We start from the raw sequence: 135,880 nt of genomic DNA on the forward strand, positions 1-135,880 counted from the left end.
CCCCCATCAGCACCCTCTCTTGTTTCCAAATATTAACACTATAGTTTATTTTTGCCTGATTTGACATTTTATAGAAATAGAAATATATTATATGTACTCTTTTATGCGTGTCTTTTTTTTCTTTTTGACTGTTTTAAATATTGCTTCTATAAATCTTCTTGTCCATGACTCCCGGTGTGGGTATGCATGCCTTTCTGTTGGGTATATGCCAGCAAGCTAAATTGCTCAGTCCCAAGGTATACTATATGTTAAACTTTGGTACTTACTGCCAAACAGTTTTCCAAAGTGGGTTTCCTGATTTATTCTCTTGCCAAAATAATAGGAGGCATTCAGTCTCTCTTCACATCCTCATGAATGTTGGTATTGTCTGTCTCTTAGTTTTAGCCTTTCTTTGAATATGTAGAGGTACTTCATTGTGGTTTTAATTTTCATTCCTCTCTTACTAATTCCGTTGAGCATCTGTTCATGTTTACTCATCATTTGAATTTCCTCTACGGTGAAATTTTTAATTGGGTCATTTGTCTGTTTCTTATGAATTTGCAGGAATTCTTTTATAGATTTTGGATACAAGCCCCTCTCTGCTCAGCAGGGAGCCTGCTTCACCCCCTCCCACTCTCTGCCTGCCTCTCTGTCTACTTGTGATCTCTGTCAAATAAATAAAATAAAATAAAATACACAACACAGTATTAGAGGAACAATGTTGTACAGCAGATCTTTAGAACTTACTCATCTTGGTTAACTAAAACTTCATGCCCACTGCTTAGTAACTCCCCGTTTCCGGTCTCCCTACCTCCTGGCAAACACCATTCCATTCTTCAGTTCCATAAATTTGACTCTTTTTTTTTTTTTTAAGATATTTATTAGACAGAGAGAGGGATCACAAGTAGGCAGAGAGGCAGGCAGAGAGAGAGGGGGAAGCAGGCTCCCCGTTGAGCAAAGAGCCCGATGCGGAGCTTGATCCCAGGACCCTGGGATCATGACCGGAGCTGAAGGCAGAGGCTTAACCCACTGAGCCACCCAGGCTCCCCAGTGTTTTTTTTTTTTTTTTCTAAATGGAAATAAGAATAGTATAGTACTTCATGGATTTTGTAAAGGAGTAAATGAAATAATACATGTAAAGCACAAAGAAGAGTGTCTGGCATTTTGTAAGTTATAAATGTTAGCTCTGTTCTGTTTTTCCTTTTTCCGTACTACCCCGTCCCCATAGCCCCCATGCTGCCCTGGGACTCCAGGCCCAAAGCCTTCTGGGATGTGTGGCACTTGCTGTCCTAATCTCCCCATTCCTCCGCTCTTGACAGCATCCTGGGCTGCCTGACTGTCCACGGCCACACGTTGAGGGACTCCATGGTTTGGCAGTGGTGGAAGTCCCCGGGAGAAACATGTGCTATGGGGGTCTCTGGGACGAGGGGGCAGGCCATGAAGGAAAATGTGAACAAGGATGTTGAGAGACAAGGCTCCTACTACGGTTTTTGGTACAGAGGTGGGGCAGGATGTTAGGACTTGTACAAGGGCCAGGGAACAAAGGAGTCTGAGCTAGAAGAATGTAATTATCACTGTTGAGCTGCCTTTCCAGTTTAGGTAACCAGATGTTATGTAATGAGCTCACATGACAGTGTTTTTAAAAAAGCCTTCAAATAATACGATTTCAGATAATACAAAAAGGTCCCCCTCACTTAGTTAATAAATAAAATCTCCATTCACTCTCTTTTAAGTAAAATTAATGTAAACAACATAAAATTCAAATTTTTGTCCCACACTCTTCCTCATGTTCTCTTTCTTTCTTTCCCTTGTTGAGCAGCAGCTGGTTACCTCCCATTTTAAAAAAGAAAAACATCTAGCATCTCTAGAAGTTATATAGAATGTCTCAATATAGTATGTCTCAAGAAGGCTGTACCTTGTACAAAGTTACTACCCATCTGGAAAATATCTGCAGAGGAGGAAGGTAGAATAGAAAAGCTAGCCATATGTTCAGTGATCATATTCTCTGTGAACTCCGTTGTAAAGCTACCAATAAGCTAATTGCAGCTCTGGCTTAGCACATTTTTGAAGAATGTCCATCTAAGCATATTATCTCTGATCTCAGATGGGAGGCTCAGATACATTCCTTTCTTCCTACAAAGTTTAGAAATTTGCCATACTGTCACTGTCAGTTACTAGACTAGTTGGAGTTTCTCTTTAATTTTTATTTTTATTCAATTTTTATTGAAATGTAATTGACAAACCATAAACACATACTTAAAGTGTGCAGTTTCGGGGCACCTAGGTGGCTCAGATGGTTGGGTATCTGCCTTTGGCTCCGGTCGTGATCTCTGGGTCGTGGGATCAAGTCCTAGCCAAGTGCTGGCTCTGCAGGGAGTCTGCTTCTCCCTCTCCCTCTGCCTCTCCCCCTGCTCATGCTTTCTATCTTTCTGTCTCAAATGAATATGTAAAATCTTTTAAAAAAATGTGCAGTGTTATAATATATATGTCCACCTGCAAAATGATCTTCACCAATCAGTTAATTAACATATCCACCCAGGAAGGTTTCCTCATAGCCCTTCCTAATCCTTCCCACTCCTCTATTCCCACTGCCCCTTCAGGCAACCACACATTTTCTGTCTTTTCACCTTAGTTTGCATTAGCTAGAACTGCACAAATATAACCATACAATATGTACTCTTTTTTTTCTGTGTGGCTTCTTTTGATCAACATAATAATTTTGATGTTCGTCCACATTTTGGCACGTGGCAATAGTTCATTCCCTATTTACTGCCGTGTAATATTCCATTGTATGGATATACCATTCCTTGGCTGTTCATTCATCTGTCAATAGACATTTGGATTGTTTTCAGTCAAGCTCTTACAAATAAAGCTGCTATGAATATTTGTGCACAAGTCTTTGTATGGATATATGCTTCATTTCTCCTTAAATACCTTAAAGTGGAATGGCTAGATTATATGGTAGGTATATGTTTAATTTTTTAAGAAACTGCTAAAACATTCTCCAAATTAGTTATACCATTTTATAATGCCACCATCACCATTTAGGACTTCTAGTTGCTCTGTATCCTTGCCAACACTTGGAAGGGTTGAATATCTATTTCTCTATCTATCTATCTGTTTGCTTATTTATTTTAGAGAGAGCAGAGGGAGAGAAGCAACAGGAGTGGGAGAGAGAGAATCTTAAGCAGAATCCATAGCCAGGGGCGCCTGGGTGGCTCAGTGGGTTAAGCCGCTGCCTTCGGCTCAGGTCATGATCTCAGAGTCCTGGGATCGAGTCCCGCATCGGGCTCTCTGCTCAGCAGGGAGCCTGCTTCCCCCTCTCTCTCTGCCTGCCTCTCTGCCTACTTGTGATTTCTCTCTGTCAAATAAATAAATAAAATCTTTAAAAAAAAAAAAAAAAAGAATCCATAGCCAGAGCAGAGCCCGATTCGAGGCTTGATTTCACGACCTGAGCTGAAATCAAGAGTCAGATACTTTTTAAAAAATATTTTACTTATTTATTTGACACAGAGAGAGAGATCACAAGTAGGTAGAGCAACAGGCAGAGAAAAAGGGGAAAGTAGGCTCCCCGCTGATCACAGAGCCCGATGCTGGGTTCGATCCCAGGACCCTGAGATCATGACCTGAGCCGAAGGCAGAGGCTTAACCCACTGAGCCATCCAGATGCCCCAAGAGTCAGATACTTAACTGATGAGCCACCTAGGCACCCCGGAAGGATCGATCTTTGAGTTGTAGCTGTACTAACAGATATATAGCGTTCATAATGGTCCACTCAAGCATCTTTTATGATGGCGGCTTTAAACATCCTAATCAGATAATTCCAACATCTCAGTACTCTTGATGCTGGTACCTGGTGATGCTCTTTTCTCATTCCAGTTGTGATTATCCTGGTCGTTGGTGTGATGAATGATTTTCTGTCACTTACTGGGCATTCTGGGTATTATGTTGTGAGACTCTGGGTCTTATTTTACCTTTATTCTTTTTAGCAGGCAGTCACCTTGTTTAGATGTGGTGTGTAGACCTAGGTGGGTGTATATTCTTGCCTTGGGGGCCCTCCTGATGCCAGCCTTGACCATAGAGAACCAACTCTCCCTGTCTCATTGCCACTGGGTGAAGGTGGAAGTTCAGCTCCACACTTTGCCCTACTGACACCAGAGGCAACGAGCATTTCTTCACTTCACCTTGTCCGCCATGTTGCTTCTAGGTGGGAGTGGAAGCTCAGATCCCTCCTGGAGTCAATTTTATCTTCATCCATGTATATGTTACGTTGTATTCTTTACATACTACAAAGGACCAAGTAGATATCTTCCAAGTGGAAATATTCTTTGGAAACTCCCAGTAGATGGAACAAATAGAATGGATACCCTTTAGAGCAAATTAGTAAGCTAAAAGATTATTCTAGAATTCAGGTTCTCTCCCTCAACTCTATAGTGTTGTTCAGAATTCTCTATACCCTGGGGCGCCTGGGTGGCTCAGTGGGTTAAGCCTCTGCCTTCAGCTCAGGTCATGATCCCAGGGTCCTGGGATCGAGCCCCACATCGGGCTCTCTGCTCAGCGGGGAGCCTGCTTCTCCCTCTCTCTCTCTGCCTGCCCCTCTGTCTGCTTGTGATCTTTCTCTCTGTCAAATAAACAAATAGAATCTTTAAAAAAAAAAAAAAAAAGGTCAGAGAAGGGGCTTCTTGAACAGTGTCACTGGAGCCAAATCCAGAATGACAAGAAGGAGCCCCCTGTATGATTATTTTGGTGATCATCTCTGGCTCTGACTCTGGCTCATTCAAAAAAGAGTTGGCCTCTTTTGCAAGTCGGCCTGGGCAGCAGAACACACCTAGAGGAAAACGTCCCATCCTGCTGACAGTTCTCCCTTGAAATGCTAGACCATACACCTCAGGGGGGCCCTAGGGAAGCACAGTAATCACTGTGGTTCTCGAAATGTGGTCCCCGGATGGGTTGCATCAGTATCACCTGGGGGCTTGTTAGAAATGCAGCTCCTCAGGCCCAGCCCCAGACCTGCTGAGTCTGAACCTCTGGGGAGGAGCCCATCTTTGTCCTCCAGGTGCTGCTGCTGTGCACAGAAGCCGGAGAGCCACTGCCCTGGTTCCACCTGGGCCACTCCCAGGTGACTGCTTCCCCTGTGTCTCCTCTCTCCTGGAACCTTCCCCAGCCTCACCCTCAGCCGATGACCTAACATCTCTTGAACAAAACAAAGCAACTGGAGGCGAAGCTGCAGACTCTCCCACAACCACATTTCCTTACCTCCTGGTGACTGTACCAGAATTCTCCATCTTCCCACCTGTTTTTGTCAAGTTACCTCCCTGCTCTTATCTATGACGGGTCCTTCTGCCTCTGCTCTGGCTCTCGTCCCCTCTTGCCTGTTCAAGGACATCATTCCACCAATTTCTCCTCCCTCCTGGATCACTTTCCCTCTCCACAGTGTTATTTCCATGACGTTCCTGTGGCATGTACCTGTCTCTTTTTACTGTATTTTCGTATGCCTGAGTATTTGAGTCAATTTCAGAATCGTGATGTTCCACTCCCCAATATTTCAGTATAAATATTTTAAAAGGGGCACCTGGGTGGCTAAGTCGGTTAAGCGTCTGCCTTCAGCTCAGGTCATGATTCCCTGCTTGGCAGAGAGCCTGCTTCTTCATCTCTCTCTGCCTGCCACTTCCCTTGCTTGTGCTTGCTTGTGCTCCCTCTCTGTCAAATAAATAAAATATCTTAAAAAATATTTTAGAAACAGACTATTTTTATACATAACCAAAATAAGATTATTACGGTGAACAAAATGAGTAATAATTCTTTAAATCTAATATGCAGCTCAAAATCAATTTCTTCCATTGCTCTTCAGGAATCCATACAATTGTTTTTTTTTAAAGTCAAGATCTATTCCAGAACCTGGTCATTTATCCCTTGATTTCTTTCTTTCTTCATTTTTTAAAAAAGCTTATTTATTTGTAATCTCTATACCCAGCATGGGGCTTGAACTCACAACCCCAAGATCAAGAGTCACATGCTCCACCAACTGAGCCAGCCAGGCGGCCCAATACCTTGGTTTTTTTAAACCCCAATCCCTTGATTTCTTTAAATTCAGGCTAGTCCTTCCCTTTCCTTATCCTTTTTAATGGAAAAGTCAGGGCTAGTTGTCCTGCCAAATGTCCCACCTTCTGGATATTTCTGATTGCTTCCTGATGGTGACATTTAGTTAGTCCTCTATTTCTTGTGTTCCTGATAAAAATAAATCAAGAGTTAAAGACTTGGTAGATTTAACTAAGGCATTTGCAAAGGGATATTGTAAATTCTTTTTGCAGTGCATTGGGGGATATGCACAGTATCTGATTGCTTACCATCAATGACCATGACCATGAGTGACCACTGGATAGGGTTATATAAGCCCGATCTCTCCACGGCAGTTATGTTTTCCCCTTGGGAACAGAAAGGAATCTAATGGTATCATTTTGGTCTTGTCTGAATTCTTGTATGAATTCCCATTAACCATTCCCCTAATGATTTTAACACCTGCTGATAATTACTGCCTGCCATATGAATCATTGTAAACATGTTACAAAAGGGTGATTTTCTTTCTTTTGAAAATTTTTAGAGGGTGGGGATGGGCAGAGGAAGAAAGAGACTCTTAAGGAGGCTCCATTCCGCCCAGCACAGAACAAGACAGGGGCTTGATCTCACAGCCTGAGACCAAGACCTGAGCCAAAATCAAAAGTCAAATGCCTTGGGGCACCTGGGTGGCTCAGTGGGTTAAGCCTCTGCCTTCAGCTCAGGTCATGATCTCAGAGTCCTGGGATTGAGCCTGCTTCCCTCTCTCTCTCTCTCTCTCTCTCTGTCTGCTTCTCTGCCTACTTGTGATCTCTGTCTGTCAAATAAATAAAATCTTAAAAAAAAAAACAAGTCAGATGCCTAACCAACTGAGCCACCCAAGTAACCTACAAAAGGGTGATTTCCTTTTTCTTTTCTTTTTTTTTTTTAAGATTTTATTTATTTATTTCACAGAGAAACAGTGAGAGAGGGTACACAAGCAGGGGGAATGGGAGAGGGAGAAGCAGGCTTCCCGCCAAGCAGAGAGCCAGATGTGGGGCTCGATCCCAGGGCACTGGGATCACGACCTGAGTCAAAGGCAGACACCCAATGACTGAGCCACCAAGGCGTCCCCAAAAGGGCGATTTTCTAACTCCGTTGTTCTTTCTATAGTTACAGCTGGACTTTTATTAAAAAAAATAATGTTTCCTCTCACTAACTGGTGCTAATAGGTTAGTTGAAAGATAGCGTCTCTTGGAAAGGCAAGAAAACATTCAGCTATTTCCCTTTAATGGCTAATTTGCAAAGAAAAAGTGACAACCTTTTTTTAGTATCATTGTGGATATATAGATTTTTATCAACTTGGTGTGACTGAGCTAATTTTTTAATAAAATTATCGTTTTCCCTAATTATTCCCTCTCATTCTTTTCTCTAATATTCAAATTTTCACAATTTCTGCCAAATGGATTCCTGTGTCATGGACAGGTGTTTCTGTAGGGTGTCCCCTGGTGGTGGCTTTGTTGATCAGAGAGTAGATGTATCTTTTGATGTGCTGGAGTCTGCCAATTTTTCAAAAGTGGTTTTGCCTGTTTACTCTTCCATAAGCAGCTCTAGTTGTCTCATATTTTTGCCAGCATCTGATATTATCATTTTTAAAGATTTTATCATTTTTAAATATTTAGCAAAATTTTGGGGTGTGTAATAACGACTTACGTGGTTTTCATTTGAATCTCTCTGGATTACTTATAAAAGAACATTAAAAAAGAAAAAAGAGGGGCACCTGGGTGGCTCAGTGGGTTAAGCCTCTGCCTTCGGCCCGGGTCATGATCTCAGGGTTCTGGGATCGAGCCCCGCATCGGGCTCTCTGCTCAGCGGGAAGCCTGCTTCCCCCTCTCTCTCTCTGCCTGCTTCTCTGCCTACTTGTGATCTCTCTCTCTCTGTCAGATAAATAAATAAAATTTTTTAAAAAAAGACAAAAAGGAAAGAGTTTAGGATGTTTGAATACCTGATGGACCCAGCACGTTGAATGAAAATCCGTCCATTCCCCGTAGCTCTGCCTCATAAATCAGGTGTTGGTTTACAGTTTTGTTTTGGGGCTGTCTATTCTGTTCTGTCTGTACCAGCACAAATACCACCCAGTCTTCCTAAGTGAGGTTCTGGAGTAATTCTGCATTTCTACAGGACAAAACCTACACTTTTGTTCTTTAAAGGGGTCTGGGCAGGTTTTGGGGTGTGTATGTGTGTGTGTGTGTGTGCGTGTGCGTGTGCGTGTGTGTGTGTGGTTTTTTTGGCCTTTTGCGCTTCCGTAGAAATCTTTTAACCAATTTATGAAATTGAAAAGAAAATTCCTGTTGGATTATGTTGTGATTATATTGAATAACTGTGATTATACTGAATTTGTAGTTCAGTTTGGTTTCAGCTGAGATATAATGAACATCTTTCCACTGGTACTATTTTTGTCATTGATTTCTGATGTAATTACACTGTGACCAGAGAATATATGTCATATAATTTAGTCTTTTGAGATTTGATGAGCCTTGCTTTTTGGCCCAGTATACAATCAATTTTTGTAAATGTTCCACATGCAGATTCTGCAATTTATAGTTCTATTGTCAATGTAGGACTAGTTGGTTTTTTAAAGTCTTTTACTTATTTAGGGATGCTTAGCTGGTTGAGCATCTGCCTTAGGCTTGGGTCATGATCTCAGGGTCCTGGACTGAGCCCTGCATTGGGCTTCCTGCTCAGTGGAGAGCCTGCTTCTCCCTCTCCCTCTGGCCCTCCTCCCCGCTTGTACTCTCTCTCTTTTTCTCAAATATTTAAGAGGGAAAACACACACATACCAGTGCAAGTGGACAGGGGTCACGGAACGCTCCTTCCTTTATGAAACCCTCTTTTCTCTCAGCTTCCATAATATCCCGTCCTTCTATTCAGACATGAGTGACCTAAAAAATAAGGTCCACACAAGAGTCCATTTTGCTGGGAAGAGCGACATCAGAGGTATGTGGCTGTCTGGCTGGCTTCCTTCATTCCTTCCTTCCTTCCTTCCTGCATGGACGGGTGTTTCTGTAGGGTGTCCCCTGGTGGTGGCTTTGCTGATTCTTCCTTCCTTCCTTTCATGGCTTTCAAGAGGTAGAGGTGGTTGCAAGGTCAGGCTCCTGACACAAAAATGGCACCCTTGGGGGCTCCTGGGTGGCACAGTCGGTTGTCTGCCTTCAGGTCTGGTCCTGATCCTGGGGTCCTGGGATCAAGCCCTGCATCGGGCTCCCTGCTCAATGGAAAGCCTGCTTCTCCCTCTTCCTCTCTCCCTCCCCGCACTTGTGTTTGCGTGCTGGCTCTCTCTCTGTCAAATAAGTAAATAAAATCTTTTTAAAAATTTGGCATCCTTGGTGTAAACAACAGTGGGAATTTCTCCTACTGCTTAGGCAGGCGGTAGCAGTGGTGGTGAATACCTCAGAGCATGGTGTGGGGTCTAATTCCTAGAAGCTTAGCATTCAAGCTTGCTTTTCGAGTCTCCGAGCAGTATTTGGGGTACCCAGAATCCTCCTATTAACATCCATGATTCTTTACTCGGGCGAATTAACTCCTGTTTCTGGAAAGTAAGAACTCTGATTAATCAGAGTAAGCAATCATCCTGCCCCTGGTGACCGGCAATTACAGTTTCATGTAAGGGGTGAGCTATGAGAGTATACAGGTAGGCATGTGGCCCAGCCTTTGGGGCCTAGGGAAGAATTCCACAAAGGGAAGATACTTGAAGTGAGTTCTAAAAGAGGATTGTGAGTGGGGCGCCTGGGTGGCTCAGTCGTTAAGCATCGCCCTCAGCTCAGGTCACAATCCCAAGGTCCTGGGATGAAGCCCCACATCAGACTCCCTACTCACTGGGAAGTCTGCTTCTCCTTCTCCTTCTCCCTCTCTCTGCCTGCCACTCCTCCTGCTTGTGTGCTTTCTATCTCTTTCAAATAAACTTTTTTTAAAAACTTAAAAAAAAAAAAAAGATTTAAGGGGCGCCTGGGTGGCTCAGTGGGTTAAGCCGCTGCCTTCGGCTCAGTTCCTGATCTCAGGGTCCTGGGATCGAGTCCTGCGTCCGGCTCTCTGCTCAGCAGGGAGCCTGCTTCCCTCTCTCTCTCTCTGCCTGCCTCTCTGTCTACTTGTGATCTCTGTCTGTCAAATAAGTAAATAAAATCTTTAAAAAAAAAGATAAAAAAAGAAGAGGATTGTGAGTTATTCAGGCACAGAGAGCATTCTAGGATATTCTAGATCAAAGGGCATTCCAGGTTGGGAAACGGAGATGCCCAGGGATGATATAAATCACATGGCAACATTTCTGAGATGGGGACAGGGTGAGGGAAGAGGTAAGAGAGGAGAATTAAGCAAGAAGAAGATCCCTGAGGATTTATATACTATGCCCAAAGTGGTTTCTTGGACAAGTAACACGGCTTGAGCCCTTGCCTTGGAATGTATACCCTAGGAAAAGGTAGATGCTTGATGCTTCCTGGCTATGATTTTTAGATGAGGACGTACTCTGTATTCAGTTCTCAAACTTGCCTGAAAATTCAGGGAAGAGCTAGCTGAAAGTGACCATAGCCCGTGATGGATACGCCTGACCCAGAAAGAAACCAGAATGCTGGACCCGAACTCCTGAGCACGACTCCCCTCCCTGTGTCAGCTCTGAACCAGGTCAGCCAAACTCGATTCCCTTAGAGACCTTGTTCTCTCAAGTTCTCCCCCAGACAAGCTTCCTCCCTCCCCATGTCTTCTATAGTATAGTTAACAGCATTTTTCTCTAAAGCTGTATCTTATTGTTCTATATGGATAGATGTTTCTGTGATTTGTCCCGCAGAACTGACCACCCGGACCTGCACGTACACAGGCAGGCCAAGGAATATTGTTTGTGAGACTTGTGCCATGGGAATGACCTTGGGAGCCTGATGGTTTGAGATATATCATCTGGCCTCCAGATCAGAACTGTTCTTCTGTTCTGGACGCCAAGAGCTATAAATCCTGTGTCATATCCCCTCCTGCTCCAGGCTGGGCTGGACCCCCGGGATAGAATCCAGGAGGGGAGGCAGACACACATAACCCAGGCTCCTTGAAAATACAGAAAAATGATAACATGGCTCGCTCCAAACTGCACATCGGCCAACAAATGTTTAATTTCAAACCCTGTTACTTGCCCTATAATTACGGCCCTTTGGGGAATGGCCAGTTGGAAGCCTCACCCGACGAGAGGACACCCCATCCAGGCCTGTCCGTCAGAACGCCAGCCTGGCTATTTCCATGGGTTTCCCCCAGCTGAAGAGGTTGAGTGTTGTTAAGTACCTGATCTGATGTAACTAGCCTTATTTTCATTTACTGCCTACTGTTAACCTTCATCTGTATGTAGATTGCTTTCCTCTGGCTATTCCCGTCTGCTTCTTAAGGGATCGCTGCTTGGGTCCCGTTCCAATGAGCATCACCTGCTTTCCTCTTGCTGACAACACCTGATCGTTGCACAGAGCCTGATGCAGTGGTGCTTTTCCCACCACTTTCAGAATGAGTTGAACAGTGCCCTTCTACAGAGCGTTATCTCCATGGACTCCTATGTTTCTCAATTTTCATCATTCTAACAACCTCTCTCGGCTCCCTCAGTCCCAAGGGTGGTGGCTGCTTCCTGCGGTTGGAATCCACACTACACAGTGTTCTCATTCTGCTTTTCCAATTACCTCTGCGCAACTCTGTGTACCTGGTTAATGATTCATTATATTAAATTCTGTGTGTGATCTGGTGAGATTTCTGTCTCCTTACCAGACCCTGACCTAAATACTTTCCTCTCTGCTTCCTGAGTTTTCCTTTTTGTAAATCAATCTTTCTTATCTCGTCTGGTCAAATAATTTGTATTATGTATTTTGGAAGTAGAATCAAAAATAATATTTTCCTATACAAACTATGGATTTCAGAGTTTCTCTTTTCCCCCAACCTTCCATGCATTTCCTTCCATGCATTGGGAACCTTTCTCCCAGCTTGAGCCCCCTTTTCTCCTCTTAGTGCTTGAGGGCTACCTAGAAGACAATGAAAATTCACCCTCAGGAAAAAAGCACTCAGTCTTTTTTTTTTAAATATATTTAAAGATTTTATTTATTTACTTGACAGAGAGAGGCACAGCAAGTGAGGAAACACAGCAGAGGAGTGGGAGAGGGAGAAGCAGGCTTCCCACTGAGCAGGGAGCCTGATGCGGGGCTCGATCCCAGGACCCCAGGATCATGAACTGAGCTAAAGACAGAGGCTTAATGACTGAGCCACCCAGGCGCCCCAGCACTCAGTCTTTAAGCAAGGACATCATCCCCTGACAATTCCCTACATCTGCTTAGGTATGGGATTCAAGCCTAGTTTCTCTTTTAAAAGGACACAAACATGGCCCTCTCCCCAGGATGTTGCTCTGTTCTACAGATGTCAGTAGCAAAGGCCTTCTAGTGAGTGGGAAGAGGAAGTCATTATGCTTTGTCTGGGGGTTTGGACCATAGTGTTCTACAGTGGTTAAGCGCCTCTTGCCTGCAGACTTATTCCCACATTTCTTCTTTGCTGTTGCGTTCTCAGACTCTAAGTTTATTCTGCTGCAAAGCGTGGCTGTCTTTCCTACCACAGCGGTGTCTCTGCACATTGGGCTTCATCCTGGATGCCTGACTGGCTCCATCATCCACATGTTTGGAGATGCTGTACTTTGGAAATATTTGAAGCACTAGCATGACGTTACCCTGTGAGTTGCTATGAAGAGAGGAAACAAGACTTTGGGGACTTTGTAGAGGAAGGAAAGAAAGAGTAAGAAGCACTGGGAGGTATCCTGAGATGAGGTAAGCGGGCTTATGCTTCAGAAAGGAAATGTGAGCAAAGGAGGTAGACACATGGGCAGACTCAGGTTGAGGGAACAGGGAATTTGGGCTACTTGTCAAGCATGATTTGCCCAAATCATGAACTGGGAAAATTACTGTCTTTAATGTTTTGTGGAATACAAAGAATACACAAGATATGGTGCCTGGTTTTGAGAAAGTGATATATTGAACTAGAACATTGGGTAATGGACACAGAAGGGGGATGTGAGGCAACGCCAAGTGGTCAAGAAGACAGGAGACTCTGGTAAGGCTTCAGGATGGAGAAAGTAGTCAACATTTCAATACTGCTGGGAAACTTGAGAAAGCTAGTGGAGAAAGAGACCTCAGAGATGGCAGTTAGCACTGGCAACCCTGTGGAGAACTCGAAGCAGGTTCATGGTTGGGGGTGGTGGTGAGATGGACCTTTTATTTCTAGAAGATTGGAGTGTCTGTAGGATAGGATACCAGATGTCCACCCTTGAAAGTCAGTAGCCAGCATCCAACTGTACAAAGACAAGGATAATGTCTAAGCCATCTTGGAGTGTGGTGCTACACACCCACAGCCGACCCTGTGGTTCTGTAACCTACCTCATGGTTTCCCTGCAAGCTCATTCTCATTCATGAACTGGGTGAAAGGCGAAAGGGAGGTGGCTTTGGGTGGCAGGGGACCATCTTATTTCCCTTTTTGCTCCTATCGACCGTTGCCTGATGTGTGGCAATCATGTAGGTGGTCCTGAATACAGTGCTGGCTGGGAACCATGCCTGCTGATTGCCACCCAAATTTCCAAAGTATGTTCAAGTCTAGGTACAGTAGTGACTTACTCATCCACTAGCTGAACAAGCTTCTCTGACATGACTTTGCTGGCACCCCTTTGGGGACTGAAATATGACATCAACTTGACTCATCCCTGGGCAACATTTATAATTAGGAAGATTGATTCCTCCTCTTGGTCTGCCCTCGCTGAACGTGTCTGCCTAGGTCCCAGAGCTGTGTTGGGGAAAACATGGAGCCTACAACCTAGTCCCAGGAGTGAAAAGGAGCAACTGAGGGGTAGAATGTCTGGAATTTCTAAGGGAGGGTGGTCTGGATTCCTAGGTCTTTCAACAGCCCCAACAAGTAAGTGCGGAGGAGGACATAGCTCCTTCTTAAAGGAGGAGCTGGAAGGGGAGGAATCAAAGGTGAGGCAGCAGTTGCTTTATGAAGCTGGGAAAGAGATACCTGGCTCCATCTCAAGTGAAATTCTCCTATTAGTATTTGCCTTAGCTTTGATAAGATGTTGAATAAACATGATGTGGTAATAATTTGGAAGCAGATGCCCGACAGCGTAGGATGACTGCATTTATTACAGCAGTGCCAGCAGATCTTATATTTTTTTCAATTTTTAAAAAGATTTTATTTATTTGAAAGAGAGAGCACGCACAAGGTGGGGAGGAGCAGAGGGAGAGAGAGAACAGACTCCCCTGACGAGCAGGCAGCCTGACGGGGGCCTCGATGCCAGACCACGGGATCATGACCTGAGCCAAAGGCAGACACCTGACCGACTGAGCCACCCAGGCGCCCAGTTCTTGGATTTTGAAGGAAGTCTGTCCGGTGTTATGGGTGCAGGAAAGCAGGGCTGGAGTTTCTAGGTGCTTGATGGAGGTGAGTAGGTGAGTAAAACTTGGGGCTAAGTCCTCGCATTTCAAAGGGGAATCCAGAGGGAGAGGGAGAGAGAGAGAATCCCAAGCTCAGCACAGAGCCTGAGGTGGGGCTCTATCTCACGACCCTGAGATCATGACCTGGGCCAAAATCAAGAGTGGGGTGCTCAACTGACCGAGCTAGTCAGGCACTTCTGGGACCTCGTAATTTTTTTTAAAGATTTTATTTATTTACTTATTTATTTGACAGAGAGAGAGATCACAAGTAGGCAGAGAGGTAGGCAGAGAGAGAGGGGAAAGCAGTCTCCCCGCTGAGCAGAGGAGCCCGATGCGGGGCTTGATCCCAGGACCCTGAGATCATGACCCGAGCTAAAGGCAGAGGCCCAACCCACTGAGCCACCCAGGCACCCCGGGACCTCATGATTTTAATTGCATTTGCATGTTGTATATTTACTTGGTCTCCACATAGGCTCTGTTGGAGACCATAATATAGAAAATTATAATGGTATTGGTAACACCACTTACTGGCTTTATTGCTTTGGCCCAGGCCTTTTTGCTCTTCTGGATTAGAGAACAGACAGAAATTAATGCAGATGGTTGGGGTGCCTGAGTGGGTCAGTCAGTTAAGCATGTACCTCTTGATTTCAGCTCAGGTCTTGATCTCAGGGTGGTGTGTTAAAGCCCTGTGTATGTATCTATGTATTATGAATGAATGAATGAATGAATGAATGAATGAATAAGAAATGAATGCAGAAGGCCAAGAGGAGTCTCGGTTTATCCTCAGCTTTATGGTCCCCCATCCTACCCAACAGCCAGGTGGCCACTGCGTCTGGCAGAATGAACTCTTTGCCATTCCCAGGATTCATGCTGGACAGTGGAAGGCCTAGTTCTCAAGCTCCAGGCCAGGTTTCTAGTGGAGGTAACTCCCTCCGGCTGTAGACCGCCTATGTGCCCTATAGAAGTAGTCTTCTGAGCCCTCCCTTGGCTTTGCTCCTGGGCCACTAGGTCCTTCTTTAGCTCCTGACTCAAGTCCTTGGTCTTCTACGTTAACATGTAACCGAGGCAGTACTTAGGGCTATGCCTGTCTTTGCCCTCACTTAATCCTGTCTTTTCTTGGGATTTAGCAGAGGAGGAAGAGAATTCCTCCCCAAAAGTACGCTTTTTATTTCCACAATTAAACAGTGATCGTAGAGGAGCACCTGGGTAGCTCAGTCCGTTGAACATCCAACACTGGACGTCAGCTCAGGTCATGATTTCAGAGTCCTGAGATTGAGCCCTGCCCCGGGCTGGGCGAGCCTGCTTGAGATTCTGTTTTTCCCCTCTCCTTCTGTCCCTCCCCCAGTGCTTTCTCTTGGAAAAAAAAAAAAAGTGATCATATAAATAACACATGCTTTTTACTTGAATTTGAACAACACATGGAAATATAAAGGAGAAAATAAAAGACACCTGAAATCTCATTACCTTGGCATAACTAATTATTTGGTAACCATCCTTTCAAGAACTTCTTTATGCATTCAGGCATACGTGTGTATAGTTTTACATGAATGGGATCATATTACACATCCTTTGTGTGTGTGCGTGTGTGTGTGCGTGCGCACATTTTAAGTCATAGATTCTTTTCTCTCTCCCTATCTCTTCTTCCTAAATGAACACCCTGTCTCCCTGTTTCTGTCCTACATATGATCAATATTATTATCTACTGTGTGCCCTTCTATATTCTTCATATCCTATTACTATCATACAGATATATATGTATGTTTACATATCTATGCTTATATAATATGTATATATTTTATAAATAATTAGATAGGTTTTTTCCCCTTGCTTTTGAAATGTGATATCCTTTAATCCATATTTTCTTTCATCATGTTTTCTTTTTCTTGCTAGTTATTATTCAGTTGTAGGAACATATCAAAAGGTGCTTATCTAATCTTCCACTGGTGGATATTTCTGTATTCTTTTTCAATTTGGGACTATGATGAATAAGGCTGCTATGAACATTCCGATGTGGTTTTTTTGTGGACATAAATAGAATTGCTGGATCATAGTTGGTCCAAGGGACTTGTTGGAACTTCTCCATTGGACACCTGAACGTGGGCAGAAGCCTTCTCATCCACAGTCATTGTCATTATTGGTCTTCTTTGTAGGAGAGATCGTAGGAAACTCTTACTTCGCCATGACCATAATGACACTCCTTCTGATTTTCCACTCTTATCTACCTAGGCTCTTGATCACGTACCAGATGACTAGTAAACCATTCCAGGTTCCCACAGACCTGTTCATCAGACAGTTCAAGTGGCACATGACCATGATTGTGGGATCAGTTGTTGCAATTTGTGTAAGTATATTTCCTTCCATTTGTCTCTGTCCCTAAAGCTTGAACCGTTGCTTTCCATCTAGGAGAAGGAGGCTGAGGGAAGCTTTCCATTTTTTCGTTCCTTTTTTCCTCTTTCTAATCCAGAAACAGAAGTGGCAAAGAGGGACAAGCTCTTAGAAAAACAATGAGCAGGGCGCCTGGGTGGCTCAGTGGGTTAAGCCTCTGCCTTCGGCTCGGGTCATGATCTCGGGGTCCTGGGATCAAGCCCCACATCGGGCTCTTTGCTCAGCGGGGAGCCTGCTTCCCGCTTTCTCTCTGCCTGCTTCTCTGCCTACTTGCGATCTTTCTCTCTGTCAAGTAAATAAATAAAATCTAATATATGTGTGTGTGTGTGTGTGTGTGTATTTTTTTTAAAAGAAAAGAAAAACAATGAGCATATTATATCAGGGAAGGGTAGCTGTAATGGAGTCCAAAACATTAGCCCAAAAAGCAGTTTGTCTGAGGGGAGGGTGGAAACTTGAGCTCTCCGTGCTTTCTCCTTTCTCAAGGTGCTGTATTTCTGCTCCAGCCCACCTGACTCCTTTCTAGTTCTTCAAACTGAGATAGGCTCCATACCTTGTCTCTGAGGATACCTTGCTCTCCCTCTCTACCTCTGTGCATATGTAGAAGTTTTCTTTTCCTCTTGGTTCTGCTGAAAAATAGTTGAATTCTTCAAAAAGAAGCTTTATTGGGAATAAATAGAAGAAAAAGTAAAAGAAACCTTAAAGATAGACATCTATGTATTTACAAAGAACAAATTGTTTATCTGTGTATTTATTTGTTTATTTATTTAAAGATTTTTATTTCTTTATTTGACACAGAGAGCACAAGTAGACAGGGCGGCAGGCGGAGGGAGAGGGAGAAGCAGGCTCCCCGCTGAGCAGGGAACCCGATGCAGGGCTTGATCCCAGAACCCTGGGTTCATGCCCTGAGGTGAAGGCAGGTGCTTAACCGACTGAGCCACCCAGGGGACCCACAAATCATTTATGTTATGCTAGATAACAGTTGTCTTCAAACTGAGTTGCTTCCACAGCTCCTTTTTCTGGGCATTGGTTCAAAGTCTTTGTCATTTAACCTGGGATGAGTTTATGTTGTTGGTATGACTAGTTCTGGTGAAACTGAGAATCTCTTCTTTTTTTTTTTTTTTTGAAGATTTTTATTATTTATTCAACAGAGAGATAAAGAGCACAAGTAGGCAGAGTGGTAGGCAGAAGGAGAGGGAGAAGCAGGCTCCCCGCTGAGCATATTGCAAGATGGCCAACACACCTCCAGAGACTGAATCCCCATCACAGGTGGAAATAAAATAGGGGTGACCTCAGCTTTGTTGTTGCGTGACAGCTGTCTCAGATACTTCTCCTCAGACCTCTGCTTGTATCTTATTAGCCAGAACTGAGAAACTCTCAAGAACACTGGAGAAGTGTAGGGGTGCCCGGATGGCTCAGACACTTAAGCATCTGCCTTCGGCTTGGGTCATGATCCCAGGAGTCTGGGGGTCAAGCCCCACATTGGGTTCCTTTCTCAATGGGGAGCCTGCTTCTCTCCACTCCTGTTCTCTCTAACTCTCTCTCTCAAATAAAATCTTAAAAAAAAAAAAAAGCTTGCATTGCATTTTAAAAAGAAGGGGAAGTGTGGAATGTGACTGTTGGGACCAGCTCAAGCCAGTAATAATACCCCACATGATAATAACATAGCTCATTTGGCTGTATTATGTCCCAAACAAAAATGGGGTATTGGATAGGCAACCAACAGTGTCTGTCACAAACACCCTCCCTGAGTCTAGACCTGTCTCACAGACACATGCCTTGAGAGTTTAGAATGAAGGAATACAGAGAACAAGGAAGAAGGGCCTTCAGGGCCAACGGGACTCCCAAACTATCACTGCGCCAGACCCGCAACCACCAAAGTTAGAAAATGATAGCAAAATCCCATCCCTCTGAGCTGTGAGCCCAAGAAACAATATTCCCAGAGCCTAATACAATTCAATCTCTGGTTTTGGCAAAGAACAAAGCTGGGTTTCAGAGGTAGCTGAAGGCAAGTCAGTAGGCAGAGAAGACAAAAGCTTCTTGGTTTCGGCCTCACCAGAGGCTGGTCTGCACTGGTTGTCTGAAGTCCACAACCTATGAACTTGAATTCTGCTGGGACATTCCCCGCACTGAGGGTGACTGTCCTGTGCATATTCTAGCAGGGGGGAAAAAACCACGTCTGCCTGTTTCTTCCTCTTCCAGACAGTAGGGTGTGGGACATTCCCTTCCTTCTGAAAAATGTGGAAATGCATAATAGCAAAACCGTCATTGTCAGATCTTACTGGAAGGGTCCATCTTCCCCAGATCATGTATGTTTGAAACATCTCAATTTCCTGTTCTCCTTTAAGTTCCACGGTCCTGATATCCAACTGCTGTGTAAGGTGTGGGTTCTGTAAATGACCAACCTTGAGAAATATGGCAAAACCCACAGACATATGGTTTTAAACATGAGTTAGCATCTGCATACGTGTTTGGTGGTGACTGAGACACCAGCTTTGGTTCAGAAGGAACATGAGGTAGGGCAGGTGGGAGCACTAGGTCTGGTGGGCTGACCATGCCTTCCCAGAAGAAAGGTGAAGAGACATGAACGACTGACAGGTTCTTCTTTCTCTACCCACAGATCTTGTACATCAGAGTTTCCTGGCGTGACGGCACCGTTCCTCTGCCCCCACAGCCCCACCCAGCCTGCAAGTCTTCTGGCTCTTTCCTCCAGGAGCTCTCGGACCTGACCCATCTTCTGCACTGGCCTCCTACCCCAGGAGATGGAGGGAACCTTTTGTCCTCTACCAGTCCCCAGACCTCCACTTACCACCTGAGGGGACCTTCCCAGGCCAGCTACACCCTGGGCGGCTACCTGGAGGCCGTTCTTGTCGCCAGAGACCACCAGGGCAGGCCCAAGACCCATGGTGGGGATCTGTTTCGGGCACAGCTCCTGAGTCCCTACCTGAAGGCAGGAGTCCCTGGGGATATCCGGGATCTGGAGAACGGCACCTACCTGTTGACCTTCCCCCTACTCTGGGCTGGACAGGTCCAGGTGCAAGTGCGGCTGATCCACTCCAGTGAGGCCGTTGGGGTCCTGCGGGGAATCTGGAGAGACCAGTGGGCCACGGTTGATTTCACGGGCTATTTTCGAGGACCCACAGGACATGAAGAAATTGTGACTTGCAATGTGAATCCCCTACTAACTGGGGAAGAAGAATCCACCTGTCACTACAGGGATGAAGACACTGGTGAGCTCTGGTTCTGTGCTCGGCCTCCCACCCTGCCCTGCGACTCGCTGGTGGGCCATTCAAGTGGACATTATTGGAATGTGACCACACCACACGAGGAGGCCCTGCTGGCATGGTAAGAAACCCAGCATCGTCTGGGATATCGGCCTCGCACCCCCCAAACCCTGGTCCCTGTGATTTTTCTGCCCCAGCTGCCTTTATTCATAAAGCTACCTTTATTCATCTGTTCCCTTCTATCAAACATGTTTCCTGCTGTGGGCCAGGTCTCCTAGTAACTTCTGGCTACTTTCATGCAATGGTTGGCATCCCTGCCCTCTCCAAATTTTCAGTGAAGAGACTCATGGCTTTTGAAAACCCACAGTGTGATGAGTACTTAAGTGCAGTATTCACAGCGTGGGGTGAGGGCACGGGCAAGGGGCACCCCACCTGGTAGGTCAGGCAGGTGGCAACTTAGCTAAGCTTCAAGGAGAACCAGGGACCTCTGGCAAAAGAAAAGCATTCCAGGACTCGCTGCTCTTCTGAGGGCTCTTGGGAGGAGAGAAGTGGTGCTGAAATCACCAGCATATGTGGTCAGGGAGTATGGAGGGTAGATGTGACCTCCCTGAGTCAGAGGGGAGCAGAGCCTGCAGCCTGGAAGCTGGGAAGGGCTGAGAACTGTCCTCAGTCTTGGGGGAGCAAGGCTCCCTGGGGGGACAGAGAATGGGAGAGAGGGAAGACGTGGCTCACTGTGAGCCTTACTGTCCCTGAGATCTAAGGCGTGGTGGGTGGGGACAGAGAGATCCCAAGGAGGAGAGGGGTATTTTGAGAGACCCCAAGAAAGAGGGAGGCATTTTTTTTAAGGCAGGAGACATGGGAATCTGGTCTCCAGCAGGGAGAATAGGAAATGGAGGCAAAAACAGGGTCCCAGAAGAAGGCAGGGGTGCAGGGACACCCTCACTGAGTGCGGGGAGAAAAGAGCCAGAGGTGTTTGCGGTGAGGGCTGGCAGCTGGGATGTGTGCTGTTCCGTGGTCCCAAGGAACACGGAAGTTCTCACGGGCTGCCATGAGGATGGGGGGAGGTGAGCCAAGCTGGAGATGCCCGAGCTGCCAGGGTGCCTGCTGGCCCCACAAGACGCTTGTCTCTGAGAGGCGCTCAGGAGCTCAGACTGGGGAATTCCCATTAACACTGACTTTCTGGCATGAGAATTTAGTGCCAAAAAACCTTGGTCTTTCCAGACCAATTCTTATGCTCCCTTTGGTCAGAAAAGGAGAACCACACACCCTTTCTGCATTGGTCGATTAAAAGTAATTCTAAGATGAAATTACAGGAACCATCGCGGGATGGCGCTCGGGGTACAGCCCAGGAGTCTCTGGAGGGAGAGTGTGTGGGTTCTGATCCCGGCTCCACCTGCTCCGACTTGACAGCTTCCATCTGTGTGATCTCTGGGAAGTCACTTTACCTCTCTGTTCTCTCATCCATAGAGGGGAATAATAATAGAACTTCCCTCAGAGGCTTGTGGTAAAGAACAAATAAAGGAATGTGTGTAAAGTGCTTAGAACAGGGACAGCATATAGCGGCTCTGATGGCTCTTACAATCATGTCCCAAGTATTTTGCTGCTGTCGAGTGGCCCCTGCTCTGTCGGACATTGTCCAAAGGCCTGGAGGTCCTGGGGATGGGAGAGCAGGGCAGAAGTGGCCCCGTCCCGCGGGAGCCACAGTGTGCTGATAGAAGACGGGCGTTAAAGAGATAACCACACATGTACACATGTGGCAAATGTGTAGTTGCCATGCATTTGCAGCCCCAAGGTCAGGTGTTTTCTTTACATCAACTTTAATCCCATCTGAGGACCCCTGCAGCTGGGCTGGTGGCAAGAGCTCCCTCACCTAAGGTCCTGCAAAGAAACTGACACCTTGGCCATCTGGGATCCTTCCTTGGCCCTCTGGTCACCCCAAGGTGCCCACTGTCCAGACTTGTGTAACCTTGGGGTCTGCTGGGAGGGCAGCCAACCTCACCTGGGTCCAGTTTGGGACCATCCTTCACCGCTTCCGGAAGCTTTTGCCTCTAGAGGGCGCTAGAGCCCTGACATTCAAGGAAGGCCATCCACAGGCATTTTTCTAGATTGTAGGGATATTCTCATCCCTTTCTCCCCAGAAGCAAATTCCTCTCTCCTCCTCAGACACAGCCCTTCAGGCAGTCCGTTCCTTCATTCAGCAAATGCAAGCTGAGCATGTCTGCCTGCATGGGCCTGCTGGAGGCCCTGGGAAGGCAACCACATGTACCCTGCTCCCGTAAAGCTTCCTTACGACAGGAGGGAAGGCCAGAAACAGTGAACATGGCAAGACCTAAGTAGTGTATAGAATGTTGGAAGGAGATACGGGAGCACCAGGGTGGCTTAGCTGGTTAAACAGCTGCCTTCAGCTCAGGTCATGATCCTGCAGTCCTGGAATTGATTCCCGCATCGGGCTCCCAGCTCCATGGGAAGGCTGCTTCTCCTTCTGGCCTCCCCTCTCATGCTTTCTCTCTCAAATAAATAAATACAATCTTTTTTTTTTTTTTAAAGAAGGAGATACAGGCTGGGGGAAATTAAAATACACAGGAGGTGAGGACTAGGAGTATGGTGGGTTGCATGGTTAGGAGTATGGTTGCAATGTTAAATAGGGGGTCAGGGTAGACTTCATTAAGAAGGTGACATCTGAGCCAAGACTTGAAGGGGATGAGAGAGTTGACCCAGGCTATACCCGAGAGAAGAGGTTCGAGGCAGAGGAAATGCTGTGGTGTGCCTGGTGTGTCTAAGGAACAGCAAGGAAGTCCAATAACTGAGAGGGGGCAGAGGACAGGGAGGTGGCAGGGGAAGACCAGTAGCATTAAGGGAAGGACATGGCATGACCAGGAAGGGCTCTGTAGGCAACGTAATTTGGGGTGTAAGTGAAAAGGGAGTCACTTGCAGGATTTTGAGCAGAAGACAGGCACCCCGATCACATTTTTAAAGGGTCTCTCAGACCGTTGTTTTGAGGATGGATTGCAGGTTAAGGGAGAAAGGTGGGAGACCTTTGCTTCAGGTGGCGGTAGTCAAGGTGTCTAAAGTGATTCATTTCTGGGTATACTCTGAAGGCAGTACCTATAGGATGTCCTGAGAGAACAAGGAATGTGCCAAAAAGTGAGAGATCACAGGTGAGTGTGGGGTCTGGGGCCTGCTCACGTGGAAGGACAGTTGCCATCAGCTGGAGTGAGAAAGTGGCAGGTGGGGTGTCGGGGGCTGGAGAGGGGGAGTTTGGTCGTGTGTATTAGACACCAAGCGGGGATGTTGAACAAATGACTAGACTCACAAACCTGGAATTCGGCAGAGAAGACTGGGCTGGAGATCTTGGTTGAGTGAGACCACCAAGGGAGGGAGTGTGATCTCGAAAGAGGAGCCAAGGGCTCTGGCCGGAGCCTGGGAAGAAGGGGCTCCTGCAACAGGTCCCTGGAGGGGTCCAGGGACCAGGGAGCAACTGCTGGCTTGATGATGGTCAGGGAGACTCCAGCAGGAGGGGGCTCAGTGAGACCACAAGGAGAGTCAGCACTTCTTGCAAAAAACATTCCAAGCCTATGAATCATGGGGTTTTTGTTTGTTTGTTTGTTGTTGTCGTTCTTTGTTGTTGTTTTTAAGAGAGCTCCGTGCCTGGTGGAGGGGGAGCTGTAATCTTAAGCAGGCTCCACCACACTCAGCGCAGAGCCCGAATCGGGGCTTAGTCTCATGACCTTGAGATCATGCCCTGAGCTGATTGAAGAGTTGGATACTTAACGGATTGAGCCACCCAGGCACCCCGAATCATGCTTTTAATTTCCTGTACTTCTGTGATGCTTTGACACCTTGGGGACTTGTGGACCAAGGAGGGGTGGCCACTCCCCAGGTTAGCTAGCTCCTGGAGAGAGCAAACAACCTGCCTTCAGCACAATCACCCACTCCTAAGTGCACACCGCCCCCTGCCTCCTTTTCTCGGGCTCTTACAGTCCTAGCCAACACCCCTGGCCGGTACTGATGATTAGAATCTCCCTCTATAGCCCAGAGCCTGCTGACGTTCCTCAAAGGATCCAATCCTAACACCCCCCACCCCCGCTCCTTGCCCTTCCTTGCCTATTCCTTCCTATGAAAATCACAACAAAGGTTTTGCCCTCTGCCCTTGCTCCCTCTGCCCCCGACTGACCCTGGTGCTTCTCTGTGTGCCCCTGCCTCTCAGGAACTCTGGGTAATCCCTTATCTTTCTCATGGCATCATCTCCTGATCCGTTGGCCTCCGCAATACCTAAATAAAACCGAAATCCTGGATACATTGTAAAACAGCTCTGCTTTCGGCACTGACGGAATCCCCAAGGCAAAGAACCCGGGTCCCTGGATCCCTGAACTCCAGCAATCCTCTCCTGGCCCCAGACCCGCACTGTCTCCCAGAAGCCCTGACACTGGACAGTTGCCCTTGACATTGAGGACATCCTTTCGTCCAAGAAGCCCCATGTCACTTCAGCCCAGGATTCCTTCCCATCACACATTCCCATTAAGGGCTCCCCTCTCGCCAATTGGTTTCTCTTCAGGAATGTGACAGACAAGGACCTCCCTCAGGGTATTTCTCCAATCTGGGTGGCCAAGGAGAGCAACAAGAGTCTGGGTAAGTGACACCAGGGCTTGCAGAAAAGGCAGCACTTCTTCCATGCCCGTGGCTTTGGACTCTTCTGCACCCCCAGATTGCTTTGCTTACAAATAATTATTTACAGTTGTGTCTCCTCAACAACCATGCCGCCCTGGGATCCCGGGCCCGAGGCCCTCTGGCTTCTACCACCGAGCTGTGTGGCACTCCCTGTCCTGCTCTGGCCGCTCCTTCTCTACCGCTGCCAGCGTCCTGGGCTGCCTGGCTGGCCGCATCGTCCACATGATGGGGGACTCCACGCTCCGGCAGTGGTGGGAGTATCTGCGGGACACCGTGCCCTGTGAGTGGCTGTGAGGGAAGGGGGGGGCGCTCCTCGGAAGAGAGAAGAGCCAGGGCTTTGAGAAGGCACAGAAGATTTCAGGACAAGGACCTGAAGGATCCCTGGGGAAGGACCAGATGCCTGGGTTTGGGGCAGAAACAGGGATGGGGAACAGGATGCCCAGTTACACATAATCTCAACAATTGGGTTGATGATGGGAGGCTCTCACAGGAGGGGGAATGGGTTTGAAGAATGATGAGTACATAACCCCATAACCCTCGCCGGAAGTGAGGATTTGCTGGGGGGCGGGCAGTAGATACTAAAGGAATCGAGTTCCAATTTAAGAAAAATATTGGAGGGAAACCAGGGAGTTGTCTTGTGACATTGGGGAGACGCTGAATGTTTGCAGAGTTTTCAGTTTGCTGGATTGATTGGATTGAAAAAGGAAAGTCCAAAGACCAGTTCCTCGTTAGGGGAGGTCAGTATGCAGGCCGGGTCAGCAGTCCAGGAACCACCATCCTGAAGGAACCGACAGCTTGTTGACTGATTGATTCTAGAGAGGGGGGAGGTGCCCAGGTAACTAGGGGTAAACGGAAACGGACTCAGAATGGGAGATCCTGGCGGGCCTGACTAGATGTGGGAGCAAGAAGCAGCAGTGGGAGGCGATGGTGTATTTATTTTATATTCTTCACATTGGGTTGAACAGGTGAGGAGGGGTCTTCCGGGGAGGGTGTGCATGAAGCTTTTGAACACGGGATTGGAACTGAATGGAGATGTCTGAGCTTCAGAGAGAGTTTCATGTTTATTCCCTGGAGGAGAAAAGTTAAAAGAGGCGAGTGTTGTGCAAGCGGGGTCCCATCAGAGCCTCCACGTTGTGGGCACAGATCCTACCATGTAACGTGACATGGGTTATCGAGGATGCTTGACTGGGGAGTGGGGGCAACATGACAGCCGAGGAAAGAAGGAACGTCAGCACCAAACCTTACCTCCCCTCACTGTCCCGCCATCACTCCAGAGAAGCGTGCAGAGCCCACAGGGCACAAGAGGGATGTGAGCCGCCGTTTGCTTACAGAAGTCCTAAAAGTACCCACTGCTCCCACCTAGAGACCTTAAGGTCTGTGGGATGTCATCTACCCTCCTGCTGCAGGAATCGAAGGCCCTTGCCTCCCAGGCAGATTAGCCTGGGTGAAACCCCTTCCTTTGGGGGAAAACAAGAGCTCCAGTTCCAACTAATCTGATGTGTAAGCAACGTCAAGTGACCCCTGCCCCCCGGGTCACTTTGGGACAATTCTGCACATGGCAGGTGGAGGAGGTGACTTTCTTAAGCAGGAGATGTCTCTAGAGATGAACAGAAGCTCGAGTCAGAAAGTGGGGAAAACCAGATCCTCTGCTAGCCGATGTGGCACCTTCCTGTGAGATAGAAAAAGGGGCCCCTGTGCCCACAGAGCCCTGAAGCACAAGGTGAGGCAAACAGGCAGGGACTGTGTGCAGAGAAAGGAGGGCCTTTCCCTGCAGGTGCATCTGGCTCTCTATCAGGGCACACAGTTGAGGGGACAGACCAGATGTCAGAAGCCTCTGGCCCCCAGCTGGCCACCGTTGCACAAGGACAGAAACCGGACAGCCTTGACTGTCTCACCTGGGATAAGGCTTCATCCAGGGCTGGCCGAAGGGAGCTGATGGGTGAATCCGAGTTGAAGTGCTGGGTCAGACAGGAGACTGCAGAGAGTGACCGCACACTGCTAAGAAAGGCGGGGGCAGCCAAAGGAACATCGACGAGACAAAATGCTCCAGGGGGCCAGGGAGGCCCAGGACCCAGAAGAGGTCTGGGGTCTTGGAAACTGGGAGGTCACTGGCAATCTTACAGATTAGGGAGAGCACAACCTGCTGATAAGGCCAGAAGCTACTTGAGTCCTAAGAGGAAAGTGATGCTAGACCTTTTGTGTTTTTAAATGAGGAAGTACAGGCCCAGATTAACCCCTAAGCCTCCTCTTGTCCTCCCCACAGCTCTGAAGCCTGTGGATCTACATGCCACGTATCACACGGGGCCCCTGATGGCAGTGGAGACCACTCGGGACATTGTGCTGCACTGGCGGGCCCACAGCTGGCCCCTGCGCTCCCTGCGCACACCGGTGGCCTCCCTGCACTCTGTGGCGCGGGAACTGGGGGGCCTGGCCGGGGGCCCCCACACCGTGGTGGTGCTGGGCCTGGGCGCCCACTTCACCACGTTTCCCCCGTCTGTCTTTGTGCAACGCCTCGCAGGGATCAGGGCGGCGGTGGCAGCGCTGCTGGCCCGGGAGCCCCACACTCTCGTGGTCATCAAGCTGGCCAACACCGGCTACAAGTCCGCGTATGGCAGTGACTGGTTCACCCTCCAGGTGAACCGGCTCCTCCGAGCTGCCTTTGCGGACCTCCGTGTGGCCTTTGTGGACGCCTGGGAGATGACCTCCAGTCTGGGCCTGCCCGACAGGATCCACCCAGGCCGGCTTATCGTCCGCAATGAAGTCAACGTCTTCCTGTCCTTCGTTTGCCCCACTTGAGCGCTGCTGCGGGTCCTGGGCTGGGTGGACAGAGAAGCTGATGGGATGATCAAGCCTGGACGTCCTTCCCTTCAGCCGTCCTCACCTCTTCGCTGACTTTTCTCATGCCCAGGCCGTATATCAGCCAGCAAGAATTGCGAGGGAAGCCTGGCAATGGTCCAGCGACATCTGTCACATCCGTGCCTGTGAGGATTGTCATTTTATGTGCCGGAGTCTCCATTTAGAGTGTCAGCGAGCCTTCGAAGTCAAACTTCAGTCAAACAAGAGATTACAGATAGGACCTGGCAATTCCGCTTCTGGGTATTTATCTGAAGGAAAGGGAAACACTAACTCAGAAATGTATCTGTACCCCCACACCTTCACTGTCGGCAGCTTTATTTACAACAGCCAAGACACAGAAGGAACCTGAGTGTCCACCAGTGGTTAAATGGATAAAGGAAATGTGGCCTCGATGAGATGGAGAAGGACCCTGGGAACAAGGCCCTCCCTGTGGACTCTCACCCCTTTCCTGCAGTGCACGAACCAAGGAGCAAACTCAGACCACTTCAAAATGATGCCAGACACATGGTCGCCAAAATTGACTTTTCATGGACTGTCCTCCTCATTTTAATGCTAAAAACATGCCCAGAGGTGGAGACTCCACATGCAAATGAAAGCCCAGGGTACGAAGGAGCAGGTTGTGTCAGATGCAGATACCGCCCACTTTCCTGGGAGTCCCCGCTCCTGCCTGCCGGGCATCATTCCTTTTTCCCACCTCAGCCCCTTTAAAACTTGCCCTGGCTGTTATTGAGAGAGCCAATGTGACACCTTAGTCGTGACTGTGTCTCCCTTCAGCGGTAGCTGCTGCCCCAAGAAAGCCTTGCCTGTACCTTTAAATTTGGGGTCCAGCCTTGGTTTCTATTGTAGCTGGGTACAAGGACCCAAGTCTGTATATAAGAGTCTGGTAACATATATACACAATAAAATATTAATCAGCCATAAGAGAGAAAGAAATCGGGACGCCTGGGTGGCTCAGTCGTCAAGCATCTGCCTTTGGCTCAGACCGTGATCCCAGGGTGCTGGGATCGAGTCCCACATGGGGCTCCCAGCTTGGCAGGAGGCCTGCTTCTCCCTCTCCTACTCCCTCTGCTTGTGTTTCCTCTCTTCCTGTCAAATAAATAAAATCTTTTAAGGAAAGAAAGAAGGAAAAAAATCCTGCCATTTGGAACAATGTGGTTGGCTTTTGAGGGCCTTATGCTTACGGAATACAACAGAGAAAGACAAATGATCTTACTTACATGTGGAATCCGGGGGGGTGGGGAAATGAAGAAACTCATAGGGAGAACAAAGCAGTGGCTGCCAGAGGTGGGGAAGGGGCCACCATGGGTGGAGGAGGTCATGTTAGGGTCCGTGATCAAAGGATTGAGACTAATACAAATTGAAGATCAAGCAAAGCTTTATTTTGCGCCAAGCATGGAGAATCAAACCAACCGTCAGAGCTGCCTCTTAGAGAGAGGGCGACTCCTCCCAGCCTCACAGACTAACTTTTATAGAGCAAAGGCCCTGTGGTGGAGCCTGGCCACACACAGGTGGCCAGTGAGATTGCAACATAGAGAGAAAGTTGCATAGTCATACTAGGCCACACACCAATTGAATTACAATTCACCCCATAGTAGCTATTTGAACTAGACTTTCACCTTGGTCAGGATTGGCTCCCAAAAGGGGCCTGACAGGCAGGACCCACGCTCCTTGGTAGCTAGGGAGACAGTATGCGCGCCCCACTGACTGGATGTCTCCATCTGGCCCGACTCATCCCTGCATTCGGGCTGTGTTATCTCCACCTGACCTCACCCACCCTTGTATTTGGGCTTTTTTATCAGGGACTGGTCGACCACATTTTACTGGTTTCCCAGACTTGCTTCTAAGTAAGTTCCTCTGGTGGGGGGAAGGGCAGGATCAGTTTAAGTTTTACTGCATAAACAACAAAATCCCTGTTTAACGGAGATGAAATCACTCGGGCTAAATAGGCTCTTACTTTCCTCCCTTTTCTTTGCATATTAGTCAAATCCTTGACTTTTCAGCCAGTCTATGTCCTCTTTTAATGGCTGCCAGACTGTTTTTAATGACTCCAGTGTGATTTACCCAGAAACAGCATTCCTCTCCTAGGGCTATGCAGAGCCCCCCTTTTTCTAGAAATAGTATTTCAAGCCCTCCTCTATTTTGCAATTGTCTATACATCCCACCTATATTTTAACAATAGGAGCAACAATGAACTCAATGAACTCATTGTTTTTTGAGTCTTAGCTTTAGTCCATGATCTGTGGGGTCCATTGGCAGTGGCATCCATCCTGGGGTGCATTCTCATCCTCGGCTCATTTGACAAGACCCATGTGAATCCAGGCCCTGATGCCTTCTACTTTCTTGCTGTGGCCGTGGTCAGGATGACAGTAAATGGTCCCGTCCAGTGAAGCTCCAAGTTTCCCACTCAGTGGCAGCATATTCAAACCAAGTCTCCGGGTTGGTAAGGATGTGTTTCCACTTCCGTCTCTGTCTCAGTGTGGGCAGTTTGGAATACTTTTACATCTCTGTAAATTACAGATAACTTAAGGAAAAATTTCCCTAGTCTGGAAGAACAAACATTACAGAACGAGTAATTGTTTAAAATAAGACAAAACATTAAGAGACACAACATTACAATCTTTCAGTTCATCTAGTCCCATGTAACTAATTCTGGTTTAGTCTGAATACAACTCTTACTTCTGGAAATTCTTACCCATTTCAGTTCCAGGATTTCAACCTATCAAAGACCTGAATTTGTCCTGAAATTCTCCCATATGAATTTCCTTTAAGGCAGAATTCATTTTACAAGATAATTAAAACAATTACAAATGACAAAATCTCAGAATAGATATGGTTAAATATCAACTGATGACCCTATCAAAACATTAAAACTTTAGGAAATGTATAGAACCTCTAGAATAGTTACAGCATTTACCCAAATATAATCCAAGGTTTATGATTGGTTTAGCAGTACTTCCTGAGTAACTTAGCATATCAAGGAAAAGCCATATGAGTCAAGAGATATCCTTTACAGTTCTGGGCAGGCAAACAGAAAACCATTTACAATCTTCTGAGAAGCATCTCAATCTCTAGTGAAGACTAAATATTAACCAATTGTGAACTGTTACAACAGAATTCTTAGAAGGCAAATTTATGAATCAGTTAAGCACAAAACATGTTCACCAACAGATTTCAAAAGTGCAAACCTGGTTCAAGCAACCAGCGCTCTAGCATTTTATCCCATTTAGTTAAGACCTAGATGTCCAACAAATTTAATTCCATTTGTCAGCCAAGCAAAACTTTAACATTTCAGGTTACCAAAGACTCTGAAAGCTCCTTTAACAATTACCCATTAAAACTTTGAGACAGACAATTAACCATTAGTTTTAGTCATCTCTTTGCTGACAGATGTCAACAAATAACACAAGCTTATTTGACCCTCAGTAAACTTTGATTGAAGTTTCACATTTACTGCTGTTAACTCAAAAGACATGTTCATCCTAATTAAACCAACAAACTTAACTTAGCTCAAATACTGATTTACGTCCCCACCTGGGCCCACTCCACTTTGAATGTTTACCTGAGACATGGGTGGGAAGGTCCAGAGTGGGGGGGTGTTAGGTCCAGGGGGTGCTCTTCTTGCTCCTTGAGAGTGAAGAGGGAAGGAGTCATGGTGCAGGAAGCACCGAGGATGGTCTAGAGGCCAGTTATGCAGGCCGCACCCAAGTTGGTGCAGAAACAGAGCGGGGAGACAGAAGAACAAAGTGCCACCAGAAGGCAGAGAAAGGGTTACCAGGTTGAGAGCTTATCAGCTCCAACAGAGGAGCAGACGCCATGCTTTCCCACCAGCAAGGGGGAGGGGCTAGGCAGTCCACATCAGGCCAGAGAAGGCAAGGAATTTCCCCAAAACGAAGAGAGTTTCGGCAGCTTCTTGGGAATATTCCTTAAAGTCTCTGTCTCGAGTTAGACTAACCACAGTTGTCTCCAGTTATAGCCATTAACACAAGAAATAAGTAAGGGAGAAGCCCCACATCTATTAGGAGGAATGGAGAGATGAAAGTCAGAGTCCCCCTACTCTACTTACCCCACACAACAGACAACAAAAAGACAAGACAAAGACAACCACAGACCCTGAGGCCTTTACTCAGAACCTGCTGCTGGTGGGGATCTTCTCGGTCCCCTATAAATATAACAAGCAACACAACAGACAACAAAAAGACAAGACAGACAACCGCAGACCCAACAGCCGGTGGAGATTTTCTTGGTCCCCTGCAAACACCCACTGGTGGGGATTTTCTCCATCTCCTGACCACATAGGGGGACCCGAACCCCCTGGCAATCTACCAGAGGAGGGATGGGGCATCCCCGCATCCACTCCAGCCCTAGGGAGCAAAGCCGCGTACAACTTCTCTCCAGTGGGCTATACCCTGGAGCTCTGCAATCAGGCAGACAGACTGGATCTCACAGAATAAAATCTTGAGATCGTACCTCTGGAGGCTTTTCCCAGGAATTCTGATGCTGGCTCAGTCTCGTTGTTTGATCCCAGATGAGCCCCCAAATGTTAGGGTCCGTGATCAAAGAAGCAAGACTGATAGAAAGCGAAGGTCAAGCAAAGCTTTATTTCACGCCAAGCATGGAGAATCAAACCAACCGGTTGGGGCCGCCTCTTACAGAGAGGGCGACCCCTCCCAGCCTCACAGACTAACTTTTATAGAGCAAAGGCCATGTGGTTGAGCCTGGCCACACACAGGTGGCCAATGAGATTGTAACGCACAGAGAAAGTCAACGAGACGTATTGTGATGATCGTTTGAAATAATACAAATATCAAATCATTATGTTGTGTACCTGAAGCTAATACAGTTCTATATGTCAATTATATTTTAATTCAAAAAATTAAAAACAGTGTTTCTTGGGTTAGCCGTGTGATAGACTTTTCCCAAGACCTACTGGTGTTCTTAGACAAAGGACTGTTGTGTAATTTGGCATTGCTGTGGATTAAAAAATACGTTATTTGGAAATATTGCTTATAACAACATATTCAGTGCTTTTACTGAGAGAAAAGATAATTTTTATGACATAAATATGTAATACTTGAAATTCCACATCTTTAACGTCCTGCAAATATCGCCAACCCCCAAACAGATCATCCAGGATCGTGTAATAATAATCAGTACAGTTGACTTTGTTTTGCTAACTTTTATTTGTGTAAAAACACATTTCTCAGCTCTGTATTAGGATGGTAGACTCCTCAGGGCAGAGAGATCTTATTTGGAGGATTATGATAACTTAAACAGTCTCCATAGGGCATGGGGCTGTGGTTGTGCTCTGACCCAGGTCTCACACAACCGATAGGCACAAACCCACCATCCAGAAGGAAGGTGACCCGGCCCAGAGGGAACCTGACCACAGCCCTGCAGGGTGCTGCCCTGCTGGCTTGAGGGACGCCAGGTGCCCCCACGTGACCACATCTCCCCGCTCCCCAACAGGATCCAGATGCTGCTCCCATTGGCTGAGTACAAGGGGGCGTCCGTCCATCAAACCGTGAAGAGCCTGGGCGACTGGGGCTCAGGCCAGTGAGGGAGGGAGAACGGGCCCCAGGTCCCACCAGAGGGCGTGTGCCCTGCTTTGGTACAGGAAGCCCAACTCTGAGTGACGCCACCTGCTTTGGTATCATCTCTACCTTTACTTCTTTTTTTTTTTTTTTTTTTTGGTAGATTTTTGTTTATTTGTCAGAGACAGTGACAGAGGGAACACAAGCAGGGGTAGTGGGAGAGGGAGAAGCAGACATCCCGCTGAGCAGGGAGCCCAATGAGGAGCTCAGGGCTGATCCCAGGACCCTGATATCATGACCTGAGCCAAAGGCAGACGCTTAACCGACTGAGCCAGCCAGGCGCCCCATCCGCCTTTTCTTTTTAATCAGCTTTCCTAAGCAATTCATTAATCAGGCAGCATCCCATCCCACAAGCAGAGATGCTCCCCGTCTCCGCCTTCAGAAACGACATTCTCCAGTTTGTACCGAGAAACAGTGACTTTTGCTCGGACCAAAGTATTCCTTTTCTCCAGAGACCACAAGTTAAAACCTTAAAAAGACAAAATTCCTTTATCTCACAGGATTGGACTGAAAAGGAAAGGTAAACACAAGACATGTCTTCCATGTCCATGTCCTTGCCCCAGGGCAGTGGTTCTCAAACTTCAACAGTCTGGAGTGGGGCCCGAGACTTCATTTTCACAAGTTCCCACATGCGGCTGGTCCATACTGTGATACAAGGTACATGTGTGTGGATGTGAAGTAGGTCTAACTTTGTAAGGAATGGCTGAATATTTGCACCTCTGTGCATTCACCCCAGCAGTGGATAACATCCCCAGTTGCTCCACTCCCTTGTCAACACTTAGCATTGGCTGGTCTTTCAGTTTGAGCCATTTAACAGATATGTGATGTGATCTCAATACGGTTTTCATTCACATTTCCCTAATGACTAATGTTCTTACACATCTTTTCATGCGGTCGTGAGCTGTATGTTTTCTTTGACAAAGTATATCTTCAAATCTTGAGCTCATGTTTTCAACTGGAATTTTTTTTTCACAAATGCTGAGGGTTCTTTGTGTATTTGGGATACAGATCCTTTGTGAGTTACATGATTTGCCAATATTTGCCAATATCTCCCAGTCTGTAGTGTCTCCTTACATTTTCTTGACAGTATCTTTTGAAGAACAGATTTCACTTTGAGGGGCTCCAATTTGTTAATATTTTCTTTAATACTTGCGGTGTTGAATCTAAGAAATCTGTACCTAACCCAAAGTCACAAAGATTTTCTCGGGTTTTTTTTTTTCTTGACTTAAATAATTTAGGACTTCCATTTAGACTGATGATTCATTTTGAGTTAATTTTTGTAGATAGTGCAAAATATGAATTGAAGTTCATTTTTAAATGTAAATTTCCAGTTATTCAAAAGACTGGTTTCTCCACTGAATTGCATTTGCATCTTTGTTAGAAATAAACTGACCCCAGAATTGTGGATCTCTTTCCTTACTCTGTTCTGTTCCATTGATCTATTTCTCTGTCTTGACACCAGTACATTTTGATTACAGTATCTTTATACTAAGTGTTAAAGTCAGGTAGCGTAAACTTTGTTCTTCATTTTCAGTTTTTAGCCATTCTAACTTCTTTGGATTTCTATAGGAATTTTAGAATTGACTTGCCAATTTCCACAAAAGAGCCTGCTGAAATTTGGTTGGGATTGTGTTCTATGTACATATGAATGGGGAGAGAATTGACATCTGAACGGTATTGAATACTGTGCATACATATGTATGACATCTCCATTCATTAATCTTTAATTTCTCTCAGTAACATGTTATATTTTTGTGTTCAGATCATACACATCTTCTCTTGTATATATTTCTAAGTGTTTCATATTTTGAAGCTATTGTAAGTGGTACCATTTTCATTTAACTTCCATTTTTTTTCATTAGTATATAGCAAAACAATGGATTTTCATGTATTGCTCTTATATCCTGTGACCTTGCTTAAATCACTTACAGCTCTAGTAGCTTTTTTTGTCCATTTCATTGGATCTTCAACATATACAATCAAGTCATCTATAAATGAAGAGCTTTTCCTTCTTTCTTTCCAATCTGGATTTCTTTTGGCTCAATTCTTTTGGGGGGGGCGGGCTTGATTCTTATACTCACAGGGCTTTAATTTGTACAGGTGACTGAGTGATGACATAGAGCGGGTTATAACAGTGAAAGAAGATTTTGAGAACTTACATTTCCTGCAAAGAATGAAAATGCTATGCCACAGAGGGCCTCCTGGGGAAGCACTAGAGGAGGTAGAAGCAAGACCAAGGAAAACACACACACCAGAGCCTTTAGTTTGTTTTCCCCTGGCAAGATAAGCAAGGAAGGGGAAACAGCTTAGGACTGGCTAGTTTGATTAATTCTCATGGGCTTTGGGCTACAAGTACTATCTCAAGTTCTCGGGCACCTGGCACAGGATTGAGTCAGGGCAGAGGAAATAGTGACTTGGTGTGTGAGAGTTAGATAAAGGAGGTGGTTTAGAGGATGGGCCCTGGATAATTTAGTTCGCATAGGAACTAGGAATGCCCTAGGAATGCCCTTTGCTTTAAGAACAGGTTAGCCCTGGGAGGGGCCATCTCTCCCCAGTCAGCAAGGCCTCATGTGTCAGAGCATCAAGAGTGCAGATAAGTTTTTTTTTTTTAATTAATAAATTGACCTGGATGAATGAATGCCAAATACATAATTACAAATCTAGAAAACACAAAACACTTTTGTCTCTTTGTCCTGCCTTACTGCAAGACAGTAAGGGCTACAACCTCCATCACAATAAATGGAGGTAGTGAGACCAAGCATCTTTGCCTTATTCCTGGTCTTGGGGTAAAGCAGGAGCAGGGTGAGGTACCCTGGAGTAAGAAGGGACTGCGGTAGTGATAGATGTGGCCAGTGAGGAGGGGAGAACAGAAACTTAGGAGAATTTGGGAGAAGCTCTGAGGTGACATTTTCAAAATGTGGCCCACCACTCACAGCCCTTGCTCTCTCTCTCTCTCTCTTTCTCCTCATCACATGGCTTCTGACCCCTCCCATATGATCACCTTCTGGGCTGAAAAGCTATATTTAGGCTCTGCCCATCTACGAATCAGAACTCCAGGCCCTCCTGCTCCCAGAACCCCACTCCGTGAGTAGAGCCACAACTCAAGGCTGATGACTGGTCCCTCTCATTGCTTCCACTGCCAGAAGACGAGGCCACTTCCTGTGACGGAATCATGCTCTCCCACCATCACCATCTCCGCAGTAAGCCAACGCCAACCTCATCGTGGGGAGGGAGGGAGCAGAACCTCCTAAAACCTGCCCAGTGAGTCAGCAAAGGTCCTAGCCCAATGCTCTCACCCCCAACCGCCACCAGGCGCAAGCTGGCAGTGCGCTCCTTTGGAGGTGGTCCAGAGACTGTCACCAGGGTGACTCTGTTGCTCTCGGCCTTATATCCCTCCTAGTCAAGGAAGGCTTTAGATGAGTCAGGAATCTCCCAGCTCTGGAGGGAATCACCCAAGGAGCATTAGAAAACTATAGCCTCCGGAGAGTCACCCTCCAGAACTCTGCTCTCAGGAGCTAAGGCCCAGAGGTTTTGTGGGACAACCAGACAGAAGCATCCAGAAGGAGCAGAATGGTCTGTGGACTCAGCAAGACTGGAGTTTGGGTCTTGGGCCTCCCACCTGAGAGTCATGCCACCTGGTGCGGGTCTCCTCTGAGCCTTGTTCTCCTCACCTAGAGTGGAGAACAGAAGGACCTACAGATATGGTCTTGCATCCTGGGGGGTCAAGGAATGGCCTCCAGAAGGCCCACCCTCACCTCTTAACCACAGGGAGGGTGTGAGGTTGCACAAAAGGATCTGATCAGGGCAGGGAAGAGGTCTGGTAGGCCTGGGTCCTGCACAGGACAGCAGGGGACGGGATGAAGGGGAACCACTGCCGGGAAGGACAGGGACCAAGAGCAAGCTGGGTGTTCCTAGTGCTGGGGCTGGAGGTCGAGGGCATCTGACCACCAGTAGTGCCCTCCTCCTTCTCTCTTCTCAGAGACTCCTGGCTGCCTGTCCTCTCGCTGGCAGACCTGGAGCTGGTCCTGCTGGCACCCCTTCCCCCGGGAGGACAAAGGCCAAGAGACACTCGGCCAATGTGCATCCAATGAAAAGGAGAGCTAGAGAGACAGAGACTGACTCCTAAGGAGAGGTAGAGGTGCTGGCAGGGGCCAGGAGCGGAGGCAGCAGAGGAGAGGCCACACATGGCCAAGGGCAGAACCACGGCCCTCAGCATGAGGATAAAGCTGGGGCCTCTCTCATGGCTCTCTGGGCTCTGACCACAAGGAAGCACTTTTGCAATATAGGAAAAGAAGAAACCAGATTGATAAAGGAAGTGCTGGTCATTCTGGGGGCCAGTGAGTTTGGGGAAGGCTCTCACCCTCCCTTGCTCTTCTGAAGGGGCCCGATCCTCGCTCTCTGGGTGTTTCCTGACTCCCCAAGGAGGCACCTCCTAGGGCCTCCATTCTGGCCTTGACAGAGCTGCTGTCGTCTCCTCCCCAGGGAGGAGAGTGAGACAATGGGTCTGTTCCTGCTGCTGTCTCTGCTGCTGCTGCCGTCACGTCTGCAGGCCGGTGAGTGTCCGGGACACCCTGGCTCTGCCCCGAGGCCCAGCGAGTCCCCAGCAAGGGCTGTGGCTGGGCATCTGGACAGGGGGTCTGCTGGGGGAGCTGGCCAGGCCTCCCAGCCCCAGAAAGAGACGGGCTGGTCCCATAGTGCTGGTCAGCCCCAACCCTTCACCCTCCTCGCTACCCCATGCCTGGCGAGGGGAACACCCAGGCCAGGGAGCCAGTCCTACCATCTGTCCCACTACCGCCCGTCGGGGAGGGTGTCAGAAGGGCTGGGGTTATCGTCTTCATCTCTCCCCGTGGCTTCAAGTCTCTCCTCTCCCCGTTCCTGCAGGTAGATCAGCAGAGTGTGATATAAATAACTATGGAATCAAGCAACCAGACCGCCTCTCAGCCCCCCAGGGTGGCTCGGTCCGCATCCCTTTCTCCTTCTATCACGGCTGGCAGTTAGCCAAGGATCCCAGAGTGAGTGTAGCCTTGAGACGGACAGAGTTCCATGGGGAGATCATCTACAACAGTACTCGGCGTTTCATCCATAAGGACTACAAGAACCGGATCTCCCTTGAATTATCACTGGGTCAGAGGTCTGGCTCCCTGCAGATATCAAACCTGCAGGAGAAGGATGGGAATATGTACTTTTACCGGATCCAAGTGGAAACATTAAGATGCGGCAAGAGGTTGTGGCAGGACATCATCGGGACCAAACTCACCATCACCCCCGGTGAGTCCAGCTGCCCCGGCAGCCACCACGCTCGCCCTGAAGCTCCTAAAGGCCATGGCGCCCGCTAACCCCCTCCGCCTGGCCCAGGCCCCACTCTTCCTGGGCGCCCCTCTCTCAAACTCCTCTCCCCACACCCACCTCCTCCCCAGCCCTCTGAGGACTTTACTCTTTCTCCGCCATCTCCCCAGGCCCGGGCTGCCCTCCTTGCCACCCCCTCACGGCTCCCTCCAGACCCAGGCCCCACACCCCCAGGCTCAGCACCTTCTGGGCTGCCCAGTTATCCTCCCTTCCTGCCCTAAGCAGAGGTTCCAGCCTGCCTCCCTGCCCTGCCCCCAGGCCGTCCTGATGTCTTCAGGATGTGGGCCGCCTTCCCTTTTTCATGCGTCCACATGTGCAGCCCCAGCCTGCCCCAGTCTTGCATCTCCCCAGCCAGGGGCTCAGCCCAGCACCCAGCAGGTACCCAAAGATGACCCACCCGAGAGCCCGGTCCCCTGGCAACGCCCCATGACCTGTTTTCCCGATTTCCCCCACTTCCTCCTGCTCTGCTCCTCGGAACCCAGACCACAGTGCTCCCCGCCCAGCCCATCCCTCCTCTCCTTTCCCATCTCCCTCTTCCCCTGCCTCCATCCTCTTTCCCCTCCTTGCTCCCCCCATCCCTAGTCCCCGCCTCTGCCTGTACTGTCCCCGCTGTCCCCTCCGATCCGGCCCCTCCGTGCTGGCGGTTGGAGGCATGGCTGCAGCACAGGTACAGCCGCTCCCGCTCACTGTGCCCTGTGGGGTGAACACTTGGTAGCATCTCCCTGGTCAACCTGCCCCACAGCCCTACAGTAACAGCAGGTACTGCCTCGTCTTCCTGCCACAGGTAGGGACACTGAGGCTCGAACAGCCTAAGGACCTGCCCAAAGCCACCATCGTAGTGCAGGTGGGACTTGAACCCAGCTTAACCCCGGAGCCTCCACTCTTAACCAGTAACTGCTCAGCTTCACCAGCTGACCTGAGGCTATCATGGTCTTGACCTATTGTTCATGAATAATGGATGTGCTACATTACTAGATCCTCCAAGTAACTCAGCAGCCTGTGGGGATTTGAACCTGCGTTTGTAGGTTCTACCCCCACAGCAGGGTAGGGAGGGCATCTCTCCTAGGAGCAGGCCCCCGGGGGTGGGGGTGCGCTGTCTGTAGACTTCCTTAAACACCAAAAACCTACGGTTTGCTTTTACAGCTACTCGGGCTGGCAATTCCAAACTATACATCACTGCTCCTGGCAGGAAGGTCACACTGTCTGTGTCCCCAGCCCTGGTAACCACTGCCCCGTAGGACCACCGGGCTGGTTTTAGAACAAACAGAAAATGGCTCACGACTGAGTTAGGCCAGACAGGCTTGAGTTTATATTTCGGGCACCTCCTGCATCTTCCCTTAAGTGGCCATTTCAGGGAGATTTTGGCTCTTCTCAGACCCCTCCTCCTCTTCCGTCCTTAATTCTCCTAACTCTTCTCCTTTCTCAGTTTCAGTCACATTCGCTATGAGTTTTTTCTCATCAATAAATTATTTTTTTTCAGTTAGTACAATTAATTGCATATTCATGCTCATATTTTTTAAAATATAGGGAAGTAATAAAAAGAAGTTTAACCTAAGTGAAGTATGACCACACAAAAACATGCCTCTAAGGGAAATTTGCAGCAAATAGAACTGAGAAGTCTGTGATTGGCTTAATCATGCTTTTTACATACAGATGTTTTCTTTTTGTATCCAAATCTCACTGTATTCTCCTCCGTATATTCCTCTTTTTATGTCTTAGCCCAAAATCTGGTATTCTGCTAGGGCTGAAAATGTTTTATTTTCTTCTGGGTTTTGTATGCTTTCTTTTGGCAGTAAAACTCACTAATCTAGTGAGGATTTCTTTTGGTATATGGTGTGAGGTAAAGAACTAAATTGATCTTCATAGCAAGAAACAAATCAATCGTCCCAGCTAGCTTTAGGGAATCTTTTTTTCTCTTCTCCATTGACTCATAGGCCTGGCCTTTTTGTAGGATAGCACCCACTTCTGGTCTGTCAACTGCATTTCCCTGTCTTTTCCCTTGTCGCTACCAACACTGTTCTAGGGATTGTAACTTGTCACGGTTCAGTGGCTGGTACGTCTATGTCCATCAGAACCATGTTACTTCCTCAAAAACCTTACTATTGGGGCGCCTGGATGGCTCAGTGGGTTAAAGCCTCTGCCTTCGGCTCCGGTCATGATCCCAGAGTCCTGGGATCCAGCCCCGCATCAGGCTCTCTGCTCGGCAGGGAGCCTGCTTCCTCCTCTCTCTCTGCTTGCCTCTCTTCCTACTTGTAATCTCTGCCTGTCAAATAAATAAATAAAATCTTAAAAAAAAAACTTACTATTATTTTGGTCTGTTGTTTCACATAAATATTAGAATAAGCTCACCAAGTTCTGCGGAAAACACTTACAGGTATTTTTAAAACCAGAATTGCATTAAACCTATAAGGCAATTGACAGAAACGGAAATAAGTGTGAGTCCAATCTTCCCACCAGAATGGCCCCTAATTTATATTCCTCAATAACCTCTGCAGTGTTCTTCCACAGACCATGTAAATATCTTACAAGATGCTTTCCTCTAAATCCTCTATTTTTTTACTAATATGCAACATTATTTTTTGATTGTTCATTTTCTATAATTTTCACTAGAAAACATTACATAAATTTGGGCCAAATGCTGGGTTATATGCACGTTTACCTCTCCTCCCCACCAAACTCTACTAAAATGACAGCAAAGGGAATTTTTTTAAAAAAAGTTTTATTTTTTAATAAACATATAATGTATTATTAGCCCCAGGGGTACAGGTCTGTGAATCGCCAGGTTTCCATACTTCACAGCACTCACCATAGCAGATACCCTCCCCAATGTCCATATCCCCACCACCTTCTCTCTAACCCCCTCCCCCGGCCCCCCTCAGTTTGTTTTGAGAAGAGTCTCTTATAGTTTGTCTCCCTCCTGATCCCATCTTTTTTCATTTATTCTTTTCCTACCTCCCAAACCCCCCACATTGCATCTCCACTTCCTCATATCAGGGAGATCATATGACAGTTGTCTTTCTCCATTTGAATTATTTCGCTCAGCATAATACCCTCTAGTTCCATCCACAGTGTCGCAATGGCCAGATTTCATTTCTTTTGATGACTGCATAGTATTCCATTGTGTATATATATACCACCTCTTCTTTATCCATTCAACTGTTGATTGACATCTAGGTTCTTTCCGTAGTTTGGCTATTGTGGACGTTGCTGCTAGAAACATTCGGGTGCATGTGCCCCTTTGGATCACTACATTTGTATCTTTAGGATAAATACTCAGTAGTGCAATTGCTGGGTCATAGGGTAACTCTATTTTCAACTTTTGGAGGAACCTCCGTGCTGTTTTCCAGAGTGGCTGCACCAGCTTGCATTCCCACCAACAGTGTAGGAGGGTTCCCCTTTCTCCGCATCCTCGCCAGCATCTGTCATTTCCTGACTTGTTGATTTTAGCCATTCTGACTGATGTGAGGCGGTATCTCATTGTGGTTTTGATTTGTATTTCCCTGATGCCGAGGGATGTGGAGCACTTTTTCATGGGTCTGTTGGCCATCTGGATGTCTTCTTTGCAGAAATGTCTTTTCATGTCCTCTGCCCATTTCTTGATTGGATTATTTGTTCTTTGGGTGTTGAGTTTGTTAAGCTCTTTATAGATTTTGGATACTAGCCCTTTATCTGATATGTCATTTGTGAATATCTTCTCCCATTCTGTCAGTTGTCTTTTGGTTTTGTTAACTGTTTCCTTTGCTGTGCAAAAGATTTTGATCTGGATGAAGTGCCAATAGTTCATTTTCGCCCTTGCTTCCCTTGCCTTTGGCGATGTTCCTAGGAAGAAGTTGCTGCCGCTGAGGTTGGGGAGGTTGCTGCCTGTGTTCTCCTCAAGGGTTTTGATGGATTCCTGTCTCACATAGAGGTCCTTCATCCAGTTTGAGTCTATTTTCGTCTGTGGTGTAAGGAAATGGTCCAATTTCGTTTTTCTGCATGTGGCTGTCCAATTTTCCCAACACCATTTGTTGAAGAGGCTGTCTTTTTGCCATTGGATATTCTTTCCTGCTTTGTCAAAGATTAGTTGACCATAGAGTTGAGGGTCTATTTCTGGGCTCTCTATTCTGTTCCATTGATCTACGTGTCTGTTTTTGTGCCAGTACCATACTTTCTTGATGATGACAGCTTTGGAATAGAGCTTGAAGTCTGGAATTGTGATGCCACCAACTTTGACTTTCAATATTGCTTTGGCTATTCGAGGTCTTTTCTTGTCCTATAAATTTTAGGATAATTTGTTCCATTTCTTTGAAAAAACTGGACAGGATTTTGATAGGGATTGCATTAAATATGTAGATTGCTGTAGGTAGCATAGACATTTTCACAATGTTTATTCTTCTAATCCATGAGCATGGACCATTTTTCCATTTCTTTGTGTCTTCCTCAATTTCTTTCATGAGTACTTTCTAGTTCTCTGAGTAGAAATTCTTTGCCCCTTTGGTTAGATTTATTCCTAGGTATCTTTTTGGTTTGGATGCAATTGTAAATGGGATTGACTCCTTAATTTCTTTCTTCTGTCTTATTGTTGGTGTAAAGAAATGCAACTGATTTCCGTGCATTGATTTTATATCCTGACACTTTCCTGAATTCCTGTACAAGTTCTAGCAGATTTGGAGTGGAGTCTTTTGGGTTTTCCACATATAGTCTCATATCATCTTCAAAGAGTGATAGTTTGAGTTCTTCTATCAAAGGGAATTTTAACAGACAAAATCCACAAGGACAAAAAAATATGTTGAGTCATGTGGTCAGAAAGGGTATTATTTGGGAAGCTGGAAACATGTAGACTAATGTACCTGGCCTAGGAGACCAGGGGAGCTTAGCCCTAAACCAGCAGTGGGGAGACCAGGAAGAAAGTCGATTTTTTAACTACAAAAACCTCTGACAGTTCAGCAAGGGTGACTCCAGAACCCCTGACAGTGGGAGTGCAAGGGCGTCAGAAAGCTGGAGGATTGGGCCAGAATCTATTTAAGAAGCAGGGAAAGCTCTGGGCCCCCTGGCCACCCAGCAGACTGGAGATTTGCTTTCCAGAAAGGATGGACCAGAGGGACTTTGGGAGCACTACCCCAGGCATACTGGGGGCAAGGGATCAGTCCTTAAAACTGGAGATTTGGTGAACTGATGAGACCCTAAACGCCCAGCCCCCTTAGATGCCTCCCAGTTCTCAGGCAACCCAGCTGGTATCCCCCATCCTGTGAGGGGCAAGAAATCAGGAGATTCTTCTCTGGGAAATATCTCTGATGGAAACCCCAAAGGATCCAGAAATCCTAACAGATCCTACAGCCCAGTAGCTGACAAGTACTTTCTCCCAGGCCTCCAGTCAGCGTGGCTTCTACACATTGGCCTCCAAGGGGACAAGGACATGGGGTCTTGGCCTCTCTGGGAATCTCCCAGCCCTGAGGATTACCTCTGCTGTTCCTGGGATGCCTAAAGCTAGAGTTTAGGGATCCTTATTTGTCAATGATGAAATGAGGCTCTGAGATCACACCGCTGATGGGAGGTAGAGTCAGCATCTAAGCTGGGTGATTACCCAGCTGGATTCATTACCCCCTCCTTGTGTGAGAGCTTCAGAGAGTGGTCCCCACCCCTCAGTGTTCCCCAAAGTAGGGAACAAGATGTGACGGTTTCATCCAGAAACCGCCAGTCCTCCAGGGGAGAATCTGCTAAATTCTCATGTCTTCTCAGCATTCAAGATGACCAACACTGCCCCCACCAACGCTGCCCCCACCAGTGGTGTCTTGGAAGGCAATTGGAGCTCAGCACCTTCACCCATGGGTGTGGGACCTGTGGTCATAGTGACACTGGCCAACACTGTGCTCAAAATTGCAATTTTGGGACTGGTACTCTACCTCATGTGGAAGAGGAGCAAAGGTAAGTGGTCCCGGGCCATGGTCCCCGTCCCCACCAAGCTTCCCTACTGAGTGTTTCTCTGAACCACCTGCATCAGAATGACCCCGGGTCATTCTACTTTAAAAAATGTAGCTCCCTGCTGGGCCTGAGGTCTGGGCTTGGGAATTTGCATTTTTAGTTTTTTTAATTTTATGTTTTTAATAGGATTTATTTATTTATTTTAAAGATTTTATTTATTGACTTGACAGAGGGATTACAAGTAGGCAGAGCAACAGTCAGAGAGAGAGGGGGAAGCAGGCTCCCTGCTGAGCAGAGAGCCCAATTCCAGTCTTTATCCCAGGACCCCAGGATCATGACCCCAGCCAAAGGCAGAGGACTTAACCCACTGAGCCACCCAGGTGCCAGGAATCTGCATTTTTAAAGTCAAGTGTTTTTGTGTGCATGATCAAGTTTGAGAAACAGTGCTCCACACCCTGGAGCAGGGTGACTGGAGATAACAAATGTAAATAGAGCATAGGTCCTGCTTTCAAGGAGCTCAGAGCTGGAGGCAGGAGAGCTCTTTGCCTCACTTGCAAAGAGCTGTGTAGGTCTGGAGAAAGGAGGGGAATCAGGGAGGACTTCCCATAGGAAGTGTCCCTATAAAATGTGAGGGTAGTGAAGAGGTCACTATCCATGCAGGGGCAGGAAATCAGGGAGGGAACCATAGGTAGCTCAGTGCTGTGGAAAAGGCTGGTGATGGGAGAGAGAACCTTGTAAATGACTCCCAAGAGCCTCTGATCCCAGAGGCAACGTGAAGCAGGGAAGTGGCCACCTCAGGTCCGCCTTAAAGATCCATCAGTCTGTGCTGGTGGGGCCAGAGGTGGGCCAGGCAGGGCCATTCTAAGCCAATGGCAGTGGGTGGAGGAAATGACAGCCAGATCCTGGAAAAGTTTAAGAAGGAAAACCAGTAAGACATGGGGGTTGGGCTGGTGTAGAGGTGAGGGAGTGGGAAGAACTCGGGTGAATGAGTCCTCGGGGAAACCACCAAGCAAATTAGAGAACACGGAGGTCAAGACCATGTTTGGGGGAGGACGATGGTTCCTTAGTCTGGGGTATGTTGGAGATGTGCCTGTGCGGCCTCTGCGTAGAGATGACCCTCAGCAGTGTGGGTGTCTGCATCTATAGCTCAAGAGGACAGGGCTAGAGGCGTTCATCATTTACACCCCACCAGCCTCCAGTATTGATCTGAAATTCCTCTGAGGAAAACTTTCAGTGAGAGGAGATTAGCTGCGGGAGATACTAAAGCACAGAGTGAAGAGCACAGAGTCTGGGCTACTGCAGGCAGGTCCTGGCTGCGGAAACGCCGGTGCAATGGTCCTATTACTCTCTGCCCCAGCTCACCCGTCGGTGAAATGAGAAGAGTAATAACACTCACCCCGGCGTTGTCATGACAATCACATGCAACGCATCGAGTCTAGATCCCGGCACAGAATAAGGACCATATGAGCATTAGCGCCTGCAATTTTAAGCTGTAATGATTGAAATGATTCAATCCAGTCCTATGGAAACACAGATAAACCAATATCTGAGAAGAGAAAAGCCCCAAAATAGGCAGGATGTAACAGATCAAAGTATATTCAGAATTTAGTAGGTTAATCAGCAGCATTTCTAATCAATGGGGAAGGATGAGAGTCATTCAGTACACGGTGCTGGAACAAGTGAGCAGCCATCTGGGGAAAATAATATTATCTCATAATTCGCACCAAAATAACTTCACAGAGATCAATCAAAAAGTTAAATGAGGGGGAAAATAACCCCAGTACTCGAGGAAAGCACGGGAGACCATCTCATGTCCATGCAGTGGAGATGGCCTCCCTAAGTATGACGGAAAACCTAAAAGCCATGAAGAAAAATATCAACAAAATCAACATATACAAATTATTCTTCATTCTGCAGAGGAAAAGTCACAGCAATTGTCTCTAGAGTGAGGCTGAGGGTCGGAGAGGAAGAGCTGTGACAGTCACTGAGGGAACAGAAGATGGTATTTCAGGATTCCACCCAGATGAGAAGCCAGAGCTCTGTAAAGCCCCTGACCATGCCTGTGCATGATCATGTCTCCCCGGTCCAGGTGTAGAAACTTCTAGAACGTGTTGGTTAGAAGTTATGTTCCCCTGCTGGCACCACAGAAGAAAAGTAACAGGGCTTACCTAAGACAGAGTTCCTTGTTTCCCCTCACAGAAAAGCATGAGAAGGCGGATGGCAGAGGCTGCTGTCCTCGGGCACTCAGGCTTCTAGCTTCCTGCTCACTGTCCTGGCTACTGGCTTGTCCCGAAGGTTGCCTCGTGATCCAAGATGGCTGCTCGGACTCCAGCCATCATTTCTGTATCCAGGCAGGAAACAGGAGGAAGAAAGGACAAAAAGACCATGCTGCAGCTGTTTGTCCTTTAGTCAGTCTCCCTGAGAATCCTACCCACAACTTCCCCTTGAATCGTATTGGTGAGGATGCAGTCATATTCCCCACATCTGTCAGTAGGGAAGCACGCTGCCACCCCAAATAAAGTCAAGGTTCTATAACTGAGTAGAAAGAAATGAATGGAAATTGGGTAAGCAAAGAGCGTCCGCTGTCATAGGCCTCTTCCAGAATTAGAGATGTGTCAGCTAAGTGTGGCCTAAGGACAGGGGAACAGGAGAGGTCAAGGAGCTCGTGAGAAGGGGGAATGCAGAGGAGAGGGTCAGCAGGGAGCTTGGACAGCCGGAAAGAAAGTGGATTATTAAGGGACAAGAGTTCATGGGGTCAAAGCGCAGGCATAGCAAGCAGGATGATAACAGGAGAAAGCTGGAAGGGAAGAAAGTTGTAGCAGACACGTGATGCTGGCGTTTAATATTGCGGAGTTCTCAGTCCCAGGGATTAAAAAAAAAAAAAAAAGTCCAGCGTATGGCGGAATAGGGAGTCTTGGAATTTGCGGGATGTAGGACTCCCGTGTTTCCAGAGGGTTGTCTCCGTGGATGGTGGGACCTCCCAGGATGGTGTTGGGTGGTGGAGGCATGTCTGTGATGCAGGGGCCAATCCTTGGGAAACGCCCCAGAAAGACTCTGGAGGATGAGGAGGGAAGGGGCTGGTGGGGAGAATGGCGGGTTTCGGGGGCAGAGGGTGGAGAGGAACGGGCTGGAGCTCAGACCCAGGTCCCAGCCATGAGGCTCACAAGGCAGGAGAGAAACAGCTGCCAGTCCCCGTCCACGGTCTCACCCCCTTCTCCTTCCTTCACACCAGGATGAAGCCCAGGACGACAGCCCCATCCTCTATGCCTCCCCCACCCTCCCCAGCTCCTCACCACCTGCAGCACCTCCCCGCCTCCATCCCAAGGAGGCCCCCCAGGAGGAGACCCTATATTCTCTCGTAAAGGCCTGACAAGTGGGACTGGAGAATGACTTCCTTTGACTGAGCTGCCCAGCGGGTCACAGCCTCTGATAATGACCCCGGCCAGACGGGAAGACTCAGAAGCCAGTGAGTGTGGAAGGCCTCCAAGGACCACAGAGAGACAGAGCCATCTGCTCCAACCCCCTCTCCACCTTCTCAGCCCTTGCCCACGAGACTGAAAGGCCTGGTAGAATTTGCCCGAAGGCATCTAAGGAGAAAACTGATGGCACCTTCCACTTCTGTCTTCTCCTTCTCACCACGAATGAATTATAATAAAAGGTCACATCCGAGATCCCTCCCCCAGTACTGGAGTTGGGTGACTGCCTTGGGGCGGGACACAATAAACCCGACAGCGCTGGTAGCCAGACCAGAAGCCAGGGGCTGCCCCTCCTCTGCCCATTCCCCTTCCCCTCCGATCAGAACGAGCACACACTTGCCAAGTGTACCACCTCGTTTAGGCGCCTCCAACCAGCTGTGCCCAGACTGGATGCGCTCACCCAAGCCGTGAACAGGACTACAGGGGTTAGCGCTTTTCTCCAGGCCACGGGCCTAGTAAGTGGCTGAGCCGGGGTCTGAACCCAGACCTGCCTTCCCCGACGACGGCCTTCTCCCAGGACTCAGGTGTCCCGGCCTTCCCACATCCCTCAGACTGTGCCAGCCTCCCACAGACACAGGGACGTGCCCCAGGGAGCGGAGGGGAGGGAGGGAAGCCGAAGGGAAGCACGGGGGTTAGAGACCAGCTGCGGAGAGCTGGATCCTGTTTTATTAACACGGGAACTGCACAGCTAGGACTTCGGCCAGTTGACCTGTAGCCGGTGACCAAGCCCCACACTTAATAGCTTCTCAGGGACCCTCTGAGGGGCTCCCCCTGCAGTGGACAGGGAAGGGGGCGAGAGAGCAGCAGGGAGCCAGGTGCACACAGCTATTCCTCGAAGAAGGCCAAGGTGAAGTCCCCGGCGGCATCTCCACACCACGGCTCCTCCAGCTGCTCTGGCTCCGTCCCAACATCTTCCAGGAACTGCTCCAGGTCCAGGTCACTGGAGGCGTCATCGTCAGGGTTCCTGACGTGAGGGTTCCTAGGGTCCCGGCCCTTCTTCCCCCCTCCCCTCACCCCCACCATGGGACCCACACCCGGGATGTGCTGATGGGTCAGGCGCTTGGGCATCATTCTAGCTTCTTTGTCCTCAGACAAGCTGGTTGCTTGCCTTGGGGAACTTCTTGTTTTTTAGCCCGATTATTTTTTTCTCCCTCCTACAGCTTTGACCCATCAACTCTCATTCCACCCTGGGATCCCGGCCCCAAAGCCCCCTGGCAAGACACTTGGAGCTTCCTGTAGGAAGACGGGAACGGGGAGGACTTTGAGTGGTGCCCCTGTGTTTGCAGAGCGGACAGGATACTGGAACTTCTCCAGAAGCTGGGCAGGGTCAGACACTGATGTCCTGAGCAAGGAGTCAGAGCTGGGCCACAGGGAACAGATGCCCAGAGAAGTCAGGAAATGAGCAGTGTTTGTCACATGGTGTTAGAGACAAAACACCAAGTTCTGGAGCACTCAGAGAAACATTTTTCTCAGTTTCTGCTCTCAAGGAACACAGTGGGGAGAGGACATTACCTAAAAACATGACCAATCCCTGTATATCTACTGCTACGTAGATAATGCAGGGAATGGGTTACAAGTGTTATGCCTGAGTTTTCACATCCAAGAGACCACCAAGGAGCCAACACCGATATCATCACAGGAGGGTTTATTTGACAAGCTTAAGTTTGGGCCCAAGTATACCCGACACAGCCGAGTAGGGACTTGGACCCCGAACCAGATTACAGTCAGAGTTGTTTTTTTTTAAAACATTTTTTAAAAAACATTTTATTATTTATTTGACAAAGAGAGATCACAAGTAGGCAGAGAGGCAGGCAGAGAGAGAGAGGGAAGCCAGCTCCCTGCTGAGCAGAGACCCCCCGATGGGGGACTCGATCCCAGGACCCTGAGATCATGACCTGAGCCACCCAGGTGCCCCTGTCAATTATATTTTAATTCAAAAAATTAAAAGGAGTGTTCCTTGGGTTGGTCGTGTGATAGACTTTTCCCAAGACCTATTGGGAAAAGAGACAAAGGAATCTTGTCTAATTTGGCATTGCTGTCGATAAAAAATAAGTTATTTGGAAATATTGATTAAAACAAAATATTTAGTGCTTTTATTGAGAGAAAAAATAATTTTTACGACATACATATGTAATACTTGAAATTCCACATCTTTAAACGTCCTGCAAATATCGCCAACTCGAAACAGAGCATCCAAGATCGTGTAATAATCAGTACAGTTGTCTTTGTTTTGCTAACTTTTAGTTGTGTAAAAACACATTTCTCAGCTCTGTATTAGGGAGGTAGACTCCTCAGGGCAGAGAGATCTTATTTGGCAGATTATGATAATTTAAATAGTCGCCATAAGGCATGGGGCTGTGGTTGTGCTCTGACCCGGGTCTCACACAGCTGAGAGGCGCAAACCCACCATCCAGAAGGAAGGTGACCCGGCGCACGGGGAAGCTGACTACAGCCCTGCAGGGCGCTCCCTCGCAGGTGTGGGACCGCCCCCCCGCGGCGCCCATGTGACGTCATCTCCCCGCCCCCCCATCAGGATCCTGCCGCTGCTCCCATTGGCTGAGCACGAGGGGGCGTCGGTCCGTCAAACCCGGAAGAGCCGAGCGACCGGCGCTCAGGCGGAGATGGGAGGAGAAGGCGCCCCGCGGGCCCACAGGAGGGGTGTTCCCTGCTTTGCTACGGGAAGCCCAGCTCTGAGGGACGCCGCCTGCTTTGGGTACCATCTCCGCCTGGACATTTTAATCGGCTTTCCTGAGCCGGTCCTGCATCAGGCAGCGCCCCACCCCGCCAGCGGAGATGCGCCCCCTCTCCGCCTTCAGAACCGACTTTCTCCGGTTTGTACCGAGACACACTGCCTTTGGCTCGGACCGAATAATTCCTTTTCTCCAGAGACCGCAAGTTCATCAAGTCCCGTGACAGACCGTGTGCTGGGGACAGAGTGCGGGCGGGGTGGTGTCAGCTGCCGGCGGACTCTGTAGAAGCCCCTTCCCCCTGGCGTCCTGGAGGCGGTCGCCGCCCCCATGCACCCCTGTCAGATGCGAGCTCCCCCTCTCTGGGTCCTCCTGGTCTCACCCTCAGCACACGCTTGTGTTGTGTAAACGTTTTTAACCACTTCCTCACAGGCGCTCACCGTCTGGCGACCGCCCCCGCGTCTGACCTGGGAGTACGGGGACGGCGGTCTCGCCGCTGAAAGGCAGATGCGGGAGGCAGGGACTGCCCGGGTACAACCGCCAAGGACCCCAGAGACCCCTGTGAGCTCCAGAAGCTGGCAGAGGCGGGAAGGACCCTCCCCAGAGCCTTCAGAGGGGCCACGACCCCGCTGACACCTTGAGTTTAGACCTCTGGCCTCCAGAATGGTGAGGGAACTCGCCCGTCTGCTGTTGCAAACCCAAACCGCATAAACACGGCCGGCGGGGACCTCAGCGACAGGAAGTTCTGGGGAAGTTCTGGGGCTGACGGGGACTGCAGCCCCCACCTCAGCTCAGATCCATCGGCCAGTTCCCTTGCCAGCCCATGCTCAGCTCGGATTACTAAAACCCTTTTACAAACGAAGGCAGGGAAAAAAGACGAAGAGGACTCACGTGTCCACCGTAATTCATGTTCAGTTAGAATTCTGTGAAATGCACAGAAACAGAATCATGTCATGGCTTTTTCTCCTAAATTCCCTGATGACCACCCGGAAGCCCACAGAGAGAAGGGTCCTGGAGCTGACTGGGACATTCTGGGGAATGTTGTGCGGCCCTTATGGAACACAGGCATTACTAAAAGTTAAGTGTGTGCACAACACTGTAAATGAGCTTAATGCCACTGAGCTGTCTACTTAAAAATGGTTCAAATGGTAAAATTTTTTTGCTAGCATTCTATTATCACAACAAAAATTATGATCAAGAAAAAGTTAAATACAGGGGGGCGCCTGGGTGGCTCAGCGGGTTAAAGCCTCTGCCTTCGGCTCAGGTCATGATCCCAGGAGTCCTGGGATCCAGCTCCACATCAGGCTCTCTCTCTGCCTACTTGTGATGTCTGTCAAATTTTTAAATGTGTCTGTACCCTGGGAATGAGGTAGAAACACCTGCTGTTGTGCGTTTCTTCCAGAATCAAATTCAGTGACTTCACCCTGGGACAGGGAGTCGTCCACTTGGGCTGCCATAAGGAGATGCCACAGACCTGGCGGCTTAAGTATCAGGAATTTCTCTTGGTTCTGGAGTCCAGGAAGTCCAAGATCAAGATGCTGGCAAGGTAGGCTGCATTCTGAGGTAAGCACTGATGAATGGCTTTGGTAGGAAGGGCTGTGGGAGGAGACAGGAGGTTGGGGAAGTTAAGCTGTTGGAGGAGCTGGGAAAAGGACCATCCTTTGGGAAAGACCCAGGCTCACAAGGCACACAGACCTGAGCATCGTCCAGACTCTAGACTTGCCCAGTAGAGGAAACTGGAGCAAGTGAGGTGACCCCTCTGAACTTCGTTTCTTCTTTGGATGGATGGGAATAAAATTCCTTTATCTTGGGGCGCCTGGGTGGCTCAGTGGGTTAAGCCTCTGCCTTCGGCTCAGGTCATGATCTCAGGATCCTGGGATCCAGCCCCACATCCAGCTCTCTGTTCAGCGGGGAGCCTGCTTCCCCCACTCTCTCTGCCTGCCTATCTGCCTACTTGTAAACTCTGTCTGTCAAATAAATAAATAAAATCTTAAAAAGAAAAAAATTCCTTGATCTCACAGGTTTGCACTGAAAATGGAAGGTAACAGACAAGATAGGTCCTCCAAGTCCGTGTCCTTGCCCCAGGGCAGTGGTTCTCGAACTTCAACAGTCTGCAGTGGGGCCGAGACTTCATTTTCACAAGTTCCCACATGCAGCTGCTCCATATTGTGATAGGAGGTACATGTGTGTGGACGTATAGTAGGTATATGTCTAACTTTTTAAGGAATGGCTGAATATTTGCACCTCTGTGCATTCCCACCAGTAGTGGAACACATTCCCAGTTGCTCCACTTCCTTGCCAACACTTAGTATCGGCTGGTCTTTCAGTTTGAGCCATTTAACAGATATGTGATGTGATCTCACTCTGGTTGTCTCTCACATTTCCCTTGTGACTAATGCTGTTACCCATGGTTTCATGTGGTCGTGAGCTGTATGTCTTCTTTGACAAAGTATCTCTTCATTAGCTCATGTTTACAATTGGGATTTTTTTTTTCACAAATTTTAAGGGTTCTTTAAATATTTGGGGTACAAAGCCTTTGTCAGTTACAGGATTTGTCAATATTGTCTCCCAGTCTGTAGCATCTCTCATTTTCTTGATGGCATCATTTGAAGAACAGATTTAATTTTGAGGGGCTCCAATGTGTCAATGTTTTCTTTAGTGCTTGAATCTAAGAAATCTGTGCCTAACCCAAAGTCACAAGGATTTTCTCCTGTTTTTTTTACTTGATGTAAATAATTTTAGGACTTACATTTAGGCTGATGATTGATTTTGAGTTAATTTTTATAGATAGTGCAAAATATGAATTGAAATTCACTTTTTAAATATAAATTTCCAGTTGTTCAAAAGACTGTAATTTCTCCACTGAATTACGTTTGCATCTTTGTTAGACATAAACTGACCCCAGAATTGTGGATCTCTTTCTTTACTCTGTTCCATTGAACTATTTCTCTGTCTTGACACCAATACATTTTGATGATAGTAGCTTTATAGTAAGTCTTAAATTCAGGTAGCATAAACTTTGTTCTTCATTTTCAGTTTTTAGCCATTCTTAGCACTTTGAATTTCTGTAGGAATTTTAGAATTAGCTTGTCAATTTCTACAAAATAGCCTACTGAGATTTGGTTTAGATTGTGTCTGTTTTAAAAAAATATTTTTATTTATTTGTTTGACAGAGAGAAATCACAAGTAGGCAGAGAGGCAGGCAGAGAGAGAAGGTAAGTAGGCTCCCCTGAGCAGGGAACCTGACGTGGGGCTTGATCCCAGGACTGTGGGATCACGACCCAAGCGAAAGGCAGAGGCTTTAACCCACTCAGCCACCCAGGTGCCCCGATATTGTGTCTATCTACATATTAACTAGGGGCGAATTGACATCTGAACGGTATTGAATATGTATGTATGTACATATGCATGTATGTACATATGTATGTATGTATGAGATCTCCATTCATTAATCTTTCATTTCTCTCAGGAATGTTTTCTAATTATCATGTTCAGATCTTGTACATCTTCTGTTTATTTTTAAGTATTTCATATATATATATTTTTTAAAGATTTTATTTATTTAATTGTCAGAGAGAGAGGGAGAGAGAGCGAGCACAGGCAGACAGAGAGGCAGGCAGAGCAGAGGGAGAAGCAGGCTCCCTGCCGAGCAAGGAGCCCGATGTGGGACTCGATCCCAGGACGCTGGGATCATGACCTGAGCCGAAGGCAGCTGCTTAACCAACTGAGCCACCCAGGCGTCCCAAGTATTTCATATTTTGAAGCTCTTGTGTTACCATTTTCATTTGACTTCCACTTTTTGTAGGTGAACAATTGATTTTCATGTATTGGTCTTGTATTCTGTGACCTTGCTTAAATCACTTACAGCTCTAGTAGCTTTTTTTTGTCCATTCCATTGGATCTTCTACATAAACAATCAAGTCATCTGTAAATGAAGAGCTTTTCTTTGTTTCTTTCCAATCCAGATGCCTTTTGGTTCAATTGCTTTTTTTTTTTTTTTTGACTCGATTCTTATATTCGCAGGATTTTAATTTGTACAAGTGACTGAGCAATGACACAGAGAGGGTCGTGACACTGAAAGGTTTTTATAACTCACATTTCCTGAAAACGCCATGCCAGAGAGGGCCACCTGGGAAGCACTAGAGGAGGCAGAGGCCAGACCAAGGGGAAAGCCCAGACCATATGTAGCCTTTAGCGTGTTTTCCCCTGGCAAAACAAGCAAGGAAGCGAAAACAGCTTAGAATTGGCTGGTTTAACTAATTCTGGTGGGCTATGGGTTACAAGTACTATGGCTAGTTTTCTAGCACCTGGAACAGAATTAACTCAGGGCAGAGGAAATACTGGCTTTTGGTAAGTGTTAGATGAAGGAGGTAGTTTAGAGGATGGGCCCTGGATTGATTAGTTTGCATAGGAAAGGCAGGTTCAAATTAAAACCACATTGAGATACCACCTTACACCAGTTAGAATGGCCAAAATTAGCAAGACAGGAAACAACATGTGTTGGAGAGGATGTGGAGAAAGGGGAACCCTCTTACACTGTTGGTGGGAATACAAGTTGGTGCAGCCTCTTTGGAGAACAGTGTGGAGATTCCTTGAGAAATTAAAAATAGAGCTTCCCTATGACCCTGCAATTGCACTTCTGGGTATTTACCCCAAAGATGCAGATGTAGTGAAAAGAAGGACCATCTGTACCCCAATGTTTATAGCAGCAATGGCCACGGTCGCCAAACTGTGGAAAGAACCAAGATGCCCTCCAACGGACGAATGGATAAGGAAGATGTGGTCCATATACACTAGGGAGTATGATGCCTCCATCAGAAAGGATGAATCCCCGACTTTTGTAGCAACGTGGATGGGACTGGAAGAGATTATGCTGAATGAGATAAGTCAAGCAGAGAGAGTCAGTTACCATATGGTTTCACTTCTTTGTGGAGCATAACAAATAGCATGGAGGACAAGGGGAGATGGAGAGGAGAAGGGAGTTGGGGGAAATTGGAAGGGGAGGTGAACCATTAGAGACTATGGACTCTGAAAAACAATCGAGGGTTTTGAAGGGGTGGGGGTGGGAGGTCGGGGTACCAGGTGGTGGGTATTGGAGAGGGCATGTTTTGCACGGAGCACTGGGTGAGGTGCAAAAACAATGAATGCTGTTACGCTGAAAAGAAATAAAAAATTTTTAAAAGGGGGGGATGAAACATACACTTTACATAAAAAAAAAAAAGAAAAAGAATAGGCTAACCTTGGGAGGGACCATCTCTCCCCAGCCAACAAGGCCACAAGTGTCAGAGCATCAAGAATGCAGAACATTGGGACGCCTGGGTGGCTCAGTTGGTTAAGCAGCTGCCTTCGGTTCAGGTCGTGATCCCAGGGTCCTGGAATCGAGTCCCACATCGGGCTCCTTGCTCGGCAGGGAGCCTGCTTCTCCCTCTGCTTCTGCCTGCCTCTCTGTCTGCCTGTGCTCGCTTGCTCTCTCTCCCTCTGTCTCTGACAAATAAATAAATCTTAAAAAAAAAAAAGAATGCAGAACGTTAAAAACAATTAGTTAATCAATTGCCCTGGTTGAATGAATGCCAAATACATAAGTACAAAATCTAAGAAAACACAGACACTTTTCTTTCTTTGCCTTGCTTTACTGCATGGGCTAGAACCTTCATCACAATATATGGAGGTAGTGAGACCAGGCATATTTGCCTTACTCCTGGTTTGGGGGGAAAGGATGAGCGGGGTGAGGTACCCTGGAGCAAGAAGGGACTGGGGTAGTGATAGATGTGGCCAGTGAGGAGGAGAGAACAGAAACCTAGGGGAACTTGGGAGAAGATCTAAGGAGATATTTTCAAAAAGTGGTTCACCAGGACGCCTGGGTGTCGAAGTGGGTTAAGCCTCTGCCTTTGGCTCAGGTCATGGTCTCAGAGTCCTGGGATCTAGCCCTGCATCAGGCTTTCTACTCAGCAGAGAGCTTCCCCCTCTGTCTGCCTCTCTGCCTACTTGTGATCTCTCTCTCTCTCGAATAAATAAATACAATCTATTTTTTTTTTTTTAAAGTGGTCCACCACTCATGGCCTTCACTCTCTCTCCCCTCATCATATGGCTTCTGACCCCTCGCCCATGACCAGTCTCTGGACTAAAAAGCTGTGTTTAGGTTCTGCCCATCTAGGAATCAACTCCAGGCCCTCCTGCTCCCAGAACCCCACTCCGTGAGTAGAGCCACAACTCAAGGCTGATGACTGGTCCCTCTCATTGCTTCCACTGCCAGAAGACGAGGCCACTTCCTGTGACGGAATCATGCTCTCCCACCATCACCATCTCCGCAGTAAGCCAACGCCAACCTCATTGGGGGCAGGGAGGGAGCAGAGCCTCCTAGAACCTGCCCAGTGAGTCAGCAAAGGTCCTAGCCCAATGCTCTCACGCCCAACCGCCACCAGGCGCAAGCTGGCAGTGCGATCCTTTGGAGGTGGTCCAGAGACTGTCACCAGGGTGACTCTGTTGCTCTGGGCATTATATCCGTCAAGGAAGGCTTTGGATGAGTCAGGAATCTCCCAGCTCTGGAGGGAATCACCCAAGGAGCATTAGAAAAACATTGCCTCCAGAGAGTCACCCTCCAGAACTCTGCTCTCAGGAGCTAAGGCCCAGAGGTTGTGTGGGACAACCAGACAGAAGCATCCAGAAGGAGCAGAATGGTCTGTGGACTCAGCAAGACTGGAGTTTGGGTCCTGGGCCTCCCACCTGAGAGTCATACAACCTAGGGCAGGTCTCCTCTGAGCCTTGGTCTCCTAACCTAGAGTAGAAAACAGAAGGACCTACAGATATGGTCTTGCATCCTGGGGGTCAAGGAATGGCCTCCAGAAGGCCCACCCTCACCTCTTAACCACAGGGAGTGTGTGAGGTTGCACAAAAGGACCTGATCAGGGCAGGGAAGGGGCCTGGTAGGCCTGGGTCCTGCACAGGACAGCAGGGGACGGGATGAAGGGGAGGCCCTGCCAGGAAGGACAAGGACCAAGAGCAAGTTGGGTGTTCCTGGTGCTGGGGCTGAAGGTCAAGGGCATCTCAACACCAGTGGTTCCCTCCTCCTTCTCTCTTCTCCGAGACTCTCCTGGCTGCCTGTCCTCTCGCTGGCAGACCTGGACCTGAATCTGCTAGCACCCCTTCCCCCAGGAGGACAGACAGAGGCCAAGAGACACTCAGCCAATGAAAAGGAGAGCTAGAGAGACAGAGACTGACTCCTAAGGAGAGGTAGAGGTGCTGGCAAGGGCCAGGAGCGGAGGCGGAAGAGGAGAGGCCACACATGGCCAAGGTCAGAACCACGGCCCTCAGCATGAGGATAAAGCTGAGGCCTCTCTCATGGCTCTCTGGGCTCTGACCACAAGGAAGCACTTTTGCAATATAGGAAAAGAAGAAACCAGATTGATAAAGGAAGTGCTGGTCACTCTGGGGGCCAGTGAGTTTGGGGAAGGCTCTCACCCTCCCTTGCTCTTCTGAAGGGGCCTGATCCTCGCTCTCTGGGTGTTTCCTGACTCCCCAAGGAGGCACCTCCTAGGGCCTCCATTCTGGCCTTGACAGAGCTGCTGTCGTCTCCTCCCCAGGGAGGAGAGTGAGACAATGGGTCTGTTCCTGCTGCTGTCTCTGCTGCTGCTGCCGTCACGTCTGCAGGCCGGTGAGTGTCCGGGACACCCTGGCTCTGCCCCGAGGCCCAGCGAGTCCCCAGCAAGGGCTGTGGCTGGGCAGCTGGACAGGGGGTCTGCTGGGGGAGCTGGCCAGGCCTCCCAGCCCCAGAAAGAGACGGGCTGGTCCCATAGTGCTGGTCAGCCCCAACCCTTCACCCTCCTCGCTACCCCATGCCTGGCGAGGGGAACACCCAGGCCAGGGAGCCAGTCCTACCATCTGTCCCACTACCGCCCGTCGGGGAGGGTGTCAGAAGGGCTGGGGTTATCGTCTTCATCTCTCCCCGTGGCTTCAAGACTCTCCTCTCCGCTCCTGCAGGTAGATCAGCAGAGTGTGTTACAAATACTAACTATGGAATCAAGCAACCAGACCGCCTCTCAGCCCCCCAGGGTGGCTCCGTCCGCATCCCTTTCTCCTTCTATCACGGCTGGCAGTTAGCCAAGGATCCCAGAGTGAGTGTAGCCTTGAGACGGACACACTTCCATGGGGAGATCATCTACAACAGTACTCAGCCTTTCATCCATAAGGACTACAAGAACCGGATCTCCCTTGAATTATCACTGGGTCAGAGGTCTGGCTCCCTGCAGATATCAAACCTGCAGGAGAAGGATGGGAATATGTACTTTTACCGGATCCAAGTGGAAACATTAAGATGCGGCAAGAGGTTGTGGCAGGACATCAACGGGACCAAACTCACCATCACCCCTGGTGAGTCCAGCTGCCCCGGCAGCCACCACGCTCGCCCTGAGGCTCTTAAAGGCCATGGCGCCCGCATACCCCCTCCGCCTGGCCCAGGCCCCACTCTTCCTGGGCGCCCCTCTCTCAAACTCCTCTCCCCACACCCACCTCCTCCCCAGCCCTCTGAGGACTTTACTCTTTCTCCGCCATCTCCCCAGGCCCGGGCTGCCCTCCTTGCCACCCCCTCACGGCTCCCTCCAGACCCAGGCCCCACACCCCCAGGCTCAGCACCTTCTGGGCTGCCCAGTTATCCTCCCTTCCTGCCCTAAGCAGAGGTTCCAGCCTGCCTCCCTGCCCTGCCCCCAGGCCGTCCTGATGTCTTCAGGATGTGGGCCGCCTTCCCTTTTTCATGGGTCCACATGTGCAGCCCCAGCCTGCCCCAGTCTTGCATCTCCCCAGCCAGGGGCTCAGCCCAGCACCCAGCAGGTACCCAAAGATGACCCACCCGAGAGCCCGGTCCCCTGGCAACGCCCCATGACCTGTTTTCCCGATTTCCCCCACTTCCTCCTGCTCTGCTCCTCGGAACCCAGACCACAGTGCTCCCCGCCCAGCCCATCCCTCCTCTCCTTTCCCATCTCCCTCTTCCCCTGCCTCCATCCTCTTTCCCCTCCTTGCTCCCCCATCCCTAGTCCCCGCCTCTGCTTGTACTGTCCCCGCTGTCCCCTCCGATTCGGCCCCTCCGTGCTGGCGGTTGGAGGCATGGCTGCAGCACAGGTACAGCCGCTCCCGCTCACTGTGCCCTGTGGGGTGAACACTTGGTAGCATCTCCCTGGTCAACCTGCCCCACGGCCCTACAGTAACAGCAGGTACTGCCTCGTCTTCCTGCCACAGGTAGGGACACTGAGGCCACCATCTAGTGCAGGTGGTTCTTGAACCCAGCTTAACCCCGGAGCCTCCACTTAAGCAGTAACTGCTCAGCCTCATCAGCTGACCTGAGGCTATCATTGTCTTGACCTATTGTTCATGAATAATGGGATCATTACTAGATCCTCCATGTAACTCGGCAGCCCTTGGGAACTTGAACCTGGGTTTGTCCCCACAGCAGGGGGGAGGGCATCTCTCCCAGGAGCAGGCACTGGGGGGTGCGCGGTGTAGACTTCCTTAAAAATGAAAAACCGTAGGTTTGCTTTTTACAGCTACTCGCGCTGGCTGTTCCAAACTATACATCACTGCTCCTGGCAGGAAGGTCACACTGTCTGTGTCCCCAGCCCTGGTAACCACTGCCCCGTAGGACCACCGGGCTGGTTTTAGAGCAAACAGAAAATGGCTCACGACTGAATTAGGCCAGACAGGCTTGGGTTTATATTTCGGGCACTTCCTTTATATTTCGGCCATTTTGGGGAGATTTTGGCTCTTCTCAGACCCCTCCTCCTCTTCCTTTCTTAATTCTCCTAACTCTTCTCATTTTTCAGTTTCAGTCACATTCACTTGAGTTTTTCATCAATAAATTAATTTTTTCAGTTAGTACAACTAATTGGATATTCATGCTCATAATTTTTTAAAATACATGGAAGTAATAAAAAGAGGAAGTCTTTACCTAAGTGAAGTATGACCACACAAAAACATCCCCCTAAGGGAAATTTGCAGCAAGTAGAACTGAGAAGTCTGTGGTTGGCTTAACCATGCTTTTTACATACAGATGTTTTCTTTTTGTATCCAAGTCTCACTGCGTTCTCCTCTGTAAATTCCTCTTTTTAGCCCAAAGTCTGGTATTCCACTAGAAGCTGAAAATACTTTATTTTCTTCTGATTTTTGTATGCTTTCTTTTGGCAGTAAAACTCACTGATCTAGTGAGGATTTCTTTTGGTATATGGTGTGAGGTAAAGAACTAAATTGATCTTCATAGCAAGAAACAAATCAATCGTCCCAGCTAGATTTATGGAATCTTTTTTCTCTTCTCCATTGACTCATAGGCCTGGCCTTTTTGTAGGATAGCACCCACTTCTGGTCTGTCAACCCCATTTCCCTGTCTTTTCCCTTGTTGCTACCGCACTGTTCTAGGGATTGTAACTTGTCACGGTTCAGTGGCTGGTAAGTCTATGTCCATCAGAACCACATTACTTCCCTAAAAACCTTACTATTGTTTTGGTCTGTTGTGTCACATGAATATTAGAATAAGCTCACCAAGTTCTGAAGAAAACACTTAGAGGTATTTTTAAAACCAGAATTGCATTAAACCTATAAGGCAATTGATAGAAATGGAAATCAGTGTGAGTCCAATCTTCCCACCAGAATGGCCCCTAATTTATATCCCTCAATAACCTCCGCAGTGTTCTTCCACAGACCATGTAAATATCTCACAAGACGCTTTCCTCTAAATCCTCTATTTTTTTTAACTAATATGCAACATTATTTTTTGAATGTTCATTTTCTATAATTTTCACTAGAAAACATTACATAAATTCGGGCCAAATGATGGGTTATATGCACGTTTACCTTTCCTCCCTACCAAACTCTATTAAAATGACAGGAAAGGGAAATTTTTTAACTTTTATTTTTTAATAAACATATAATGTATTATTAGCCCCAGGGGTACAGGTCTGTGAATCGCCAGGTTTACATACTTCAAAGTACTCACCATAGCACATACCCTCCCCAATGTCCATAACCCCACCACCCTCTCCCGACCCCCCTTCCCCCAGCCCCCCTCAGTTTGTTTTGAGAAGAGTCTCTTATGCTTTGTCTCCCTCCCTAGCCCATCTTTTTTCATTTATTCTTTTCCTACCCTCCAAACCTCTCAGGTTGCATCTCCACGTCTTCATATCAGGGAGATCGTATGATAGTTGTCTTTCTCCAATTGACTTATTTCACTAAGCATGATACCCTCTAGTTCCATCCACGGTGTCGCAATGGCAAGATTTCATTTCTTTTGATGGCTGCATAGTATTCCATTGTACATATATACCACCTCTTCTTTATCCATTCATCTGTTGATGGACTTATAGGTTCTTTCCGTAGTTTGGCTATCATGGACATTGCTGCTATAAACATTCGGGTGCACATACCCCTTTGGATCACTACGTTTGTATCTTCAGGGTGAATACCCAGTAGTGCAAATGCTGGGTCGTAGGGTAGCTCTATTTTCAACTTTTGGAGGAAACTCCGTGCTGTTTTCCAGAGTGGCTGCACCAGTTTGCATTCCCACCAACAGTGTAGGAGGGTTCCCCTTTCTCCACATGCTCGCCAGCATCTGTCATTTCCTGACTTGTTAATTTTAGCCATTCTGACTGGTGTGAGGCGGTATCTCATTGTGGTTTTGATTTGTATTTCCCTGATGCCAAAGGACGTGGAGCACTTTTTCATGGGTCTGTTGGCCATCTGGATGTCTTCTTTGCAGAAATTTCTGTTCAAGTCGTCTGCCCATTTCTTGATTGGGTTATTTGTTCTTTGGGTGTTGAGTTTGCTAAGCTCTTTATAGATTTTGGATACTAGCCCTTTATCTGATAGGTCATTTGCAAATGTCTTCTCCCATTCTGTCAGTTGTCTTTTGGTTTTGTTAACTGTTTCCTTTGCTGTGCAAAAGATTTTGATCTGGATGAAGTGCCAATAGTTCATTTTCGCCCTTGCTTCCCTTGCCTTTGGCAATGTTCCTAGGAAGAAGTTGCTGCCGCTGAGGTCGGGGAGGTTGCTGCCTGTGTTCTCCTCAAGGGTTTTGATGGATTCCTTTCTCACATAGAGGTCCTTCGTCCATTTTGAGTCTATTTTCATGTGTGGTGTAAGGAAATGATCCAATTTCATTTTTCTGCATGTGGCTGTCCAATTTTCCCAACACCATTTGTTGAAGAGGCTGTCTTTTTTCCATTGGACATTCTTTCCTGCTTTGTCGAAGATTAGTTGACCATAGAGTTGAGGGTCCATTTCTGGGCTCTCTATTCTGTTCCTTTGGTCTATGTGTCTGTTTTTGTGCCAGTACCATACTGTCTTGATGATGACAGCTTTGGAATAGAGCTTGAGGTCTGGGATTGTGATGTCACCAACTTTGGCTTTCTTTTTCAATATTCCTTTGGCTATTCAAGGTCTTTTCTGGTTCCCTATAAATTTTAGGATTCTTTGTTCCATTTCTTTAAAAAAAACTGGAAGGGATTTTGATAGGGATTGCATTGAATGTGTGGATTGTTCTAGGTAGCATAGACATTTTCACAGTGTTTGTTCTTCCAATCCATGAGCATGGAACATTTATCCATTTCTTTGTGTCTTCCTCAATTTCTTTCATGAGTACTTTATAGTTCTCTGAGTACAGATTCTTTGCCTCTTTGGTTAGGTTTATTCCTAGGTATCTTGTGGTTTGGGGTGCAGTTGTAAATGGGATTGACTCCTTAATTTCTCTTTCTTCTGTCTTGTTGTTGGTGTAAAGAAATGCAACTGATTTCTGTGCATTGATTTTATATCTTGACACTTTACTAAATTCCGTACAAATTGGAGCAGATTTGGAGTGGAGTCTTTTGGGTTTTCCATATATCGTACCATGTCATCTGCAAAGAGTGACCTCTTTTAGGAAAGAGGATTTTTAAAAAGTTTGACTTCTTCTAGCAAAGGGAATTTTAAAAGACAAAATGCTCAAGGACAAAAAAAATATGTGAGTCATGTGGTCAAAATCAGTATTTGGGAAGCTAGAAACACATACACTAATTACCTGGCCTAGGAGACCAGGGGAGCTTAGCCCTAAACCAGCAACGGGGAGACCAGGAAGAAAGTCGATTATTTAACAACAAAAACCCGCTGATGGTTCAGCAAGGGCGTCCCGGGAACGCCCGACAGTGGGAGTGCAAGGGCGTCAGAAAGCTGGAGGATTGGGCGAGAATCTATTTAAGAAGCAGGGAAAGCTCTGGGCCCCCTCCCCATCCAGCAGACTGGAGATTTGCTTTCCAGAAAGGATGGACCAGAGGGACTTTGGGAGCACTACCCCAGGCATACTGGGGGCAAGGGATCAGTCCTTAAAACTGGAGATTTGGTGAACTGATGAGACCCTAAACGCCCAGCCCCCTTAGATGCCTCCCAGTTCTCAGGCAACCCAGCTGGTATCCCCCATCCTGTGAGGGGCAAGAAATCAGGAGATTCTTCTCTGGGAAATATCTCTGATGGAAACCCCAAAGGATCCAGAAATCCTAACAGATCCTACAGCCCAGTAGCTGACAAGCACTTTCTCCCAGGCCTCCAGTCAGCGTGGCTTCTGTACATTGGCCCTCCAAGGGACAAGGACATGGGGTCTTGGCCTCTCTGGGAATCTCCCAGCCCTGAGGATTACCTCTGCTGTGCCTGAGGGTAGAGTTTAGGGATCCCTATTTGTCAGCGATGAAATGAGGTTCTGAGGTCACACCACTGATGGGAGGTACAGTCAGCATCTATGCTGGGTGATGTGGATTCATAACCCGCTCCCTGTGTGAGAGCTTCAGAGAGTGGTCCCCACCCCCAGTGTTCCCCAAAGTAGGGAACAAGATATGATGGTTTCATCCAGAAACCTCCAGTCCTCCAGGCGAGAATCTGCTAAATTCTCATGTCTTCTCAGCTCTCGAGATGACCACCACTGCCCCCACGACTGCTGCCCCCACCAGTGGTGTCTTGGAAGGCAATTGGAGCTCAGCACCTTCACCCATGGGTGTAGGACCTATGGTCATAGTGACACTGGCTGACATTGTGCTCAAAATTGCAATTTTGGGACTGATACTCTACCTCAGGTGGAAGAGGAGCAAAGGTAAGTGGTTCCGGGCCATGGTCCCCACCAAGCTTCCCTACTGAGTGTTTCTCTGAACCACCTGCATCAGAATGACCCCGGGTCATTCTACTTTGAAAAATGCAGCTCCCTGCTGGGCTTGAGGTCTGGGCTTGGGAATTTGCATTTTTAGTTTTTTTAATTTTATGTTTTTAATAGGATTTATTTATTTTTAAAGATTTTATTTATTGATTTGACAGAGATCACAAGTAGGCAGAGCAGCAGGCAGAGAGAGAGGGGGAAGCAGGCTCCCCGCTGAGCTGAGAGCCCAATTCCAGGCTCCATCCCAGGACCCCAGGATCATGACCCCAGCCAAAGGCAGAGGCCTTGAACCACTGAGCCACCCAGGTGCCCTGGAATCTACATTTTTAAAGTCAAGTGTTTTTGTGTGAGTGATCAAGTTTGAGAACCAGTGCTCCATACCCTGGAGCAGGGTGACTGGAGATAACAAATGTAAATAGAGCATAGGTCCTGCGTTCAAGGAGCTCAGAGCTGGAGGCAGGAGAGCCCTTTGCCTCACTTGCAAAGAGCTGTGTAGGTCTGGAGAAAGGAGGGGAATCAGGGAGGACTTCCCATAGGAAGTGTCCCTATAAAATGTGAGGGTGGTGAAGAGGTCACTATCCATATAGGGGCAGGAAGTCGGTGAGGAAACTGTAGGTAGCTCAGTGCTGTGGAGGAGGCCGGCAATGGGAGAAGAGAACCTTGTAAATGACTCGCAAGAGCCTCTGATCCCAGAGGCAACGTGAAGCAGGGAAGTGGCCACCTCAGCTCTGCCTTTAAGATCCATCAGTCTGTGCTGGTGGGGCCAGAGGTGGGGCCAGAGGTGGGCCAGGCAGGGCCAGTCTAAGGCAATGGCAGTGGGTGGAGTGAGAGAGCCAGGTCCTAGAAAGTTTAAGAAGGGAAACCAGTAAGACATGGGGGTTGGGCTGGTGTAGAGGTGAGGGAGTGGGAAGAACTCGGGTGAATGAGTCCTCGGGGAAACCACCAAGCAAATTAGAGAACACGGAGGTCAAGACCATGTTTGGGGGAGGACGATGGTTCCTTAGTCTGGGGTATGTTGGAGATGTGCCTATGTGGCCTCTGCGTAGAGATGTCCCTCAGCAGTGTGGGTGTCTGCATCTATAGCTCAAGAGGACAGGGCTAGAGGCGTTCATCATTTACACCCCACCAGCCTCCAGGATTGATCTGAAATTCCTCTGAAGAAAACTTTCAGTGAGAGGAGATTAGCTGCGGGAGATACTAAAGCACAGAGTGAAGAGCACAGAGTCTGGGCTACTGCAGGCAGGTCCTGGCTGCGGAAACGCCGGTGCAATGGTCCTATTACTCTCTGCCCCAGCTCACCCGTCGGTGAAATGAGAAGAGTAATAACACTCACCCCAGGGTTGTCATGACAATCACATGTAACGCATCGAGTCTAGATCCCAGCACAGAATAAGGACATATACATTAGCGCCTGCAATTTTAAGCTGTAATGATTAAAATGATTAGATCCTGTCCTATGGAAACACAGATAAACCAATATCTGAGAAGAGAAAAGCCCCAAAATAGGCAGGATGTAACAGATCAAAGTATATTCAGAATTTAGTAGGTTAATCAGCAGCATTTCTAATCAATGGGGAAGGATGAGAGTCATTCAGTACACGGTGCTGGAACGAGTGAGCGGCCATCTGGGGAAAATAATATTATCTCATAATTTGCACCAAAATAACTTCACAGATCAACCAAGGAGTTAAATGGGGCGGGAGGGGAGTAACCCTAGTACTCGAGGAAAGCACGTGAGACCATCTCATGTCCATGAAGTGGAGATGGCCTCCCTATGTATGACATAAAACCAAAAAGCCATGATGAAAAGTGTTGACAAACTCAACATACACAAATTGTTTTTTATTCTGCAGAGGAAAAGTCACAACGGCTGTCTCTAGAATGAGGCTGAGGGTCGGAGAGGAAGAGCTGTGACAGTCACTGAGGGAACAGAAGATGGTATTTCAGGATTCCACCAGATGAGAAGCCAGAGCTCTCTAAAGCCCCTGATCATGCCTGTGCATGATCATGTCTCCCCGGTGCAGGTGTAGAAACTTCTAGAACTTGTTGGTTAGAAGTTATGTTCCCCTGCTGGCATCAGAGACAAACAGTAACAGGGCTTACCTTAGACAGAGTTCCTTGTTTCCCCTCACAGAAAAGGAGGAGGGAGGAGGATGGCAGAGGCCACTGTCCTCGGGCACTCAGGCTTCTAGCTTCCTGCTCACTGTCCTGGCTACTGGCTTCTGTCCCAAAGGTTGCCTCATGATCCAAGATGGCTGCTCGGACTCCAGCCATCATTTCTGTATCCAGGCAGGAAATAGGAGGAAGAAAGGACAAAAAGACCACGCTGCAGCTGTTTGTCCTTTAGTCAGTCTCCCTGAGAATCCTACCCACAACTTCCCCTTGAATCGTATTGGTGAGGATGCAGTCATATTCCCCACATCTGTCGGTAGGGAAGCACGCTGCCGCCCCAAATAAAGTCAAGGTTCTATAACTGAGTAGAAAGAAATAAATGGAAATTGGGTAAGCAAAGAGCGTCCGCTGTCATAGGCCTCTTCCAGAATTAGAGATGTGTCAGCTAAGTGTGGCCTAAGGACAGGGGAACAGGAGAGGTCAAGGAGCTCGTGAGAGGGGGAATGCAGAGGAGAGGGTCAGCAGGGAGCTTGGACAGCCGGAAAGAAAGTGGATTATTAAGGGACAAGAGTTCATGGGGTCAAAGCGCAGGCATAGCAAGCAGGATGATAACAGGAGAAAACTGGAAGGAAAGAAAGTTGTAGCAGAGACGTGATGCTGGCATTTAATATTGCGGAGTTCTCAGTCCCATGGATTTAAAAAAAGAAAAAAAAAAAAAAAAAGTCCAGGGTATGGCAGGATAGAGGGTCTTGGAGTAGGAGTCCCGTGTGTCCAGAGGGTTGTCTCCAAGGATGGTGGAACCTCCCAGGATGGTGTTGGGTGGTGGAGGCATGTCTGTGATGCAGGGGCCAATTCTTGGGAAACGCCCCAGAAAGACTCTGGAGGATGAGGAAGGAAGGGGCTGGTGGGGAGACTGGCGGGTTTCGGGGTGGATGGAGGGTGGAGAGGAACGGGCTGCAGCTCAGACCCAGGTTCCAGCCATGAGGCTTACAAGGCAGGAGAGAAACAGCTGCCAGTACCTGTCCACGGTCTCACCCCCTTCTTCCTTCTCGCCAGGATGAAGCCCAGGACGACAGCCCCCACCCTCTATGCCTCCCGCACCCTCTCCAGCTCCTCATCACGGGCAGCACCTCCCCACCTCCCTCCCAAGGAGGCCCCCCAGGAGGAGACCCTATATTCTCTCGTAAAGACCTGACAAGTGGGACTGGAGAATGACTTCCTTTGACTGAGCTGCCCAGCGGGTCACAGCCTCTGATAATGACCCCGGCCAGACGGGAAGACTCAGAAGCCAGTGGCTGTGGAAGGCCTCCAAGGACCACAGAGAGACAGAGCCATCTGCTCCAACCCCCTCTCCACCTTCCCAGCCCTTGCCCAGAGAGTCACAGGGCTGGTGGAATTTGCCCGAAGGCATCTAAGGAGAAAACTGATGGCACCTTCCACTTCTGTCTTCTGCTTCTCTCCAAGAATGAATTATAATAAAAGGTCACACCCGAGATCCCTCCCCCAGTACTGGAGTTGGGTGACTGCCTTGGGGCGGGACACAATAAACCCGACAGCGCTGGTAGCCAGACCAGAAGCCAGGGGCTGCCCCTCTGCCCATTCCCCTTCCCCTCCGATCAGAACGAGCACACACTTGCCGAGTGCACCACCTCGTTTAGGCGCCTCCAACCAGCTGTGCCCGGACTGGATGCGCTCACCCAAGCCGTGAACAGGACCACAGGGGTTAGCGCTTTTCTCTAGGCCACGCGCCTAGTAAGTGGCTGAGCCGGGGTCTGAACCCAGACCTGCCATCCCAGACGACGTCGGCCTTCTCCCAGGACTCAGGTGTCCCGGCCTTCCCACATCCCTCAGACTGTGCCAGCCTCCCGCAGACACAGGGACGTGCCCCAGGGAGCGGAGGGGAGGGAGGGAAGCCGAAGGGAAGCACGGGGGTTAGAGACCAGCTGCGGAGAGCTGGATCCTGTTTTATTAACACGGGAACTGCACAGCTAGGACTTCGGCCAGTTGACCTGTAGCCGGTGACCAAGCCCCACACTTAACAGCTTCTCAGGGACCCTCTGAGGGGCTCCCCCTGCAGCGGACAGGGAAGGGGGCGATAGAGCAGCAGGGAGCCAGGTGCACACAGCTATTCCTCGAAGAAGGCCAAGGTGAAGTCCCCGGCGGCATCTCCACACCACGGCTCCTCCAGCTGCTCTGGCTCCGTCCCAACATCTTCCAGGAACTGCTCCAGGTCCAGGTCACTGGAGGCGTCATCGTCAGCAGGTCACTTCCAGCCTCCTGAGGCTGTGGCTCCTTGGGTCCCGGCCCTTCTTCTCCCCTCCCCTCCCCCCACCATGGGACAGGCCCCCGGGGATGAGCTGGTGGGATCAGGCTCAGACAGGCTGGTTGCTTGCTTCGGGGAACTTCTTGTTATTTAGCCCGATTATTTTTTTCTCCCTCCTACAGCTTTGACCCATCAACTCTCAACCCATCCTGGGATCCCGGCCCCAAAGCCCCCCAAAGCAAGACACCTGGAGCTTCCCGTAGGAAGACGGGAACGGGGAGGACTTTGAGTGGTGCCCCTGTGTTTGCAGAGCGGACAGGATACTGGAGCTTCTCCAGAAGCTGGGCAGGGTCAGACACTGATGTCCTGGGCAAGGAGTCAGAGCTGGGCCACAGGGAACAGATGCCCAGAGAAGTGAGGAAATGAGCAGTGTTTATTAATGGTGTTTACAGAGAAAACACCAAGTTCTGGAGCACTCAGAGGAACATTTTTCTCAGTTTCTGCTCTCAAGGAACACAGTGGGGAAAGGACATTACGCAAGAAAAGAACCAACACCAGCACATCTACTGCTCTGTGAATAATAAAGGGAATGCGTTACAAGAGTTTAAAGTATGGATGGAAAATTCAGAGGGCATTTTTCTGTAGGGGATGAGCTGAGTTGAGCCTGGATGGTTGGGATGGTACAGGAGAAGGAGGACAGCAGGAAAGAGAGCGGGATCAGAGGCCTGCAGAAGGCAGAAGGCGGTGACACAGGCCGACCCAGCCCAGCTAGAGCAGAGTTGGTTTTAGGTTGGGAGCGGAAGTTTGGGTTATTCTGCAGGCAAGGTGGAGCCCCTGAATATCTGTGAGTAGAAGCATCTAACCATATGGGTCAAGTTTTCCCAAGAGTTTAAACAAAAGGGAAGCTGGGAAAAACTTCTAAGAGGATAATCACCCTGGGCCTCACCCTCCAAGGCTGCCTTCCCACGGTTCCTTCAGCCTCTCTAATGGGTCATTTCCACGAGTGTTTGTATCCTCCCAGGACTCCTCTTGCTGTGACTGAAACAGAAAGCAGCTCAGGCAGCAAAGGAGGGGATTAGCCCAGGTGACTGAAGAATGCAGGGGTTGGTCCGGCTTTCAGAGCTCTAGCTAGTCTCTCTCTCCGGATCTTTTTCTCTGAACTGCTCACTTCTGCCCCCTATTGTTCAGCTTCGACCTCGGCCTCCACTGGGTCTCCGGGCCCACGGGCTCTTCCCACAAGGTGGCATATGACCTACTTTCTCAAGTCAGTATTTTAAGTTTTTATTTTTTTAATTTTTTAAAAAGATTTTATGTATTTATTTGACAGAGAGAGGGATCACAAGTAGGCAGAGAGGCAGGCAGAGAGAGAGGGGAGAAGCAGGCTCCCTGCTGCGGAGCCCCAATGCAGGGCTTGATCCCAGGACCCGGGGATCATGACCTGAGGTGAAGGCAGAAGCTTAAGCCACTAAGCCACCCAGGCGCCCCTACGTTTTTATTTAAATTCCAGTTAGCTAACAGTGGAGTATTGGTTTCAGGTGTACACACTGTGATATATGTAACTATAGGGATTCAACAGTTCCAGAACTTTCCCATGTTGGTCTTTCAGGGAAGAACTACTTTTTTCCACTAACTCCAGCAAAACCCCTCAGATGGCCACGCCTCAACTAGCTTAGGTGACCTGTCCATCCTGGAAACAATCAGTGCGGCCATAGAGATGTGTTGCTCTCTACATGACCAGACCTGAGTCATGGGCAGAGGTACACGTTCTGGAAAAAGAGAGTCAGGACTGGAGTTTTTACTTGTATGAGTTGAAAGTGCATTGTTCTACATAACCCCCATCTGCCCCTTTTTCATCCTCCCTACAGCCCTGAAGGTGTTGGGAGCTGCACTCCGCATATCAGCCGGGGTCCCTGAAGGCCACAGTGCTGCAGTGATGGGCCCACAGCGGTGCCTGTACTCTCTTCCACACACACTGCGTGGCCCAGAAGCTAGAAGAGCTGCCCAAGGGCCCCCACGGCACGGCAGTTCTGAGGCCGGGTCCACCACATCGCCACCTTCACTCCATTTGTCTTTACGTGGTGACTGGCAGGGATCTGGACAAGCTGTGGCTGAACTGTTGGCCTGGGAACCCTGCACTCTGGGGTCATCAAACTGGCCAACACAGACTCCAAGTCTGTGTCTAGGGCAGCTTCTGGTTTCCCCTCTAGGTGAACCGGCCCCTCTGCGCTGCATTTGGGGCCCTCCACCTGGCCTTTGTGGACACCAGGGACATAACCCCCAATCAGGCCCTGGCCACATGGCACCCCCCCCCCCAGGGTGGTTCATCTGCAACAAGGTGGATTTGCTCCTCCCCTTCATCTGCCCCATCTGAGTGCTTCTGTGGGTCCTGCGACTGTGTGGGTGGAGGGCCAGGAACACAGTTGTGAAGAGGACCAGAGCCATAATAGGAATTCTAGGATAAAAGCAGGTGTCACTGACTTCTCTGGCCTGAAAGGCCACAGTAGTTTCTTAACCAGTCCAGCCCATTCTATTTTCATCCTACTCTGACCACTTCTCTACTCAGAACAAGAGTAGTTACTTCATTTTTTTTTTTTTAAGAGTAGTTACTTTAAATGAGACCGTCATTAGCCTGCTCAAAAGCCGAAGCCAAATTTATATCTCAGTATAAATCCAAGTCCCTAACTGTGGTCCAACTTTTGGCCCGGCCGAACCCTACATCATTTGTTGTCACTCTCCTCTGCCGTCCAACCCCATGCTCTTCTTCCTGCTCAAGCAAGTCAAGTCGTCCGGCCTCAGGACCTTTATACCTGCTGTTCCTGTGCCTGGAATGCACATCTGCCAGACCCTCATATGGCTGGCTTTCTTCCCATTCAGCTCCCTGATTAAAAATCGTCTCCTCATAGGCTTTTCCTGACCACCTTCAATAAAAGAAGCCATCTTCCTATCCAGGCACTCTACCCCTGTCTTGCTCTCCTTTTCTTTCATATCACTAAACACAATCTGTAATTATCTGGTTTACTATTATTAGTTGTCTGTCTCTCCGGAGTGTAAGCTCCGTAAGGAACAGGGAGTTTGTCTAGCTTACTCACTGTCGCATCCCCATGACCTAGGGCAGTGCTTGAACCATTCCTCCAATGAACAGATGAATCAAAGGCAGGTGATTAAGGTGTTACTTCTGTGCCCTGCACCTTCTCTCAGCAATCCTGCATCTTGTAAGAAGTAAGCAATTGGCCCAAGTGCCCCTCTGTTGCGGTTGCTAATTAGCAAACTTGCAGGATTATCTCCGTTAAGGATTCGCATTTACCTTAGGGCTTTATGATTTTCTATGCAGTTGCCTATTTTTATTTTGGACGACCCTCCCAAGAACATTCTCCTACTTTACGGGGGACCCTGAGAGGTGGCACACGGCTGAGCCAGTCTTTGGTCCTAGTTTGGTTGCAGAACCAGTGATAGAGATGACTGTCCTCGCTGGAAAACCGGCCTCTTGCAAGGGGGCTGGAAGCGATCACACTGACCTCTGGTCTTCTGGACATCAGTTCCGTGGCTGAGGGGCTTCTCTGACCACCCTAAAGGGGGCTCCGTGACCAGGCACGACTACGTCCGCAGTATCTAGGACCCTCTTCCGGCTCCGCTCCTGGGCCACCGGGTCTTCGCTCAGCGCTTGCCATGAGTCTTCGTCTCCGCTGCGTTCAAACACGTCGCCTGCCACCACCACGGTGCCCAGGGCCGTGCCCGCCACCACCACGCTCACGTCCCGCTGGCCCCCATGGCCCGGCGTGGCCCACACCTCGAGCCCGGGGCCCAGCTGCAGGGGCCGCTCCTCACCTAGCCCGTGGGGGAGGTAGCGGCCTCCGGGCAGGCAGAAGTCGTGCGAGACCAGCAGAGCCGCCCCAGGAAAAAGCCCCAGGTTCCCGATGTGATCCGAGTGTCCGTGGGTGCCCACCACCAGCGTCACGTCTCCAGGGGCCACGCCCTGCCCCGCCAGGGCCCCCAGGAGCGCCTCCCGAGCCCAGGGGCCCCCAGTGTCCACGAGGATGGGGCCACGGGCCGCCTCTTCCAGGGCGGTCTTCGCCCCGCCGCTGTGGGGCGGGGACTCTTGGAGGCTGGTGGCTGAGCCCCAGGCCTGAGGCAGCACAAGCGTCACGGAGCCGTCGGCGCGTACCGCGTCGTCGACCCCCTCCGGCTCCGCGTAGCCCTGAAGCAGGACCACCACCGAGTAGGGGTCGCCGCGCACCAGCAGAGGCGGCTCCCCGCGCAGCGGCTCGGTCCGCACCGCAGCGCTCATGGCAGGATCGGGACGGCTGGGGAAGGGAAGTGCGGACGTGGGCGACGGCCCAGTCTCTTTGGGTTCCCACGTGCGCCCCGCCTCCTCCAAGTAGCACCTTCCACGGCTGTTCTTTGCCACCCCCTAACTCCCTCAAGATGGTATCGCCCTAACCCCCTATCCGTAGATGGTCTCGTCCAAGCTTCCCTTAGCGCGAACCCCGCCAGTCCCTCGGTTTTCGGCCTTCGCCACGCTTCTCTTGTGGTAGGTCCTCACCCATCATCCCACAAAGGACATCCTCTTTATTTCCCTCAATCTAACCGAGGCGCTTCCCGCCTTGGACCTAGTGTCACCGCTTCTCCTAATCCTTCCCTCCCTGCCAGGTTAGCTCCGCCCCCCGGAAAAGCGCGAGAAATTTTGTCCTCTGCGAGCTCCCGTAAACCCGGAGGATGGTGGCCGAGACGCGCTGCCGGACGCGGTCTCTTAATTCCGGTGCCTTCCCCCGCACGCGCCGAGAGCCTGGCACTGCCCCGCGCCTAAATGGTTATCAGCCGGGGCACCCCTGCCAGCCTCCCTGGACTGCAAATTACAAACCACCATTAGCTTCCAACAGCGGGCGACGAACGGCCCCATTCTCTGGGCGCTGCTATATCGGCCAGGTATGAAGTGTGCAGGGAAGTTGTTTGAAACTAGGGGCCCAGGTGATGTTTTAAAAAATTTACTAGCAATGTAGAAAATTTGGCACCTGTGAAATTACATGGTGGGCCCTCGGTGATATTTGTATGAAGTAGACCGAATATCTACCCCACCTAACTTAACATCATTGCCCCATCTTCATAGTGTCCCCTTTTTTGTTCAGTTTCTTGGGTTGTAGCCTTGACGCAGGCGGTGTGTATAGGTCGTAGAGAATGTCCAAGCTGGCTTCTTCCTTGTAGGGATCTAAAAACGGACCCGAAGGACAAAGTGCCTTTCGCCTTAGACCCATAGGTCCAATGGCTTCACTGACCTCTGGGTGGGGTGGGAAGTAGTAGAGAGATTTAAAGGGGAAAGCCTTCAGCATTGTCACCACACACACACACCTGCCAGTTAAGGGGCTCTGTGGCAGGCAGAGGACTCATCGGTTGAAGCAGGCCTTCTGCCTCCTGTTCCTGGTTTTGTCCCCATAGCCTTGCTATGCTGCACCACTAGGATCCTACCTGAGACCAGACAGGTGAGAACAGCTACAAGCTCCGGGGTGGGATCACTCACACATACACACATGCCCTTATGTGGAGCACAGAGAGCTCAGATTTCAGAGGGTTCTTCTCCATGACTCCTGCCCCTCCTGGGGGCTCAAAGGCAAGAGTCAGAGATCCTCAGGGTCATGCTTGGAGTGCCCTGGTGTGTTGATCCTCTCTTCCTCCTCTTCCTCTTCTTCCTCCTCCTGATCGTGTTCCTCCTCCCCTTCTGTCTTCTCTTGCCCATCCGTGATCTTTTCCTTTCCAGTCCAAGTTTCCTGTAGACATGCTAGGTTGGGTGTTAGAAAAACAATTTAGATATTCGTCTGGGGGATAGGGGAGGTTGTGGCTTGGCAGCAAAGGGGCCAGCCCCACACACTTACCAGTTTCAGCAGGGGGGAGCACATGACCTTCACAGAGAAAATGCTGTAACGGCTGTTCCTGATGATGGAAGTACCAGTCTCCCACGACATCTTCAAACTCCTCCAGCATTGTCTCACACTGATCAAGTACAAGGGTCAGAAGGGAGTCTACTCTGCTGGGCTTTGGAAACCCTCCTTTCTGCTCTACACTCCTGTCTGCCCACCCCACCCTGAAGAGCAGGAAGCTAAACTTGGCTTCCGAGGCGGTGATCCTCATTCATTCAAACAAACGTTTACTAGCACCTCTTCTGCCAAGTAGGCTATTAAACACTCTGTGTCTCAGCTCCTTGCCTATAAAATGGGACATGGTAACAGTACCTACCACATAAAGTTGTTGTGAGGGTAAAATGAGGCAGCAGCTGGAAAGTATGTGGGTCCAAATCTGGCACATAGTAGTGCTCAATATGTGGTAGTAGATATTATCAGCCTCTATTATTATTCCTTGATATGTTTCTGGGCCCACTTCAATCAATGACAGAGTTCTCATTCTGTCCCCTTCTCCCTGCTCAGCCTGGAGCAGGTGGACTCCCCAAGGATCTAGGTTCCCTTCTCGTTGCCCTGGGCAGTGCAGTATCATGTCCTACCTGCTTCTTGAGGAATGTGACTTCCACGCTGGGCTCGTCCCACAGCTCCAGAGGGATCCCCAGATCCACCTTCACCCCCTTCTGCACCAGACCTTTCAGCGTTGCCATGGTCTGACTCTGACCCTGAGAGACAGGAATCTGGGATCAGCCCAGCTCACTGCTTCACCTCCTTCCCCTTTCTGCCACAGCTGCATTGGTCAACTACCATAGACTGAGGGGTGAACTCCATGAGGGCGATGTGAGGGAGTCTAACGATGCGGAGGGGACGCTCTCCAGAGCCAGAGAGCTATGGGTCCCAGGGGATACCCACTGTTGTTTCTGAAAAGTGGGACGCTGCCCTAGGGAAGAGTCTGACCTTGGCATATCTCAGTGAGCCCTTGCGCTCAGCATGAACACTGTAGTCCAGGATCCGGTCACACAAATTCTCCAAGGCCTCTTCCAGCCTTGTCTCTCTGTGAGAAGAGGGGAAACAAAGATTTCTTAGATGCTGTAGGAGCTCCCAGGCATCCCTCGGGGTCAGAAGGTAGAGGATCAACAAGAGTAACTCACGAAACACTGTAGGGGATGTGCCTCTTTCTCTTGCCAGTGTCTAGCACCTGCCCCAGCTCCAGCACCTCTCGAGATCGGCCAGTGCGACTCAGCTTTTCCTGCAGCTCCAGGCTCAGCAACTTACACACTAGATGTCCACAAGGATGTGAAAGATAAACAGACATTCCCACAACTCATTCTGTCGGTGAGCAAAAGCAGCAGACTCAAGCCAGACTGGCTGGATTAGAATCCTGACTCAGCCACTTAATAGCTGTGTGGCAATTCTGCTGTGCCTTGGTTATGTGCCCTCCGCAAAACCTCACACCTGTTATTGAGATAACAATAGCGCAGAACCTCCTTCGTAGGCGTATGGTGAGGATTAAATAAATCAAGCTCGGTAAAGCCCCTAGAATAATGCCTGGCATATAGTGGGCACTGTATAAATGTTCGCTTTTATTCTGCAGTTATCTTTTGAGCTCCTGTATGCATGAGAGCAATAAGACCCACTGTCCCTATCCACAGGACATTGCTGATGTAGCTGGGTAAAAATGATGACAGTGCGGTGTGATGGGCCCCACACTAGAGGTTAACAAGAGATTCGGTCTCTTTAGGAAACACAAAATGCATTCAGCGGCCTTTTACTGACTTGCTGCTAGCTTGTGATTTCCTGAAGGATGAGCATTGCGTCTGGTGCCACCCTGTCTGCTAGCAACTAGCACCTGACCTGGTATGAGGTGGGTCGCAAGAAAGGGAGTGGCCTACAAAGAAGTACCAAGCAAGCTAAACACAGGGCAGGTAACAAAAGTGCCTAAGATGTTCCAGGCACTATGCTAGGACCTTGGAGACACAGGTACTCTCCTTCCCTCCAAGGGCTTACAATATAGTGGGAGGTGACAGAAAAGGAAGAAGGCTTCCAAAGAAATTGACATCTAAACTTGGTCTTGAAGAGTCAAATATAGAAGGGAGAGGGTTATTTCAGGCCAAGGGAAAAAGTGTGCTGAGCCACAGAGCGCAAGGGGATAAGGCCGGCTTAGTGACAGCTGTGAAGTTCAATGTGGCTGAATCATGGGCACTTTGAGGACAGGAGCGGAGGTACAGAAATATAAGAGCGGTGGGGGCCATACAGCAAAGAGACGTCTATAGTGTGCCCGAAACGGGTGTATTCTGATTGCAGCAGGAGGCCTGCGGAGGTGTTATAGCAAGGAGGAGAGGCGAGGTAGGCTCAGGTCATCTGGAAATGCAGGGTGGGGTAGGGTGAGGGGAAAAAGAATACAGGGAAGAAATTAAAGTCAGGAAGGCAACAAACCAGGGAATCCGGGAACTCAGTGGTGCAGCCCTGGTGTCCCCCCCGCCTCAGTCACCACTGTCATGCAGCCACATAAGACGCTGCTCACAGTAAAATCCATAAGTACACACACTTCGCAAAACCTCACACGTATGGGGAACTCCTCCATTTCTGGGGCCTCCTCTTTATGAGCTTCAGGGCGTTATTTGCATACACCCAAACCCTCCCCACAGCGTGGGGCCTGTAATTTGAGAGCTTCTCTGCAGGGGTGGAGCACAGGATGTCCACAGGTATGAGCCTCACACCCAGCTCCTGCAGGCTCCCCAGGCTTAGGTTTAGTGTCATGGGGGGGAACACACTTTAGATGCTCAGGAGAGTGGGTGATCCCGGGATTATAGTCTCTGAACTACAATTCCCACAGATCCGTGGGGCTACGCAAGCAAGAAAAAGCGGACTTCCTCTGGATGCCCTGTGGGAATTGTAGTGCCACAGCTGTGGGGTTGCTTTATGCATTCCCTCCCTTGACCCCCCTTCGAATTCAGCCAGGCTTCACCAGAATCTCCCTCAGGTCTTCAAGGAGATCGAGTGGCCCGCCAATCACGGTCCATTTGGTCCTGTCCAGACTAAGGAGATGGGCTGAGGGATGCGAATAGGGGCCACTCCCTTTAGATACCTTCACATTTGCTGGGCAAGCGTTCTGTGTCATCGTCTTCCTCCTTCGGCGTCGCAACCCAAGCGCCATACACAGCCAAAATGAAAAGCAACATCCCCAACCGTACAGGTCCCATGACAAAGTGCTGTCCACAACCAACAAGCCCTTGCCTTCAGACCAACTTCGGGAAGGCAGCGGGCCCTTTAAATTCCGAGGTGGTCGGCGGGAATTTCCATCCAGCCTGGCCTGGGAGGCGCACGCGCAGTTCCGGGCCGGAAGTGGGAGGGGCCTCGTTGCCCTCCTGGCTATCCCGCCTAGGTTTTGTGGAGGACCTCAAAGTGACCTGGCCGGAGACCATCTCATGTTGACCCTAGATGGTGGGATAGGGAAGAGTCAGAGTGTTCTGCAGGAGGGGAGGGGACTGTCTTCACGGAGTGTCTGTCCCCTGACCACACAGAGCTCTCCATAGAACACTCTAGTTCGGTCATCTGCCAGAACGGTTGGTGCTGGCGGGTTGGGTTAAGCCTGCAAGAATGAACTTTGTGAGCATATCACCTAGAAAAGGTTTCCTGAGGGCTGGGGTTCTTTACTTCTCCCTGAGAAAGGAAATGGGCCTGGAACTCTGCCAGCCACAACTCCAGGGAAGGAACCACAGGTTGGTTCCCTTTCAAAACCTGGGTTAGGTCCCTTTGCATAACATTGAGTCACTCAGCTTAATGTTTGTGGGGTGGGACAGTGTCTCCGGAGAACCCCTGTTCTTTTTCTAAAGTTTCACCCCAGTTTTGGAGACCTCGTGGGTAGTTTGCTCAATTTAAAATTCTCCACGCTCCCTTTTTCTTTGGCTTACCACCAACAGAAAGCAGGGGCAAGAGGGTGTAAACAAGAAAATGAGACCCAAGAGGGCACCATTTGGGAGTTAGTCTGACAAGTGTCAGAGAAGGTTGTGGCCAAGGGCTGAGGCAAGGCTGTTAGGACTTTCTGTCTTAGAGGCTGCAGAGCAGGTTGATGGCGGGTGGGCGGGGGTGGGCAGTGGTTCTTTCATTGCCTCTCTTGACCTTGCCCCCCATTCTTGCCCTTAGGGTAACTACGTGCTGGATCGCGATGAGCTGGTGGAGGCCCAAGCCCCCGAGTATGACGTGGTGCTCTGCCTCAGCCTCACCAAATGGGTGCATCTGAACTGGGGAGATGAGGGGCTGAAGCGCATGTTCCGCCGCATCTACCGGCATCTACATCCAGGGGGCATCCTGGTCTTAGAGCCCCAACCTTGGTCGTCCTATGGCAAGAGAAAGACGCTCACGGTGAGTTGGGATTCGCATGGCTATTGGGATACCCTTCCTTTAGCTGGGGCAAGAAAGGCCTCAAGGAAGCAGAAAGAGAAGTACTTGCTGAACAAGGTCCCCTGGGTGGGTATCATTCTACACCAGGGGAGAAGCCAGCAAGCTGAAGCGGTCCCCTGCCTTTCTTCCCCAGGAAACAATCTATAAGAACTACTATCGAATCCAGCTGAGGCCGGAGCAGTTCAGCTCGTACCTGACATCCCCAGAGGTGGGCTTCTCCAGCTATGAGCTTGTGGCTACACCCCACAACACCTCCAGAGGTAAGGCTGGCTGACTTGGGGCAGTGTGGGAGGCCAGGGTCGGTGAGGCGGTGGGTCCCAGCAGAGAGGGTACAGATGCTGTGGAGTGGTGAAGGCCCCCCAGCCCTACTGATTGCACACTCTCTCCTTAGGCTTCCAGCGCTCTGTGTACCTGTTCCACAAGGCCCGTTCCCCCAGCCACTAAGTGGCCCCCTGAACAGAAAGTGTGAAGAAGCTGCCCACTGTTCTTAAGGATCTGGGGGAAAGGGAAAGTATCCCAGAGTCTTTCCTTTTGGGCTCCAAAAAGAGTTTCCTTTCATGGATCTGCAAAGAAAGCTTTTCCTATGTTGCTGCCCCAGCCTCCTCCCTACACGTCTGGCACCCTAAGCAGCAAGCCCAGCTGTGCTGGAGTCACCAACATCTTCCTCTCTCCCCCAGCTCACCGGGCTGGATGGCATGGACTGTTTGCTGACCTCTGTTCTCCTAAGGGTATGGGAGGTGGGGGGGTATCAAGTTCTCTGGCCTCTTCCTCCTGTTCTCCAAAGGAGATTTCCGTTTCTCCTCAGCCCTTGTCCCTAGCTGCGTTTCAGCGGACCACAGATAGATGGACTGAGGGTTAAGAGGGGGAAGTCTGGCAGGGAGGCATGCAGGTACTGTGAAAATCCTTCCCTCTGCTGACCCCCACCGGGAGGGGGGGTTGGGTTTGGAATGTAAGAACAGCACAATAAATTTGATGTTTAGGGCAGCGGCCCCCACACTTGTGTCTGGCGCTTTCTATCTAGTGGGGAAGGGATGGTGCCTCCTGTTAGAACCTGTGCTTCCTCTGCCCATACTGGAGTGTCAAGAAGACAGATTTTTCGGTGGTCGGAAAGACTGAGTGTTGAATGCTAGTCCCATCTATACGCAACCAAAGAGAGCTCTAATCAGGAAAAAGGAGTGTAAAGTGAATTTTTATGTGAAACTTGAAGCAAAGAGTCCATCTCCCCTCCCCCCAAAAAACCACTGACAATTTTTTGGTGGGAGCTTTGGACAGAAGGCTAACTTTAGAAGAATTAACAGTGGCCCTGAAGTGGACCTAGAGAAAGTCACTACTGATGGGACCACCCACCCACCTTTTTTGTGCTGTGCAACTGGATGAATAGGCAATTAACATGAAACTCTAAAGCCGCTCAAGTGTTCCTGGAACCTCGAATATTCACCAAATACTGAGCCCTCTTGGATCTGGTGTAAATGAAATAAGCAAAGCCCCTAGAGGTAAAAGGAAGGAAGGAATTTCAATAACTGGGTGCAAATAGCTAGCTGTCTTGCAGGCTCCTTGAGCCAGGTAATTAGGGAAGAACTCCCCAAAGTTTACAACAGAGGAGACCCACCCACATGTCCCAGTGATCAGAACTAAGTAGTGCGGGGCACCTGAGTGGCTCGGTGGGTTGAGATTCAGACCCAGCTGAGCAGAGTGTGGAACCCACTTGCAATGCACTCCTACCTCCCACCTTCCTCCCTCAACCCCTCTCAGGCATGCTTTCACTACCTTAAAAAGAAAAAAAAAAGTACTGCAAAGGAACAAACGTGGTTCTAAGACAGAAGTCAGGGGAAGAAAAGGTGGGACAGTGTGCTCAACCTGCCATCACTACCAAGTTCCAAAAAGGCCAAAAACTTGACTCCGGGACAGCTTCCCACCCTGAGGCCTGACCCTATCTTAAGGCTCCCAAAAAGAGTCCCATTTGTTAGCAAAACCATTTTATTCTGAAAAATAGTTTTAACACAAAAATATTAACTAGCAATCCAGGGAGCCTCCACGTCTACGCTTCCCAGCGCCTCAGTGTCCGGTGCATGAGGAAGGTATCCTCTGAAGGGCGGGGCCGGAGTTGAAGACGGAGAGGAGGCAGACCATCCAGGGTCAGGTGTGGAGACTCATAAAATAATGTTTCTGGGTCACAAAGGATGGTCATGTCTGGCCCTGACCCAGGTGGCTCCTGTTGGGAAGTGGAGCCCAAAGCAAGGTTACACTCGGGAAGGGGATAGGGGCACGACACGGAAACAAGCCCAGGTCCCTCACCTTTGGGGGCGGGGCTCGGGCCTGCGGTGGCAGCAGCGCCAGTTTCTCCCTCAGCGCAGCGTTTAGAACCTGTTCCTCGGGCACCTGCAGGCTCACCAGGTCTCGGAAGAGCCGCCTGGAGCGCGGCACGTTCAGCCCTGAGACCGCAGGGGGAGCGGAGGTGAGCGGCGCCTCTCAGCCCCACTTCCCGCGCCCCGCCGGGCGTCTCTCTCTCTCTCACCCTCGGCCACGCTCTCCTCCAGGCCGCAGCGGGTCTGGAACGACTTTCTCAGCTGTTCCTCCACGGCCTTCGCCGCATCGAACTGGCCCTCGGCTGCAGCCCGCGCGGCCTGCAACTCGAGGCTCAATGCCAGGCTGCTCTGCTGCGCGGGCGCCCCCAGGTCCTGCGGTGCCGCGGGCTTCTCGCTAGGTGCTGCGGCGGCCGGCGTGGGGTCGGACCGCACGGGGGAGAGCGGCGCCAAGCGAAAGCGGACCTGGGAGCAGAGAGCGGGACGGTGAACAGACGGGCGCGGGCTTGTCTGCCGGCTGGCGGCCAGACCTTCCCCCAGCTCACCTGCCGCCCCTTGCGGGCCCCGCCCCGCCGGTCCGCCCGCCCCTTCCGCCGGCCGGGGCAGCCGCTCGGCTGCTCGGGGGTCTCGGACCGCGAGCTCAGGCTCAAGTCCAGGCCAGGTTCGGGCACTGGGGCTCTGGGCTCCGGGACGCGGGGTTCTGGAGGGGGCCCAGGAGCCGCTACGGCCTCCTCCCCTTCGACCAGCTCCAGCTGTGCCTCCCCACAGCCCATCATCTTGGTGTGGCTGCCGGGATGCAAGGTCTCGGGAGGCCGGGGGTCACGGGACACGAGATCGCCACCACCAGCCCCCCTCTGCCACCCCTCCCGAACGCCGCTACCGGAAACCGCTTGCCCCTACCCAATGGGGCGGGAAGACCAGTCCCCGCGCCATCCCATTGGCGCTACTAAGCGTCATTTCCGTTGCTCGGCTCCCTTTCTCCCGCGAGCTTCCGCCCGCAAAACCTCAACCCCGCCCCTAAACCAGAGTTTCGGTACCGCCACCGGTGGACGCCCTACGGGTCCTCACGAGGGCCGTTTCGCCTTCGGAAACCTGGACGCGGCGTCTTTAGCCTGCGGGGTATTTACCTGACTTCTGCTCGAGTCCTGAGTGTGTCTGTCAGTCCCTAATGTCAGGACAGCTTTAGATCAAGGGGCCCGGCGTTGGCCCTCCCTCGTCAGTGCCTCCGCAGCGTCTCCCGGCGTTCCGGGACTGGGACCGAAGTGGGACCAGTAGAGCTTCCCAGGATGAGTGAGCGCGGGGCTCGCAGAGCCCAGCCGCGGGCTCCTTCCAGGAACTCTGGGCGTTCTTGGTTGCCCGGGCGAGGACTGCCTCATTGCGCCTTAGGGCCTTTTGTGACTTTGTCCCCGTGGAGGGCTCCCTAAAATATTCGTCTTTATAAAAATGGGTATCTGGGGGCGCTTGGGTGGCTCAGCGGGTTAAAGCCTCTGCCTTCAGCTCAGGTCATGATCCCAGAGTCCTGGAATCGAGCCCCGCATAGGGCTCCCTGCTCAGCGGGGAGCCTGCTTCCTCCTTGCTCTCTGCCTGCCTCTCTGCCTACTTGTGATCTGCCAAATAAATAAATAAAATCTTTTTTTAAAAAAAAATAGGCATCTGTAGATTGAATACTAAAAAGAAAGTTCCGGTGGATTTATTCTGGACTCCTAGACAGGGCAGGAGACTGAACTGCTTGTCCGCTTCCTGGCTTCCTTGGGGCAGGTCCTCTCAGCTCTGTGCGCCTGTTTCCTCTTGTGCAAAATGTGCTAACTCGGGCGCATGACTCTTGAGGCTCTCCCCAAAAGGGGTTAATAGTCAGTCAACAGGCACGTCTGTGAACCACTTTGCAGTTTTTCACAAGTTTTATCTTACTAGAAACTGCTGTGGAAAATCAGGTGGAAAGCACAGCTGCCCTCATTTTACACACACACAATGTTTCCAACGATCTCTGGGGTGACGCACTGCAGGCTTTCCTGCTGAAGAGAGGAATAAGAAAGTATGCAAATTCCCTCTACTGTTCATTTGTGAGAGTAGGGAGACACAAATGTAAATACTTTTGGGGGGCGGTTTAGAAGTGGAAGTATGACAACAACTTATAATGGTTGCTGACATTGAGAAGGAGAGAACGGGGGTGCCTCAGTGGCTCAGTGGGTTAAGCCTCTGCCTTCGGCTCAGGTCATGATCCCAAGGTCAGGGGATCGAGTCACACTTCAGGGTTCCTGCTCAGGGGGGAGTCTGCTTCTCCCTCTGCCTGCCGCTCTCCCTGTTCGTATGCCTGCATGCGCGTGCTCTTTCTCTCTCTCTCTCTCTCTGACAAATAAATAAATAAAATCTTAACAACAAACCTTCCTCGAAATCTTAAATTGTATTCAGCGGTCATATTAGGAACTGGTGAAAATTTGTAGGGTAGAGCATAGTTATGTTGATATATCAGAAATGGAATTATGGCATATTTGAAAGGAGATACACAGACAAAATCAATGGTGTTATGCAAATTCCCCTTTGGTCTTGAATTTAGGAAGTACTTAGGAACTCCTGTTGTATTTTTAATTGAAAAGTATATTCTAGGGACACCTGGGGTGACTCAGTAGGTTAGGCTTCTGCCTTCGGCTTTGGGGTTGTGATCCCGGGGTCCTAGGACCAATTCTCACATCAGGCTCCCTGCTCAATGGGGAGCCTGCTTCTCCCTCTGTCTGCCGCTCCCACTGTTTGTGATCTGACACGTAATGAATGGGATCTTTAAAAAAGGAAGGAAGGAAGAAAAGTATCCTAATTCTTTTTTTAAAGGATTTTATTTTTTTGACAGAGCACAAGCGAGGGGAGTAGCAGGCAGAGGGAAAGGGAGAAGCAGGCTCCCTGCTCAGGAGTCCCAGGACCCTGATCATGACCCCAGCCGAGGACAGACACTTAACTAACTGAGCCACCCAGGTATCCCAAAAAGTATATTCTAATTCTGTCCACTGAAAAGCCATTAGAAACAATGATGGACCCAGTAAGCACCTGCGGTCTCCAGAATGTGGTAGCTAATTTCATATCCTTTGGCACTTCAAACCCTTTACACATCTTTATAGCAGCTTTATTCATAATAGCCAAAAATTGGAAACAACCCAAATGTCCTTCACCAGGTAAAGAGTTAAATTATGGTATATCCATTCCACAGAATACTATGCAGCAATCAAAAGGAACAAACTATTGATTTATGACAACCTGGATGAATTGGGTAGGTTATGATGAGCAAAATAATATTTATTATATTATTATATATTATAGATAATATGTGATATTATATTATTATATTAATAATAATTATTATTATCAATGCCAACCCCAAAATATCACATGCCACATGGTTCCATTTATCTGACCAAAATAAAGAAACGGAAGACAGATTTAGTGATTGCCAAGTGTTAGGGATAAAGTGGAGGAGGTGGAGGGAGGGAAGTGGGCATGGTCATAAAAGGGTAATACCAGAGATCCTTTGGTGTTGGAACTGTTCGTTTTCTTTACTGTGCTGGTAGCTGCAGAAACCTACACAGGTGATAAAATTGTATAGAATTAATATATACACAGAGTACAAAAGTAGGAAACCCAAATAAGATTGGTAGATTAGGGTCGCCTGGGTGGCTCAGTTGGTTGGGCCGCTGCCTTCGGCTCGGGTCATGATCCCAGGCTCCTGGGATCGAGTCCCGCATCGGGCTCCTTGCTCGGTGGGGAGCCTGCTTCTCTCTCTGCCTCTGCCTGCCGCTCTGCCTGCTTGTGTTCTCCCACACACACTCTCTCTCTCTCTAACAAATAAATAAATAAATAAAATCTTTTTAAAAAAAAAAAGATTGGTAGATTATACGAACGTCAGTATCCTTGAGATGGTATAGTTTTGCAAAATGTTACTGTCTTTGTCTGCTCGGGCTTCCCTAACAGAATACTATACACTGGGTGGCTATAAACGACAGAAATTTATTTTTCTTTTCTTTTTTTTTTAAGATCTATTTATTTATTTGACAGAGAGAGAGATCACAAGTAGGCAGAGAGGCAGGCAGAAAGAGAGGAAGGGAAGCAGGCTCCCTGCTGAGCAGGTTTGGGACTTGATCCCAGGACACTGGGATCAGGACCTGAACCAAAAGCAGATGCTTAACCCACTGAGCCACCCAGGCACCCCCAGAAATTTATTTTTCATAGTCCTATAGGCTGGGAAGTCCAAGATCAAGGTGCTGGCAGATTCAATGTTTAGGAAGGAACCATTTCCTGGTCTATGGATGGTTTGTTCACTGTGTCCTCACATGGTGGGAGGGGAAGGGAGTTCCCTGGAGTCTCTTTCATAAGAGTAATAATCGCCTGATCACCTCCCAAAGTCCCCACTTCCAAAGAGCAACACACTGGGGATTAGGTTTCAACAAATGGATTTGGAGTTGGGGGAGGAGACACAAATCTTCAGTGTCCAGCAGTTACCGTGGGGGAGAACTGGGGAAAGTGTACTAGGGATCCTTCTGTGTTATTTCTCACAACTGCATGTGAACCTACAAGGATCTTAATAAAAATGTGAATTAAGAGCGATGTTGGTTTGGGGAAGAGGAGCAGCGTGTGAGGGCGGTTGTGTAGGGAAACAGGACTGGCCAAATGCGGATGATTGCTGAAGATGGGTAATGGGTATGTGGGGGGTTACTATAATATTTCCCTTACTTTTGTATATATTTGAGCATTGTGATGATTAAAAGTTTCGTTTGCTTGTTTAAAGGAGGCCGAGGTCGCTTTGGCACTTGGGAAGTGTCAGAGCTGAAACTTGAAGGTACTCCACACGCCTGGGCCAAGCTGAGGGATGTAGAGGCCCTACAGGAGCCCTAGCCATGAACTTAGTATGTCCAGGTGGGTGCCCCATTTCAGCCTTAAAATGTAGCCACTACCTCTTCCTAGGCCTGGACACAGAAATAAGAACAAGCCATTCGATTTGCCGGCCTATGGGAGGCCTCCAGGAAGTAGAAAGTTCCTCAGCAACTGACATTAAAGAAGCAATACGGGGCTGGGTGGGGGGAGAGAAGCAAACGAGGGGTCCCAGTCCTGCCCCAACTCTTCCTAAGACTTTGTTGGCTGGACCAGCTGAGGGGCTTAGAATTGCTTTTCCTCTTAAAACAAAAAACAAAAAACAAAACAAAACAAAACAAACAACAACAACAGGCGCTTGGGTGGTTCAGTGGGTTAAAGCCTCTGCCTTCAGCTCAGGTCATGCTCCCAGGGTCCTGGGATCAGCCCCGAATAGGGCTCTCTGCTCAGCGGGGAGCCTACTTCCCCGCCCCCCCCCACCGCCTGCCTCTCTGCCTACTTGTGATCTTTGTCAAATAAATAAATAAAATCTTTAAAACAACAACAACAACACTCGCCTTTGAGAAGGTTCTGACGAGACACTCCTTCTCTACTCTTAACTTTAGAGTCTCTTCAAGGTGGCATGTTCTAGAGCTGTTCAAGGTGGCATGTTCTAGACCCTCTTCTGCAAAGAGGGATTTCGATTCCGTGTCACACCAAACCAAGCCCTGCTGGGGATGGTAGAAGGTGGGAAGGGGGAACCCCGGAGGAAGGAGGAAGGAGAGAAATTTAAAATATGGTCCAGTAACTGCCCCCTACACTCCAAGCAAAAGAGGGGAGAAGGAGAGAAGCTTCCCTAACCCACCACCTGAGATTGCCCAACCCCTCCCTCTACCGCCCTCCCGCAAACCCACGCCGGGGAGGTCCCACCTCTGCATCATCTCCCATCCAGGGAAGAGGGAAGGGAAGAGGGAAAGGCCCCAGGAAGAGGTCATGCTTGAGGCCCTTAGGTTCTGTCTTCATGGATTAGACCCCGCCAGGTATTGGGGTTCCCTTTGGTCATCTGGGAGGGGTGATCCCAGACCTGGTTCCTCGTTTGGGGAAAGTGAGTCTGAGTGCTGGAAGGGGTCATTTAAGGTCATCCTGAGCTTCTGCTGGGCCAGGTGCTATGGCGGAGGGGGGGTAGGTAGGACTGGAGACAGAATAGAGTCAGAGGTCCTTCAAGGAACCAGGCTGCTGAGGGGCAGTGGGATGTCTCCAATGCAGTGACCCACAGAGTGGCTGGGACCATCGCAGAGGGCAGCTGAGGAGCCCTGCCAGGGAGGAGGGGGCAGGGGAAGGGCAAAGTCCCCATAGGAAGCTACTCTCTAGTACAGCCAAGTCAAGTCAAAGAAATGAGGCAACAGCCCTCCACCCCCACCCTCTGCAAACCCCACCCGCAAGGACCCTCACTTCCCATCTCCCAAACTGGGATCTGCCTACCGGTGGGGGTCAGCCCAGAGACATATCCACACTGTGCCCCTGTCACACAGGGAGTAGTGAAGAGTGAGTCACTGACCTTGCACTTCCAGCGGCTGTGATCCACGTTCACACACACACACACACACACACACACCTGTTCCGAGCCCCCTTTCCCATCCTGCCTCATCTCAGGGGCTGACAGGGTAGACCCTCCCACTCCCAAAAGAAGGTCAAGTCTGAGATACCGTGGCCTGAGCGCACCGCTCCTTTCTCCTGATCCAGAGAGGAGAGCAAGGTCAAGCTGCAGGCCAGCGAACTGACCCCAAGCTTCTGACCTGTCCCCTCCCCTCCCCCAGCAACAGGGAAAGAAACAAGGGGGCCAAGATGAGACCCCTTACATGTGAGTCTCCAGGGATAGGGGGTGAGGCCAGCTTCTGGGGTGGGCAGTTGAGGGTGGGGAATAGGGTCTCATGCAACAGAAGTTGTCTACAGGCTGGGCGGCGTCAAGGAGAATGAAGAAGGGGAAACTGGAGGAAGCTGGGAAAGTAGAAGCAGATATGCAAGGTTGGGGCGTACAGAACTGAGTGGAGCTGGGCTCAGCATGGCGGAGCCTACTGGGAGTGAGGGACTGGGCTGGCTGGGAAGGGAAATATCCTTAATGTCAACATAGGGAATAAAAAAATGGATGCCAGGGGCACCTGGGTGGCTTAGTGGGTTAAAGCCTCTGCCTTCAGCTCAGGTCATGATCTCAGGGTCTGGGGATCGAGCCCCACATCGGGCTCTCTGCTCAGCGGGGAGTCTGCTTCTCCCGCTCTCTCTCTCTGCCTGCCTCTTTGTCTGCTTGTGATCTGTCAAATAAACAAATAAAATCTTTAATTTAAAAAAAAGTGGATGCCGGCTATTTAGGGCCTAAGAGAGCCTGGGGAGAGGCTGGAGTTACAAGAAAGGGGATGGAGGCCATGAACAGGGCAGATGGGGTTAGAGCCACGAAAGATGCAGCCACAGTCCTGGAAGATGGGACCACGTGTCAGGGGAATTTTTGCAAAAGGACATGCAGGAAGCTGCTGGCCTTACCTTGGGACACAGATCTCTGCTACGCAGGGAGTCAGGACCTCAAAACAATGAGCTGGAGGCAGTGTGTTACTCAACGTGACTGGACACTGAGGCGATGTTGGGGGTTCTCAAGGGCGAAGGGTGATTTCAGGGAAACCTCTAGATCAGACAAGGAGGGTGCTGGTGTGAGGCCCTTCCATAGCCCGAGGGCAGCTGGTGCAAGAGAAGGATCAGATTCCCTCCACCCCACGCTCTGTAGTAGCTCCAGGACCATCTGCCCCGTGCCAACCAAACAGGAAATGACAGGGGGGCGGCAGAGGTGCTGTAGGCAGAGAGGAGAGATGGAGGTCACGGGGGCAGAGGTGAGGTAGTGGGGGCTTGGGACAGTACAAAGGGACCAAGTGGTCCCCAGTAGTAACCTCAGCTTGGACAGCTATGCAGAAACTTAAGGAGGGATGGGGTGGAAAGGAAAGGAGGAGGCTGAGGGCACCCAAAGTCTGGGGGCAGAGGTTCCAGCAGGGGTCCAGGATGGCAGAGAAGGAAACTGGGCCCAGAGCCCGCTGGTGTCCGTCGCTGCGGAGCCTGTGAGAGTCTTGCGGAGCAAAGGGACTTTTCTCCCCAGAACTACTGGGACAATGGGCCCAGCCCCCACAGATCTCCATTCTCTCTCATTCAAAGCTGAAGCCAGCCTCCAAAGCCTTCCCCTTCCAGGCCTGTGTCTCCGCCCCCACACTGTCCCCACCTCCCCCACGCTGCCCCCATGGGTTCCCCAGGCACAGACTGGCTCTCTCGCACAACCTGGGGGCTCAAAGCAGAGGAGACATCAGAGCTTAGAAGACCCTTGGTCTCCGTCTGGTAGGGCCAGAGGGCCAGGGCCCAGGGCACCTGTCTGCCACTTAGGCTCAGACAAGGGAGTGGGGGCCCGTGTTCCCCAGAGCCCAGGACAGGGTCTGCCACACAGAGAGAAAATAAATGTCAAATAAGAGTAAAGTACTCTTTTCAGGTTGTAAACACGAGCCCTGATTCCAACAATTTGGGATTTATTTAATTTTTTTTTTAAATGACCAAAATTTCTTGGCCGCTCCGTCGCTTGAGAGGTGGGGTCTGGGTCCCTTCCCCTTGAATCAAAACAGGCTTGTGACTCAGTTGCAGCTTCCCTGAAGACACTGTGCTGCCGCCAAGCCTCTAGCTGAGAGCTGGAGCGGGGAGAGGGCCGGCCTGGGGAGAGCTGTGCTAAGGGTTCCCGGTAGGAACTCGGTGGCCTCCTTTTGTTATGTAAATTAAGGAACTCTCAAGATAGTAACCATCCCTTTCATCCTCTGCCCCCCTGCTGCCAGGGAGCTCAATGCCTCAATTTGGGCTGGATTGCAGTAACTAACCTTGGCCTAGGTCTCTAACGTATTTCTCTCCCTTCTGGACTTCAAATGAATGTTAATACCTACATCACAGGATTGCTGGGGAAACTACAAGGAGAGATTGAACGGCTTTCAGAACCTCCTTTGAGCTAGGCAGGCTGCTTAAAGCAAGACCCCGGGGGGTGTCCTGATTCCCATTTTGCAGGTGAGGAAATAGATCTTCGAGCACAGAGGCCAAGCCGTCTGCTCCCGGGCATCCGGCAAGTGAGCATAGGTAAGAGAGCATATATACTCCTGCTCTTTTCAGAGTTGCAAAAGATAACACACATCTGAAAGCACGAAAATCCACAACTATTTCCTCCTTTCCATCTGCGGGCTCCTGGACAGCCCATCCAAACACCCCCTGGCTGTGGCCCTTCTCACCCCGCATTGCAAACATCCGCTTACCCCCCTCTCCGCTGCCACCTAGCAACGTCGGGGACTCTGGGGAATTAACCTTTCGCACCAGGCAGACCCCAAATGGACTCAGTAAGTGTTTGTCAAGTAAGTGAAAAACACACCATTCGTATTCCATTATTACTCATTGGATGGCTCCTTCATTTATGCTACAAATATCTTTTGAGCAGCTACCCTGAAGATGTAGGCACGCGGTACGGCCTGCGCGGACCTGACTTCTTTTCATTCTACCAATCACTGTGTGTTTGTTGGAGGTCTTTTTTTTTTTTTTAAGATTTTATTTATTTGGGGCTTCTGGGTGGCTCAGTGGGTTAAGCCACTGCCTTCGGCTCAGGTCATGATCTCAGGGTGCTGGGATCGAGTCCCGCATTGGGCTCTCTGCTCAGCGGGGAGCCTGCTTCCCTCTTTCTCTCTCTGCCTGCCTCTCCATCTACTTGTGATCTCTCTCTGTCAAATAAATAAATAAAATCTAAAAAAAATTTTATTTGACAGAGATCACAAGTAGGCAGAGAGGAAGGTGGGGGTTGGGGAAGCAGGCTCCCTGCGGGGCAGAGAGCCCGATGTGGGGCTCGATGTGGGGCTCGATCCCAGGACCCTGGGATCATGACCTGAGCCGAAGGCAGCGGCTTAACCCACTGAGCCACCCAGGCGCCCCAGAAATTACATTTCTAATAAACTCCCAGAGTCATCCTGCTGGCCATGGCCCATACTTTGAGAATGACAGCTGGGTCTGTCTGACTCCCCAGGTTCTTACCCACACCCCCTAGTGCTTCCCAACCTGCAGGTGGGGCAGGGGGGCATGAAAGAGGGCTTTCGGCAAATACCATTTGGGATGCACAACTTGGGGAGAAATGTGGTCGTTCCCCTTCAGACTTTGCTGGTATAGGAGGCTGAATAATGACCTCCCAGAGATATGAGGCCCCATCCGTTAAAAGAGGAAGGCAACCGGAGACGTGACACAGAAGAGGAGGAGACAATGGGACAGAGATCCGGGTGATGTGGCCACTAGAGTCTGGATGAAACAAAAAACACGTTCTCTTCTGGAGCCTTGGGAGGGAGCCCAGCTCTCCTCACACCTTGATTTCAGCTCCGGGAAACTGATCACAGACTTCTGGCCTCCAGCACTGTGGGAGGATGAATTTCTGGCATCTGACGCCACCAAGTTTGTGGCAACTTCTCCAGCAGCCCCAGAAAACTAATACAGCTGGAGGAAAGGTCTGGGTTGCACCCCAGGCTCCAGCTACCGTGTTCCCCAGGATCTCAGCCACACCCTTACCTTGGCAGCGTCCCCATAGTGGGAAGGATTTGGTCTTGAAGGACCTTTTTTTTTTTTTAAAGATTTAATTTATTTATTTGACAGAGAGAAATCACAAGTAGATGGAGAGGCAGGCAGAGAGAGAGAGAGAGAGGGAAGCAGGCTCCCTGCTGAGCAGAGAGCCTGATGTGGGGCTCGATCCCAGAACCCTGAGAACATGACCTGAGCCGAAGGCAGCGGCTTAACCCACTGAGCCACCCAGGCGCCCCTTGAAGGACCATTTTTGCCCTGAGAGGGGTTCACCAGGCTCCAGAGAGTTGTCAAAGCAAACAGCTGAAGGCAGAAGGACGAAGAGTGGGACGTAGGAGACAGGCAGAGTGCAGGAGGCACCGGGGAGGGGAGCCTGCTGTTGACATGATAGAGGAATGACTGACCGGGGTGGGGGGGGTCCTTCTGTGTGGCGAACGAGATGGGGGAGCCATATCAGCTCCATGGGAAGAAGTTAATGGGGAGGGTCTATGTCTAGCCATGCCCGTCCAGTGGCCTCCAACATCTTAAGATCCGGGGCTGGGGTGGGGGGAGTGGTCACGCAGCTGGTCTCTGATCACATCTGCAGTATCAGGTAGCCGTGGCGACCAGGTAGCATGCGCAAGAAACCGAGGCCTTGGGGTGCCTGGGTGGCTCAGTGGGTTAAGGCTCTGTCTTTGGCTCAGGTCATGGTCCCAGGGTCCTGGGATCGAGCCCCACATCAGGCTCTCTGCTCGGTAGGGAGCCTGCTTCCTCCTCTCTCTCTCTCTCTCTGTGCCTGCCTCTCTGCCTTCTTGTGATCTCTCTGTGTCAAATAAATAAATAAATCTTTTAAAAAAAAAAAGAAAGAGAGAAAGAGGAAAGAAAGAACGAAAGAAAAAAAGAAATAAAGAAAGAAAAAGAAATCAAGGCCTTAGACACTGAGTTTTAGGAGAGTGAAACCCTGGGCTGTACGAGCAGAGCCCTAGGAATCAGCACTGGAACCCCACAAGTTCACCTCTGCCGTGTGCAGTGTCAGTCCCTCAACCTAAGAAAACCCCCAGATTCCCAGTACCTTCCCTACCCACATACAAGGCTGAAGAAAGGCTTGTTGCTCTGGGGCCAGCGGGCTGAGCGGAGAGCCGGAGCTGAGTTAGTGCTGGGCTGGGGGCATGGACAGGCTGCGAGGAAGAACTGGGAAGCCCAGCAAGAAGTGAACTTGGCAGAGAAAGAGGCCTTCCACACCTTCCACACCATGTGGGGCGGCTGAAGAAGTGTGTGTGTGCACAGATACCACATTTGCAGCCCCAGGTCCAAAGTCTGCTCTTGGGGACAGAGAGAGGAGTAGGAGGGACTCACATCCCACACAGGACTGGGCCTGGGGCCAGAAGCCAAAGGACCGACCTCCCAACCCCAGCCCCCTCCAGCAACACCATCTGTCTCCTTTTGGGCCTCAGTCTTCTCATTTTTAAAGCGGGGGGGGGGCTGCTATATAAATTGATCTCTGAGCAGCTTATGTTCCAGACAGGACATACCCTCCCCCAAACCACACACACACACACACACACACACACACACAAAGTTCAATCTTTTGCCTCCACCCAAGGCCTGGTCTCCTCCTCTTGGCATCTCCTGCAACCAGCCCCTTCCTCTCTCCTGCCTAGGACCCTCCCTTCTCCCCAGGATTCCAGCATCCCCCTGCCTCACTGGCCAAAGCAGCCTCTCCATCCAGCCCCCCAAGCCTCACTCCCAGCCTTGAGCAGCAGCACAGGACGTCTGTACAGATGTGCCCACAACAGCCAGGCCCACCAGGCAACACGGGAAGCAGCATGTTCTCTGATGCAACTTTAAAGAGTTGAGCCTGAGGTCCTGGCTGCTCCTTGGCAATAGAGAAAATCCTAGAAGCACAAAGTGGATGCAGGGATTGCTGGAGGCATGGAACAGGTTCTGTGCTTTGGGAGTCATCCAGTGAGCAAGGAACTGAGGTAAGACAAGGTACAGGCTCAAAGGGAGGAAGAGAGGAAGCCAGCTTTCCAAGAGAGCCCCACCACAGCCCGAAGCAAAGCCGGAACACGGGGCACCGAGACCAGAGTCCCCTAATCCCATCAAACTCTCCTCTTCCTTCCCCACCCTCGGGCCAGGGGTCCCAGTCCAGGGTGTCCCCCCGTAACCAATGCAGCCTCGGTATCCCTCCCTTCCTCCACTTCCAGGAGACTGGCCCTCCATAGCCTTTGCTCTTCTTCTCCAGACCCCAGGCCAGCTTCTATCACTCCACTACCCAGCATCACCTCTGCCCCACTTGTTGCTGGAACCATCCATGCAATGAGCTCAGTGGTCCTGAGACCATGTCCCCCCTCTCAGATCTCCTCCGTGTCCACCCTAATCTGCGGAGTGCCCAGTGTGGCTCTGGGAAGGGGAGGATTCCTCCCTGTAGCCCTTATAGTATCAGCTTAGAGGCTCAACAGGCCTGGCTCATGGGTCTCATCCCCCTGGCCTGGGCCCCACCCCCCAGGAATCCCACCAGGAAAATCTCATCTTGCTTACAAGACGCTCTCACCTCTAAGGGGTAGTTATGGCCTGGCAGATGAGGTGACCCCCCCCAACACACACAGATGCCACTGAGGAGTAGTGCCATGCCCTGTCACCTGACATTAGATCCCTTGGGCCGGGCTCTATGAAGACCTCCTTGCTCCTGCAGAAAGCCCAGTGCGATGTGGAATCTGGATGCCAGATGCACCTGCTGGTAAGAGGAGGAGAAAACTTGGAGAGGCGGCCACAGGAACACTAGGGCAGCCCAGAAGATGACTTTGGGCAAATCAGAAAAATGTGCCCCTTCGGTAAATCCCTTCACTGACATGCAATGGAAAATTGTCCTAATGTTTCCAGAGATCTACCTTGATTATAGAATTGTGCAGTGCACCACCTACACAACAGTAACACCTGGCCCTGAAGGATAGAGTGGGGCCGAGAGATAGAGAGAGAGAGAGAGAGAGTAACATGGGCTCCAGCCCGGCAGACCTGTGTCCCATCCCGTATCACTAACCGTGAGCTCTCAGAGGAGTTACTAAACCCCCCCTAAAGCGCAATTTATTGATTTGGGAAAGGGCAGTGATGGCTTTAGGACCCAAGGGATGGTCTGCCTTCAGGACTAAACGAGATGAGGGATACGCACGCAGCCCTGCTAGGCCTGAAGTAAGGGGCCCGTGGTGGTGGACATGGCAACAAGACAGGAGCTGCTGACACTCGGGAGGAAAAGAGGGGGACAGGGGCCGGCTGTCCCCGGACAGGGTACAGGTCTCACTAGCTGGGGGGCAGGGCGGGGTAGTCGTTTTTACTAGAAATGAACTGTCCGGTGGAACCGGTGTGCCACGACCCACGTCGCCACAGCGGGCGGACCCTGCGGACACCAGGCAGAGTCTCCTCCGTGGGCTAACGCCGTCGGGGCCGCAAGGAGGAGGGGCGGGCTCACACAGCGTCCCCTCCCTGTGCGCGGACACCGCCACCTCCGCCGCCGCCGCCCCCGCCAAGGTCGCTGCCAGCTCCAATCCGGGGGCCCAAGGAGGCGCTGCGAGAGGGCGGTGGCGGGGCCCGGGCGGAAGCCGCGTCCGCGCTCCGCAGCGCCACCTGGAGCCCAGGAGCGTGAAGTGACGGGTCGCGCAGGTCCCCCAGCTAGGCGGCCGCCCTGCTGTCGTCCCCCACTCCCCCCCACAACCCCAGATCGTGGTGCCTTCGGGCGGGGTCTCTCCCCACCTGCAGCCGCCGGGCCGAGGGAGGAGGCCGGAGAGACCCCAGGGCGGCCAGGGCCCCCGGGCTTTGGGACTGACGTCACGGGGTTGGGCGGGTGGCCAGGTCTGGCACGCACTGCCCTCATTGTGTGCCCGTCCTCCCCCTTGCTCAGTGACTTCAGGGTAAAGTGCAAATTCCTTCATTTTCCAGCTTTATATACCCTCTCACCTCAAGGGGGTCCTCAGCCACCCCCACCTTCGACTACCCGAATTCCTTCCATGACGTTCTCCCAAGGCGGCCTCTGGGGCACACGCCTCCTCCCTCTTCAAATTCATCTCAGGTTAAAATATAGTTCCCAGGTCTCACCTCAATCCCTGGCTTTGAGCCCAGGAATCTGTATTTTTAACAAGCTCCCAGGTGATTTTGATGTGTCCTAGACTTCAGAATCTGATGGTCTGCACGTGATTCTCCAACTTCATCTGTCTGGTTGAAACAGACTGCTGGGCCCTGCCCTCGGAGCTTCCGATTCAGTGGGGCTGGGGTAGGGTCTGAGAGTCCGCATTTCTGCCAGCTTCCGGGGTGCTGCTGGTCTGGGACCACACCCTGAGAACCACTTCTCTAATATATTTAGAAGCCCTGTTCACCTGTTGCCATTCATTAGGTACCACGCCCTGGGCCAGGCAATTCACATTCCTACAGCCACGTGAAATAAATATTTACCGTAATTTCTGGATAAGGAAAGTAAGGTTCAGACAGTTTCACTCACTTGTTCAAGGTCACACAGCCAGGAAGGGCAGGATTGGAACCCAGGTCTTTCTGAGTTGGCTCCTCCTCCTGCGCCCTGCTAATTATCTGTTCCTGGGGGGGCTTGGTCTGTCTCTAGAAGTCAACCTGGCATTCCTTGCAGCCTGAGAAGGTACAGGATAGGGCTTTGAAGTCCCCCTCCCACACTGCCCTGGGTTCACGGGACTGACTTTGCTGGGCACCAGGTTCTCTGCCCAGACAGCTCATGAAGTAGGCACAGAGAAGCCAACCTGGGGTGTGTGCTGACCCCTCTTTCCTTTGCTCGCATTCACATTGGGAGTGGAAGACCCTCTGACTTCCCCCTGCTTGGCCCCAGTTTCCTGGACATTCACCAGGGAACAGGAGGAGGGGACACAGAGAATGGAGGCAGGGCTGCTGGGTCCCGAAAGGGCCAAACAGGTGCCCAGGGAACCTGTCAGTGCTGCCTGGAGCTGTTGCCCCAACAGGTCCTGAGTAGCAAGCACCCTGTTATCAGAGGCTGTGGATGGGCTGGAGAGGCGAGCAGGTAGAGGACAGTGTGTGTGTGTCGAGGGAAAGAACGAGTCTGGGTGGGCTGTTAGGGATGAGGAGGGCTCTCCCCGGGGACTTCCTACTCCTGTCTATTTCACACCACGCCCTTCTGGACAGCCCTTATTCTCCCCTGCCTCTCCCTTGCAGCCCCCCCACTTTGTGCTTCGTCCTGCTCTCCTGTGGGTCTTAAAGATCTTCTTGGGAAGGGGAGCCTAGTCAGGGACACCAAAGGGAGTGAGTCTGAACCCCGAAGCCCATGCTGACCTCATCGAGCAGACAGGCCAGGACCAAGCAGTGCAATCCCAATGAGTCAGCCTTCCCTACCCCAAACATCCACTGAGCCCCTCTGCATTCCAGGTTCTGTGCTGAAGTAAGCCCTGGGACACAGCCCAGGGGACCAGGGGTGGGGGCAGGGACTCCGGAAGGCCTGTCCCAGGTAGCTGGAGAAGCAGCAGCTGAGAGAAAGCCAGGCGAAGAATGTGGGGGAATAACTTTCAAAACTGAAGAATCAGCATTTGCAAAGGCCCAGGGTGGGAAGAGGAAATAAATGGAAACCAGCCAAGCGCTGTGGAAATGACAGCACAGGCAAACCTGGAGCGATGAGGTCAGGCAGGTGGGCAGGGACCACAGCCAGGAGCTGAGGTAAGAAGCTTGGATTTCATCCTAACTGCTACAAGACACCTAGAAAGGTCTTACATGGAGAGATGCCATGCTCGAGTTACACCACAAAGATCTCTCTGATCCCATAAAAAAAATTTCAAAACTCAGGACACCTGGGTAGATCAGTCAGTGAAGTGGCTCAGGTCATGGGATCGAGTCCCACATCGGGCTCCCTGCTCAGCAGGCAGCTTGCTTCTCGCTCTGTCTACCGTTCCCCCTGCTTGTGGGCTCTCTCTCTTTCTGACAAACAAATCCATTTTTTAAAAAGCCAAAACTCTATCTGTATGGTGAAAAAAAACCCAAAAAACAGTAAATAATCTCACACCTGTTAGAATGTCTGGCATCAAAAAGACAAGAATTAACAAGTGCTGGCGAGGATGTGGAGAAAGAACACTTGTGCACTGCTGGTAGCAATGCAAATTGGTGCGGCCACTGTGGAAAATGGGTGTGGAGGCTTCTCGAAAAATTAAAAATAGAACCACCATACAATCCCGCAAGTCCACTACTGGGGATGTATTGGACGGGGAAACAAAAACACTAACTCGAAAAGATAGCTGCCCCTCCATGTTCACTGCAGCGTTATTTATAAGCTCATTGGTGAATGAATGAAGAAACTGTGTGTGTAGAATATTATTCAGCCACAGAAAAAAGGAAATCCTGCTATTTGTGACCACATGGATGGAACTTGAGGGCATCATATTAAGTGAAATAAGTCAGAAAGGGGCGCCTAGGCGGCTCAGTGGGTTAAGCCTCTGCATTTGGCTCAGGTCCTGATCTCAGGGTCCTGGGATCGAGCCCCCGAATTGGGCTCTCTGCTCAGCAGGGACCCTGCTTCCCCCCACTTCTCTGATTCCCTCTCTGCCGGCTTGTGATCGCTATAAAATAAATAAATAAATAAATAAATAAATAACATCTTAAAAAAAAAAAAAAAGGTCAAAGAAAGACAATTAACAGAAGAGCTCACCTCAATAATGAATGAATTTTTTAAAATGAAGTATATATGCCAAATATTTTTTGTAAAGATTTCACTTGTACATGGGAAAACCGGATATTATTTCTGATGATTGCATGCGAATTCACATTGTTCCAGAATAAACGTTAGAAGAAAAAAAACAAAAAAAGAGGACTGTTAAACATCTGCAACTTGTGGGGCACCTGGGTGGCTCAGTGGGTTAAAGCCTCTGCCTTCAACTTGGGTCATGATCCCAGGGTCCTGGGATCGAGCCCCACATCGGGCTCTCTGCCCCACAGGGAGTCTGCTTCCCCCTCTCTCTCTGCCTACATGTGATCTCTCTGTCAAATAAATAAATAAAATCTTTTAATAAATAAATAAATAAATAAATAAAATCTTCAAAAAAAAAAATCTGCAACTCGTATTCCAGAAAGGGTTAACCCTCTTGCTATATAAAGAGCTTCTAGATATTGCTAAGAAATAATAATAAAAATAAGCATGTCTACAGCACCCAATCCATGGCAAGTCCTGTTCTTTTCTGTGCATTTTTCTGTGCATTAATGCATTCAATTCTCCCAACATCCCCACATTACCTCCGTTTTGCAACTAAGGTAACTGAGGACCAGAGGGGTTAAGCAACTTGCCCAAGGCCATAAAGCTAGTAAGTGGTAGAGCCAGGACTCAAAAACCTGGTAGTCTGGCTCCGGAGGGCAGGCTCTTATGCTCTGTATTGAACTCTGCGGGCCTCTAGAAAAGACCTGTAACCTAGTTGAAAAACTGGCAGAGCATATAAACAATAAAGGAAAAACAGCTGGGTCTTAAACTCCGAGGTGGAGAGAGAAAGCCAGCGAGCAGCGAGCGAAGGGTGCTATGCAGCCCTGCATCCTGGGGACCAGGATTCTCAGGGCCTCCTCCGCCCCAGCCTGAGCCAGCCGCTGCCACACCTCAGCTGTGCACTCCTCCTTCAGCACAAAACACCAAGCCTGTCTTGCAAAACCTGCCTGTCTACGGCCACTCACCCCCAGGAGGCACTGAGGGAAAGGGAAACGGGCAGAAGGCCATGCCTCAGCGATCACAGGGACACAGACCCGAGCAGCCCCCAGGGAGGTGGGAAGACAGGTTCGGGGCAGGTGGGCTCAGCTTTCGAAACAAAGAGGACGGAGAAGGGAAGAGGCGACCTTTGGTCCATTTCCCCCTTGGAGATCTTTTTTTAAAAGATTTTATTAATTTATTTGACAGAGAGAGATCACAAGTAGGCAGAGAGGCAGGCAGAGAGACAGAAGGAAGCAGCAGAGAGCCCGATGTGAGTCTCCATCCCAGGACCCCAAGATCATGACCCAAGCCAAAGACAGAGGCTTAACCCACTGAGCCACCCAGGTGCTCCCCACCTTGGAGATCTTAATAGGCTGTCTGCCCAGTACCCCCAGAATGACCCAAGGAGCAGACAGGCAGCTCCCACAAAGGGGGAGACAGGATTACCAGCCCTGCAACGTACACAGTCTTTCCGTCCGGTTAATCTTGGTCTTGCCACTCCTGAGGGGGAACACGGGAACAAGTCAAAATATAGCCACAGACAGCCACAGGACATACAGGAGTGTGTCTGTGCACACACGGCTGTGTGCACACCCTGTCTGGGCGGCCGAGAATAACCGAGGTCAAAGCCTCCATGCCCGGGGCCAGCCCCACCGTGGGGCTCAGGAGGGGCTGGCTTCCCCCACCCCACCCAGCGCTCAGATACCAGAGCAGATGGGGCCAAAGCGGAGGGAGCAACATGGGTCAAAAGAAGACCCGGTGTCCAGGGCTGAGACTTTGTTTCTGGGTTCAAAGGCTTAAACCAAGAATGTTTACCTAGGTCGACTCTCTTCGTGGCAGCTCCAGCTTGTTAGGAAGCAGAGTTGAGGGGAGCTGAAGGCACATTTGCTTTCTTTTATTCAGTACTGTTTTAGGCCCCGGGGACAGCAGCCGTACACTGCAAATCGTAACCATTACCATCATCATGGCAGCTAACGTTTCTGACTCCTTGTCTTGTGTTAAGCATCATTTCCTTCATCCTCCTGACAGCCCTGAGAAGAGACAGGCACTACTTCCCCCTTTCCCCATTTTACAGATGAGAAAACCAAGGCCCAGAGAGATTAGCCGATTTACCCAAGGCTACACAACCAGAAAGCGTCCGTTCAAATCGCTTCCCGTGCTCTTCACTACTACACGGCACTGCTGCCTCCCAAGCATACTGGCCAACACGTAGATAAAATTTCCGATCCTGTTAAGTACTAACCGAAGATAAAGCACGACAAGAGACAGAGGATGGCCAAGACAGCGGGTCACTCCTGATCTCTAAGTCAGGTCATCAGGGAAAGGGTTTGGGAAGACGTGATGACATTTGTACACAATCCACACCGGCAAGAAGCCCAGGTGTCGAGATCTGAGAGAAGGGCATTTTAGACAAAGGGGACAGTATGGGGTTTTTTTCCAAGAGGGATGGAAAACTATGGGAAGGTTTCAGCAGGGGTATGACAGGGGTAAGCATCCTTCCCTGCACATCACTACCCCGGGAGATCCCTTAGGCTTCCCTCCCAGTTGGAAAGCTCCTCCCCAAGGCCCACCACAGGTCTTCCCCAGGGCTCTGGGCTGGATTACTAGGAAGGCGAGGCAGGAGGCCACCTGCGCACACTGAGACATCTAGGAAAAGCAAGTTCTGCAGATTTCTCTTCCATCCTGGCCCCTTCACTCCCGCAAGTCTCCATTCCCCTGCTTGGCCAAGCCCGGACAGAACTCCATCATGTCTGGGGAGGGAGAGAGGGGTGGGAGGTGCTAACAGCTCCCTTGGCTGCTGGCTGAACTCACCTTCTTCCTTTCCTCCCCTCCCACTCCCAAGATGCTGAAGAAGCCAAAGAAAAATGAAGGCAGTATTCCTTCCGACAAGCCCACAGCCTCAAGCCTGGGTTGGCTCCTGGGCCTGTAGCTACTTGCAAGGCTCCTTACCCGTGACCCTCCGGGCCACCCTTCACCCTACCCCACCATCCTCTCACTGAAACCGTCAGGTAGAGGAGCCTGTCTCTAAGGACTTGGAGGGGCTGATCTTGAATTTCACACAGTGAAGCACCTTCCAGCCTCTGGGCACCCGGGGGACACAGACCCCGCACCAACGCCATTGGGCCCAGAATGGTTCCCTGCACACTGGGAGAGGGGAGGAATAATTGGTTGACTGAAAGCCCCAGAGATGAGCCACTGTGTATCAGCCCATTTTGAAGCCCCGCGTGAACACAGGCTTTGACTTCATGCTAAACCAAGACACATTCCCAGAGAGGCCATTTCATGTACGGAAGACCTGCACTGCGAGGTGTGTGTGTGTGTGTGTGTGTGTGTACGTGTAACATGTATGTTGCAGTCGGGCGTAAGCTAGACTCATCAGTTACATCAGTGAAAGCCGCATGACTTATTAAACACCACCTTTCTGTCCCTTGGTTTTCTCCTCCCCCAAAAATGAAAGCTGTTGTGAGAATGACTTAGAACGAGACCTAAAAGGAGTCACAGTAGGAGCTCAGTAAGTGGCTGGTACTCCTGCGGCTGGCAAGGTTGAGGTGCGGTAGGTTCAGGGTAGCAGAGCTCCAGGGCTGGGCAGCCTGGTGCAGTTTCCAGACTTTGGGGGAAAGGCAAACCCGAATTCCCAGCAAAGGGGCAGTGGAGGGTGGGGAGGGGTCCTGGGGAGAGGAGAGCACTTGCTGACTTTTCTAGGGAATTGGGTGCTCCCACCAATCCATCCCCTTTGCTCCTCACTACCCCAGCTTTGCGCACGCCCCCCACCAGCCTACTATTCACACCAGCTCCGCCAGCAAGACCCAGCAGCACTGCCAGCCGCAACGTCCCTCCTCCTCCCCCTCTCCCCCTTCTCCGGGGCCTCTGCCGGCATCCTTTCCACCTTCCCCTCCGCACCCCCCAAACTCCCAGAACACCCTAATTTGGCAATCTTTGTGAAATATCCCTTCTTTTCCTTGGGGAGCCACCTCTGCCCTTCGTGTGGCCGTGCAAGAGGGCAGACTAAGTATCCGAGAGGGGACCTGCGGCTCCACGACCTCTCCTGTGTTCCCTCCCGCCCCCCAGCCTCCTCCAAAATGCCACGGCCTCCTGCCGAGCACCTCCCCTCCCCCTCCCCAATCCCCGGGAACCAGGCTGGCACCCTCACCGGACGCGCTGCAGCTGCCCCGCCCCCGATCTCCCCGACGTCCCCCCCCCTCCCGCTCCCGCCCCTGCTCCCGCCGCCTCCCGGAATCCTGGGAGTTGTAGTTTTCGGCCTCTCTCGGGTGGGGGGCGCGGCCAGTAGGGCCTTGGAGCCTTCTGTACCGATGAGTGTCCAGCTGCTGCCGCGTCTTCAGATCCACTGACCTCGCCATGGGGGAACCCCAGAGCGCCAGAGGGACCGGGGCAGGGGGCTGGCTACCTGAGCAGGCAGTTTCCCGCAGGTCTCGCCTGCTCCAGGATCCTGGGCAGGTCCTTCAACCTGTACAAAACAACTGTCTTGGTAGGATTGCCAGGGAGAGCCTGGGCTCAGGACCTGGTGGACACCACGTATCTTCAGTAAAGGGATGCTGCTGTGACAGGTGCGCGGAGTTGCTGGCCTGGCAGAGCTGCCAAAGGCAATCAGCCCCCTGGAAGTGGGTTTGGGCCCAGGGCCTGGACATAGGGATCCAACCCCCCCAAACCCCCAAGTTACTCCCACACATATTTGGGCCAGCCCCTGAGGAGCCCCGCCCGGCCCCTCCGAGTTCCCCTCTTTACCTCTCGCCATCCACAAACACACTCTACATTTACTCAGAAATATTTGATATTTATTTCCCAATATTTTGATAACTTTTTTTTTTTTTTTTTTTTTTTTTTTTTACAAATTGAATAAATGGAATGAAGGGGAATAAGTGGGACCCCAGGCCTGGACTTGGGCTCCCGATGAGAGGTGACAGTATGAAAACTTCTCCTCACCCACAACTCCCGGCCTGCTGCCCTAACCTCTCCTATCAACCTTACCTAACAGTGAGGCGGGGGCTTTTTGGAGGATATGGGGTCCCCCCCTAGAGGGGACTCCGGGCATCCTGTTTCAGGCCCTGAACTGCCTCAGGTTGGGAGCCACCGTGGGCCCGGATGTGGCGCCGCCTCCGCCTCTCCTGCCTGCGGGCCAGCTGTCGCAGCTGTTTCCGGATGGCCCACAGCACCAGGTAGACTTCCCGCAGCATCTCAGCCTCCGGCGTCTCCAGAGCGGACCCAGACCTCATCTGGGAGGAAATGGAGGTAGAGCTCACAGAGGACTGTGAGAGAAAGAGAGAAATTGTGCACATGTCAATAGCTTGGTCTAGGGAGAAATCGCACAGGCTTGTTTAGTGCTACCCCCGGCCCCCAAATCAGGCCTAGCTCAGGCACCGCCTCCTCCAGGAAGCCTTCCCAGGCTGCATTAGGTGTTCTTTGTCTCTACCCTTGGGTTTCCCTCAAAACCTGGCATGTCATACACTCTTTGTTCTGCAGACCTGTTTGTTTTGAACACTAGAATTCGAGCTCCTGAAAGACAGGCACCATGTCTCACCCATCTTTGGGTCCTCACTATGGCTGCTGGAGACTGTGTTAAAATGAAAGGCGGGTTGGAGCACCTGGGTGGCTCAGTCTGTTAAGCCTTCAGCTCGGGTCATATCCCAATGTTCTGGGATCAAGCTCCGTGTGGGGCTCCCTGCTCAGCAGGGAGTCGGTCTGTCTCTCCCCCTTTGCCCTGCACCCCGGCTTGTGCTCTCAAATAAATCAATCTTTAAAAAAAAAAAAAAAAGGACAGAATGGCCCCCTGACCTCCAACTCCAGTCCAGAGCCCCCTCCTCACCTCCAGGCCTGTATATCCCACTGCCTTCTAGATATCTCCATGCAAATGTCCCACCGACATCTCAGCTCATCTTGCCCCAATGCCCTCAACTCATCACTTGTTCCCCTAAGTCTGCTCTTGCTCCTTCATTCTCTGTCCCAGTGACTGCCTCCAGCCTGCTCTAACTTCTGTCTCTCCCTCCCTCTTCACCGTCATCCAACAAGATGGTACAACAATTCTACCTCTTAAATACCCTGCCTCTCTTCTTGTCCTTTTTTTTCCCTTTTTCCTTTTTTTACCTTTTCAAGATTTTATTTTTAAAGATTTATTTTTATTTTTATTTATTTATTTGACAGAGAGAGATCACAAGTAGGCAGTGGCTCAGTGGGTTGGGCCGCTGCCTTCGGCTCAGGTCGTGATCTCGGGGTCCCGGGATCGAGTCCCGCGTTGGGCTCTCTGCTCGGCGGGGAGCCTGCTTCCCTTCCTCTCTCTCTGCCTGCCTCAAGATTTTATTTATTTATCTGACAGAGATCACAAGTAGGCAGAGAGGCAGACGCGGGTGGGGGAAGCAGGATCCCCACCAAGCAGAGAGCCCAATGTGGGACTCGATCCCAGGACCCTGAGATCATGACCTGAGCTGAAGGCAGAAGCTTTAGCCCACTGAGCCACCCAGGCGCCCCTCCTCTTGTCCTCTTCTGACCCACCCATCACAGGGTGCCAAGTGAACTTTATTATTAGTGCTGTAATATTTCATTCAAGGCCAAAATAAGTTGGCTTGGTAGTCATCCAGACACTTCCCTTTTTAAAATTACATTTCTGACTTTGAGAGACTTGTAGTCCGATGAATTGTGAAATACCAGATTCCTCCTATGTTCTTCACCCAAACTCCCCCAATAGTAAAATCTTGCGAAACTCTAGTACGGGATCACCGTCAGGATTCTGACACTGACACAATCCGCGGATCTTATCCACATTTCCCCTTTTGCTTGTACTCCGTTGTGGGTGTATTAAATTCTACCCAATTCTATCTCACAAACACAAGTTCATGTCATCCACTGCCACAAAACATTTTCATCAACTCAAGAATTCATCATGTTGGGGCACCTGGGTGGCTCAGTGGGTTAAAGCCTCTGCCTTCTGCTCAGGTCAAGGTCTCAGTGTCCTGGGATGGAGCCCCGCATTGGGCTCTCTGCTCAGTGGGGAGCCTGCATCCCCTTCTTTCTCTGCCTACCTCTCTGCCTACTTATGATCTCTGTCAAATAAATAAATAACTCTTAAAAAGAAGTCATCATGTTGCCCTTTTACAACCAACCTACCTACCAACCTCCCCAACCCTTACCTTAGGCTCTGACAACCACATAATCATTCATTAAGTCTCCATTTATATAATTTTGTTATTTCAAGAGTGGTATAGAATATAAACACAATCATACAGTACATATAGAGGGGAAAGAGCAGGGTCCTGAGATCAAGTCCCGTGTCGGGCTCTCTGCTCAGCAGGAATCTGCTTCTCCCTCTCTTTCTGTGCTCCCTCTCTCTCTTGCTCGCTTTTTAAAATCTTAAAAAAAAAAAAACAAAAAAACCGCCACCAGGGGGGATGCTTGGGTGGCTCAGTCAGTTAAGCCAATGCCTTTGGCTCAAGTCATGATTCCAGGGTCCTGGGATCAAGTCCCGCATCGGGCTCCTTGCTCAGTGGGGAGCCTGCTTCTCTCTCTGCCTCTGCCTGCCACTCTGCCTGCTTACATGTGCTCTCTCTCTCTGACAAATAAATAAAATCTTTTTAAAAATAAATAAATAAATAAAATCTCAAAAAAAAAAAAAGAAAAGAAACTATCAAAATGTTTCCAGGGCAGCCACACCACAACCTATGAGAGCATGCAAGCTTTCTAAATTCAGATCTGAGAAGCTGAGATACACTCTTCTGCTCAAATGTCTACAGGGCTCCCAGCGCTCTCAAGGTCAAATCCAAACTCCACAGATGGCCAACCACTCTGCCTTGTACAAGCTGGTCCCTGGCCCCAGGACTGCCCAAACCCATCCCCCGCTGGGCCAGACCCCCACCCCAACCCACCTGCTAGTCTATCTTCATGGAATGCACCCCATCACTCCCTCCCCCACTCCGCCCCAAGATGGGGCCAAAACCTTCAGATCTCAGCTTCACCCCCTTCTTCTGCTAAGGATGGTCTTCCTGGACTCCCTGAGTCTGAATGAGATGCTCCCACAGACCCCTGACCTCCCGTGTCACACCCCCTAACACACTGAACCAACAACGCCCGTGACCTTGTCTGGAGCTCCCTTAGTTGGGGTAAACCTTGTTCACCCTGTACCCTCGGCTGCCCACCTCAGTGCCTGGCAGGCACACAAAACCAATGTCTGCCAAGTGGCTGGAGGGGGGGAGGGAGTCATGGGGGGCCAGACCCGCTGGGAACCAGGGGAATATGGTGCCGACCGACCTTCCAGCTGCACATCTGCCAGCCGCTCTGCAGGGCCGAGACCATGAGTGTGGAGACGGACTTGACAGCTGTCCGGGGCAGCTGCAGCAGGGATCGGCCCCCACGTTTCTGCTCCACCTCGACGTGATCCGCTGATCTGACCAGCGTGACGGCATCGGCTGCCTTGGGGGTCTCCTCGGTCTTGGAGACCTTAGCCTCCTCGCACGTCTCAACCAACTTGAACGTGTCAGTCACTATGGGAGTCTTCTCCACCTTCACTACACTTTTCTGGGAGTCAGAGTGTTCCAAGACGGTGGACTTAGCTTTGTGTTTCCAGAAGAAAACCTAAGACCCAGGACAGGGAGAGGAGGGGGGCGGGGCACAACGGTTGGCAGAGAGGCGATCACAGATGGGAAGGGGCCACGAGTGTCCCCACCTCCTCCCCAAATGGGTTTCTGTGACCTAGAGGTCACAGCCCAGCGCCTCCCACCCCAGCATGGCACGAGGAAGGGGGACTCTCTGAAACTCACCCAGCGAGTAATCTTTCGCCAAATCCATCGGAAGAACCTCATTACCACAGCCATTTCTCCCAATACACGAACATCAAGTAGGGGGCAGGACAAGCATGTGGTACCAAGGGTGGAGGGGAACAGGCTGCAGGCCAGTGGCCACCACCTGAGAGGTCTCTTGGGGGCTTCAGGCACAGCCGAGAAGAAAAAAATAGAGAATCCAGGGGGAAAGCCTTCACTGACAACTCATCCTGAGTCCTACCTCCCCTCCCTGAGACAGGGAGAGGAGTCAAAGTGGATGAGAACTCAGAGGAAGGCAGAGTTCTAGCCCATTGTGTGACCCCGCCTGGCCCTGACCCCAACCCCCGAGGCCCTTCCAGGACCCACGGAGCCAATCCCTGTGCCCTCAGCCCTCCTTCCCCAAGGTGCAGGCAAGGGAAATTAACATTTGAACAGTCCCCACATACGATGTCACGTGATCACCCCCGCAGCACTCCGGTAGGTCTTTTACCCAAGAGGAAGCGGAGATGCAGAAAACACAAAAAACCTGCCCAACGGCATCCATCTAGGGAGCTATAGGGTGGAAAGTCCAACCTGGGGTGGCCTCCGGTATCCCACTGTCCATGCGGGTCCCCTCTAGTCTGGGGCCAAGCTGCTTTGACACACAGGCTGCTGCTTTCCCCCCTTCCCCACTAGATGGGGTCCTCCTCCCTACCTGCCTCTGCTGCCAGTGGCAGAAGCCCAGCCAGGCTGTCAAGGAGGGGCCCCCCTTCACCCACAGGGCCGGTCCTCAGCCAGAGGAGGGTGGAAGCCACGGAGGCCGGCCAGGCCTGGCGAGGGCACTGTGTGCCCGGGGGAGCCTGGCCCACACCCAGCGCTGAGACAAGGGGCCCATTCAGGGCCCCCAGCCCCGCCCCCAAGCCGCCACCGGGATCCAACCCGCAGAGGGGACACACTGGGAAGCTGGAGGTGGATCCTTCACAATCACCAAAGGCCTCATTGTTTCCCTGCCCCCCGACCAGCACGTGGGCTAACGCCCCCCCCAACCCCCGCCGGCCTGCCTGCCCCTTCCCAGGACCCAGGCCACTGACTCCCTTTGGGCCCTTGGCACACCCCCCAAGTCCCCTGACCACTCTAAGCCACATTCAACCCCCCCCCAGTCTGGACAAGCTCTCCGAGGGAGCCCCCAGCCTCCGTCTTTCCCCCACAAGCAACAAGATGCCAACCTCCAGATTCAAGTTTCTTCGGATTTTTTAATTATAATTATTATTTTAATAACAACCTGAATCCCAGAACTTGCAGACTGTCCACACTCCCTCCCCTGGGCCGAGGAGAAGGGGGTACTCTGAGGGAACAAGGTGGGGATGGGGTGTCTGCCAGGGAGACTCCCAACTCCCCCAGTCCCCCTACTGCCAGGGGCCCCAGAACACGGACACCTTGGGAGGCAGGAGGAGGGCTCCATCTAACACCCCATCCCAAAGCCCGCCCTCCCTCCTCCAAGGCCTGGGGATGCCACAGCCCAGTCCCTGGGCACCAGGGGGAGATTGAGGAGGAGTTGGAGGGGGCAGGCCAATTCTGAGCCTTCAACTCCCATCCCCAGGGATCAGGAGGCATTAATTAAAGCTGCATGGAAGAGGGGGCAGGCAGGCAGCTGGCCCAAGGCCTGGCAGCTGTGGGAGCCCCCAAAGGCACATTGTGAGGGAAGGGAGGCTCAGACGGAGGGCCCATTGGGCGCAGGGGGCCCAAGCCGTGGGACTCCCGAGGAGGGCAGCTGGGCCAGCTGCTCAGGGCTGGCCAGGGCACGCAGCAGCCCGTTCTCCTGCTCCAGCGCAGCATTCCGCTCTGCCAGGTCGCGGATCTGCTCCTTCAGGACCTCCACCTCCTCCCGGACCGCAAACATGAGGTGGGACTTCACCAAGTCCTGGGGGCCCGGGACAGACAAACAGTCAGGGGTCCCAGGCTACCCCCCATGCCTCAAGGGCCTGGGTGTGACCGATGCCCCTGTTCCCAAGTGATGAAGGACCACTGGAGAAGGAGAAAAGCAGGGAAGAGGCGGGGGCAGGGGGTGGCGAAGGTTTGTGGGGTACAAGGATGCTGGACAAAGACAAGGTCAGGGCCTGAAGACAGAGATGGGGGCAGGGCCAGGGGCCAAGGGAGAGCAGGAGTTGAGCTGGGCACAGGAGGGAACCCAGCTGGGAGCACACTGAGGAGCGAGGAGTTCGTCCTCCCTAACGAGGACAGCAGGGGTGGGGCAGCAGGACAGGAGCCGGAACCTCCTGGAACCAAGATGGCTTCTCTTACCATGGCTTGTTCGATCTTGTTGTCAATGCCAACCAGGCTTCCGGAGCCGCTGGAGAGACACAGGGAGTTGAGAGGTGAGGAGGGAGAGTGGGGGCCAAGACAGGTGTCTGGACACCCCAGCCGGCTGCCTTCCAGGTGCTTCTCCGAGCAGGCTCCGGCCTCCTGCACAAACCCCACTCGCCGCAGCCTCCCGCCCACACCCCTGCCTGTACCTGTGACAGTAGAGAATCAGGGAGAGGAGGGTTTTGTCCATCCCCCGGCGGGGTGAGGGCCGCTGCCCAGGCCCCCCCAAACCCCGGTGGGGTGGGGATGCAGATGCCCCCCGGATAGGGGATGCTCCCCGAGGGGAACAAGGAGAGGAGACACAGCCCCTTTTCCGGGGAGGCCCTGGAGCCATCCCCACCACTCGGGTCTCATAAGATGACACCAGGGACTTGACAGAGATGCCTGGCTGGGCCATCCCCAAGGAAAAGGGCTTTAGGCCCCCCCCCCCCAAAGGGAGAGGGCTGTTATCAGAAGGACTGCCTGGGGGGCTCAAAGCCCCCCGCGGCAGAGCGGGGTCTGGCTGGTGCCAGGCAGGCAGAGAGGAGAGAGTGCCCAGGGGGTGCTTGTCTGAAAGATATACACCGCCCCCCAGGGCAAAGCCTGGCTGCTATTGGCTCCTCGGGGACACGGGGACCCCCTCCCACCGACTCCACGGTGGGCGGGAATTCCCAGACGCGGTCAGTGCCAGTGTCCCCTTCTCACCCTGGCACCAATCCCAGAGCAGAGGGAAAGGGGCAGGCTGAGGGAAGTCAGCTGGTGGGCTGGGTCAGGGGAGGGGCTCTGGGGCCAGAGGCCTGGGTCACGGAGGACTGTGAAGGGTGAGGGAGAGTCTGGCCTGGGGAGACCTACCTGAACCTCACCCCGTCCGCCCCTCTGGGCCAATACTGGCCTCCCTCAAGCTCTCAGCTGCACTCAGCTGGGATGGCGGACATTTCTGACATACTGGTCATCTTCCTTGGACTGTCAGCAACCCACACCCCCATCCCAGATGCAAAGCCCACATTGTGGGTGACCCCTGCAGCCTGGCCACAGAAGGTCTTCCTCCCCCTTCCAACCCCACAGTCAGGGAGAAGGGAAATGGAAAGGTCACCGGGGCAACAAAAACAGCACTGAAAGACAAGCACAGGCTATGGGTGTGGAACCTGGGTCTCGGGTCTGCAGTCTGGGGTCTTGGAGGGAACAGAGGCTTGAGGAGAGGTGGGAAGATGAGGCTGGACGTGGGAACTGGAGCCGGGGCTGCTGATCCTTGGGAGCAAGGACAGGGGAGAGCAGGTCTGGCTGCAGTTTGTGGAATGGCCAGCAGGGGTCGACTCAGGCCCGGCGGAAGGGTTCCCAGGGCCAGCCTGGGGATCCCTCAAGCATGTCTTATGCTCTGAAGCCAAGGGCCTCCAGGAGCCTTTCTGGCTTGCCCTACCCAAGTCTCCCGCTTGTCACCACCCAAGTCTCGGGCTCCTGGCTCATCCCAAGCCTCAAGAAACATCCCTCTCCAGCTTCTCCCTTGGCCCTGGGGCCAGCTCTACACCCAGGCCTCCCAGTGCTGCAGGATCCATCCTGCCCTGAAGCCCCCAGCTTTGCCCCTCTCAGAGTGGGTGGTCTCAACACGCAGCAGCCCCCCCACTCTTGTGCTCCCTCTTCGAGCCCCTTCTCCTGATTGTCGGCTCCAGCTCGCTTCCCTGTTGGGGGAATGAGCGCTCCATTCAAGGTGACCCTTGGAGGCGGCCCTGGAGCCAGGAAGGGAGCAGGAGGGAGCTGGGAATTTTCCATTTCCTGTCCAAGCTCTGGGTGCAGAAGGCGCTGACAGGTGGAGGACCAAGGGGGTGACCAGGCCTGAGAGAGTGGGACAGGGCAGGGTAAGGAAAGGACACTGGAACTCCTCGGGCTGGGGGGCGGGGAGGTGGAATGGGGCAAATTTAAGAGTGGAGGCTGAGCCAGCCAGCTGGAGAGCCAGGGCAGTTTTTTAAGCTATTTCGATCTGAGACACCTGGGTGGAGACTGAGCGACCACAGGACCCACCCCCCAACACACACACACACACACACTGAGAAGGGGAAGATTCACAGGAACAGGAACAGTGGCCTTGCTTGGCGGACACTCAGGTAGAGATGCCAAGTGAGTTGTTTGTACTTGCCAGAAATAAAGGAATAGTACAACAATAAACATTTGTTGGCTGATAGATGACTATCTCCCGTTTGTCTAGCGCTGGAGAGTTTTTGACAGCACTTTCCACTGTCACATTCTAACGTGAACACTTCAAGGGACCAGGACTCTGGCTGGCAAGCCAAACGCTCCCTTTCAGAGCCTCTCCCGCCTCACAGTAGGTAAGCAGGAGGCACTGTGCGGGGATTCCCAGGCAAAGTCAGGACCCTGAAGCTTGGAGCTGGCCGGGTGGGATCAGCCCCAAAGACGACAAGCCCAAAAAAGAAGACTGTGTGCATTAGCACAAAACACCCCCTCCTTCAAGACACCTGTTGCCACCTTCTGGGAAAACATCATGACTTTACGTGTCCAAGACAATGACTTCCAATGTGAGTGGGGTTGGGCCTGCTTGATATGCACAGCGTAGGACTCTGGCTGTCAGGAGGACTCTTGGGTTCTGGGACAAGGACAGCCCTAGAGGCTGGTCTTCCTTTTTGAAGGTCAAATGAAACAGCCTTAAAATGCGATCAGATGAAGAACAGGACATCTGGAGATGTGGAAAGGTTCTGATCATGGGGACAAGGGCCAGCCCCACTCCCTAGCTATGCTCTAAGGAGCCTGCAGGGGATGGGCCGGAAGCCAACCTAGTGGCATCCGGCTCCCCTCACTGTACTACTCACTCCCGGATCTCTGGTGCCTTGGGGTGGGGCCAGGAGAGAGTGTGTGTGTTGTGGCAGGGGGGTGGCTTCTTGCCCAGCTTAGGAGAGCTGTCCCTGCCCCTGTCCTGGAGAGAAAAGGCACGCTGGAGATGACGGCCTCCTCTTCTCTTGGGGACACAGGCGACACAGGCATCCCAGGAGGAAAATGGAGAATCCGGCTTTGGGGTCAGACCCAGGCTCTGAAGGCAGTCCTGGCACTTAACTAGCTTGGGGACCTTGGGTCAGTTTCTAAAACCTTCTTCCTGAGTTTTAGCTGCTTCATCTGGGAAGCGGGGATCATGGGGCTGCTTCAGTGACATAAAATGTAGCAGCTGACCCCAAGGAGGCAGTGGATAAATGTACTTTTCCTTTCCCAAGTCCTTGGGATTCATTCCCTACATAATGCCTAGGTCCCCCATCCTGGCCATCTACCCCCCACCCCATCCACTCGTCTATCCATCCACTTATTGAAGTACGTTGCAACTGCCAGGCCCTGCTGGGGACACCAAGGTTCTTGCCACCCAGGAGCACGTGAACATTTACCATTCACCAGGCACCCTCTCTCCTCCCACCCCCCCGATTCTGAGATTGGCAGGCATCCCCAATTTCCCATCTGGGATCCAGGCACTCAACTGCCCAGCCCACTTTCCCTCTTGAAAGGGAGATTCCATGCCACTCAGACCCTGTTCTCCTGCCAGCTCTGGGCACACCAGAGAGATGAGGTGGGGGCTACGTGCCTCATTCCAAGGCGACCAAGGGGGTGGCCCAACCCAGTCCTACCTCCTGGCCCAGCAGGGTGGGGCAAGAGAGGGGCTGGGCTAAACCAGAGCCCCAGAGGCTCCCGAGTGGAGCAGGATAAAGTTGAGGCTGGGTGCCTGACCGGTCAGACTGGGGTGTGGGGAGGGGGTGGGACAGAGGGAGGGAGAGAGAGAGGGAGGGGATGAGCCAAAAGAATAGAGCTGACTGAGAAGGCTCCTGGAGGCTGAGCCCTCTAAGGAGAAGCAGGGAGGCTGGGCTCTGAAATCAACAGGGGTGGAGAGGGATAGGGAGCCCCCGTGCCAGGGAACCTCCCAAGTGGGAGGGAGTGAGGGTGGGAAGTGCCCAGAATAGCAATGGGGGCAGGTGACTGGCCTGGCCCTGGCCAACCTCACACCTCAGACATTCCTGAGAGCTGGGAGCCCAGAAACAGCACTGCCCTGCCCCGCTGAGTCCCTCATTCTCCACCAGCCACCACCAGGCCCTGGCCCTCCAACCCACTGCCCCCCCCCACCCCTCCCCTTTCCTCTCTGCCGCCGCCTCCCCGCACGGGCACAAGCTCCTTCCTAGGGCGAGACTTAGTCCCTCATTCCGGGGCAGAGGGGGTGGCTGGGGCGGGGGGGGGGAGGCCTCCTGTGCAGGCAGATAGGCAGGAGAGACTCCCTTCTGCAACAGGTGCCCCCATCACCCACAAAACTCAGGGCTAAGCCCCACCCCCTAGTTCCTTCCAAACAGGAAGTCCCTCCCCCAAGTCTCAAACAGGAAGTCCCACTCCTCCCTCCAAAATAAAAGCGGTGACTCCCCAGTCCTTCTATCAGTCCACAGCCAGAAGGGAGCAGCCCGCCTATCTGACTTGCAATTTCGTTCCTCCCTTTTCAGCTTGCTGACATTCCTATGTTGAAACCTGGCCCTCGAAACAGGAAGTTCTGCCCACCGTGCCTCGGACCTGAACGGACATTCTCCCCTGAACAGACATTCTCCCCTGAAGAGCAAACCCCAGCAGATCCTGCTGTGCTGGGGCTCCCCTGCGTCCCACAACCATCCTCTCCCAGCTTCGGCTGGGCCGCAGGAAGGGCTCGGCCCTCCTGGTCTCCCTAGCACAGGGCACAGAACCTCAGGGACGCGCTTTCTTGGTACTACAGGTCCTAGGATCCTGAGCTAATGCACGTGGTCCCTAAGGATGTCACTCCGAAGGCAGGAGTTCGTCCCCTCAACAGCAGGGAGAGGGAGGCACGAACCGGAAGGAGACCCACTCCCTTATTCTCCTCTCCAGCGCATCTGCCAGTAAATTCTTAGGGTTGACCAAATGATTGCTAAATCTGCAAGAGTTCTGGAATTTTACAACAATGACTCCCTTCAAACTCTAAAAAAAAAAAGCCCATGATTTGACAATCCTAAGCCAGGGAGTCCCACCCAGCTCTCTCCACAGAGAGGGAGTGGGTCCCAGATCAACTCTGCCCAGTGGTTGTGCCCAGGCCAGGTTTCTCTGTTGAAGAAGTCCTCTCCAAATTTTAACTTGGGGAAAGGACACCCACCAGGCAGTTTCATGCGGCCATCCCAGAGGCTGGGTAGGGACCCAGAGACCACCTACCTATCATCGTCGCTGTCCAGGTGGCCACTGATGGCCAGCATGGAACGGGCCAGGCTGAGACTCTGGGCTGCTGCTGCTCCAAAGGGGTCTGGAGACTTGCGAACCAGACTGGCATCAGAGAACAAGTAGAGGGCTGGGGAGCCAGGGCGGGAGTCGAGCGGGGGCACCTGAAGACAAGAGAGGGAGGAACGATCACGTCAAGGGCAAGAAAGAAACCAGCCACCTTACAATCTGCCTAACAGTCCACCTCCCCAGCTCTCTCCACATACCTCCGCTCTCTTCTGAGAACCCAGGAGTCCTGCCCCAAAGGCCTTCTCTTCCCCAAGTCTGGTGGAGGCACCAAGCAGGTATCAGAGCCAAGGGCAAAAGTGCCCATCCTGAGGACTGGGTGGGCAGCGGCCCATGCGGAATCAGAGTACCAGAGAGGGGCTCTGGTCTGCACCCAGCACCCTTCCACCTGCTGACCCAAGACCACCTCAGTCAGAGGCTAGTCAGAGGGTGTCTGTCTCCTGTCACGTGACTTAATAAAGCGACTCAAATGTCACTTCCTCAGAGGGCCATTTTCTTTTTTTAAAGAGCACAGAATGGTATCTGAAATTAAAGTATTTTTGCCTCCCTGCTGCTGGAAGGTAAGCTCCAGAGAACAGAGTTTATGGTTTGTGCAACAGCTATTTGTAGAATGAATGAATCCTCAGAAACTTGTCCTCCCCGCCCACCACCCCACGCTATCCATTCTGGCCTCTTCTCTCAAACTTCTCAGACTCAGGTGAAGTTCTGCTCCTGCGCTGGGCCCTGGGGCAGGGAGAGAGCAGTTGGGTGGCGGAGATGGGGGCGGGGGAGGCGGAGGCTGGGCATGGACCCACACAGCCCAACAGGCGCTGGGGGTGGCTGCAAAGGGCGGGGGCCACAGGAACAAGCCGCCTCTGTGAGGCCCCAGGAGGTCCGGGCTTCTCGGAAAAGCCAAGAACAGAGAGTCCAGAGTGGTTAGAAGGACAGAGTAGAGGAAGGGGGCCCAGGTGGTGTCCCCCCTCCCCCCACCTCCTCCCAGCCTCTCCCTTGAGAGAGAAGAGACATAGGGGAGTGTGGAAGGTAGCCAGACTCGGGGCCAGGAAACAGCCGCACAGATGCGTGCGCACAGGGAGGGATCAGGATGTGGGGAAAGGGCAGGGGTCTGGGGTGCTGAGCAGAGAGGAAGGTCTGCAGGCCCAAGGGAAGCTCAGGCAGGGCTTAAGGACACAGAGAGACTGGGGCAAAGGGGGCTTGTGCTGGAAGAGCCTGGGGACAGAGACCAGTAAAGGAAAGAGCATCTTCTCCCCTGGGGTAGGAACGGAATGAAAGCTCCAGAAAAGTAGGGGGCGCAGCATGAGAGATGTGAGCTTGAGGCCAAGAGGGGGTGGGGGGAGCCGGTCCTGACCGGTCCTGACAGGGCCCAGACATCCAGTCCCAGGTTATTTTTATACTGTGGTTTGTGCCCAAGGCCAGGAAGGGGGGAAAGTTCTCATCCTCACACTCCCTGCCTCTCCTCCTGAAGTCCAAGGTGTTATTTTCTCCTTCAGGACAGACACATCCATCCCCCACATCCCTGGCTGCCCACGCCCACCCCAGGGACCCAGGCATCCTGCCCCCAGCCCAGACTTGTTCCTCTTTTGGAGACAGGAAGCAGAAAGAGCAGAGGATTTAACTCTTTCTCCATTGCTTCCTGCCTCTCTCCCACTCCCTGGTGGCCACCAACCCCCCCCCCCACGTTATCACTGGTGGCGAGGCCTAGATGCAGGGACCAGAGACAGACAAGGGGGGGTGGAAATCCAAACCACCAAGCCCACAACCCACCCAATTCCTCAGGTCCTTGGAGACATCTGACTTGGACAAAGCCGCAGATGGGGCTGGGATGGGCGGCTAATGAGGAGAGACCCCCCATCTTTGGAAAGGCGCTGCCAGGAGACTCAGTGGAATGCCCCCTGTTGACCCCTCCCCACCAACCTAGGCAGCTCCTCTCCGAGAGACCCAAGCACCCAGCCCCACCTGGGACCGCCACCCTCCATGCCAGAAGCCAGAAGGGTTTGTGAAACCAAGACAGAAGGTGAGGGCCAAAGTGAGGAGGCCACGTCTTTGTGATGGGGGGACAACACTGGGCTACATGAAAATGGAGATGGGGGGGCAAAGATAACAAATTAAAGGCCAAAGAGAAAGGAAAAAAAGGCAGAATGTAGGGGCAGGGGGAGCCTGAGAAAGAAAAGGCGGCTGTGTGAAAGGTAGAACGGGTTTCCCAGGGAGAGGGCAGGAAAAGAGGGGCTACCAGACCTGACAGACAGATGTCAATCAAGTGGGGAGAGGGTGGCGTGGAGGCGGAGGCAGGAAGGCCCAGGCCCGAGGTCAGGCCCAGCACCCCACCCCCACCCCGACCCTCAGGTGTCTCCCCCAACCCCAGAACCCAGCTCTTACCTGCCCCATCTCCTCTGGAGCAGCCAACTCCATTCTCAGCCGCAGGGCGCCATCCTTTGATCGGGACAGTGGAGGGGTCCCCGACGCCGAGCCCCCAGCCTCCGCTTCCACCCTCAGGGAGGGCAGGGGCGTGGCAGCCCTGGACGTGCCCGCGCTCTCCCCAGTCCTGGGCTCTGGGGGGCGCTGCTGGGGTGGGGAGGCTGACAGCGGGGGTGTCTCCCCCTTGGCCTTGCCAGACACGGCCAGCTGGCCCAGCCCCCCGGTGAAGGAACGGGCTTGAGGTCCAGGGGAGGAGGGGGGCGGACGGAGCCAGGAGGTGGGGCCCTGGGACAGGCCAGGCTGCGGGGTCGGGGCACCAAGGCCCAGGCTGGCCAGCTCCAACCTGGAATCCAAAGACCTGCCCCCAGTGCCTCCCGAGGCCCCTCGAACTCCCTCCAAGAGCCGGCTGAAGCCGGGGGTCTCCAGGTCTCTCTCGTAAACATCCACACACGTCCAACGGCCTCGGCGATAAGGCTCTCCCAGGCCGTGGGGCAGCTTTACCACCCGGAAACGGGAGGCAGGGGCCCCAGGCGGTGGGGAGCCGTTCCGGGGGGTGCTCTTGCCCCCTGGCTCGGGGTTGGGCTCCCCGTTAGGCAGACGGGGTGGGGGCCCGGTGGGGGCCGGCAGGGCAGGGGGTTCAGAAGCCCCTGGGCTCCCTGGGCCCTCATAGTCCGTGGTGACGCTGGTGATTTGGAAACTACTCTTCTTCTTGCCCCCACTCATGGTCCCTGGGGCTCAGGATTCGGCCAAGGTGGGCGGGGGGTGCAGCTGGGGCTCCTCGAAAGGGCTCAGGCACCCCTGGAACAGGGGGGCCACATGGCGGGGGCATCAGGGCCCCTGGGGACATCTGAGTCCGACATGGCAGGAGGGCTTTGCAGGAACTGGGGGTGCCTGGTTGGTGAAGGGAGCACAAGGCAGGGGAGGCGGCGGGAGGTGGGGGCAGGGGCAGGTTTTTCCTGCCGCGGGTGCTGCCCAACTCCAGAGCTGAGTTTGCAAACTGGAAAAAGAGAGAGAGAGAGAGAGAGTGTGTGTGTGTGTGTGTGTGTGTGTGAGAAAGCAGTGGGCAGGCCACCTCCGGGGCTTCCTCTCTGGGGAGCAGGATGGGGGAGGAAGGGGAAACCACCAGAGACCCAGAGACAAAGAGACAGGCAGAGACGGAAGAGACCTGAAGACCCCAGCGGTCCCAGAGAGTAGGAAGGGGCGGCCCAGACCCAAGGTTGGGCATTTCTAGTCTGGCATTCAGACTCACAGGACCGAGTCGCCCAAAGGCAGGGGGGCTCCAGGGCCTCGGCTGAGCAGGGGTGAAGCTCCTGCTCAGCCTGGCCCCGCCGCCCAGAGGCCTCTGCTGGGTGTCCAGGCCCCCCGCACCCCAGCTCCCCCATCCCTGGGGCAGGCCCTGCCCCGCTGCCCCGGCGCCCCGCCCAGTCCAGAGCCCTACCTCTCGGCCTCGGCCACCGAGCTGGGGTCCCGGCCGCCTAAGACGTCGGGCTGTCCTTCCCCTGGGGCCTCTTGGCCCCAGCAGCGTGGGGGGCGCAGCGGGCGATCAGAGGCTGTCCGGTTCTCTTCGGGGGCCGCACTTCGCCCCGGAAGGCATCTCCGTAAAAAGTTTGCTCTCCGGAAAAGACGGCACCCCCGCTCCTCGGCGGAGCCCGGCGCGGCCTCTGAAGCCCCGAGGGTCTCCGGACCGGTGCGGAAGAGGCGGCTCTGCCCCCCCACCCGGGATCCTCCAGGTGGAGCCGCCTGGGTGGCTGGGGCGAGTGGGTCTCCCAGATCTCCCCCGCGTGGCTCGGCTGGGTCTCTCTCCGCTCCTCAGCGCCTCTCGCTTCGGTCTCTCCGCCTTTCTCTCTCCGGGCTGTTGACAACCCCCACACCAGGAAGTCCTGCCTCCTCGGGCCTGCTGACTGCTCCTCTCCTCCTCCTCCTCCTTCCCCTCTTCCTCCCCTTCCTCCGCCCTCCCTGCCTCCTGGGGCTCCCGGCCAGCTGGCCCGGGGCCAGAGCTGCCGCCACCGCTGCTGGTGCAGTTGCGGCTGCCGCGGCTGCCGCTGCCGCTCCCGGGGCCCCCGAACGGGCTTAACCCCACACCTGCTGGGCCCCAGCCCGGCACTTCCTCGGAGGGAGGGGCCGTGGAGGGCGGAGTCAAAGGGGAGGAGTTTGCGGAGGCCCGGGATTCCCTTACTTGTAGGCTCTTGCTGCCATTGGCCTACCGAGACGGAGGAGAGCGGGAAGGAACTTACTTACCCACTCGGGGGGCTCCGCTGGGCTCCCGGCCACCCCATAAGCACACCGTACACGATGCGGTGCTGCTCCGCCGTTATTGTCGTATCTCCAGCGGTTTCCCCAGTAGCTCTGTGGGGAAGGTACCGTTACTCTCTCCTGTCCTTATTTTGGAAAGGTGGATCATGGTGACAGTTCGCAAACAGGCCCCCAAGTAGAGAGAGAAAGTACGATGCACTCCCGGGTCCCCATCGTGCAGTTTCAGCCATGATCAACTCACAACCAGCCTCGGTTCATCTCTCCTCCCAGTACCTTTGGGTGTGTCGTGCTGGAGAGTTTGAACCGCGTCCCAGGCGTCGTTTTGTCCGCCGCCTTAGATGTGGATATCGAGACCAGGAAGGTTCAGAAAGGCTGTCCGTGGTACAGCTGAAATATTCTACACACTCAGGTGTGCCCTTGTCTAGCCCCCATGTAGAGAGACAAAGAGCGCTGCTCAGAAACGTGCTGACTTGCACTTTCTCTCCAGCCCTGGTCACATACACGGAGAGATGTCTGGTGCACACAGTCCCCCGCACAGATGCACGCCAGGACAAACCTGGCTGGCCCCAAGCACCCCACCTCTCCCATCCCACACCCCATTGCTCTTGGACGATCTTCACACATACATGAAGGGCCCACTGTGTGCTTGGCATGAAAAAATAAACCTCCAACGTCCATTTTTCTCTCTATGGGCACCCTCAATCTGCCATCTGAGCAAAAGCGGGGTCTAACGGCCACATCTGCCCTCACTCCTAGCTTCAGAAGGAAATGGATTCTAATTAATTTTGGTCAAATGGAACTATTCCTGAGGACACTGGAAATTCCTCACATTCGTCTGCTTTCTATAGTGATCTCACAGATTCTCCAAACAATCCAGGGCAGGGATGGGGTCGGTTTTGAACTCCAGTGTTTCTGCCAAGGAAACAGACGCTCGATGGCATTCAGTTATTTATTTGCCCGAGGCCTCAGTTAGTGTTTGATGGCACTGAGGCTTGGACTGGGCTAACACATCCCTCCTTCTTCAGCTTGAGCTCATGGAAAAAAATTTTTAAAGATTTTATTTATTTGACAGAGCGAGTGAGAGAGATCACAAGTAGGCAGAGAAGCAGGGGATGAAGTAGGATCCCTGCTGAGCAGACAGCCCGATGCTGGGCCAGATCCCAGGAGCCTGAGATCCTGACCTGAGATAAAGGCAGAGACCCAACCCACTGAGCCACCCAGGCAACCTTAGCTCACGGAAATTTTTAACCACTCTTCAGGGCTGGGGGGAAAACAAAATGATGCCGCCTGTCTCCACGTTTACATATCCTGAATTTCTTTGTTAAGATGCATCTGTACTCTGCCTCTCTCCCTTCCTGGTAACAGAGGCTACCTCAGCCAGGTCCTAAAGGCCTCCCAAGTTCTGAGGTCCAGGAAGCAGCCTCCCACACACCTCACACCCCCCACCTCTCTCCCCTCTGGCAATACTCAGAACACAGCCCCGCTGCTCCGCCCCCAGATCCTCCTTCCTTCAGCGCTGACTCGCTACAAACTACTCAAAATTTATCTCTGGACTCTCCCCTTCCCACCAACTCAGACGCTCAGCCTCAACTTGGGACTCCTCCGTGTCTGCAGGCCCTGGGACGTTGCTGGTCTCTGCAGAAATGTTTATTGAATGAATAAATAAAAATTCATTCACACTAAGGTGTGAATGTGAAAGGGATGTTGTGTATTTTAATGTGTTCTCTCTCCTGGGGCTAATAATAGCTCTTTAATGTATTTTACAGCTTACAAATCTCGTTGTATTCCTTTGCTGCCCCCCAACAACTTCATGGAGGTAGGTATGAGATGAAGCATCTCTCAGAGAGGTGGTGTGATTTACCCAAAGCCACACAGCACATCTGCAGAGATTTGCCATGTAAAGTAACGTAAAGTAACGTTCGGGGGATTAGGGGTGGGGGATCCATTTTTCAGCCACCTAAGGGTAAAACCCAGCTCCTCTCGCAGCTGATGTTCGGCAAAGGGATTTCCGAGGGAGGACTTCTCGGAACTAATGACAAAGGTGAAGGGGCATTGAGGAGGGGGGTGCGAGGTCGCGACCCTTAGCGGCCGCCTCGACCACACCCGGGGCCGTTGCCGCGGTGGTCCCAGTCAGAGGCCGATCCCCGGGGCACCCAGGACCTGGTGGGCGCCGCCGCGGAGTCAAAGGTTAATGGGAGGATGACTCGAGCCGCTGGGGCGGACTGGCGTTAAGCCTTGGAGCCCGGGCCATGAAACAAGGTCCGGGCACCAGGGAGGCTCCAGGGATACGCGACTAGCTGCAGAAGAGCCAGCTCTGGCGCCCTCCCCGCACCTGGGGGGCTGCAGGAAGATGGGGCGCAGCCAGGGGAACACGCCCCCTGCTGGGCAGAGACTCGGATGGTAGGGCTCACGACTCTCCGAGCCCCTCCGCCCGGAAAGCGGCACCCCCTGCCGGCCTCGCCGCCTCACTGCACTCGGGGCCCCGCAGCCGCAGCCTCGCCCCGGCCGGACGCGGGGTGCGCACCCGGAGAGCGCCAGGCGCACACGGGGTACGCGCGGGGGTGCAGGTCCCGGGCTGCCACTGGGGGGCGCCGCTAAGCGCTGCGCCCCGCTTCGCTCCCCCGGGGCCTCGGACACCGAACCGAACACCGCCCGGCCGGGCAGAGGCCGAGGGGCGACAAGGAGCGGCCGCCTCAAAGCGGGGGCGGGCCGGCGGCAGGTCCCCCGCGCCCCACGACCTTTCTCCGAGTCCCCCCGCTGGCTCGGCTGGCTCTGCGGCCCCCGCGCCTCCCAACCCAACCCGGCGGCGCAGCGCGGCGCGGCCGCTCCCACTCCGTCCTTGGAGGGTGTGGAAGGGTGGGTTTGGGGCCGGGGGCGGGTCTGGGGGCGGACCCGGAGGCGGGGCTGTCTCTGCGGCAGGGCCCAGCTCGGCTCCCCCCGGTCTCTCTCTGTCTCTCCTCCTCCCTCCTCCTGCTCCGGGCGGAGCCCGGCATGGGGGGGCCGGCGCCCGGCAGGCCAGGTACGGTGATGTGGAAATTGGGGAGCCTTGGTGCGGGGAGGTGGGGTAGGGGGGACAGGGAGTAGTGAGGATTGGCGGGGCGAGAGACGGAGAAACCCAGGGTAGCAGGACAAGGAGAAGGGGAGGGGTGCCCGGGAACCTGGGGCCCTGGATGGAGAGGGGGATGAAGCCGCCAGGTTTGGAACAAACAGGGAAGGGAGAGGACGGCAGTGAGGAGGGGCGCCTAGGAGGAGAGGTGAGGCCGACGGCGGAAAGGAGAGTGTGTTTGGGGGGAGGGAAACCAGAGCAGGTCTGGAGGCCGCAGCTCAGAAGGTAGCTATGGGGCCAGACGGGAGAACCCCCGGGTGGGATTGAGGGCAGAGACTGGAATAGGGAAGCCGGGAGCCTCCCAGATCCTGGAGGAGGAAGAAGGGGATCTGGGCCATCATCGAGGGAGGTGGAGACTGTCACTGAGGGGCCGGGACGCAGGCATAGGGGTGGACGGAGGCCCGGGGCCCAGGCAGAGGACTGGAAGGGAGAACTGCCCGCAGGGAATGGAAATGGATGGTTGGGTAGTATTGTAGATGCCCAACTCCCAGTGCCCCCCACCCCTTTGCCAGAATCCTCACCCTGCCCTCATGACATCCCCAGCGTCAGGGCCCGAGAGGGGGTGGGGATTCTGACCATCTCCCCCTTCCCCAGCGGGGTACAATGTACGCAAGTAGGCCGTAGCAGAACTCCTTGTCTGTAGGTATGTCCAGCTCCCCATAGCCGGTGTGTGTGTGTGTCTGGAGGTCTGGGTGTGCTGTGGGTGTGTCGGGGGTGTTTATGTCTGTGTGTGTCTGCCTGTTCCTAGGTTGTGTTTACCCATCTGATCTGTGTCTGGTCCTCTGTGTGTAGATACGGGTCTGTGGCCTGGTGGTTTGTGTATCTGAACGTGTATTTGTGTGGCTGTGGGGCTGCTGTGTATTTGCGGGGCCTGTCTGTGTGGTAGATCTGGGTGTATTTACAGGATGGGAATCTGTGTCGAGCTGATCTCTCCGGGAGGTGTATTTGTGGCTCTGAACACCTTTGTCAGGGTGTATGACTCTGTACACATATCCTGTGTCTGTCTGTCTGTCTGTGGGTCCTAGAGGCGGTGTTGGGTTTTCTCTGCCTCCATCTGTTTTCCACTCTCTGAGGACCCAAGTCACATCTCCACTCCTTTCTCTCTCTCTTTCTCTTTCTCATTCATTCCTGGCCCCCACCCACCCCACATCTTTCTTTTTTTCCTTCCCCTCTCCCCCACCAAGTGGATCCGGGACCCAGGGAGGGCCGCCCCCCGGGCCTGGTGGCGCTGAGCAGGGCCCCCCAGCCCCCACCTCCTGCCCCACGACATGAACCTCCTCTACCGAAAAACCAAGCTGGAGTGGAGGCAGCACAAGGAGGAGGAGGCCAAGAGGAGGTAAGGCCGTGGTCCCAGATATCTGCCCCGAGGGCTGTCCCACCTCCGCTTCCTTGGTGGCTGGACCACATCCCTCTGCCCTTCCTGGGTCCAGCAGCCTGGTCAGGAGTCTGATCTGAGAGTGTGTGCTCAGTACAGAATTGCTGGATTGCATACACCCTGTCCCCACCCTGCTCCTGGCCCCTGGTTCCAGCCCTTGTCCTGGCCTCTTGGGGTGGTGGGGCAGCCTTCCAGCTCAGGAGCACCCTGTTGGCTCTTCCCCACCCCTGGAAGCCCGAGTCATTCCTTCCTGACTCACCTCTGGCCTGTAGTCTTCTCCTTTCTGTCAGTATGGGGTTGGTTCCAGGCTCCCCTGTCACCTGACCTTGGAAGGGGCAGGCCCCACTGCCCTCCTGGTCCAGGGACAGGGTCACTCGCGGGGTACCAGAGAAGATCCGTTTGGCCCTCTCCCCAGCTCCGCTGCTGGAGGAGGCGAGTGGCCAAGGGACAGGGTTGTGTGTGTGCATGTGAGTGTCGTGGTGGGAGTCGTGAAGGCTGGGCCCTGCCGGGGAGCCAGGCCCGGGGACCTCTCCCTGCTTGGCCTCTCCTTGCTGTCCCAGGGACCTGGATCCTGGCCTCTCTCCGCTTGCTCCCCTCTCTCTTCACTCCCATTGACAGCACAGCCTCCTGGAGCCTGAGTCAGAGCCGCCTCCCTGCTCCCTTCTCCCTCCTCGAAACTGTGGAGTTTAATTCTTGTTGTTAATTAGATTAATCAGAGCTATGACTGCAGTGATGTCTCCCTAATGAAGGGTTAGTAGACAGGGCCTTAATGAGAGCCCACCCCGCAGTGGCTCTCCCCTCTCCCCTGCCAGCCGCCCCTCCCTTCTCTCGCACAGAAGCTCAGGGGCAGTGAGAGGGAATGGGGGTGAGCCTGGGAGGGTGACAGAGAAAGGATGGCACCGGCACCAAGGGAGAGGCAGAGCCAGAGGAAGGGAGGAAAAGGATCAGCAGGAGGAGGCCGCTCTGGCGATGCGGCTGTACAGCCCTCGGCGGGGAAGGGAGGCGCGGGTCGGTGTGGGAGCGGAGGCCGCGGGAGCCGGCATGCTGGGAGGCCAGAGGCCAGGTGTGGGCTGGTGAGCGTGAGGAGCAGAGCCCTGGCGGCAGGTGTCTGCGCCCAGCGGGGCTGTGCTGCCTGTTTGCGTCTCTCTACCTATGCATGAAGCCATCCACACAAGGGCCCTGTGCCAGATATGCCCAGGCTGGGATCAGACAGCTCCAGGGATGCTCCTCTGCACACATACTTACCCCTTCCCTCATCCCTACTTGCTGTGCCTCCCCGATTTCCTTGTCTGTTCTAAAGCCTAAGGATTCTGCCAGAAGTTTCTACTTCGCTGTCCTTCAGGCAGCCTCCCATCCCCACCCCAGGCCCCTTCCTCCTCCTCCTCCTCCCCCTGGGAAGGCACAGGGCTGCGCACCTCTCTGAGGGTAGAGGAGGGGGAGGCCCAGGCCCAAGGCCCAGCCTCTGTTCCATCCTAGCCTTCTCTCCCCAGCTCCAGTAAGGAGGTGGCTCCTGCAGGCCCCGCAGGGTCCGGGGCCGGCCCGGGGCCTGGGGTCCGGGTGCGGGACATCGCCTCGCTCCGCCGCTCCCTCAGGATGGGCTTCATGACGATGCCAGCCTCCCAGGAGCACACCCCCCACCCCTGCCGCAGCGCCATGGCCCCACGTTCACTCTCCTGCCATTCAGTGGGCAGCATGGACAGTGTTGGGGGTGGACCTGGGGGGGGAGGCGGGGGTCTCACAGAGGACAGCAGTGCCCGAAGACCCCCTGCCAAGCCCCGGAGACATCCCAGCACCAAGCTCAGCATGGCAGGGTCGGGGGTAGAGATGCCTCCCAGCAAGAAAGCAGGTGAGACACCCCCAACCCTCCCCAGGAGCTGGGATGATCCATTCCAGGCCTAGAGAGGCCTACTGGGGAGGGTTCATTCAGGGAAGAACTAAGGAAATGGAAGGTTCCATTCTCAGTGGGAGTGGTGGGGGGGTGGTTTCTTTTTGGAAGGGCCTGAGATGAACCATTCAAGGGCAGGGGAAGCTCCCCGAAAAGTCCATTCCAGGGGAAGGGGTGGCCTTGAAGGGACACGAGGGCGGGACAGAATTCACGGTGGGAGCTGCGGATTCTGGGGAGTTCCATCAGAAGGCCTGAGAGCAGGCTGGTAGAAAGGGAACCCACCACCGTGCTTTAAGTTGAGGGGTGTGGGGAAAATAACAGACACAGATATGCCCTTGCAGCTGAGTTAAGAGATCGGAAGGGGTCTGCCCGTCTCCTATCCCCACGAAGAGCCCGGTTTATTTTTCTCCTTCCCGTTCTGGCCAGGCTCGCAGAAGCCAACCCCAGAGGGCCGAGAGTCCAGCCGGAAGGTTCCGCCACAGAAGCCCCGGAGAAGCCCGAACACCCAGCTCTCGGTCTCCTTCGATGAGTCCTGTCCCCCAGCCCCCTCTCCTCGTGGGGGGAATCTGCCCCTTCAGCGCCTCAGTAGGGGGTCCTGCATAGCTGGGGACCCTGAGGTGGGTGCCCAGGAAGAGGAGCCCGTGTACATTGAGATGGTGGGGGATGTCTTCAGGGGAGGAGGACGAAGTGGAGGGGGCCTGACTGGACCCCCTCTTGGGGGAAGGGGCCCAACCCCTCCAGCGGGCGCTGACTCGGACTCCGAGGAGAGCGAGGCCATATATGAGGAGATGAAGTACCCGCTGCCCGAGGAGGCAGGAGAAGGCCGGCCCAACGGGGCCCCCCCATTGACCGCAAGCTCCTTGCCACACCAGCCCCCCGCCCTGCAGCCCCACGCCCACCGCCGGCCAGCATCAGCCCTCCCAAGCAGGAGGGATGGGACACCTACCAAGACCACTCCTTGTGAAATCCCCCCGCCCTTCCCCAACCTCCTCCAGCACCGTCCTCCGCTCCTGGCCTTCCCCCAAGCCAAGGCTGCTTCCCGAACCCCTGGCGATGGGGTCTCGAGGCTACCGGTCCTCTGCCACTCGAAGGAGCCAACGGGCTCCACCCCAGCTCCCCAAGTGCCTGCCCGGGAGCGGGAGACGCCTCCCCCACCGCCTCCGCCTCCTGCTGCCAACCTGCTGCTGCTGGGACCCTCGGGCCGGGCCCGGAGCCACTCAACACCGTTGCCACCCCAGGGCTCTGGCCAGCCCCGGGGGGAGCGGGAGCTCCCCAACTCCCACAGCATGATCTGCCCCAAGGCGGCAGGGGTGCCGGCAGCCCCTCCTGCCCCGGCCGCCTTGCTCCCTGGCCCCCCCAAGGACAAGGCTGTGTCTTACACCATGGTGTACTCGGCAGTCAAGGTGACCACGCATTCTGTCCTGCCAGCTGGTCCACCCCTAGGTGTTGGGGAACCAAAGACGGAGAAGGAGATCTCGGTCCTCCATGGAATGCTGTGCACCAGCTCGAGGCCCCCAGTGCCTGGGAAGTCCAGCCCCCACAGCGGGGCCATGGGCGCGGCAGCTGGGGTCCTCCACCATCGGGGCTGCCTGGCCTCCCCACACAGCCTTCCGGACCCGACTGCGGGCCCCCTGACTCCCCTATGGACCTACCCGGCTGCAGCAGCTGGGCTCAAGAGACCCCCTGCCTATGAGAGCCTCAAGGCCGGGGGGGTGCTGAATAAGGGCTGTGGAATGGGGGCCCCATCCCCCATGGTCAAGATCCAGCTGCAGGAGCAAGGGACCGACGGGGGTGCCTTTGCCAGCATCTCCTGCGCGCATGTCATCGCCAGTGCAGGGACACCAGAGGAGGAGGAAGAGGAGATGGGCACCACGACATTTGGGGCAGGCTGGGCTCTGCAGAGGAAGGTCCTGTATGGAGGGAGAAAAGCAAAAGAGCTGGACAGTGAGTGAGGGGCGGGAATTTGGGGGTGGAGGAACTGGGGATGCTTGTGATGATCTCGAGGAAGCATTGGAGGGCTTGTCTGGAAGCTACAACCCATTGTCCTGAAGTGGGAAGTTTTCAAGGAGACTGGAGAATAAGGGCACGCAGCAGGCTGAGGGGCCAGGGTCCCCGTGTGCCTGCTGGACGGGCAGGAAGATCTACAATGGGGAGAGGCTAGAATCTGGCCCCAAGGGTAACCACCTCCTGCCCCGTCCGGCTCTACTCCCTGCCCTTCCCTTTGCTAGGCTGCAGGGGTGTGTGTGTGTGTGCATGCACGCACACTAGGAGCTAAACACAGCTGCCTCCCAGCTGTTGCCATGGCAACCCATCCAGACAGGAGGGAGAGGAGAGGGAGGCCCCTACCGTTGCCTGGCAACGCAATGCTGTGCCAGGCCTCCTCTCGGAGCTGAGCTTAGTTCCCTAGCAGCCCTTCCCCCAACCCCCCCCCCTTCCCGGCTCAGGATTTGGGAATCTCCCCCCTCTGTGTTTCAGAGGGTGGTCACTGCGGCCCTCTCAGGCGGGAGAGGCTGTGGAGCTGAAGCTGGGGTAGGGGAGACCCCTGTGACCACAGAAAAGGGTTTGGTGGTAGCAAATACTTGTCTCAGGCCAGGGATGGCACCGGTGGGTGGAAAGGAAAGTGGCAGTATTGGGGTCCCTCCTGTGTGTGGCGGGGGGCAGGAGTGTAAAATAGGTTCTCTCCCTTCTCTGCTGTGATTTGCAAAAGGGCAGTCATTTCTGGTCCACGCGTGTTGCAGTGGGTGTAGCTAGGGGGACAGCAAGACCCTTCCCATGGGCAGGCACTAAGCTCTCCTTGTTATCCCAGCAGAGGTCGAGGATGGTGGCCGGGCCTGGAATGGCAGTGCCGAGGGTCCAGGCAAGGTGGAGCGTGAGGAGCGAGGCCCCACGGCATCAGGGATTCCAGTGAGGAGTCAGGGGGCAGAGGGCCTGCTGGCCAGGATCCACCACGGAGGGGACCGAGGAGGGAGTCGCACAGCGCTACCTGTACCCTGCCAGACGTTTCCTGCTTGCCACCGCAATGGAGGTGACACGCCACCCGGGGCCCTTACAGAGATGGGGCTGGAAGGGGAGAGGTCTCCCAGGGTCCATGTCCTGGGCTCTCCATTCTGACACGACGTCGCCATCCCCTTGCTTCCCCTGCTGAGGCAGGGGTAGCCGGGAGGGGGCTTTAGGAGGGGAACCTGGAGGCCCCTATATCCTTGTCACTTACCATCTGTCCACCTCAGACTTCACAGGAGGCTACCGCCTGGGGCGCTCGGCCTCCACATCTGGAGTCCGGCAGGCCGCGCTCCACACCCCCCGACCCTGCAGCCAGCCTAGGGATGCCCCAAGCCAGGTGAGGGGAAGACCACGTTGGGTTTTCTTGATTTGTGAAGGAGCAGGTGGGGAAGAAGGTCTGGGTGTGGAAAGAAAAGTAGGAGGCCACCTTGGAGCGGGGTTGGGGCGGGGGCTGGCACAGCCCAGTAGGCACCCTGGGGTGGGGCTGGGGTTGATCCTGGGAGGAGCTGTATTCCATGGGGACAGCCAGACAGCTGCCGCCACTAGCTTGCCATGGGCCTTCGTGCATTTAGAAAATGGGGGTACCAATTCGAAAAGTGCGTTCTACTGGGAAGACAGTTCTTTAAAGGGGTGCCCATTCCTTAGGGTTTGACGGGTCCAGGCTGGCACTAGGGCACCCACTAGGTGCAAGAGGTGGGTTTCTGTCCCTGTCCCCCCCCCCACCGGAACACACACTCCCAGCCAGGGGGAGAAGACACAGGCCTTGGGGGGCAAGAGAGGACTTGCTTCTGGGGGAAGACATTGGTCTTTGCGGTGGGGGACAGGGCCTGGTCGCTCTGAGGTCCTTGACCTCCCCCTCCTTTCGCCTTCCTCTCCTCGTCGCGGGCCGGCGGGCGGGAGGAAGGGGCACAGACCCAGCCCGCGCTGCCGCTGCCGCTGCCGCTGCCGCCTCCGCCCGCCCGCGAGCGCGACGGCAAGCTGCTAGAGGTGATCGAGCGCAAGCGCTGCGTGTGCAAGGAGATCAAGGCCCGCCACCGCCCCGACCGAGGCCTCTGCAAGCAGGAAAGCATGCCCATCCTCCCCAGCTGGCGGCGCGGGCCGGAGCCCCGCAAGTCCGGCACCCCGCCCTGCCGCCGGCAGCACACCGTCCTCTGGGACACTGCCATCTGAGGAGGCCGGGAGGCCCGGGCACCGGACTGGGGAGCGGGGCGGGGGTGCCCGGCTCTCCGGGAGACTTGCCTTGAAAGAGGGACACTTGAAGGACCAGGTGAGAGAAAGCCAGGGAGAAGCCCCAGCCTTGCACCCTAACAACCCCGCCCCCCCCAGACGGGGGTGTCTGCCAGGCCCATCGGGGATGTCCCCCACCCCCCGCCCCACCCGCATCCCCTGAAATTTGGGGAGGAGGGTTTGAGGTTGGGAGTGAGGCCCTTGGGGGCTCTCCATGCTGGGCGAGGCCGATGACTCCTCCTGAGAGGGCAAAGGCCAATCCCGGAGGTCGGCATGGGGGAGGAGGAAAGGGAAGGGAGGAAGGGGGGGCGGGTCAGGTGAAGGACGGGGCTAGCGAGTGTGAGGTAGAGGGGCTCTTTATAGAGCCAGGAGTGGGGAGGGGGTATTTATTTCGTTATTTATTTTAGTTGGGAGGGCAGTTCTGGCCTCTTCTGACCTATTCCTGGGCAGGGAGTAGGCAGTGGTGGGCAATTCAAGGGAACCAAGTTGGCGCTCTCCCCAAGCCTGAAGCTGGCACAGCCACACCAACCCTGACCATGGGGATTGGTGTGGATTGGGGAGCCAAGCAAGAGGAGGGAGGGGCCCCAGCGAGCTGAGGGCCGCAGACTCATTTACAGTATTTTACCACAGCCAGAATTTGGTAGTGAGTGTGGCCTGCTGTGTAACAGGCATCTTATTTAGCTCTGGGGTGAGGGGGTAGCACCAGGGATGGGCGGGATGATGGGGAAGGAGGGAAATTTTAGCGGGTGGGGGGTGGGCGGGGTATTTATTTAAATTTTAAAAAAAAATCAGAAGAGATGTCAGGAACTTTTTTTTAATTCCTTTCTTTTCAGAATAATATATTAAAAGACTAATGATCCTAGAACTGGCTGCTTATAGTTCAGTGTGCTCTGCTTTTCTTACACCTGTTTCTTTTCCCTCTTGGCCGGTGGTTGGTGGGAGTTGGAGGTGGTGGTGCAGGGAGGGGTGAGTGGCTGTGGCAGGTACTGGGGAGAGGTGGAGTTGGAGGTAAGTCTGGAAATGCCTACTGAGTGAGCTTCCTTTTGCTTGGGAACACACCCATGCAGGAGCATTCAGACTGAAGCCTGCCCTTAGGCAGCCTGTAGTCCACTCGGGGATGAGACACCTGGGACAACACCAGATGTTGCTATAGCAGTAAGGGGGGTTGTAGGAATCATCTAAGAAGGCTTTCTAGAAAGTGAGCCTAAAAGGACAGGTAAAGTTTGGATGAGCAGGGTGAAGAGGAAAAGTGCCAAGGTCACACACAGTATGATTGTCTGCAGAACAGAAGATAGGGTAGGGCAGGAAACGTGTTTAAATAATGCAAAGGGCAATGAGTCAACCACAAATGATGCTGGTTCAGAGAGATGGGCATTAAAGCAAGATTCTGATCCTCAGGAAGCAATCACCAAGGAGGATAAAAAAGTGTCTGGGAGAATGGAGGGCAAGGGACAGTTTGCAAGACGGAGCTGGAAGAACATCCTTAGGTGGGGAATGAAGGAGCTGAATGGGGCATCCGAGAAGCCCAATTTTAGAACTCCTGGGACTGGGGAAATGATCACTTTGATAGAGCAAAGCTAGTGGGGTAAGGGATTTTGAGGGAAGAACGCTGAATTGGAAGCAGTGGTTAATACCTGGGTTGAAAGAACAGACTTTCAGAAAGTGCAGTGGATGATAGAAGAGATGTTGCTAGCAATCTGAAGAACATTTTATGGTTTTTTTTTTAAAGATTTTATTTTTAATCTACACCCAATATGGGGCTCAAACCCAGAGATCAAGACTCGCACGCTCTACGGACTGAGCCAGCCAGCCAGGTGCCCCAAGAAGAATTTTTTTTTTCAAATTTCAGTAGTTTTCTATTTATTTTCATTCCTATTAGATAAATTAAAACCAGCACATCAAAGTATTCATTATTCCTTGGATATTATTGTACAAGATAAAGCTAAATTTATTTTTAGTTAGTTATTTTAAAGAAGTGTTAAATAATGGTGCAGGTATAATAGGCAGAATATGGAAAATAATGGCAGCAATATGACAGTTTTTAGAATTTGGGAAATACCAAGTTAGAAATGAGAGTTTGGGAGAGATGAGAAGTTGGGAAAAGATAAAAAGACTGTGGACATTAGGAATCATCAACCTAGAACTAATACTCCAGGCCTAGACTGAATTGTATAAAGGAAAATTGGATAAAGAGATATATTAAGGGCACCTAGGTGGCTCAGTGGATTAAGCCTCCACCTTCAGCTCAGGTCATGATATCAGGGTCCTGGGATTGAGTCCCGTATGGGGCTCTTTGCTCAGTGAGGAGCCCCTCTCTCTCTGCCTGCCTCTCTACCTACTTGTGATCTCTCTCTCTCTCTCTCTGTAAAATAAATAAATAAAATCTTAAAAAAAAAGAGATATATTAAGAACAAAATATGAACAAAAAATAGCTTTCTACATTTTAATTTTTTTAATTGATATATATCAACATATAAAATTGTATTAGTTTCAGGTGTCCAACATAATTTGATGTATGTATATATTGTGAAATGATTGTCAAAATAAGTGTAGTTAACATCCATCCCCACACATAGCTACAGTTTCTTTCCTTGTGATGAGAACTTTTAAGATCAACCCTCTTAGCAACTTTCAAATGTTATTGTTAACTATAGTCACTGTGGTATACATTATTACTCTAGGACTTACTTATCTGATAACTGGAAGTTTGTACCTTGAACCACCTTCACAAATTTTGCCCATGCCCCAGCCCCATCTCTGACAACTACCAACCTGTTCTCCATGTCTGTGAGTTTTTTGTTGTTTTAGGTTCCGCATATAAGTGAGATCATAGAATATTTGCCTTTCTGTCTGACTTATTTCACTTAGCACAACGCCTCCGTGTTGTCACAAATAGCACAATTTCTGAAACCTTTTTAATAATTGGAAAATTAGTGGAAGCAAATATCCTGCTTATAAGAGCAACAGGAATCCTAAAATACCTCAAAGTAACTTTAATAATGTATAGGACTTATATTCGGTCAATCAATAAAACTAAAGTCCTTTGAGTTCAACCAGGAATATTTGCATAAGCAGAGTAATAACTTGTTTGTAGATAAGAAGGCCATAATATAAAAGATAATCAGTTTTCCCTGAATCCATAAATTTGATGCAGTCTCTAAATTCTAAAAGGATGAGTTAGGAAACTTGACGAAATAATGCAAAAGTTCATCCAGAATGATAATGAGAAAAACCAGAACGTTCTGAAACAGATGAGTAACGGGGGGACCTAGCTACCAATATTAAAAGTTGAAATAAAAGCACAGTGTGCTGGGATTGGCACAGGCCTGGCACATCCATCAGAATAGAGTCCAGAAATAGCTCCAAATGCACATGGGAATTTGGCATGGATATGATAAAGGTGGTTATTTTAAGGGGAAAACAATTATTCAATGGTGGTTTCTTGATTAGCTACTTAAGGGAGAGTGTGGGAAGCTGGATTTCTATTTCATTCGTTATGCCAAAAGATTTAAATGTAGAAACAAAACATTAAAAGCGAAAAATGGGTGAACATTCTTTTAACCTTGGGTTGGAGAAGGTCTTTCTAAAATGACATGCCAACCAGAAACAGACTGAAACACTTTTTAAGTTTTATCATGTTCTCAACTAAAACGTCTATATGGCAAACTCGAACTATGAACATTGAACTAGGAAAATATTTTTTTAGATTCTAAGTGATCTCTACACCCAAGGTGGGGCTCAAACTCACAATCCCGAGATTAAGAGTCACACACTCCACTGACTGAAGGAGCTAGGCACCCTATGGAAAAAGATTTCAAACACATGAAAAAGATTGACACAGTGTATCAGATTTGTGAGTTGATAAGAAAAGGAAAAACAACCCAAACGAAGGACATGAGCAGATAATTCACCGAAGAAACAGAAATTACCAACAAACATGTTCAACCACAACCACAAGTGATATGAAATACAGCAATAATAAAATACTCTTTATCTGACAAACTTGAAAAAAACTCAGAGCATCAATTTGGCAAGTATATATGGAAAACAGGCACTCACTGTGTAAATGTAAATACACCTTTTCTGAAAGTCAGTTTAATAATATTTGTTAAAAATTGGGGCACCTGGGTGGCTCAGTTGGTTAAGCAACTGTCTTTGGCTGAGGTCATGGTCTTGGAGTCCTGGGATGGAGTCCCACATCAGGCTCCCAGCAACATGGAGAGTCTCCTTCTCCCTCCGACCTCCCCTCTCATGCTCTTACTCTGTCTCTCTCTTTCCAAATGAATAAATAAAACCTTTAAAAATTTTGTTAAAAATTTAAATGTACATAGTTTTGACTCAAATTCCACTTCCAGGAATTTATCCTACAGAGGCGGTTACACAAGTGCACAAAGCTAGATGCACAAATGTGCTAATTGCTAGGCTGTTTGAAATGATGAAAAATTGGAAACAACCCCAATGTCATTAGTATGGCACTAATTTATGGTAACAATGAAACACTGAAGCTGTTAAATTGAACACAGAAGATATCGATGTTCTAAACACAAGGTCACAATAAATAAGTGAATAAGGCAATGTGTGGAAAAGCACATTTTTAGAAAAAAAACTCGTAAAAAACACATTTTTAGAAAATCATTTATGTATAAATTTTTTTGTAGGTCCGGAAGAAAATACACCAAATATTTGATGGTGGTTACTTGAGGTCTCAGAAGAGAGCGGGCTTAACTTGATTTTTTTAAAAGATTTTATTTATTTATTTGACAGAGATCACAAGTAAGCAGAGAGGCAGGCAGAGAAAGAGAGAGGGAGAAGCAGGCTCCCTGTTGAGCAGAGAGCCTGATGTGGGGCTCGATCCCAGGACCCTGGGATCATGACCTGAGCCGAAGGCAGAGGCTTTAACCCACTGAGCCACCCAGGCGCCTCATTAATTTAATTTTTAAAAAAATGTATATTGCGGGCAATACAAAAATGTATATTGGTGTCAGCACCAAGGAGCTGGCATGTGAGGGTTCAAATCCTAGATTGGCACATAAAGCCAAGTTTCTCACTTTCAGATAACACAATGACTCCTTTGGGAGGTAAGGATGGAGACTGGGACCTCCGCAGCGATGGAGTTTGAGTCAGAAATGAACAGAGTTCAGATAGGAAGGTCTCAGGTTAGGCTGGTGCTTGGAGTGGATGTGAGCCCTCAGGCTACCTAAGATTAGAGACCTGGGAAGAGTGCGCAGTTTCTAGAACTTAGGATGTGCTGGAACTTGACAAACTTGATTAACTTCTTATAAAGGATGGAAGGATGAGCACCCCTGGGAGGTGAGCCCTTCCTGCCTGACACAGGTAAAACTCACCTGGACTCACCTGGGACTACATATCCCCTCTTAGGGTCACAAGGGCATTTTCAACACTTTCTGCCTTTCTAGACCCCAGTACAGCAGAGGACTCTAGGACAGT

The 135,880-nt window shown here is 51.6% G+C and overlaps 10 protein-coding genes and 2 long non-coding RNA genes across 23 annotated transcripts; 6 read left to right on the plus strand and 6 right to left on the minus strand.

Moving 5' to 3' along the window:
* Positions 1-14,270: 14,270 nt before the first annotated feature.
* LOC122895831 (NXPE family member 3-like) lies at positions 14,271-28,528 on the plus strand. The gene is made up of 6 exons (XM_044233574.1): positions 14,271-14,504; positions 16,716-16,830; positions 19,492-20,216; positions 24,651-24,724; positions 24,831-25,043; positions 27,027-28,528. The coding sequence occupies exons 1-6, from the start codon at positions 14,491-14,493 to the stop codon at positions 27,557-27,559; spliced, it is 1,674 nt and encodes a 557-aa protein (XP_044089509.1). The 5' UTR covers positions 14,271-14,490; the 3' UTR covers positions 27,560-28,528.
* Positions 28,529-37,553: 9,025 nt separating this feature from the next.
* LOC122895459 (paired immunoglobulin-like type 2 receptor beta) lies at positions 37,554-48,126 on the plus strand. Its single transcript, XM_044232886.1, has 4 exons — positions 37,554-37,763; positions 38,092-38,478; positions 44,275-44,460; positions 47,690-48,126. The coding sequence occupies exons 1-4, from the start codon at positions 37,709-37,711 to the stop codon at positions 47,692-47,694; spliced, it is 633 nt and encodes a 210-aa protein (XP_044088821.1). The 5' UTR covers positions 37,554-37,708; the 3' UTR covers positions 47,695-48,126.
* Positions 48,127-50,567: 2,441 nt separating this feature from the next.
* On the plus strand, positions 50,568-68,374 carry LOC122895376 (paired immunoglobulin-like type 2 receptor beta). 2 transcript variants are annotated; one of them, XM_044232743.1, is made up of 7 exons: positions 50,568-50,764; positions 52,023-52,183; positions 56,874-56,930; positions 58,201-58,271; positions 58,598-58,987; positions 64,524-64,709; positions 67,938-68,374. In XM_044232743.1, exons 4-7 carry the CDS (start codon positions 58,217-58,219, stop codon positions 67,940-67,942), a joined length of 636 nt encoding a protein of 211 aa, XP_044088678.1. In that variant the 5' UTR covers positions 50,568-50,764; positions 52,023-52,183; positions 56,874-56,930; positions 58,201-58,216; the 3' UTR covers positions 67,943-68,374. The 2 variants fall into 2 exon arrangements, with proteins under 2 accessions (XP_044088678.1, XP_044088677.1); XM_044232742.1 differs by lacking the exons at positions 50,568-50,764; positions 52,023-52,183; positions 56,874-56,930 and having other exon boundaries at positions 57,536-58,271.
* On the minus strand, positions 63,452-73,813 carry LOC122895374 (metallo-beta-lactamase domain-containing protein 1). Of its 3 annotated transcripts, none has more exons than XR_006382197.1 (3): positions 72,660-73,813; positions 66,873-67,048; positions 63,452-63,489 (listed from the first exon to the last, which is right to left on the minus strand). XR_006382197.1 is itself a non-coding variant. In XM_044232740.1 (2 exons), exon 1 carries the CDS (start codon positions 73,427-73,429, stop codon positions 72,677-72,679), a length of 753 nt encoding a protein of 250 aa, XP_044088675.1. In that variant the 5' UTR covers positions 73,430-73,813; the 3' UTR covers positions 66,802-67,048; positions 72,660-72,676. The 3 variants fall into 3 exon arrangements, 1 of the variants encoding a protein (XP_044088675.1); XR_006382199.1 differs by lacking the exon at positions 63,452-63,489 and adding an exon at positions 66,394-66,689; XM_044232740.1 differs by lacking the exon at positions 63,452-63,489 and having other exon boundaries at positions 66,802-67,048.
* On the plus strand, positions 69,030-69,756 carry LOC122895377. Its single transcript, XR_006382200.1, has 2 exons — positions 69,030-69,143; positions 69,327-69,756. It is a non-coding gene; the product is annotated as an uncharacterized LOC122895377 (long non-coding RNA).
* A 297-nt stretch (positions 73,814-74,110) lies between the features above and the next one.
* Positions 74,111-78,353, minus strand: LOC122895375 (protein canopy homolog 4). Its single transcript, XM_044232741.1, has 6 exons — positions 78,118-78,353; positions 76,181-76,307; positions 75,987-76,083; positions 75,632-75,754; positions 75,009-75,126; positions 74,111-74,914 (listed from the first exon to the last, which is right to left on the minus strand). Exons 1-6 carry the CDS (start codon positions 78,230-78,232, stop codon positions 74,754-74,756), a joined length of 741 nt encoding a protein of 246 aa, XP_044088676.1. The 5' UTR covers positions 78,233-78,353; the 3' UTR covers positions 74,111-74,753.
* Positions 78,354-78,629: 276 nt separating this feature from the next.
* MEPCE (methylphosphate capping enzyme) lies at positions 78,630-80,429 on the plus strand. The gene is made up of 4 exons (XM_044233992.1): positions 78,630-78,638; positions 79,176-79,394; positions 79,567-79,693; positions 79,825-80,429. The coding sequence occupies exons 1-4, from the start codon at positions 78,630-78,632 to the stop codon at positions 79,875-79,877; spliced, it is 408 nt and encodes a 135-aa protein (XP_044089927.1). The 3' UTR covers positions 79,878-80,429.
* Positions 80,430-81,392: 963 nt separating this feature from the next.
* Positions 81,393-82,646, minus strand: PPP1R35 (protein phosphatase 1 regulatory subunit 35). Its single transcript, XM_044232756.1, has 4 exons — positions 82,282-82,646; positions 81,949-82,201; positions 81,729-81,865; positions 81,393-81,645 (listed from the first exon to the last, which is right to left on the minus strand). Exons 1-4 carry the CDS (start codon positions 82,510-82,512, stop codon positions 81,472-81,474), a joined length of 795 nt encoding a protein of 264 aa, XP_044088691.1. The 5' UTR covers positions 82,513-82,646; the 3' UTR covers positions 81,393-81,471.
* Positions 82,647-87,149: 4,503 nt separating this feature from the next.
* On the minus strand, positions 87,150-96,510 carry LOC122895454. Of its 3 annotated transcripts, XR_006382216.1 has the most exons (4): positions 96,245-96,510; positions 94,798-94,892; positions 89,102-89,239; positions 87,150-87,297 (listed from the first exon to the last, which is right to left on the minus strand). It is a non-coding gene; the product is annotated as an uncharacterized LOC122895454 (long non-coding RNA). The 3 variants fall into 3 exon arrangements; XR_006382215.1 differs by lacking the exon at positions 89,102-89,239 and having other exon boundaries at positions 87,150-87,294; XR_006382217.1 differs by lacking the exons at positions 89,102-89,239; positions 96,245-96,510 and adding an exon at positions 96,107-96,186 and having other exon boundaries at positions 87,150-87,294.
* A 6,946-nt stretch (positions 96,511-103,456) lies between these two features.
* On the minus strand, positions 103,457-108,618 carry C14H7orf61 (chromosome 14 C7orf61 homolog). Its single transcript, XM_044232573.1, has 3 exons — positions 107,600-108,618; positions 107,091-107,414; positions 103,457-104,101 (listed from the first exon to the last, which is right to left on the minus strand). Exons 1-3 carry the CDS (start codon positions 107,651-107,653, stop codon positions 103,868-103,870), a joined length of 612 nt encoding a protein of 203 aa, XP_044088508.1. The 5' UTR covers positions 107,654-108,618; the 3' UTR covers positions 103,457-103,867.
* A 193-nt stretch (positions 108,619-108,811) lies between these two features.
* Positions 108,812-119,499, minus strand: TSC22D4 (TSC22 domain family member 4). Of its 2 annotated transcripts, XM_044232571.1 has the most exons (5): positions 119,025-119,499; positions 117,548-118,583; positions 115,106-115,272; positions 109,880-109,928; positions 108,812-109,499 (listed from the first exon to the last, which is right to left on the minus strand). In XM_044232571.1, the coding sequence occupies exons 2-5, from the start codon at positions 118,307-118,309 to the stop codon at positions 109,290-109,292; spliced, it is 1,188 nt and encodes a 395-aa protein (XP_044088506.1). In that variant the 5' UTR covers positions 118,310-118,583; positions 119,025-119,499; the 3' UTR covers positions 108,812-109,289. The 2 variants fall into 2 exon arrangements, with proteins under 2 accessions (XP_044088506.1, XP_044088505.1); XM_044232570.1 differs by lacking the exon at positions 108,812-109,499 and having other exon boundaries at positions 109,513-109,928.
* A 3,292-nt stretch (positions 119,500-122,791) lies between these two features.
* Positions 122,792-131,167, plus strand: NYAP1 (neuronal tyrosine phosphorylated phosphoinositide-3-kinase adaptor 1). 6 transcript variants are annotated; one of them, XM_044233138.1, is made up of 7 exons: positions 122,792-122,858; positions 124,130-124,281; positions 125,811-126,166; positions 126,632-128,149; positions 129,012-129,230; positions 129,433-129,542; positions 130,118-131,167. In XM_044233138.1, the coding sequence occupies exons 2-7, from the start codon at positions 124,214-124,216 to the stop codon at positions 130,373-130,375; spliced, it is 2,529 nt and encodes an 842-aa protein (XP_044089073.1). In that variant the 5' UTR covers positions 122,792-122,858; positions 124,130-124,213; the 3' UTR covers positions 130,376-131,167. The 6 variants fall into 6 exon arrangements, with proteins under 6 accessions (XP_044089073.1, XP_044089076.1, XP_044089077.1 ...); XM_044233141.1 differs by having other exon boundaries at positions 129,015-129,230; XM_044233142.1 differs by lacking the exon at positions 130,118-131,167 and adding an exon at positions 129,851-130,052.
* Positions 131,168-135,880: the final 4,713 nt, after the last annotated feature.

This window comes from Neovison vison, chromosome 14 (assembly GCF_020171115.1).
Source record: "Neovison vison isolate M4711 chromosome 14, ASM_NN_V1, whole genome shotgun sequence".
Lineage (NCBI taxonomy): Eukaryota > Metazoa > Chordata > Mammalia > Carnivora > Mustelidae > Neogale > Neogale vison.

What these genes read in the sequence shown, in the direction of transcription:
- LOC122895376 (XM_044232743.1), top strand. Translation starts at nt 58,217, where the DNA reads ATGGGTCTGTTCCTGCTGCTGTCTCTGCTGCTGCTGCCGTCACGTCTG. An exon ending in GCCGTCACGTCTGCAGGCCG is followed by an intron (nt 58,272 to 58,597) that starts GTGAGTGTCCGG and finishes CCGCTCCTGCAG; the next exon opens with GTAGATCAGCAGAGTGTGTT. An exon ending in CAAACTCACCATCACCCCTG is followed by an intron (nt 58,988 to 64,523) that starts GTGAGTCCAGCT and finishes ATGTCTTCTCAG; the next exon opens with CTCTCGAGATGACCACCACT.
- NYAP1 (XM_044233138.1), top strand. Translation starts at nt 124,214, where the DNA reads ATGAACCTCCTCTACCGAAAAACCAAGCTGGAGTGGAGGCAGCACAAG. An exon ending in AAAAGCAAAAGAGCTGGACA is followed by an intron (nt 128,150 to 129,011) that starts GTGAGTGAGGGG and finishes TTGTTATCCCAG; the next exon opens with CAGAGGTCGAGGATGGTGGC. An exon ending in CTAGGGATGCCCCAAGCCAG is followed by an intron (nt 129,543 to 130,117) that starts GTGAGGGGAAGA and finishes GAAGGGGCACAG; the next exon opens with ACCCAGCCCGCGCTGCCGCT.
- PPP1R35 (XM_044232756.1), bottom strand. Translation starts at nt 82,512, where the DNA reads ATGATGGGCTGTGGGGAGGCACAGCTGGAGCTGGTCGAAGGGGAGGAG. An exon ending in GGAGGAGAGCGTGGCCGAGG is followed by an intron (nt 81,866 to 81,948) that starts GTGAGAGAGAGA and finishes CTGCGGTCTCAG; the next exon opens with GGCTGAACGTGCCGCGCTCC. An exon ending in CCCGAGCCCCGCCCCCAAAG is followed by an intron (nt 81,646 to 81,728) that starts GTGAGGGACCTG and finishes ACTTCCCAACAG; the next exon opens with GAGCCACCTGGGTCAGGGCC.
- LOC122895374 (XM_044232740.1), bottom strand. Translation starts at nt 73,429, where the DNA reads ATGAGCGCTGCGGTGCGGACCGAGCCGCTGCGCGGGGAGCCGCCTCTG.
- LOC122895375 (XM_044232741.1), bottom strand. Translation starts at nt 78,232, where the DNA reads ATGGGACCTGTACGGTTGGGGATGTTGCTTTTCATTTTGGCTGTGTAT. An exon ending in CACATCCCCTACAGTGTTTC is followed by an intron (nt 76,084 to 76,180) that starts GTGAGTTACTCT and finishes CTCTTCTCACAG; the next exon opens with AGAGACAAGGCTGGAAGAGG. An exon ending in GCTCCCCCCTGCTGAAACTG is followed by an intron (nt 74,915 to 75,008) that starts GTAAGTGTGTGG and finishes CACCCAACCTAG; the next exon opens with CATGTCTACAGGAAACTTGG.
- LOC122895459 (XM_044232886.1), top strand. Translation starts at nt 37,709, where the DNA reads ATGGGTCTGTTCCTGCTGCTGTCTCTGCTGCTGCTGCCGTCACGTCTG. An exon ending in GCCGTCACGTCTGCAGGCCG is followed by an intron (nt 37,764 to 38,091) that starts GTGAGTGTCCGG and finishes CCGTTCCTGCAG; the next exon opens with GTAGATCAGCAGAGTGTGAT. An exon ending in CAAACTCACCATCACCCCCG is followed by an intron (nt 38,479 to 44,274) that starts GTGAGTCCAGCT and finishes ATGTCTTCTCAG; the next exon opens with CATTCAAGATGACCAACACT.
- MEPCE (XM_044233992.1), top strand. An exon ending in GCAAGAGAAAGACGCTCACG is followed by an intron (nt 79,395 to 79,566) that starts GTGAGTTGGGAT and finishes TTTCTTCCCCAG; the next exon opens with GAAACAATCTATAAGAACTA. An exon ending in ACCCCACAACACCTCCAGAG is followed by an intron (nt 79,694 to 79,824) that starts GTAAGGCTGGCT and finishes CTCTCTCCTTAG; the next exon opens with GCTTCCAGCGCTCTGTGTAC.
- TSC22D4 (XM_044232570.1), bottom strand. Translation starts at nt 118,309, where the DNA reads ATGAGTGGGGGCAAGAAGAAGAGTAGTTTCCAAATCACCAGCGTCACC. An exon ending in CTCCAGAGGAGATGGGGCAG is followed by an intron (nt 115,273 to 117,547) that starts GTAAGAGCTGGG and finishes TCTTGTCTTCAG; the next exon opens with GTGCCCCCGCTCGACTCCCG. An exon ending in CTGGACAGCGACGATGATAG is followed by an intron (nt 109,929 to 115,105) that starts GTAGGTGGTCTC and finishes GTGTCTCTCCAG; the next exon opens with CGGCTCCGGAAGCCTGGTTG.
- C14H7orf61 (XM_044232573.1), bottom strand. Translation starts at nt 107,653, where the DNA reads ATGGCTGTGGTAATGAGGTTCTTCCGATGGATTTGGCGAAAGATTACT. An exon ending in GGCGAAAGATTACTCGCTGG is followed by an intron (nt 107,415 to 107,599) that starts GTGAGTTTCAGA and finishes CCTGGGTCTTAG; the next exon opens with GTTTTCTTCTGGAAACACAA. An exon ending in GGCAGATGTGCAGCTGGAAG is followed by an intron (nt 104,102 to 107,090) that starts GTCGGTCGGCAC and finishes TTTCTCTCACAG; the next exon opens with TCCTCTGTGAGCTCTACCTC.
- LOC122895831 (XM_044233574.1), top strand. An exon ending in GGAGAGCAACAAGAGTCTGG is followed by an intron (nt 24,725 to 24,830) that starts GTAAGTGACACC and finishes AATTATTTACAG; the next exon opens with TTGTGTCTCCTCAACAACCA. An exon ending in TCTGCGGGACACCGTGCCCT is followed by an intron (nt 25,044 to 27,026) that starts GTGAGTGGCTGT and finishes TCCTCCCCACAG; the next exon opens with CTCTGAAGCCTGTGGATCTA.